The following is a 139,544-nucleotide window of genomic DNA, read 5'->3' on the forward strand; positions in this document are numbered from 1 at the left end:
TGAGGCAGAGGGAGTTGGCTCTGCACTGGACATGGCTTGGGGCTCACAGATGGGGACAGTCGTTGCCTACTGAGCGCCAGCAGGTGCTGGGAGTTGGGTCAGCTTCTCTCCAAGGTCTTGCCTTCCCTAGGAGATAAGGGAGATGCTGAGACCCAGAGGGCAAAGCCTCCTCCTCGCCAGGTCCCAGCACCACATCCCCAGACACCATGGGTGCCCGCATCTGCCCTGGGCACCCCCAGCTCACTCGTGAGGCTCAGCAGTGGGGAGTGTGATGGGACACAGGGCTGGCGGTTTGGGTGGTCACGCTGGTCCCTGAGCTCAGAGGGGCCGTGCCGGGTTTAGCACTGTGCGATTTTGATTCATTTTTGGACAAAGGGCCTCTGTTTTCATTTTGTGCTGGACCCCAGACATTATGCCACTGGTCCCTCCTACCAGGGTCTCCTTCCTGGTCCTAGGGTGGGGGTGGGGAGCCCACTGTGCTGTGTGTTTCTGGAAAAGCAGGTGGCAGCAGAGGTCCTGTGGTGAGACAAGGAGGGCCCTGCTGTGCGCCGGGCATCTTGCTGAGTCTCAGAACAGCCGGGAGGGTGATCAGTGTCACCCCACTTTACAGATGAGGAAACTGAGGCACAGAGATGGCAAGGGGTGTGCCGGGGAACCCGGGCCATAGTGAATGACCTAGCTGTGATTTGTACTCAGGCTCTCCTGGCCCTGAGGCCACCAGTCCTCAGCCTGCTGCCATCTGCTGCTCCCAAGAGCCGGGCCGGTGTCCTCAGGAAACCCTCTGAGCTGACCGTGGGGCAGCCAGTTGGGGAGGCTCAACTGGTGAGAAGCCTGGGTGGTCTGCATGGGCAGGACCAGGGCCATGTGAGCCCATGTCCCTCTGTTGCCTCTTGGTCCTAAGGTGCATCCGGTGGCAGATCTGGGGCCTGGGAGGGCATGGCAGGCTGAGGGGGCTGCAGAGCCCTGGGCAGGCTGGGGGAGCCCAGGGGTGGAGAGGCAGCTGGCAGAAGCGCATCCATCTCTCTGACACCGCCTGGTCACTGCACGCTGGCGCTGAGCCTCTGAGCAGCCTGGGTGGTGGGTGGGTCAGGGAAGGTCAGGGTGGGGTCAGCACCCGCCCTAGCCACTGGACTTCTCTCACTGTCCCTGCAAAGGGGACCAGGAGGGGCCTTCTCCTCTCCCTTTTTCCCTCTCCCAGGCCAGTGACCTCTGAGGCCCCAAAGGGTCAGGAATTGCTGAGATCACAGAGGAGGGGGTGCACCAAGCCTGCCCTCTGCTCCCCACTCCAGGGACTATGAAACTCGAATGTCACAGAGTCCTCTAAAAATGCATTTGTTCCTTCCTGGGCCAAGTCAGACTGGGGATCAGATCCCCAGTGGAGAGGCAGCACCTGAGGGTGGGGCCCGCCCAAGAGAAAAGCAGGGTGCCTCAGGGGCAGCAGAGGAAGCTGGGCTGCGAGTTCAGGCTGGGTCAGGGCACCGAGCCGGGCAGGGGCTGCTCTGCTCACAGCTGGCAAGCCTGGATCCACGTGCAGGTGTCTGAAGGAAGGGCTCTGGGACCCCCAGGCGGTCCTCAGGCTCCCCGGCCTTTGGCAGCTTGGGCTGTTCACCTGGGCCTGGGCCTGCCAGCCCTCCCTCCGTCCTGGGTCCGGGGCTTAGCGGACGCCTTGAGGCCTGCACGCCACCTGCTGGCCGCGCCCCGCCTCGCGTGGTCTCCAGTCGTCCCTGTCTCCCTCTTTCAGTGGTCCCTGTCCTCCATCTCTCTACCTCTCCCCCCGCCCCGTCTCTCCCTGCCCCTGCCTCGTCTTTGTCCTGCCTCTCTGTCCCGCTCTGTCCCCCTCTGTCGGTCTCTAACCCTTTCTGTCCCTCTCTGGCTCCAGCCCTCGGCCCTCCCTAAGGACAGTGGCCGTTCTCCTCACCCCAGAAAGAGGAGGAGTGGAGAGGGGAGGCCAGGCCCTTTCAGGGCATCCAGACGGAGGCTGGGTCCACAGACTGTGGATCCCAAGAGGAGAGGGGGAGCAGGTGAGGGCCAATATGGGGGCAGTTGTCTCACCGCCACAGACACCCTGTCCCCAGAGCTGGCAGTCAGGGAGAAGGCACAGGGCGGGAGGGGTGCATACCCCTCCAGCTTCACCCTTGGATCCGCACCCCACCCCACAAGCATGCCCCACTGAGCTCCAGAAATGTGGGCCTCTCCACACCCCTCAGCAGCCTCTGCAGGCCCCAGACCCACTCCTGGAGACTGAACCCCACCTGAATGTGCCCCTTTCCTTTCCAAAACCTCCAGGACTAAAGCCTCAGCCCTCCTCCTGCCCTCCCTGCCTGAGGGAGCTGAGAACAAGCACCTGAGTGGCTTGGCTTCCACCCAGGCCTCCCCTGCCCTGACAGCCCCACCCCTCATCCCAGGGAGCTCCTCCTTCCTAGAGCCCTCAGTCTCTCCCCAGGGCCTGCCTGGCACCCATGGTCTCCCTCAGATCTGAGATGCCCCGTTCCAGGGTCTGCACAGGCCTGGGAGAGCTGGGGACCCTCAGGGTGGAGGTCAGGCTCCCCCAGACACTGAGCTCGGCCCTGGGAAGTCAGGTTTTCCAAATGCGGGACAGAGACCCAGAGACTGACAGAGAGAAGGAGGTGAGACGGGCAACCGGGGGCAGTCAAGCGGCTTCTCAGTGCCCAGGCGTTGCCTGTCCCCCGAAACACAGGATGGAGACACGGAGACCCCAGGGCCCCCAGTTCAGCCTCAGGAGCCCTAGGAGCCCACCCTTGCCAGAGGCGGAAGGCTAAGGTGTGCACATAGCCACTGGTGAGTGCACTGTTGCCCAATTTTCATAAGCAGGAGCTGCTCCAGGAGCCATGAATCTCCCAGGAACCCTGCTACTGGCCGTGGGAGGGGTGGGCCAGATTCTAGATGCCATTCTCACCCAGAGGCGTGCTCACCAAGGTCTACTGCTCTCCCACAAGGGGCTCAGGCTCTGACCCGAATGCTGAATGTTCCCACTTACGAATTGCCATAATTATTGTCACAACCACTTCCTCCAACCCCACTGTCAGTCATCACCTCCATCACCACCATCAAAACCACCAACTCTCCCACCACCACAACTATCACCACTACCACCACCATCACCCCCTCAACTGCCATCAACAGCATGGCCTCCTCGCACTATCACCACCATTGTGATCACCACCACCACCACCATTATCATCTTAATTGCCATCAGCACCATCACCACCCATCTACCATCATCACCATGGCCTCCCATTGCCACCACCCCACCGCAGCCCCTTCCACCACAGCCATCATAATCACACTCTCCACACTACACCAAACCATGAGCAGCACCCCACCTTCATTCTTCACCAATATTTCCATCCAGGAACTCCGTTACATCCCCTCCACACCCACCATCTTACTGGTAAACTTCCTATCATCATCTCCACCTCTACCAACCTCATTTTCTCCCCCACTACCCCAGGCAGTCCTACCACCACCAGCAAAACCACCACTTCAACTATTAATCAATGCAACTGTCATAGCCAGCACCACCAAAGATTTCCGTCATCACTGTGTCCACCGCCATCAACCCATAACCGTGACCTCCCACTGTCACCACACCACAAACATGACCTCCCACAGTCACCACCCCATAGCCATAGCCATGACCTCCCACTGTCACCTCCCCATAACCATGACCTCCCACTGTCACCACCTTCAAAACCATGACCTCCCACTGTCACCACCTTCATAACCATGACCTCCCACTGTCACCACCCCATAACCATGACCTCCCACTGTCACCACCTTCATAACCATGACCTCCCACTGTCACCACACCACAAACATGACCTCCCACAGTCACCACCCCATAGCCATAGCCATGACCTCCCACTGTCACCTCCCCATAACCATGACCTCCCACTGTCACCACCTTCAAAACCATGACCTCCCACTGTCACCACCTTCATAACCATGACCTCCCACTGTCACCTCCCCATAACCATGACCTCCCACTGTCACCACCTTCAAAACCATGACCTCCCACTGTCACCACCTTCATAACCATGACCTCCCACTGTCACCACCCCATTACCATGACCTCCCACTGTCACCACCCCTATAACTGTGATCTCCCATTATCACCACACCATAACCGTGACCTCCCACTGTCACCACCTTCATAACCATGACCTCCCACTGTCACCACCCCCCATAACCATGACCTCCCACTGTCACCACTACTCATTGTTATTCCCATCATCAACATCTCAGTCACCATCACCACACCACAGTGCTTGCCACTTCCCCCTCACTACCACCACCTTCATTATGTGAGCACCCCAACTCCAGGTTGCTTTCCGGCTGACAATAGATTTTACTGATGAGGGTAAGGCTTTGAGTGTAAGGTATTGGGTTCAGATTCCGGTCATAGTCATTATTGGCTATGTGTCTGTGGGCAAGTTTTTCAATTCACTTTCCTAAGGCACAGAAAGGATAGGATATCCCAATTCAGACCTTGTTTCCTGTAATAGGGAATCCCTGAAAATCATATTGGCTGCCTACCTTTCCAGAGGCAATGGATTAGGCTGTGAGTCCCTGCAGCCCCATCTCCTCACCCAGCCATCTGGAGGGTCTCCCAGAGTGCATGGCTCATGGGATGGCTTAGTTGAGCCAGTGATCAGAATGATGATGCTCTGTCACCAAGCCTCTGGAAGATTCCACTTCGTTTCAAAGATCAGATGAAACCCCAGTTGGTGAGCAGCTCCTGCACCCAGAGCTGGGTGTGGAAGACCCCGCCATACTGAAGGCTTTTCAAGCTTGGCCTTGGAGAAGACTTGCTTCTAGCCCATTTCTTCAAACAAGCTGTCACTAAAGACAGAAGTTTCTCTTTCTGGGGCTACCAGTGCTGAGGGGTCTGATGAATTTCGAAGTGTTTGCTGAAATAGCCATTGTGTGTTCTGACATCTGACTCTCAATCCTCTCGGTGTGAAGTTGCTGAGCAACAATCAAGAACCTGCCTGTGCTGCAGTAATCATCGCAGTGGTGACAGCGCCCACCTGGCAGGCGGACAGCAAGGATTAGGTCAGGCAGAGCCTGGCACACAAAGCGCTTGCTCCACATCACTCTTCAGCTGTTATTACAATGATTATCCTTGGGTATGGGTTTGCACTGGCCCTGGGCTGGGTCTCCTATTGAGAAAACTCCACAGCCCTCAAGCCTCTCCCAGCCCAAGCAGGCATATGGCACAGGCAGACTGGCAGGAGGTTACGGGGGCGATGAGGAACACTTCAACGGTGCTGCAGACCATGCCTATTCCTGAGGCTCCTCCTGTGTCCACCAAGGGCCAGCTCCAAGTTTCTGCATGGAGGATGCCCTCTGACTCAGACACATTTCCTGCCCTGGGCTCCCACAGACCTGGGGCACCCCTGAATGCTCATTGTGCCACCAGCCCGGGAGCACCTTGAGGGCGTAGACCATGCCCTGCTCATGCCTGAATGACCAGCACCTGGCCCAGCCCCCACCGGGGATACTCAGTGAGCCTGCTGGGGGGCAGGTGCAGGTGTCATACCCATCTACCTCACCAGGGGCGAGAACAGCAGCTGCCCCACTCCCAGGCTGCTTTGCTGAGCCTCTTGCCAAGTTAGGGGGACCCAGAACCACCCAGCCTGAATCTGAGACTTAGCCCTGGCTGAGCTCTACTTCCAGGATGGTGAGGGAACCCAAGAGTCCAGGAGCAGTGGTGGGCAGCAGCAGCTCAGCCTCTGAAACCCACGCGTGTCAAGCTTCCCAAGGACAACACTTTTTTGCCCTTCTTGTTTCTAATTAAAAAGAATTAGTCAGCAGAGTGGCATGCTTATGGACAGTGCCGAGTGACATTACTGCATGGCTTTGTTCATCAATGGGAGGGGCAGATGCCGTCCTGCTGGAGACTGGCACAGAATCTCGTTCTCTGCGACTAACTGCTTGGAAGCCCAAGCCACCTACCAGCTGAACCAATGACTCATTATACTTTTTTCTGACTCCTTCTCCCTCTCTCTCCTTCTCTCCCACCCTCCTTTCTTCAGGTTTGGCTGGACCCGCCAAGAAAAGGCATCATGCAGAAGCACTGTACAGGTATTGGACCCCCTCCCCCTTACAGGTGAGCCTGCTGAGGCAGGGAGGAGCCCCCAGAGAGGAGGGGGCAGAAGTGGGCACAGAATCCAGGAGTGTGACTCCTCAATTAGGGAAGAGCCTGCCACACAAGGTGGGCTTGCCCCAGACAGAGAGGTCCCTGGGAAAGGGAGGTCTCAGGAGCAGGGACTTAGCTTTGAGCTCAACCTGGTCACTTTCCCTCTCTGGCCTCAGATTTCTTCAATGGACACTGGGAACATTAAGCCATGTCACCTGCCCAGGGTACAATCTGAGGACAAGTGGAACATCCAGGAATGGGGTTGTCATCTCCACTCCATCCTGGCTCTGGAGAAAACAACACTCTCTCTCCCACAAATGCCTACAAGAGGCCGAAGAGATGAAAACTGCCTTGGCAATGGGTCATACCGGCCCTCAGCCCTGGTCTCTCTTTCTGGGCTGATAGGGAGGGTCCTGAGCCCATTCCACAGCCTCCATGGAAGGCAGCCTTTCAGAAACTAAAGGGAATGTCCCCTGCCAGCCCACAACAGGGATAGGGGCTTGAAGAAGGCATGGTCTAAATCTGTGGAGAGTCAGCTAAGCCAGTTTTAGGAAGAGCTGTCAGTCCACTTGTGGCCTCAGAGCCTGACAGTCAATAGTCACTACCATCATTACCACCCATGACACCCACCTGGCCAACACCCTCATTGCCTCCACCAAAACCAAATGTCACCACCACCACCAATTCCAACACTGACACAAATGCCCTCATTACCACCCCCAACCTATCACCTTTGGCATCACCATGATGGTTATTACTGTCATTACTCTCACCATCATCATCACTATCCCAGATAATGATATCATCGTCTTCACCATCATAACTATTACCATCATATGAGCATCGGCACCGCCATTATCATAATCATTACTATCATTATTATTGGTAGTGATATCACCATCACCACCATCACCATCATCGTCATCGCCATGACCATCATTATCTTCACCATCATCACTATCACCATCATCATCACCATCACCATCATCACCATCACCATCATTATCTTCATCATCATCACTATCACCATCATCACCACCATCACCATCATCACTATCACCATCATCATCACCATCACCACCATCACCATCACCATTATCATCACCATTGCCATCATCACCATCACCATCATTATCTTCATCATCATCACTATCACCATCATCACCACCATCACCATCATCACTATCACCATCATCATCACCATCACCACCATCACCATCACCATTGCCATCACCATTGCCATCATCACCATCACCATCATTATCTTCATCATCATCACTATCACCATCATCACCACCATCACCATCATTATCTTCATCATCATCACTATCACCATCATCACCACCATCACCATCATCATCACTATCACCATCATCACCACCATCAACACCATGATGCATAATAATATAATCATTGTCTTCACCATCACAACCATCATCATCATCATCACCACCACCATCATTAACACTATGATGGATAATATCATCGTCTTCACCATCATAACCATCACCATTACTATCATCACCATCACCATCAACACCACCACCACTATCATCATGATTGCCATCATCACCATCATCATCACTATCACTGTCATTATCACCATCATTACTATCACTATAATTAATAGTGATATCAACACCATTATTATTAGCAGCAGCAGCATCACCATCACAACCATCATCACCATCATCCTCATGAGTTCAACAACACTATCATGATTATCACCATTTTTACCACTGTCATTCTCATGACCTTCATTACAACACCACTGTCACCATCACTGCTACCGTTAATATCACCTCCACCTCAACATGATCATCATCATTATCATCATCAGCGCTAGCATGGTCATCTTTCCCCTCATCATCTTCATTAACATAATCCTCATTGCCCTCACTTTTATCTTTATCATCACCCCATTACAATGAAACTACAACCCCCATCACTTTCAACACCAATACGCTCCATGCCCAACTTCCCATTGTGGCCATACTCATCATCTGTGTAACTGTTAATGCCATGATCAGTGTAATCATTCTCCCATCTACCCATCTTATCTACCCCTAACCTTCCACTCTCCCATCTAGAAACTCATCCCCCACCCAGCTTCTGCCCCACCCACCCATCCACCCTCCTAAGGCCCAAGAATGGATAAGCCCAAACTGCCGTCCTCCTAGAATCTGACATGAGCAGATCTTTAGGGCACAGCCCTCCAGGGGCTCTAGAAGTGTGCACCAGATACTCTGGAGCCCAGAAGGAGAGGTCACTGGTGCTGCTGGGGTCTCAGGACAAAACCTGAGTGACTCCTGAGGAGTGGATGGGGAGGTGATGGGCCAGTGGGCAGCTGTGCAAGCCTGGAAGACTCTGTTCCTTTCTTCTCTGTCCAGGCAAGGGTCAAGAGGCTCCGAAAGGAATACATCCCTGGGATCAGAGATGGGATGACTCTAAGGTGTGAGGTCCCAGGGAGTCAAGCTCCTCTGCCAGACCCTCAGCTAGTGAGTCGGATTCCTTGCTTACTCCTAGTTTGCTTAGCAAGGAGCCCTCATGTTGATTTATCTTTTTTTGCTCAACAATGCTTTATTGGAGACTTCCTTTGGTGACAGGGGGCATTGGGGAAGTCCATAGGTGATTCATCACACCCTGACGTTGAGGAGTTCCTGGTTTGTTTGCAGGTGAACTTTGCCAGATACGGGAAGTGCTGAGAGCCGCAGGGGTCCAGGGATGGCTCAGCCTCAGGGAGGGGCAAACACCCTGAGAACTGGGACACCAGGGAGCGGGGAGCTGGGCAGGGACCTTCCAGCCACCTCACAGAGAAGAAGACTGGGGTCTAGGTGGGTGCCCCGAAGGAGCCCCATCAACAGTAGCCTCCTTCCAGTGTCTCTAGCACCCAGGACTCCCACCCTCTGCTGGCATTGGTGCTCCCAGCCTGGTGAGAGCAGGGACCCAGGTCCCTTGATTCCAGCTGTGATCCAAGTTGGGAAGCAAGTCCCCTTCTCCACCTGTCCCCACACTCGCTCTCTCAGCCTCCTCCCAAGGAAAGCCCACCTCTTGCTCTGGCAGAACAAGGGTGGAGGGCCTGGGTCTTCAACCACGTTGACCGTGTTTATTCTGCTCAGGGCCTGGCTCGATGGCTTGATGCTACTCACCCCCCACCCCTACCCCACTTCCATTTCTGCAAGGGGAGTGCTGGGTCCAGCCCTGAGCAGAACAAACTTGGCCATGTGCAGAAACATGAGAGACCCACGAGGAACCATCTCTCAGCACCATTTCAGAGGCAGACCCCAGAGGGAGACCACTCCCATCACCCAGGGTCCTGCAGAGCGATGGTCAACCCTGCCAAGAACAGCCAGTGTCTCAGGTCAGACTCCCTGGAAGGAGAGCATACAATGAGGCCTTTTGTTCAAGAGCTTTACTAAGGGAGTCTCTCAGGAGAAGCAGAACTGGGAGGGGGAAGAGCTTGGCAAGGCTTTGTTCTTAGCCATAAGCCAGCTTCAGTTGGTCTCACTGGGGGCTCTGGGGCATGAAACCACTGAGTGAATGCCCCTGGAGGTGGAGGGCGGCCTACCCGATCCCATGCCAGTCAATGCAACAAATTTCCCAGAACCAAGGAGTGCCAGACAGCAGGAACTGTTTGTACCCTCACTTGGTCTCTGTGATCAGGAACTCAGAAGGGGCTCAGCTCAGGGTGGCTCTGAGCTACAGTGGAGGTGCCAGCTGGGCTGGGTCATCTGAGGGTTCCACTGAGGAGGCGTCTGCTTCTAAGCTTATTCACACAGCGTCTGGCAGAGGCCTCAGTTCCTCACTGGTTGTCGACTGGGACACACACACACACACACACAAACACACACCAGCTCCCCAGGGGGGCCCAGGGGCACTCTCAGACCCAAGTCGTTCCTGACCCTCCCTGGCCCTTGCGGGGGCATCAGTGAGCAGCAAAACAGCCGAGGGATCAGCGCCTCTCCTTCAGCACCTTGGACAGGGCTCGCCCAGGGCCGCGGGGGCGCTGGAGCTGTCAGGGGCGCAGGCGACAGCCCTGCCCTGTGTGGGCAAGGGGCAGGTGGTAGGGGCCCACCCCACCAGGCGTTTCTGGACAGTCTGAGGGCCAGACCCCTCTCCCCTGGTGGCCCCAGGACAAATGCCCCTGTGCCCCTGAGAACCATGAGCGAAAGGGGAGTGCAGGGAGGGCAGAGAGACGCAGCCACCTCGCTCTGGGGTAAGGGTCGCCTCCGCCCCTTGCTCACTCAGGCTCCTCACGGAAAATGGGGAGGATGGGAGGGCCTCCCCTCAGAGGCTTGTCGGGGGGCACTGCAGGGATGTGGTACAGTGGGGGCCACCGCTCTCTGGTGGTCTACCCACCCCCACCCCTTGCCAGGTTCATCCGGTGAAGCCCAGGATCCCTCTTCTCCGAGTGTGATGAAGGAGGCCCCACCCACACTCATAGCCAGTGAGGCAGTGGCCACTCTCTGGGGCCATGGCCCTGCAGGCGAGGCTGTGGTACTGGTGAGGCAGAATTGTGATGCCAGAGGAGGTAGCACCATGGTGCCGGAGTCAGGGGACAGCATCGTAGAGGGCACTGGAAGGAGGAGGCTGCTGCTGTGGTTGAGGGGAGAGGGGCCACCCCATCCAGCACCATGGCCCCACCTCATCCAGCATCATGGCCCCGCCCCCTCCAACACCAGGATTCTGCCCCATCCAGGACCATGGCCCAGCTCCAGTAACCCCGGAGAGGGAAGATCTGTGCCTCTTCTCTGCAAGGTCCCAGTCCCTGGGCTCAGCCAGTGTCTCCACAGGGCCCCTTGATGCAGGGGCTGTCTGAATGGGTACAGGGCAAGGCAGAAGTTTGCTTCCCCTGAGGGCCACCGCCAGCAGGGCGTTCTGGGGCCATCCCACCCTGGGACCTCTCAACACCCTGCCAGTCCCTCTTGCCATGTCTCAGGACAGCCTCCTGACCCCTGCAGTAAAGAGGCCACTGGCACTAGCTGGTGACTGAGAAAGACCAAAGTCCAGGAACCCATGGCCTCTGAGGGTGGAGCCTGGAGTAAAGGGGTCTTTGTTCTGGTGCCCAGGGGACCTCCCCACTGCTGGGAAGTTGTAACCCTGGGTGCTCTCCCAGGAGCTACCTGGACAGGCTGGGGGTCCAAACTCCGGGGACTTCAGCTGTGACACCTCTCCTCCCACTACAATGAGTCAGCTCCCCCGTCCACCCCCAGGACTGCTGCCTGTCACCCAGAGGACCTGCACCCTCAGTCAGTGTGGAGCTGTGGTGGGGGCGAGAGGAGAGGAGTGTGGCCAGGGACCGCACTGAGTCACCGTGGGGGAGGAGGCAGGAAGACAGCTCTTGGCTTCTCTGGGTTAGGAGCAAAGCTCACACCTGCAGACACCCATCCCATGGTCTCACCCTCCATACGGTCCACAGGGGATGGGGCCAGGGCTCAGTGCGTGCCTGGGGTTGGAGTAGAGTTGGGGCCAGGACCGGGTCTGGTCCTCCTGTCCAAGCTGCCAGAAAGAAGCATCTGTTATTAGGCTCGAGCTCTGGTCTTTGAGCCTCTGTTGGTCCATACATGTCCACATTCCACACTTGCTGCCGGCACTCAGGTGTGCCCTCCCAGCATCCGTCCCTGCAGCCATGGCCTCCATTCATCCTGCCCATCATGTAGGAAACACACTGCCTGCCCTGTGCCTGGCACTCTGGCCCCCCAGAGGAATTAGCCTGGCGTGAGCCCAGGAAGGAACAACTTTCCTGTTGACACCGAGGGGTCCGTGCTTGGGCACTGAGGTCTCCCTGGGGGTGGCGAGGAGCCAGAGGGAGAAGGGAAGATTTGAAGGTAGAGTGTTCTGGGAGATGACAGGGACCTGGGGTGGCCATGGGAGAGGACAGCAGAAGGTATGGGAGGGGGGCCATCGGAGGTATGGAAGGAGAGGCGAGCTTTTCTGAGCTGTCCCTGGGAACAAGGACAGAAAGGCGAGGAGGAAGAAAGCAGGCTGCACAGGCCCTCCTCCTGTCCCCCGTGAGGCCTCAGTGAGCCCCTGCCCAGCGCCGGGCCCCTGTCCACCCAGCCCATCCTGTGGCGCAATCTCTAATGCCTGCCTTTCCCTGCATATCCTGGGCTCTTCCCAAGAACCCACCTCCCCAGGATTTGGACCCAGGCCCCTGCTCCAGTGAGACTGGGCCTTTGGGAGCCCCAATGAAATGCGGCTCCCCCAGCCCTGCTGGCCCCTTGCTGCCCCAACCCCACCCCAGCCCCTGCCAGGGACACCAGGCCCCACCCCAGCCCTGCTGGCCCCTTGCTGCCCCAGGCCCCACCCTAGCCCCTGCCACAGAGGCCCCAGGCCCCACCCCAGCCCCTGCCAGGGGCTTCCTTTCTTCCTCCACTCCCCTCCTTTCCTCCGAAATTTGCATCTCACCTTCCTGCAGGGCCACTGCACCCAGCCTTCCAGAGGCCCTCTGGGATCCTCTGGCCCTGGCCCCGCTGCCATCCCACAGATCACACAGTGCCTGTGGCTCACACACACCTTCACTGCCCAGATCCACGCCTGCCCGGCCCCTGGCTGCCCTGCTTCTGGGCTGATCCCGGAGGAACCTGCTTTCTGGGTCGGGGGCACCTGCAATCCCTGAAGAGTCCAGCAGAGGGCACTGTTTGCTCCCCGAGAGAAAACACAGCAAGCCCAGGTCTGTGTGGAACGGGGTCTGTGCCACCCACCCATCGGCAGGATCCACACCCGGCAGCACAGCCCCTGCCTCCAGCTGAGAGGCTGTCCTGGGAGGGGCTGTGACCAAGGAGGCGACAGCCCCACCTGGTCATCTGGCCTCTGCCTAAGGGGCAGCCAGTGATCTCGGACACCGGGAGCCGCCATGGCCTCCCACCCTCTGGCCTCTGCCTCCCACCGGCCCACTGGCTGCCCGGGGCTGGTCCACAGCTAGAAGGTCAACTCCTGCCCACGGGTACATCCCCTACCCAGCTCCCGCCCAGCCCTGGGCAGTCTGGGCCACAGCTGCTCCCCCAGGGTGAATCCCTGGCTCTGCATCTGACACAAGGGCTCGAGGTGCTGAGCAGTGTGCCCAGGGCAGTGGGGCCAGAAGGGGACAGCCAGGCTGCCAGAGGGGGAGTGTGTGCAGAGGCTGGCATCCCCAGGCCCAGTTCCTGGCATCCCCTGGCAGTCCCAGGAGACACTGACGTGATGGGCATTTGCACCCACTGATGCTGTCAGAGACCTGTGGCAGCCCTAGGCTGGCTCCTCCCAGGCTCCGGAGCTCCAGTCTGCTCTTTGGCCGGGAAGAGCAGTCCAGGCTGAGGCCACTCCACAAGGGCGTCCAGACTTGGAGGCCTGTGGCGATCCCTGAGCTCCAACCTACTGTGCCAGGTGTGGACTTCGGGGGCATGAAATTTCTCAGGCAGGGTAGGCACCAGCCAGATTCAAGGGCCAGGGCACTGCCCAGCAACCCCTCTGCCAAAGGGCCAGAGAGCGGGACACACCAGCACAGCATCACCCAGAGTGAAGCCAGGGGTCCCTGGAGTGTCCCGAGTCCCCTGCGAAAGGGGTTGTTGTGGGGACACCCCACAGCCCACCACCTGGCCTTGCCCTCTCCACATCTGCTATGGTGCAAATGTGGCCCCTCCAAAACCCAGGTGTTACCACCATGACAGGATTGAGAGGTGATGAGTCCGTGAGGCTGCTCTCCTGCGGGACCAAGGCCCTTATGAGGCTCTACGCAGTGCCCCTACCCTGCCCTCTGCCTTCTGCCATGGGAGGGTGCAGCAGGAAGTCCCTCCCCAGACCAGACCCGGTGCCTAGACCTTGGACTTCCTGCCTCCAGAGCTTTGAGAAATATATCTCTGCTGTTTAGTAATTGCCCAGCCCCAGGAATTTGTCATTAGGGCACAAACGGACCAAGACACCCTCCCAACATCCCTGGCACCCCGCAGGCCAGAGGAGAGTGGGCAGGGAGGCAGCTCTGCCCTAGGCTCTGGCGAGTGTAGGAACCATGTGTTGGGAGGCCAGGACCGACCACAAGCGTCAGCCTTGGTCTCCCCACCTAGGCAGTGGGGGACAGAACAGGACTCTGCTCCTCCACTTCAGGCAGGAGTCTGATTTTTTTTTTTTTTTTTTTTTGAGATGGAGTCTCACTCTGTTGCCCAGGCTGGAGTGCAGTAGTGTGATCTTAGTTCACTGCAACCTCTGCCTCCTAGATTCAAGCAATTCTCCTGCCTCAGCCTCCTAAGTAGCTGGGATTACAGGCATCCGCCACCACGCCCGGCTAATTTTTGTATTTTTAGTAGAGACAGGGTTTCACCATGTCAGCCAGGCGGGTCTCGAACTCCTGACCTCAAGTCATCTGCCTGCCTTGGTCTCCCAAAGTGCTGGGATTACAGGTGTGAGCCACAGTGCCCAACCGGGAGTCTGACTTTGTCCCCAGCAGAGACCCAGCATCCTAGAGGTAGGTGCTGTGTGACCTTGGGCAAGGCCCTGCTCCTCTCTGTTCCTGGGGTATAACCACCTGTCCCCCCTGCAGGGCGGTGGAGAGCACCGACTGGGAGGAGGTGCTGGGGCTGCCAGTGCTCCAGAGGATTGGGGGGCCAATTAGGCAGGGACAACGTGGAGGGGAAGGAGGCTGCGGGAGAACTGGGAACCCGTGGCCCAGCACCCAGCCCACAGCAGAGCCTCAAACCCTTCTCATCATCTTCCTAGCTCTGGGCCCCAGCTCCCTCTGTCTGAGGCCTGTGGGGCGCCAACACACACACACACACACGCGCGCGCACACACACACACACACACACGCGCGCGCACACACACACACACCCCAAATCGCCTGCTCACCAGAGCCCCAGCTGAGCACAATTCCTCCAGCTGGCTGCGCAGCAGAGAAGCCCCAGCTCAGCTCAGAGGGGCTGGGCTTGTTCCCTCCCTCCCCTCCCACGGCGGCTGTTCTGCAGGTGCGGCAGCTATCGAGGCATGACGCAGGCCACTGACTCACCACGCCAGGCTGACTCACCTCCCAGGTACCCCGGCCCTCCTCAGTGGAAGGAGGGCTTTGTGCTTGGGGCTGTACGTCAGCACAGAGCAGCACAGAGCCCCTGACGTGCCAACAACAGTAGGAGGACGTCCTGGGCTGGACACCTTTGGGGAGCCCTTTCCAGGTGTGGGGGGCAACAGTGTGGGGGAGAACCTCCCCCTGCCACCCTTCCCCCATGCGCCCTCATGGGTGGTCGCTGTGAGCTGGAGGGAGACAGTGAGGAGCCTGGAGGCTGGTTTTTTTGTTTTGTTTTGTTTGTTTGTTTTTGAGACAGAGTCTCATTCTGATGCCCAGGCTGCAGTGCAGTGGTGCGATCTTGCGGCCTTCACCTGCTGGGCTCAAGTGATCCTCCCATCTCAGTCTCCCCATGGCCCAGCTGGGACCACAGGTGTGAGTGACCACGCCTGGCTAATTTTTAAATTTTTTTGTAGAGACGGAGTCTCATTATGTTGCCCAGGCTGGTCTTGAACTGCTGGGCTCAAGTGATCCACCCACCCCAGACTCCCAAAGTGCTGGGACTACAGGCATGAGCTTTCGCGCCCAGCCTGAGCCCTGGAGGCTTTTGGCGGGTGGAGCAGCCCCTCCAAAGCCTTACTGGAAGGTATTTTACTATGGGAAACTGAGCACAGGCGGAAGCAGGGCCTGGGCGAGGCTCCCTCCGCCGCCGAGTGTGATCGACGCTCCCTGCCTTCTGCTCCAGTGGCCTGTCTCCCCTGCAGCTTCGAGAGCGAACCCACCCCTCACATCATTCCCTGGCGAAGGCTGTTGTGAATCTCTACAAAGTAAAGCCTTTGGAGGGCATGGTCCAGCACCACTGCTGCCCCAATCAAACTGGCGCAAAGCCCCTGTTAGGATTCTCGGTTTTTCCCAACAGACTAAGCCGTGCCCTTTTCCAGGGGTTTTGTTTCCGCATGGCCTTGGGTTGATTCCCGCTGTCCTCCCTCATTCCCCCACTTTGAGGGCACAGCCTGGGGACTGTGCGGGCCCAGCCGGCAGAGCCCCAACCTGGGGAAGCCAGCTCGCCCCAGGAGGCCTCCATTACCAGCGTCCGCCCCCACACCCCCGAAACCGGCTGTGTCTGCCCACGCTGCCACGGCCATCCCAGAATCACACGTGGATGGTTTCATTTCCCACCTGGGCCTGGGGGCCAAGGATGCCTAATTCCTGGAGCAGAGATGGGTTGAGCCTAGAGAGCCCACCTGGGCTGACGGCTCTGGAAACACATCAGTCATGCTGAGCTGTGGGGACCAAGGGGGTGCCGGGAGAGAACGTGGCGCCGGAAACGGAAACGTCTGTGCGGACCAATGGGGTGCCAGGAGAGAACGCTGACTCCGGAAACGTCCGTGCGGACCAAGGGGGTGCCGAGAGAGAACTCTGACACCGGAAACGTCCAGGCTGTCTGGGGAGGTCAGCTGCTTCACAGGAAGCGTCCCTCGGTGGCCATGACCCCAGTGGCCATGTGGCTGGGGCCCTGGGCAGTGGCTTCGTGACCGAAAGGCCCTGAACCCACCCCGAGGCCCCACAGCTTTTTCTCCAGCTCAGACACTTTCTGGGGCTCAGTCTTGCTGCGGCCCTTGTGGCATTTGGCAGGCAGCGGGTGGACCATGAGTGAGTTAGGAGGCCGAACTGCCCACCTCTACAATGGGTTCCCAGGAGAGCGAACACGGGACCCGCTCCTCCAGGCCTCACCTTCACTCTGGAATGAGGTGAGAAGACCCTCCGTCACAGGCTGCCCTGAAGAAGGGTGCAGGAGCCCTGGGCCCCAGGGAGCAGAGTCCGAATCCAGACAGCAGGAGAGGAGGGCTCCACACACTAGGGGAGGAACCAGGATCTCAGCTGGCCTGCTCCGAGGGTCATTCACACCTGCAGCCCCACCAATCTGCTCCCCCTCTCAGGGACCCTATCCTCCACCTCTAAAGTGGGGATGTCAGGCAAGGCGGGTATGAAGTCAGGGGGAGGCTGACAAGGAGCACATTGTGAACTCTGGTACTGAGATCACCAGGAAGAGGCCTGGCCCCACTTCCTGTGGAGTGGGGAGACCTGGCCCAGTAGGTCCAGGAAGGAGCAGTCACAGCAGGCCAGCCAGTAAGGGCCAGAGTGCCAGATGGACAGGCGTATGGGTGCTGAACGGACAGGCAGATGGGTGGATGGACGGACAGGAGGATGGATGGATGGACGGACAGGGGGATGGATGGATGGACGGACAGGGGGATGGATGGATGGACGGACAGGGGGATGGATGGATGGATGGACAGGCGGATGGGTGGATGGACGGACAGGGGGATGGATGGATGGACGGACAGGGGGATGGATGGACGGACAGGCGGATGGGTGGATGGACGGACAGGGGGATAGGTGGATGGATGGACAGGCAGATGGGTGGATGGACGGACAGGGGGTTAAGTGGATGGATGGACAGGCAGACGGGTGGATGGACGGACAGGGGGATGGATGGATGGACGGACAGGCAGATGGGTGGATGGACGGACAGACAGATGGGTTTATGGACTGACAGGGGGATAGGTGGATGGACGGACAGGGGGATGGGTGACGGACAGACAGGCAGATGGGTGGACGGATGGACAGGCAGATGGGTGGACAGACAGACGGGGGATGGGTGGACGGACAGACAGGGGAATGGGTGGATGGACAGACAGGCTTCTTCCACTCAGCACTGCTTGGTTTTCAATACTCAAACGGCCTATAGATTTATGTCTACAGCTTCAACACTGGCTCAACCCAGCGCTCATGGTGGAGCAGCAGACTGGGGATGGAGGGCCAGCACCAGCAGAGAAAAGGGAGGACAGGGCGGGCCACTTGGCCCCAAGAGACACACAGCAGCTGGAGCAGGTTTACAAACTAGATCTGGGTGACACAACCATCCTTTTTAAAGGTTTTAACGGAATCATAGTGACATTTTGATCCCATTTATGAACCGGGAAGCCAGGCTCACCAGCCCACTGCACCATTTAACGTCAGCAAATAAAATTCAGTCAGTAAGAAACCCCCATAAGCCCTTTATCATGGCACAAGACGGAAGGGGCTCAGCATTGCCCCTCGCGGGAGGAGGCACTTAAGGGCTGTGAATCGGGGCTGGGCAGCGTGGCAGCCACATAACAGTGGGGGGCCCAACCAAGGCAGGTGGAGAGCAGCCAGGGTGAGTCTGTTGGGATCACATCCAGGAGTATCTATGGAGCACCCACTGTGGAAGGGCCTGGGCCAAGTAGAGATCAAGGACGAGGGTCTCCCAGGCCGGGCCTCGTCTAGGGGGAATCTCTGGGCTTCTGAGATTTGCTCTTATGACTCAACCAGCACAAAGAAAGGAGCTGCCAGGGTTCAAGCTTCCTTTCCACAGAGCGAGAGTCTGTGTTGCCTCAAGGGTCTGGAGGAAAATGGCCCTGGGTCGTTCCCGGAGAAGACTGAGGCAGGTGGTTGCAGGCTCCTGGCCAGCAGGGCTGGCTGGGCAGGGGAGGCTCTGTCCCTCCAGCTTCTGGCACATGCATGTGCACGTATGCATTGCCACAGTGCATGTATGCATGTACGCTCCCACACACGAGCAGCACACACACAGGGACTGCAGAAGGAGCCCTTTGTGGAAATGGGCACACACCCACATGCTCAGAAATCCAGGGGCTCCCTCTCAAGTCACAAGGGGGTCTCTGCCCACCATCCCATGAGCACAGGGGGCCACCCAGGCCTTTCCTGGTTTCTCGCTCTGCACCAATGGCGGCGCGAGGCTCAGGCCAGGAGCATCCCCTCCGTCAGGCCTCTCCCGTCCCACTGCTGCCTCCTTCCCCATTCTAGGCACCCGCCAGCTCCAAGGCACCTGCAGGGCTGGCCGTGGTACTCCATGGAGGGTCCCCAAGCACAGTTGAGGAAAGGCACAGCCTCACTGCGTGCGATCAGCTTCCAAGGAAGCCTTGAGAGTAAGGGGACACATGCCTGTCCCGAAACAGCAGCGCAGAGACCCCGACTCAGCCTCCTCTGGGCTGCCCCCATCTCTTACTTCTGACTCAGGGTATCACCCCAGAAGCAGAACATGAATACGAATGAAAGAGGGGCCCACAGCACGCTGATGACCCCTGCAGATGTGTTGGAGAGGATGATTCAATTAATTAAATGCCATGATTGAGTTCCATAAACAGAAAGGCTGTTTATTTACTTAATTGTTGAGCTGCAATAAAGCAGTTCTTTCGACTTCTGTCCTTTGCAAGCTGTGGACGCAGCCCTGCTCTTACATAAGCGACCCTCATTGGTGACCCTCTGTGAGGGGCAGGGACCCCACCACAAACAGAAAGCTTGTGTGTAGGCTGAAGGGGTCATGGGGCACGGGAGGGGCGCTGGAGTTTGCGGCTTTAGGGCCAGTGAGGAGCAGACTCTGGTTTTAGGAATAAACTGTGATGAGCCCACTGGCAAGGGTGGTGGGCAGAAGGCCTGAGACCACTTGCCAGAGGGAGACCCTGGCCCCAGGGTCCCACAGAGCGGGGGCTGGGCTGAGCCCTGGGGAGGCCAGAGCATTCAGCACCCATGAGGGGCCTCAGAGACCCCCGGTATGCCCCCTGTCACACAAGAATCCTCCAAGGCCTCCCAGCCGGGGCTCCTCCCTCTTAGAAGCTGCCCTGAACTCTGTCCTGCTCCCTTAATCTTGAGCCCTAGGGTGGGGGTTTTGAATAATGTCTGTCATTCAGTTCAACAGCAAGGTACGGTGAGAGCTGGCGGCTTCATTTTTGGAACCAGGGAGAGAGAGAGAGAGGTTTATGAGAGACCTCATGAGACAGCTCATGACGGAAGTGAGCCTGAGCTGCAGTGAACCCTGTCACTGAAGAGACAGCCTTCACTCTGTGTCTTGCAGGGGAAAATACAACTCTTTATTAAAATGTATTGCCCTGAAAAATGGGCAGTGTGACTTACTTATTCTGGGTAAAGTGGGTTGCAGGTGGCAGGGCTGAGCCTTGGGAGGGCAACCCTGTCCACAGGCCAGAGGCCCCTCTGTGCAAAGGAGCAGGTGAGCCTGGGGACCTGCCACCTCCCCATGCCTGTCATGGTTGCCACCCTGCCCAGTTCAGGGTGTCTCCTCACCAAGAGTCAGGGTCACGGGAGGATGAACCCAGCTCCTGGTCCCACAGATTTGGGCTCAGTTCTAGTGTCCCCTCTCCCTAGCTGTGTGTCTTCAGTGGCCCCTGCCCGCTGAGCTCAGCCCCCACCTGCAATGAAGAGGTGACAGCAGCTGCCACCACCACCCCCAAGTCCAGGTTTCTCCCCATCCCCAGCCTGGCCAGGCCTTCCTGCCTTGCAGATGGCTGTAAGGACGGCACGGCATCCAAGCCCAGGGCTTGGAGCCCACAGAGTCCCTGGCTTCCCTCAGGGACCCCAGGGGAACTACAGCACCACATGAGCAAGATCCGGGCTTTGGCCACCCCCTTAAGAGAGAGGACCACCTGGCCCACTCGTGTCTGGGAGGAGGCTTCCAGCCAAGGGAGAGCCTGGGCAGTAGCCTTGGGGAAAGGTGGGCAGGTGGCTCTCCCACCCAGGGAAGGGCCAGCATCTGGGCCATCCTTATGGCCTGCAAAGCCCTGGACACCTCCCCTGCCCTCTGCAGGCAGCAAAGCCTTTGGCATCTGGGACCTGGGCAGGAGGAAGAGAACTGGGTGTGAGAAGAAGGGGAGGCTGGTGGAATGGGGGCATCTGCTCAAGGCTCATCCCAGGACCTCAGAAGGGAAGTGGGGAGAAAACAGTTCCTCGTGAGGCAGCCCCTTTCCACTGGCCCTGCAGCTGCACATCAGACCCAGCCTCTGCCTGCCCCTCCCTGTGTCCAGCAGAGCTGACCTCTGAGCCAAGCCTGCAGTCAGCTTGTCTAGGGTGATGATGAGGCTATGTGAGGGTGCCGATGGCTCCTGTCAACCTTAAAAAGATCAGGAAATATGGAATATGGTTAAATGTAGTTTATTTGCACACAATGCTTGAGAAAGGCCACCTGGGTACACAGATTCCAAAGAATGGAAGTTGGTGCTCCCAAGTGGAGAGGTTTAGGGGTCATTTATATAGATAACGTCTGGGAAGCTTAGTGGGGCTTCAACACTGTCCACACAGGCCCGCACATCCAATTAGGTGGGGCTGTGTTCCTTTCGGGAGAGGCATATTGAACACGGAGGGTAGAAGAGTCACGGGGTCTTCTGTGCCTCCTGGTCTGAGTTGGGTGCAAGATAATACAGAAAGGTCCACAACCGGGAGAGGAGGAGGGCTTCTCTCTCACGTCATTGACTATTAATTGTGAACCTCAAAAACCTGAGACAGGTCTCAGTTAATTTAGAAAGTTTATTTTGCCAAGGTTGAGGACACACACCCATGATACAGGCTCAGGAGGTCGACGACATGTGCCCAAGGTGGTCAGACCACAGTTTGGTTTTATACATTTTAGGGAGACATGAGACATCAATCAACATGTGCAAGATGAACATCTTTTCGGTCTGGAAAGGCGGGACAACTGGAAGCGGGGAGGGGACTTCCAGGTCTTAGGTAGATAACAGACAAATGGTTACATTCTTTTGAGTTTCTGATTAGCCTTTCCAAAGGAGGCAATCAGATATGCATCTATCTCAGTGAGCAGAGGGATGACTTTGAATAAAATGGGAGGCAGGTTTGCCCGAAGCAGTTCCCAGCTTGACTTTTCCTTTTAGCTTAGTGATTTTGGGGCCCCAAGATATGTTCCTTTCACACTTTCCCCATTTTCTTTTTTAAAATATTTTGGAGAAAGCATCTTAGAAGAAAATGAGTCTCTCGTCTCAGGTTTTTGTCTGGTCTTTCATGGCTAGGATGGTTTATTCCTGTACAGTTAGGTCCGGAATTATTAGAAAAGCTCATTTTTAGAAGGTTGTGAAATCTCTTGTCCTATGAAAAGAAAATAGGGGGAAGAAGGGAGAAAAACAACAACAAACAAAAGAACAATCTGGGAAAAATCAATATAGGCCACATTACTCTGAAGCCCATACATTAGTAGGCAGGTATGAAAGTGGCGTAAATAGTTGCTGTTATTTTCTTCTGAAGTTTAAGTTGCCTGGCTTCAGTTCACAGGGCTTTATGAAAGCACAGCTTAGTTTTCAGTGACTCCAAATCAGGAAAAATGGGGGAAAAATACAGAAGAAAAAATCGAAAACATTATTTTGAAGGGTTGTAGCCAAGAAAAATTAGAATTCAGTCAAAACTGTAGAAAATAATAAAAATTTTAAAACATTAGGTAAGACTAGAATCTAACAACAGGTGTACTATAGGTTTTGCACATAATTTTTCTTTCTCCAGTTTCCCATTTTTAATAAACACAAATCATGGCAGGACTAGTTTGCTTTATTATACTTGGCCTAATTATTTGTATTCAGTGCAGCAGGAATAATTATTTTTTACATAGGCTTTTTTTTTTTTTTGATGGAGTTTTCCTTTGTCACCCAGGCTGGAGTGCAGTGACATAATCTCAGCTCACTGCAACTTCCACCACCCAGGTTCAAGTGATTCTCCTGCCTCAGCCTCCTGAGTACCTGGGATTACAGGTGCATGCCACCACACCTGGCTAATTTTTGTATTTTTAGTAGAGATGGGGTTTTACCATGTTGGCCAGGCTCATCTCCAACTCCTGACCTCAGGTGATCCACCCACTTCGGCCTCCCAAAGTGCTGGGATTACAGGCATGAGCCACCATGCCCAGCCTACATAAGCTTTTAAATTGGCTTTGATGGAACTTTGTCTCAAATAAGACTTTTTTAAAGCTGAGTGCAGCCATGGATTCATATCATCAAATATCTGTGAGTTGGGGGATCCTCTTCTCTTGAGGTTCCAAGATAAAACTTGGGGCTGGTGGGCCTGTCAGAAAGTGACATTCTTTACTTACCACAGGTCAGGAACCCTGTACAGGGGCTGTGTAGACAAACATGAGGCCAGTTTTCCCAAGGGGCTTTTATTGGCTCTGTAAGTCAAGTTTGATTCCTTAAAGGAAAGCACACCATTCCAGTCAAAGCCTTGGTAAAATAACCAGTTTCTCCAAGTGTGTCCTCTTATACATAAAAAAAGATTCTTATTGTACTTATGTAAATAACTGTATTGCCACAAATAGCTTCCAAATTCTGGAGAAATCAGGTAGAGGAAAAAGAAATATGTTATAAATTTTGTTCATAGGAATATACTAAATTGTTAAATGCTGTTAATCACTCAAAAGAAAAGCTTCCCTGGTTCTGAAAAAGCAAAACAAATGATTAACAACATTTTAAGTGAAAAGTCAAAATGATTACTTCAGTCTTGTAATAGTTCAGTTGCTGTAGTTAATTCCTGTTCTGTTTGATATTCCTGAACATTTCAGTTCTCCATAGGTCCTGAAAGTTTTTCTTTTATTCTGATGTCACCATCTCCAAAGCTATTAAAAACTTGTATGCAAGAGCAGCTGTTGCAGTTTTATAGCTTTTTTTTTACAAAATCACCTTCTAAGAAGGACCAAAATAAGACAACAATTGTCTGTGAATGACAAAAGGTTTTAGGGCAGCCACAGTCAAAAGCACCATTGACAAGAAAATTTGTTACCTCTGAGGCACACGATAATTTAACATAATAATTATAATTATTACTGATAATGTACACTAAGTCATATCAGAATTATAGAAGTTTCCTATGATTTGGGAACACATACCAATAACATATTTATACAAACACAGCCCAAAGAAACCCAAACACCATTTCATATTTGACAACACTTCCTATATAATTTTTATACCAAATAAGACAAATTATGTCATTTTTGGACTTTATGGAACTTAATATATTAAAGGATTAATTAGGTCAGAAAAAGACATAATTTATAATTTGATTTTGGAAAGTTTGTCAAATGTCAAAGGTTTAAAACACTTGATATCACAGGTTATTGTAAAATAAGTCATTCATTTAACCAAAGTGCTAACTCGAGGATTTCAAAAAAGGTGAAAACCTTCCTTCTTTCAGAGAAAACTTAATTTTCCAAACAATAAACCCTAATAAAAACAACAGGAAGCCAATTACATTTGTTTTTCAAAATTTTATAAACAACTTCTAAAATTTTAACCTTGACCATAAGATATAATTTTCATAAGCCTTTTATAAACTTTATAGCCTTAATTTATTAAGGAGTTAGTTAATGCTTCCAGAAAACCTTGTTAATCTGACACAGGGGTCCATATGCTGGTCTTGCATCAGTGTACTTTTGACATTAATGATTTATTTATAGAGAAACTGAACTTATTTTATCTCTCAAAATCAGCCCTTACAATCTCACACACCCACCTCTTCATGATAGTCCCTGGGCCTTGAGGAGTTGAATAGCTTTAATTTCTGGCCCTATGTCTCAAGAATGCAGTTTATTTTGAATGGCATCTTCTACTGGATCTGAAGATGGAGATTTAGTTCCTATCAGTGTTTAAAATTTAGCAGGACTTGGTGTTCTTTTTAGATCCAGGAGTCAAAGCCCTGAAACTCAATGTCACAAGTACTTTAAATGCGCACACAGAGAGATACATGGATGTAATAAATTTAATTTTAAAAAACATTAATCTCATTTTTTTCTAAGCAAACCAAAACAATAATAATATGACAACTTGATTGCATAAAAGTTTTTGGTTTTTAAAAAAATACACCCTCTTAGGCTGGGCACGATGGCTCATGCCTGCAATCCTAGCACTTTGGGAGGCTGAGACGGGCAGATCACGAGGTCAGGAGATCGAGACCATCCTGGTTAACACAGTGAAACCCCGTCTCTACTAAAAATACAAAAAAATTAGCCGGGCATGGTGGTGGGTGCCTGTAGTCCCAGCTACTCGGGAGGCTGAGGTGGGAAAACGGCATGAACCCGGGAGGTGGAGCTTGCAGTGAGCCAAGATCGCGCCACTGCACTCCAGCCTGGGTGACAGAGCAAGACTCCGTCTCAGAAAAAAAAAAAAAAAAAAAAAATACATCCTCTTACTGTGATTTACACAGACCATTCATGACATGCTTGGACTTTTTGGGTTGAGCTGAATATCCCTCTTTCATAAACGACCACTCATTTTACTGTAGGACTAAATTGATCATACAGGATTCTGTCTCATATAAAATTACTTCTCTTTAAGCTTTCTTACCAAAGTAAAACCCTTTTATTTGTATAACTTTCTTTACATCTATTTCCTGGTTTCTTTTACCTTGTTTTATATATGACCTTTAAATAAGCTTTGAATGAGACAAAAATTGCTCACCTTTTTTTAAAAGCACACAGTTTTTTTTAGAAAGAATGTTTTCCTATAAATATATTTTTTATTGGAAAATACCCAAATAATGAAATATCTGTTATTTAATTTAACTTTAGATGAGTTTGCCTACAATTATTTATCCCATTACATTTACCTAATTAATTGTTCACCTAAATTATTTATGAAAACTACAATAGTCATCATTTAAAGTTACAGAACTGCCACTGCAAAATTATTACCAACACAGTGAAAAAGATTTGACCTAACTGACTCCATCTTGCCTTGAACCTCCAAGCTGTCCTTATTCATTCCTGAGTGTAGGTCAAACTAACATTGGGAGGAACTTATAGTTTAGCTTTAAAACAAAGATGATAACAAACCCTACTGGCTGTGGACTAGACCACCTAAAACCACAAGATTAGAAGTTAATGGTAATCTTGCTAAATTCAAGATGTAGCTGTTTTTATTAAATCAATATCAATGTCTTATTAAAGATTACATAAGCAAAAAATCATTGTTTTGGGCTTGGTTTATAGCTTTGCAACCCCTATGCCAACTCTTGACACCTTATAGTATTTGGCAGGGAGAAGTATAAAATTGCTTTAAAAATGCAAACAAAAATGTATGCTGGCAATTCTCAAGACATTTCTAATATTACTTTACCAATAATTTTAAAGCTAGCTTATTTATTAAAGATTTTACTTAAGTTACATAAACTTCAAAAAGGGTTTGATTAGTATTTTCTTTTTTCCTGATAAAGTATTTGATTCAAGTGCTTTTATTTTCTTAAGCCAGTTAATCAGAGCTCTTTTATGTATTTTCAGTAGTGAAACATTGTGTATACAACACATAAATAGTCATATTAGTCATACCAATAGAAGTACATCTTGTAGATTCCTAAGACCTCCTTTTTTTCCCTTATCTTAGACTTGCAAGCTCTTGATAACCTGTTTTATTACCCTGGCAGTTGTCAATTAAATAGCCCTAAGTCTGCATATTGAAGGAAATGACTCTTAGATGAAAAATCAGACGGCAGAATTTACATCTCAAGGTATAGGCAGAAAAAGCCTGGTGGTGCTATGGGGAGATTAAAGATGCATGCCAAATCAAACATAAAATTTATAGAAATCTATCATATGATTGTGTAAGGAGACAACTTTTGTTTAAAGATTACCTATGTTCTTAACTGGATCTCTGAGCTCTAGACAGAGCCCACACTGAATCCTGGGTCTCCACAAAGGGAGAATTACTATGAGACTAAACCACACGATGCTTTTACAGTGCACTTAAAATTTTTTTTCTTAATGAAAAAAAAATTTCTTCATTAAGAAAAAATGAAGGGGAGGCAGCGGGAGTTGTACAGCAAAATAAATGTTAAATCTCAACCAAATTTTGATAGGTTTGGCTATGTCCTCACCCAAATCTCATCTTGAATTGCAACTTCCACAATTCCCACGTTATGGGAGGAACCTGGTGGGAGGTAATTGAATCATGAGGCAGGTCTTTCCCATGCTGTTCTTGTGATAGTAACTCTCATGAGATTTGATGGTTTTAAAAATGGGAGTTTCCCTGCACAAGCTCTCTCTCTTTGCCTGATGCCATCCATGTCACACATGACTTGCTCCTCCTTGTCTCCCACCATGATTGTGAGGCCTCCCCAGCCATGTGGAGCTGTAAGTCCATTAAACTTCTTCCATTTATAAATTGCCCAGTCTGGGGTATGTCTTTATCAGCAGCATGAAAATGGACTAATACCATAAATTGGTACCAGTAGAGTGGGACACTGCTGAAAAGATACCTGAAAATGTGGAAGCAACTTTGGACTGGGTAAAAGGCAGGGGTTGGAACAGTTTGGAGGGCTCAGAAGAAGCCAGGGAAACATGGGAAAGTTTGGAACTTCCTAGACACTTGCTGAATGGCTTTGCCCAAAATGCTGATAGTAATACAGACAATAAAGTCCAGGCTGAGGTGGTCTCAGATGAAAATGAGGAGCTAGTTGGGAACTGGAGCAAAGTGACTCTTGTTATATTTTAGCAAAGAGACTGGTGGCATTCTGCCCCTGCCCTGGAGATGTGAGGAATTCTGAACTTGAGAGAGATGATTTAGGATATCTGGCAGAATAAATTTCTAAGCAGCAAAGTATTCAAGAGGTGACTTGGGTGCTGTTAAAGGCGTTCAGTTTTATAAGGGAAAGAGAGCATAGAAGTTTGGAAAATTTGCAACCTGACAATGTGATAGAAAAGAAAATGCCATTTTCTGAGGAGAAATTCAAGCCAGCTGCAGAAATTTGCATAAGTAACAAGGAGCTGAATGTTAATCCCCAAGACAACGGGGAAAATGTCTCCAGGGCATGTCAGAGGTCTTCACAGCAGCCCCTCCCATCACATGTCCAAAGGCCTAGGGGAAAAAGTGGTTTCATGGGCCAGGCCCAGGGTTGCCATACTGTGTGCAGCCTAGGGACTTGGTGCCCTGCATCCCAGCCACTCCAGCCATGGCTGAGAGGGGCCAACATAGAGCTCAGGTCATGGCTTCAGAGTGTGCAAGTCCCGAGCCTTGGCAGTTTTCACATGGTGTTGAGCCTGTGAGTCCACAGAAGTCGAGAATTGAAGTTTGGGAACCTCTGCCTACATTTCAGATGTATGCAAATGCCTGGATGCCCAGGCAGAAGTTTGCTGCAGGGGCGGGGCCCTCATGGAGACCCTCTGCTAGGGCAGTGTGGAAGGGAAATGTGGGGTCAGAGCTCCCATGCAGAGTCCCTACTGGGGCATCACCACTAGTGGACCTGTGAGAAGAGGGCCACATCCTCCAGACCCCAGAATGGTAGATCCACTGACAGCTTGCGCTGTGCACCTGGAAAAGCCACAGACACTCAACACCAGCCCATGAAGGCAGCTGGGAGGGAGGCTGTACCCTGCAAAGCCACAAGGGTGGAGCTGCCCAAGACCATGGGAACCCACCTCTTGCATCAGCATGACCTGGATGTGAGAAATGGAGTCAAAGGAGATCATTTTGGAGCTTTAAGATTTGACCTCCCCACTGGATTTCAAACTTGCACAGGGCCTGTTTCAGCCAATTTCTCCCATTTGAAATGGCTGTATTTACCCAGTGCATGTACCCCCATTGTATCTAGGAAGTAACTAACTTGCTTTTGATTTTACAGGCTTGTAGGTGGGAGGAACTTTCCTTGTCTCAGAAGAGACTGGACTGTTGACTTTTGAGTTAATGTTGAAATGAATTAAGACTGTGGGAGACTGTTAGGAAGGCAAGATTGGTTTTGAAATGTAAGGACATGAGATTTGGGAGGGGCCAAGGGCAGAATGATAGGGTTTGGCTGTGTCCCCACCCAAAACTCACCGTGAATTCCCACGTGTTGTGGGAGGGACCCAGTGGGAGGTAATTGAATCATGGGGGAAAGTCTTTCCCATGCTTTTCTCCTGAGAGTAAATAAGTCTCACAAGACCTGATGGTTTTTTGAAGAGAAGTTCCCCTGCACATGTTATCTTTCTCCTTGCCTGCTGCTATCCATGTAAGACATGACTTGCTCCTCCTTCCATTCCCCCATGATTGTGAGGCACTCCCAGCTACATGGAACTGTAACTCCATTAAACCTCTTTCTTTTGTAAACTGCTTCAGAGGATGCAAGCCCCAAGCCTTGGCAGCTTCCACATGCTGTTGAGCCTGTGAGTGCACAGAAGTCCAGAATTGAAGTTTGGGAACCTCCACCTAGGTTTCAGAAGGTGGATGGAAATGACTGGATGTCCAGGAAGAAGTTTGCTGCAGGGGCAGGACCCTCATGGAGAACCTCTGCTAGCACAGTGTGGAACGAAAATGTGGGGTGGGAGCCCCCACACACAGTCCCCACTGGGGCACTGCCTAGTGGAGCTGTGAGAAGATGGCCATTGACCTCTAGACCCCAGAATGGTAGATCCACAAACAGCTTGCACCGTGTGCCTGGAAAAGACACAGACACTCAATACCAGTCTGTGAAAGCAGCCAGGAGGAAAGCTGTTCCCTGTAAAACCACAGGGGCGGAGCTGCCCAAGACCACAGGAAACCACCTCTTGCATCAGTGTGACCTGGATGTGAAACATGGAGTCAAAGGAGATCATTTTGGAGCTTTAAGATTTGACTGCACTGCTGGATTTCAGACTTGCATGGGGCCTGTGGCCCCTTTGTTTTGGCCAATTTCTCCCATTTGAAATGGCTGTATTTACCCAATGCATGTACCCCCATTGTATCTAGGAAGTAACTCACTTGCTTTTGATTTTACAGGCTCATAGGCAGAAGGGACTTGCTTTGTCTCAGATGAGACTTTGGACTGTGGAGTTTTGAGTTAATGCTGAAGTGAGTTAAGACTCTGGGAGACTGTTGGAAAGGCATGATTGGTTTCGAAATGTGAGGACATGAGATTTGGGAGGGGCTGGGGGTGGAATGATATGGTTTGGCTCTGTGTCCTACCAAAATCTCACCTTGAATTGTAACTCCCACAATTCCCACATGTCATTGGAGGAACCCAGTGGGAGGTAATTGAATCCTAAAGTCAGTCTTTCCTGTCTTGTTTTCATGATAGTGAATAAGTCTCCAGAGATCTGATGGTTTTAAAGATGGGAGTTTCTCTGCACAAACTCTCTTTGCCTGCTGCCATCCATGTAAGATGTGACTTGCTCCTCCTTGCCTTCCACCATCATGAGGGCTCCCCAGCGATGCCAAACTGTAAGTCCATGAAACCTCTTTCTTTTGTAAATTGCCCAGTCTCGGGCATGTCTTTATCAGGAGCGTGAAAATGGACTAATACAAACACATTTCTAAGTGTCTAAACTACAGTCTTCCTTAAAAAACCAGGGTAGTCTCTGTTGCAATAACTATTTTAGTTAAAAAAATCAGGTACACAATACAAAATTAAGTGGTTTAAGGACTGAAACAAACTTGTCTGTTTAAATTCTTGGGGTTCCATAAGGAAAAACAGAGGTTTCTCCCCCAAAGGGAGTCTAGCACCTTCTCCATTTTCTTTAAGGAACTCCACGCTATTATAAACTATTTTAGGTCCCCCGTGCAGCAGAGGGTGCAAGAGAAAGGAGAGACAGCAGAAGTAAATGAAGAAACTAGAATTGAGTCAACTGAGAAGAAAAAAACCTTTGTTCAAAAAAAAGACAAGGTTCTAAGAGAGGAAAAAAACAAAAAAAAATGACGGTCCTTTAAAAACAAACACATACACACATTTTGGATGTTAACTTTAATTTATCTGACTTTCAACCATTGAGCTCCTTTAAATAAAAGTTTTAAAATCTCATTACCATATTGCAGCTAGGACAAATTGCTGCCATTTCAGAAGTACCAAGTATCAAACCAGAAAGGACTTGATTTAGGAACCAAACCCAGCTGTCATGCTGAAAAAAAAAAAAAAAAAAAAAAAGGAAGGCAGAACCCTAGGCATTGAACTGCACTGTGGGGTAACAGCCATTGCTTTCAGTTTGGCCTGGCTAGCAAAAAGTGGTCTTGTTATGTAAATAAAGCCCCTTAAGTAATGAAAATCAAAAATCAATCTTTTTTTTTTTTTTTGGTGGGAATTTAGCCACTTCAGAGGCCTTGTTCCCCATAATTTGAAAGTTTCCTTCAGATTTGATCAAGTCAGACAGAACTGGTCAAACCCAATGGGAAAAAGACTGAAACAACAAAAACAGAAACAAACAACAAAGAGCAAAGCAAAACAAACAATTGCACCACTTACATCATTACTGAGTGCTCTAACAGTAAGCAGAAATTAAGACTAGCTGGCTGTTAATTTTAACTTTAGCCAAGACAAACCTCAATTCAGTTACTTACCTAGGGATGGATCTCAGGCTGAAGACTGCTCTCCACCATCCTAGAAGCAGGAAAAAAACCCTTATCTTCCCTGTTGGAAGTGAGCTCAAACTCCATAAAGGAGTTACCTGCCTCCCATCATCATAGAAGCAGGAAAAAACTTGCCTGTCTTGTGTTGGAAACAAGTAAAACTCCAAAAAAAGGGGGGGTGGCGGGAGTTGTACAGCATAAACATTAAATCTCAACCAAATTTTGGGAGATCAGGGATTTTCTGGAGGGGGTGCTTCCAGGCCTCAGTAAATTGCCCTATTGGTTTGAGCCATAAAGATAACTCGAGCTGGTACTAAGCACTCATAGGAGATTTTTTCAAAGGTCAGAGGCACCTCCACTCAGAATCCCTTTGTGATTACCAAAATATGAACCCAGAAAATCTGAGACAAGTTTCAGTTAATTTAGAAAGTTTATTTTGCCAAGGTTGAGGACACACGCCCATGACACAGCCTCAGGAGGTCCTGACAACATGTGCCCAAGGTGGTCAGACCACAGTTTGGTTTTCTACATTTTAGGGAGATATGAGACATCAATCAACATATGTAAGATAAACATTGGCTCAGTCTGGAAAGGCAGGACAACTCAAAGTGGGGCAGGGGCTTCCGGGTCATAGGTAGATAAGAGACAAATGGTTGCATTCTTTTGAGTTTCTGATTAGCCTCTCCAAAGAAGGGAATCAGATATGCATTTATCTCAATGAGCAGAGGGGTGACTTTGAATAGAATGGGAGACAGGGAGGGGCTCATTCCATAGGCCCCTCCCCACCAAACTTGAAAACTCTTCACCTCTGAATTTTAGGGGAGGCTGATTTAAGTAATAACTGCTCTAAGCAGTTCTCAGCTTGACTTTTCCCTTTAGCTTAGTGATTTGGGAGCCCCAATGTATTTTCCTTTCACATAATCAATTTACAGAACAAGAAAAAAGAGAAAGAGAGGTGACCTATAGCTGGAGAAGTGGAAGCTGCAGCTGCATGCTGCATGGTTATGCCACACAGCCACATTTCCTTCTAGGCTCAACGTCATTTCTAGGGTTCCAAAAAGTGATGATGTTCATTCATTTTTTACACCCCTCTGTGAAGGCCCCAGTACTGGCCCAGACTGGCCAGGTACCCCACAGTGCAGAGGGATATGCAGCGGCTCATCCATCAGCAGGCAGACCATGGTGAAGAGACCTCTGCAAAAATTTTAAGTGCAAGAGATCTGACCTAACCAACTCCATCTTGCCTTTAACCTCCAAACTGCCCTTGATCACTTCTGGGAGTGGGCCAAGCTAACTTTGGGAGAAATTTAGTTTGTAATTTAAATGATAACAGCCCTTCCCATGACTAAACCACCCTCGTAATACTAATGAAAGGCCACCAAGTTAAGAGGATGAGAGGGGCCTGGATTCTGCTAAGATGTAGGGATAAACAATTACTCTTGTCCCAGAGGCTACAAGATTTTCAACTTCCCCAATTACTCCTGCAGATAACATCACTATTGTAGAACCTAGGATTGGCCTTTTAAGATGTATTTTCAGACAGGGTCTCATTCTGTCACCCAGGCTGGAGTGCAGTGGCAGAATCATGGCACAGTGCAGCCCTGACCTCCTGGGCTCAAGCAGTCTTCCTGCCTCAGCCTCCCAAGTACCTGAGACCACAGGGACGTGCCACCACTCCTGGCTATTTTTTTTTTTAATGTTTTGTAGAGAAGAGGTCTCACTATGTTGCCCAGACTGGTCTCGAGCTCCTGGGCTCAAGCATTCCTCCTGCCTCAGCCTCCCAAAGTGCTAGGATTACAAGTGTGGGCCACTGTGCCTGGCCACACTTTTGCATTCCTGACACCAAATGGCTCTACTGGGACCAGCAGACCAGCAGCTCCTTGGTAGCTCTCACCCAAAAGTGGACTCAGTGCACAAGGACCTTTTCTACACCCCTATGATTGCATCCCTAACCAATCAGCAGCATCCATTCCCTAGGCCCCTGCCCACCAAACTGTCCTTGAAAAATTCTCACCTCTGAATTTTAGGGGAGGCTGATTTAAGTAATAAGAAAACTCCAGTCTCCCATTTAGCTGGCTCTATATATATTCAACTCTTTCTCTACTGCAATTCCCCTGTCTTGGTAAACTGGCTCTATCTTGGCAGTGGGCAAGAAGTACTCATTGGGCAGTTACAGTAGGGCTGACTGGCACATGAGAGTGGTGGGACTGAGAGGCCTGGGAGCCTCCACCCTGCAGGGTCTGCTGATTGGTATCAAACCAAATAAACCACAAGGTCGGGGGAAGCTGCAGGGGAGGAGCAGCAGGAAGGACACTGCTCTGCGGCCCAGCCCAGAGCACCCCCACATGGTGTCCATGGCCATTCTAGTGTACCCTGACCTCTCACACTACTCCAACCCTCACAGCACACCTGCTGCCCTCCTGGGGTGCTGGCCTCCCTTCAGGGAAGGGGAGATTCTGGGCTTACAAAGACCAGGACAGTGGCCAGAGGAAAGATGTGACAGGCCCTGGCTCCCTCCCCCCTGATGTCTTCCCTCTGCAGCCAGACTCCAGCCACTCCTTGCTAAGGGTCCAGCCTGATTCTGCTGAGCAAGGAATGTTTGTGAGGCTCCCAGGCTGGAGGCCAATGTGGTCCCTGTGTCTTGGTGGGTTCCTGTCACCCTACCCCCAGGGCTACCCCAGAACAGGCAATTCAAAGAAGAGGGCTGTACCCAGGGCTCAGGAGCACAGACTCCCACCAGCCCTCCTCAGCTGGCAGAGCCCACCTGACCTCCCTGGGCCCTCCCTGGCTGGCTCAGCTCTCTCACTGGGCATCTGGAGTCCTCCCCACCCCAGAGTCAGGCACAGCCAGTGCAGGTGCCACCTGCTTAATGCTGTCCTGCCCAGGCGCCCTGCCCAAGCCCCCGGCCACCCCCCAGCTCAAGGGTCAAGGGGCACAGCCTCCTGGGTGCTGATTTGCTGCAGCCAAGAGCCTCAAGCTGCCCCAGGCCCTCCTCAGTGAAGATGAGGCCAAGAGCAAGCAGAAGACCTAGGCCTCCCAACTGAGGTGCCTCTCTCAGCAGAGAGCTGCGCTTCTGGAGAAGGTCAGCTGCGGAAGCTCCTTGCCCTGCCAGCCTCGGGGTCCCTTCTGAGGCTCTGCCTGCCCCAAGGTGGCTTTGAGGAGGCCTCCCCTGCTCAGCCTCCTATGGCGGCTTCAAGGGCTTCTCGAGCCACAGCTGGAGCCACGGGGGCTGCCCTCAGGTGACCACCCCCAGGCTGGATCCCTCTCTGCCTTTGCATGCCCCCTTGAGATGGGTCCTAGTAGTGTCAGTTCTCCTTCCCCAGCAAGGGCTGCTCCAGGTTACTGCCCACACAGAGACCCTGGGGACCAGCACTGACTTCAGAGGTGGCACCATTCAATGTCCTCTAGTGGTGACCTTGCTGTGACCGCTGGCCTGGGGCCCCTGAAGAGCTGACACCCCACAGACACCATGTGTTAGGCGCTGTGTGAAGGTTTGGCCCTGCAGAGTGGCCCCACACGAATCAGACATTCTTGAGAGTGAAAGGGGTGTTATTAGTAATTGTTCCAGGACAACAGGTGCCACCAGGACTGCCCAGGGAAAGCAGGACACAGCAGCACCCCAGGCACATCCAGCTCAGCACAGCAGGAGGCTGGCAGACACAGCCAAGGCAGATGTCTCCAGAGGCCAAGAAAAGCGGGGAATCACAGGCAACAGGCAGGGGAAGGGATGCAGTGAGATCCTGGGCTGTGGAGTAAAACGGCTCCGGACTCCAAACTCTGTGTCCCTGACCATCCCTGCTGCTCCTGAGCCTCAACTGCTCATCTGTACAATGGGGATGGCACTAGTGACCAGCCAGGTGTCAGGAAGATTAGACGAGTTAAGTGCCACCAGAATGTGGACAGCACACGCCCCACTAAGCGCGTTCTGCCTCCTGTCGTCTTGGGTCCTCTCTTCCTCCTTTGCTGCTTTTACACTGGGTATTTTCCAATGTAGCGTTTTAATTTAATGATTTTTTCACTCTATTTTCTAAATTATTTCTTTAGTGGTTGTTCTAGGGATCACCATTTACATTTTATCAGAATCTACTGTGGATCTGCGCTAATTCCAGTGAGAGACAGAAATGCAGCTCCTGTGCAGCTCCGCCCCCTTTTCCCTTCTGTGGTATTATCGTTATACATATCACATCTCTAAATGTTACAAACCCAGCAGTATGTTGTTATTATTATTATGTAATGTTAAGCTTTCTAAAGAAGCTGGGAGACAAAAGAAGACCAAGTACATATTTATAGCTTTTGCTACATTAACTTTCCTTTTTATCGTTTCGGCTTCTCTTTATCTGTTCTGTGAATTTGAGTTACTAACTGGACTTACTTCCTAGCCAGGTTATTTTGCTTTCACCCATCTCCTTTGGGTTATTATTGACAAATACATTATATTTCTGTATGTGATAGGCCCAACGTTATACCCATATTGTTTTATACAATTGCTTTTTAAATCAATTAAGAAAGAATAAATGTGCACTTATACTGTTTTATACAATGATACAAGTACCTCTGCAAGTGTTGTTTTTAATGTGGATTTAAATTACCTTCTGGGGTCATTTGCTTTCAGCCTGAAAGACTTCGTCTTTCTCATAAGGCAGGCCTGCTAGCAACAAATTCTCTTGGCTTTTGTATGTAGTATCTGGGATCATCTTTAAATTGCTTGCTTGCGGATTGACTGATTGACTGATTGAGACAGAGTCTCACTCTGTTGCCCAGGCTGGAGTGCATTGGCCCCAATCTCGGCTCACTGCAACCTCTACCGCCTGGGTTCAAGCAATTCTCCTGCCTCAGCCTCCCAAGTAGCTGGGATTACAGGCACATGCCACCATGCCAGGCTAGTAGACAGAGTTTCGCCATGTTGGCCATGCTGGTCTTGAACTCCTGACCTCAGGTGATCCTTCTGCCTCAGCTTCCCAAAGTGCTGGGATTACAGGCGTGAGTCACCATGTTCAGCTGCTTAAATTTCTGAAAGCTAGTTTGGTGGATATAGGATTCTTAGTTAATAGGTTTTTTTGTTTGTTTTGAGCACTGTGAATATATTATCCCTCTACCTTCTGGCCTCCATTGTTTCTGATGAGAAGTCAGCTGTTGATCTTATTGGGGTCCCTTTGTAAGTGATAAATCATTTTTCTGTTTTCAAGATTTTCTCTTTGGCTTCCAGCAATTTTACTATAATGGGTCTATTTGTGGATCTCTTTGGTTATCCTACTTAGATTTCATTGAGCCTCTTGGACTTGTAGGCTAACATTTTTCAAAAAATTTGGGGGTTTTTCAGCCATTATTTCTTTAAACATTTTTTCTGCTCCTTTCTGTCCCTCCTCTCTTCTGGTTCTCTAAGTTTAAGTTGGTGCAATTTGTATAGTATCATACATTTCTCTAAGGCTCTTTTCTTTACTCTTTTTACTCTGTTCTTTGGATTGCATAGTTTCTATCACTCTATCCTCAAGTTCACTAATTCTTTCTTCTGCCAGTTGAAATCTACTGTTGAGCTCAGCTCACCTAGTGAATTTTTCATTTCAGTCATTGTACTTTTCAACTCCAGAATTTTCATCTGGTTCTTTTTATTTATTTCGAGACAGGGTCTTGTTCTGTCACCCAGGCTGAAATGCAGTGGCACTATCACAGCTCACTGCAGCCTTGACCTCCCAGGCTCAAGCAATCCTCCCACCTCAGCCCCCTGCGTAGCTAGGACTACAGATGTGTACCACCACACTGGTTAATTAAAAAAAAAAAATTGTAAAGACAAGTTCTCACTATGTTGCCCCAGGCTGGTCTCGAATTCCTGGACTCAGATGATCCTCCTGCCTCAGCCTCCCAAAGTGCTGGGATTACAGATGTGAGTCACTATGCCAAGCCTGTCTTTTTTGTTTTGTTTCTGATACAAAACATGTAATTCTACCTTCTTAATCTCCATTTGAGGCAATATGGGCTCACACCTTCCTTTAGTTTTACCACCTTTAGTTCTTTAATCATGTCCTTTAGTTCTTAGACCATATTTATGATGGCCACTTTGAAACCTTTTTCTTTTAAATCCAGCATCTTACTCTACATAGGTAGTTTCTATTACCTGCCTTTTCCCCCCAGTGTATGGGCCATACTTTCCTGTTTCTTTGCATGCCTCATAATTATCTGTTGAAGAGTGGACATCTTAGGTACCTACTGTAGCAATTCTGGATACTAGCCAACCCAATCTCGGACTACTTTCCTACTTTCTTTGCTTAGTGACCAGCTAGACTATTTTAGTGGCATCTATTTCCCACCCCACATCCCAGAGCCTCTGAATGCATCTCAGTTTTTCTCCTCAGGAGCACAGCCTAGGTTATGCCCTCAGTCACCCTGGATGACAGTGGTTTGAAAGTGTTGCAAAGCTCTTTGTTGTTTTCCCTGACCACATCCAGCTGTTAAGCTCCACTTAATGACCAGCTGATTGTTCTACTGTTTTAAATGCTGCCCTAGACATAAACTGCTTCACAGGTTAATCCAATCAAATTTGGGCTCCTTTGAAGGGATAGTTCCTGAAGTTAGTGTCTGTGATACTTTTACCAGCCAGACTATATTTTTGGCATATATCTCCAATAAATCTACTGATTTACCACAGTTGCCTTTCTCCATCACTTCCACTGTTTTTGAGAGCACCCTTAGGCTTGAACTTTACATCCTTACAAATGAAGTCAGTTCCTGTGGGGAAGAATGTGGAGCTCTCTGTTCTATGGCCTGCTTCTCCAGTGGCTCTGCCGTTTGGGGTGGGGACAATGCTGTATCTCCCCAACTTTGGGAGCTGAGCGTTTGGTGGGAGGGGAATCAGCAATACCAGGTGTTCTGGGCTTGCCTCTCAGTGTAGACTCCCCACTCTACAGGTGAGGCCCACTAAGAGTCGTTGCCTGCCTCCATCCCTCACACCCTCAGCTCACCTCATAAATCTATCTTGTGCCCAGCACTGCCATGAGGAAGAAGTTCTCCAACATTATGTCTCTGTGGAAGCCTCTGGGGAGGGCTTAGGAATTGCCACCTCCTCTAGTGAAGTCACTGCCACATCCGCGCAGCACACAGAACTTCACGGACCTGAAGCAGGCTGGAAACTCTGCTCTCTCCTTACAGAGACTGGGGGAGCTCAGACATAATTGCTGGAGAGGGCATGAAGGCACAAGGCCTGAGCTGACTTGCACTGCTAGGTGAGTCCTATACTCACTCACCCATCCTCTACAATCATGCTACCCAGACCCCTTGTAACTAGTTGTACTCATATGACTGGGACCTGGCTCGAGGGACAGGAGCAGAAGTGGTGTGCTTTCTGGAGGCAGACACAGTGGTGGGGATTAGAGCAGGTGTCCTGTAACATCTTCAACCCTGTGGCTCCCTTCATGAAATACACATGGCATGTCTTGGTCTGTTTGCATGGTTATAAAGTAACACCTGAGGCTGAGTAATTTATAAAGAAAAGAGGTTTATTTGGCTCACAGTTCTGCAGGCTGTACAAGCAGCATGGTGCCAGCATTTGCTTCTGGTGGGGGCTTCAGGGAGCTTCCACTCATGACGGAAGGCAAAGGGCAGCAGCATCACATAGCAAGAGAAGGAGGAAGAAGGGAGGGAGGTGCCACCAGGCTCTTTTTAACAAACAGTTCTCACAGAAACTAATCAAGTGAGAACTCACTTGTTACCACAAAGATGGCACCAGGCTATTCATGAAGGATCCATCCCGATAACAGGAACATCTCCCACCAGGCCCCACCTTCAACACTGGGGATCAAATTTCCATATAAGATTAGAAAGGGACAAACATCCAAACTGTATCATGGCAGAAGGAGCCTGGCTCTGCCAGACAGTTGAGCTGTTTCATTAGCCCTGATTTCCCTTCTCAACTAGTATGTGTGCAAGCACTGAACTGCTATCTTGTGTACACAACTCCAGGGTCCCTCTGTTATTGGCGCTGGGTAGGGTATGGTGGGAATCCTCCAGGCCCTGGCCATGAAGTGCTCCGTATTTATCGCCTCTGTCCGGGTCATGGTGGGCAGGTAGGTCTGCCTCCCCTTCTGGACCAGGTGAACCTTAACAATAGGTGCATGTTTTACTCATTCCAAGTCCCCCAGGGGCCTGGCCCATGACTGGCACTGAGGAGTTGGGGGCAATGGCAGAACTGCCTGGACCTGAAGCAGGCTGGAACCTCTGTTCTCTCCTTACTGCCTGTCTCAGTCAGTTTGGATTGCGATAACAAAATACCACAGGCTAGGTGTCTTAAACAACATAAATTAATTTTTCACAGATCTGGGGACTGAAAGTCCAATATCAAAGGCACTGGCAGTCTGGTGTCGGCTGAAGGCTTTCTCATTTGCAGATGGCAATTTTCTATTTTATTTCCTTTTTTTTTTTTTAGCAATAAGGTCTTATCATGCCTAGGCTGGTCTCGAACTCCTGGACTCAAGCAATCCTAATGCCTTGGCCTTCCAGTGCTGGGATTACAGGCGTGAGCCACTGCACCCAGCTTGAAGATGGCAGTTTTCTTGTATGCTCACACAGCAGAAAGTGACCTTGCTCTAGTTCCTTCCTTTTCTTATAAGGACTCAATTTCATCGGGGAGCCCCACCCTCACGATCTCACCTAAGCCTAGTCACCTCCCAAAGGCCCCACCTCCTAATACCACCCTCCTGGGGGTCAGGGTTTCAACATATAAACTTTGGGGGGGACACAAACATGCAGTCCTTAACACCATCGTCATGGAGATGGAGGCCACAGACCTACCAACACCCATAACCTCAAGGGCACTGGTGGGGACAGAGGGGTCTTACCCAGCACTGCCATGTGGCAGAAGTTCTCCAACATTATGTCTCTGTAGAGGCCTCCAGGCAGCACTTAGGAATTGCCAACTCCTCTGGTGAGGTCACTACCACATCCTCAAGGCCCACAGTCTCCTGAAACAACAGAACTTTGCTGCTTCGTGGAGGAGCGTCAGTATGTCCACACCATAGGGGTGTAGTCACTTCCCTCTGCCAGGGAGAATGGTGGAGGAAGAATGGATTCCTAGTGTATTTTTTCTCTTCAGAATTGACAGCCCATCAAGGCACAATGAAATAGAAAAAAGGCTGGCCAGGTGCCAAGTCCCAGCTCAAGCCTGGCAGCTCCTCCCACTGAGCCTCATGGTCACCCCAGAGGACAGGCCTTCCTTTCACACACATCAGAAATAGGGAACCCAAGACCTCGAGAGAGGAAATGGGCCCAGGGACATGCCTTGGCTTGGGGTGGCTTAGGACCAGGGCAAGACGCCTGACCCCAGAGCAGACCACGCTGACACCGGGCAACACATTCCCTGCTCTGGACCTCAGTTCCTTTGGCTACTAAGGAGGCCCAACGATCCTCGCCTGTGCGGGACGGGGCTACCTGCAGACATAGAGGGCCTTTGAGCACCTCGTAGCTTGCTTCCCAGCCAGCCTGGGTGTGGAAATGGCCGTGCTGACAGGCTCTCTGCGATAGGGCCCAGCCATGGCCAGTGGGCCTCCCACAATCTGCCCCTGGGTGCAGGGCCTTCAGCAGGGAGGCCATCGTGCTGCCTTAGAGACCAGGACCCAGCAGGGGCCATACTCAGATTCAGAGGCTCAGGACCACCACGGAACTGAAAGGAGGTTCAAGGCCTCAAACAAGAGTGGCCCCTAAAACAGTTGGTAAAGGAGTGTTTTCACCTCTGTTTACAGCTGAGTGCACTGCTCAAGGTCATGCAGCTGGTGAACGGCAAGGAGTGAGCAGTGGAGAACGTGAGGCTGGTCATCAGGAGCAGGTAGCCCTGGGTCTCCCTCTGCCCTCAGCAACTTCACACCTGCACCTCCCTAGGCCCCGGTCTCATCCCTAAACAGGAGTGACCCCACCTCATTTCATGTCATCATCACTGCCCTGCAAGGGAAACAACAGATGTGCAAGGTCTGAGGGTCCATGTGTGGAAGCGGAGGCCAGAGCTGACACCACATGGGCAAAGGAGTGGGCATGTGGGGCTGGGAGCTGGGGCTCATGTGGGAGGCTGGTGGCTGCCATGGCTGCAGCTCCTGGCCCTGCGGACAGCCAGGCCTGGGGTCTACAGGAGCTGGGCAGGGAAGAGGACAAACAAGGTCTCACAGGTCCATTCTCCCCAGCCTCCCAGTAGGCAGCTGAGTCCAACGCAGTGCCCGAGAGCTCAGCCCTTGTCAAGGAGAGTCCTCGAACCCAGAGGGGGCTGGGTAAGCAGCAGAAGTGCAGAAGCCCCGCCCAGGCCCTGCCTCCCAGGCCACCACCCACCCCTCACGGCTGCCACACCCATCAGCCCACGACTGTCCACATCCTGACCCCTACCTACCTCATGACCTCCCCGACCCTGATCTCCACACCTGACCCCAAAGCACATTTTGTTATTTTTTTTTTTAGAGATTAGGTCTCTCACTCTGTCACCCAGGCTGGAGTGCAGAGGCCATAACTCACTGCAGCCTCAAACTCCTGGGCTTGGGGATCCTCCCGCCTCGGCCTCCTGAGTAGCTGGGGTTACAGGCACATGCCACCACACCTGGCTCATTTTCTTTTACTTCCTGTAGAGATGGGGTCTCCCTATGTTGCCCAGGCTGGTTTCAAACTCCTGAACTAAAGTGATCCTCCTGCCGTGGCCTTCCAGAGTACTGGGATTTCAGGTGGGAGCCACCACACCCGGCCCCTCAATAAGCACATTTATGTGGGGCATGAGGTGAGGTCCCTGAGGTGCAGTGTGGACGGGTCTTGATTTGTCCCAAGTTGTCGCTGCCTTGTGCCACAGCCTCCCAAGAATGGATGCAGTCTACACCTTCTGCAAACCCCTGCCTCAAACCGTGTCCCTCCAGAAGCACATCCAGCCACTGGGATCCTGAACCTCCTCCAAATGGACTTTAACTGGGGACAACTGATGACAGTCCTCCAACCCCAACTAGCTGGGGAAGCCGTGGGCAGGGGCTGCGACTTTCTTTCTTCCAATCAACCCACCACTAGCAATCAATCACTTGGCCCACTGGATAAGAACAGTGGCCTGCGACGTCAGGGGCAGCCCACGTGGTCTCCATCGCGTGCTCAGCCATGGCTGAGCACGAATGAAGCGTATGGAAGTCACGCACAGACAGGCCCAGGGCAAGGTCTGCTCTAGACCCTCCTATGCAGGAGACAGACAACTTCCAGGACAGCGTGCCTGGGGTGCCCACAGAAGGCCAGGCTGGCGCAGGCAGGACAAGTGTTCTGTAAACCAACCCCAACGTAGAAGGGGCTGAAAGACCACCTACCCATCCTAACCCCTGAATTCACCATGTCACCCTGAAAGTATGGCCTCTCCTGGGCATCCCGAGGGATGGGAGCTCCCAGAGTGAAGGCTGCCCGTCCCGAGTGAGGACAAAGGAGCGCCCTCAGGCCTGAGCACTCAGGGGTGCCACCCCAAAGATGAAGGCAGTGGTGGAAAGAGGTTCTATTAGCAGGCTGGAAGCAGCCACAGAGGTTCCAAACCATATGACGCAGCACCTGCTGCCCCACTAGCCACGGGAGAACGGAGGCTGCAACTTGCAGGGGCACTGTGAGAAGACAGGGAGTGGCTCCAGCCCGGTGCTCACAGATAAAACGGGGAGGCATTTAAACAGGACCAGAGACTTTCACGCTCTGCTCTGGCAAGCTCCAGGGCTTCCCAGGGGCCTCAGCAGCCCCAGAAACAGAGTGAAGAGACACAGCCTCACAGAGCTGTGCTGTGGTGTCCGGTACAGCGGGGCTCCATCTGAGAGGGCTTGGGGAAAAAGATTCTGAGGCTAAAACATTCAACCACTTGAGCTTCTGAGACTGGTCAGGAAGTGAAAACAAAGTGCTCGGAGGACACGGCAGTCTCCATAAAGCGTTCTGGGGGACAGGATGGAGGCAGGAGGTATGCACCAGGCAGCTGGGCCCAGCAGCTCAGAGATGAGTACGCTCTGGGCTCCCTAAAAACCCCACTCCAGCAGCGAGCCCAGGTGAGGAGGGGCTGCAGGAGGAGCAGGGCCCGACTCCCCTGGGTGGCACAAGGGATTCCAGCCACAAGGGCTGCACCTAGAGTCAGGCTCCAGGCCTTGCTGCAGTTGGTCTGGAAGAGGGGCACCCTGAGGACACAGCCACTCACTGGGGACAAGCGCCTACCCATCAGCCCAGCACAGTCAGCACAAGAGCAGGTCAAGAACGGGAAGAGCTCAGGTCCTGAAGAGCTACAGTCTGACAGGGACAAGCCATGTCCAGAGGACTCAGGAGAGCCAGCCAGGAGCTCGGCCAGCTGGCCTGCCCATGCCCTCCCCAGCTCCACCCACCCAGGATGTCCTGCTGTTTCAGAGCCCTCGGGACATGTTCTAACCTCCTGTGTTGCCTCAAGCAGCTGCAATCCAGCAGTCTCAGTTAAGAGGCTCTGCTAGGAGTGACACGTGAGCCCAGAAATGGCACAAAGTACACGGATGTGCAGAAGTTCCCCAGACAATGAAGCAAACAGTGCAGGTGACACCATAAAGACAATGGGACACAAATGGGAACTGGGACTATCGTTCAGCACCGAGATCTTTAAGAACTATTTGGCTTTTATAATCTTCACACATGCATTCAAAGCAAGAAACACACACTTCCAGGACATAGGTAGGGCTCTGTCAGCAATGACTTTTGCCCCTGTATCTACAGAGATGTGAAAGTACGAGAAACCACAGCGAGCCAAATCCTCTCTCATGAGAACAGAGGTTTCAGTGGAATCAACAGCAGACGCTGGAATGCAAACTATGTGCTGACTCGGCCAAATGATATGAATTTAAGAGAGGAAAAGAATTCAAGGGCAAAGCACTGAAAATAACATAGCAAGAAAAACCTATTTAGGCCGAGTGCTGTGGCTCACACCTGTAATCCCAGCACTTCAGAAGGATGAGGAAGGAGGATCGCTTGAGGCCAAGAGTTCAAGACCAGCCTGGGCAACACAGTAAGACCCTGTCTCTACAAAAAAAATAAAAAGGTAGGCGTGGTGGTGCGTGCCTCTAGTCCCAGCTACTCAGGAGGCTGGGGCGGGAGGATCACTCAAGCCAGGGAGGTCGAGGCTGCAGTGAGCTGGGATCACACCACTTCACTCCAGCCTGGTCAACAGAGTGAGACCCTGCCTCAAGAAAAGAAAAGGACAATGCACCTATTTTATGCTCGCTGAAAGACGAGGCTAATCACTGTGGACACAGGGCGTTCTGGAATCTCAGCTGCAGGCAGTGAGTGTTGCCCGTGAAATGGAGATGCTGCAAAGCAACTACAGACATGGAGAAAATAACCACATCCTCTTACAACCGCCTCTGTGAAAACTGACCAGGACAGACAACTCCTCCCCAAAAGTATTACTAACGTGCTAACGGCTGGGGATAAGAGCACACATACTGCTAGAAATCTAAGCAGCCTGTTTTACTGTTTTCAGTGACTTACGTGCAAACCTAAGAATAATCTCTGAATGTCTGATCAAGACGTATTCATGTAAAGGCCGTAAGTAGGAAATTCTGGGCAACATGGTACATTGGACTCTGAGCCAAAATGCCAAAATACCACACAGGGTCCGTGTCCTCTATCCGGGTGATGAGCAGGGCCTGGTCAGCCACTCCTACTTTCTTCCCAGAAAGGAACTCTACCAAGTCAACTCTCCGTGGGGCCCCCCAACATCTTGGGGCCAGAGCCCATGGGACAGGATCTGCGGGTAACAGAGGATGGTTCCAGAGTCATTCTGCTGAATGAGGCCACAACTGATGTGAGACGTGCGGCCTGTTCAGCCGCTAGCAGGCCAAGAACTGAGTCCCAGCTCTCGGGCCATCGGACCTCAGGCAACCGTGCTCGGGGTCCACCCAACACGGGGATGGCCGCCAGCCCAGCAGATAGAGCCTTCTGAGACGAAGCCTGTCCAGGGGCGGTGGGCATGGCCTCCTGTCGGCCTGGAGGGCAACTTCTCTCCACGTGGACAGACAGACATCTCCACCCTCTGATACTGCAACGATCAGCCAGCGAACACGAGGCCAGATCGGCTCAGCCTGGCCCCCATTCCAGCCAGGGTGTGGCTCTGGCTTGTTCTAGGCTAGGGTGGACCCTTCCAAAACATTTCCTCACTTTCAGATGACACGGCAAGTGATAAAATAAAACCTGTATTGACAGGAACCTCGGGCACAGACCGTCCTGGGCACCTGAGCCACACCCGTGGGCGACCCACTCCTGGAAGGGCTCTTGAGTGTCTGCACATGCCCTCCTGCCTCAGGTGGGGTCGGGGCACAGGACCATGCCACTCCAGGGTGTGGGGAGAAACAGGGCAAGTGGACAGGGCAGGGCAGAGAAGCCATCAGTTGTCACCTGCTGTGGATGAGCAGGGCAAGGGAGACTGAGCTGTGGCCCCACAGCCACCAGGGCCCTCCTGGAGGGCTTCAACCTTGACCACAGCCCCGAGGGCACCAGGCCGCCTCCTCACCTGCTGCTGGCTCCGGAACACGGCACGCAGCGCCCGCAGCTGCCCCACTTCCTGCGCACTGAAGCATGGCTGCCGCTCCGCAAAGCGCAGGACTGCGTCAAAGGCCACGGCCGCCTGCTCCCAGGCCACCTCCTCGCCCTCGCCAGGATCTCCTCCGCCGTCCTGGTCAGCTTTCGGAGTCTTTTCTGAACTCCACACAACCTCTGCTGGCGACGTGGCAGCAGGGGGCCGTCCCCCTTCTGCCTCCCTTCCCGCTACACCCCAGCTGGCGGCCTGGCGCTGGCGAAGCTGGCCCGGGCAGGAGGAGCCTTCCTTCACAAGCTCCAGGATGTGTGCAAAGGACTTGTTGTGGGGCTTCGCTGGGAAGCACTCTGCCTCCACCTCCTCCTCAGAGGAGGAGCCTTCAGCAAACACAACCGACGGCCACAGCTTCCTCCAGGCCCGCCTGAAGACGTGGCTAGGGACTGCGTTCCAGGCACAGGCCACACTGAATATGGCATCATTCATGTTGTAGCGGGCGTGGGGGCCCTGCAGGGGCGCCGGAGGGTTAATGAAGTTCCTCATGAAATCTCTCCGAATGCCCTGCTCCATGGGCTGCACCAACGAGGCCACGCTGGCAGGCAGGAAGATGGTGAAAACGTTACTGGACACCAGCTCAGCCTCCTGCGGGTGAGCCCGGGAGCTGTCCAGCAAGAGAACGGCTTTGCTGTCTTCCGGCAAACCTATGGTTCTGAAGTGCTCTCTCACCGAGGGCACAAAGATATGATGGAACCAATCGGAAAAAATCTCCTTGTCCACCCAGGCGTTCCCCTGGGCCTTATAGGCGACGGGCAGGTGCTGGATGCCTTTGAAAGCCCTGGGACCGCTGCACTTCCCGATGGCCAAGGGCTTGAGCCTGTGGGAGCCCGTGGCGTTGGCACACATCAGCACGGTCAGCCGGTCCTTGCCCTGCTTGAGGCCAGGCACAGCCCCGCCTTCCGGAGTGGGATTTGGCAGGCACCGCCAGAAAAGGCCGGTCTCGTCAGCGTTGTAAACCTGCTCGGCGGACAGCCCGTGCTCAGCAGCCAAGCTCCTGAAAAACGCACAGAACTGCTCCGCGGCCTGGTGGTCGGCTGACTGCTTTTCACTGGACCCATCTAGCTTTTTAATGCCATGTCTGGCCTTAAAGCGCCAAAGCCACCCTCCGGAGAACACGCAGGGCTCAGTGAGCTGCATCTGCTCATAGAAGTCCTTGGCCTTCTCGATGAGCATGGGGCCTGACACGGGGACGCCCTCGGAGCGCTTCCCCAGGAACCACTCGTACAGGACGCGGTCCAGGTGCTCCAGCTTGGGCGTGTGCAGCGTGCGCCGCTGCTCCAGCGCCTTGTTGGAGTCCGAGCTGGCGAAGAACCGGAGCAGCTGCGCCTTGTGGGCCCTGATGTCGTAGAGGGTGGACATGCCCACATTGTACTCCTGCATCAGTGCCTTCCGGCTCTCGCCCTTCTCCAGGCGCGTGCAGATGTCAATCTTCTCCTTCAGTGTCAGCACCACCCTCTTCCGCTTCTCTCCTCTGCTCTTCCCGGCAGCCGGCTTGGAGGCCATGGGGAGGGGTGGCTGGTCCTAGCACTTGCAGGACACACGCCTGGCCTGGGCTGCTGCCACTACTTCCCTCTCCTCCTGCTCCCCTTCTGGGGCTCCGTCTCTCCCTCTCCACTCTGCCTGCCTGCTCTGCTGATCCTGAGCACGGGCCCCAGTCCCTCTCGGGTTTCTCACTCCACACACTGCACCTCCTGCCTCAGGTATCCCTGGTCTTCCAGGCTCCACACACCTAGGCCTTGGCTCCTGGCAGTGCAGTCAGCTGCCAGTTCTCTCTGTGGAGGAGGTGACCCTGTCAGACTCCCCTCTGCTGCTCCACACGGCTGGAACTCCGGCCTTCTCTGTGGATACTATGGCAGCGGCTCCCCTCAAACTGACCAGGTTTGGGGTGGTCGAGGTTTTACCGCATAAGCAGCAGGTGCCTCTCCAGGGTCCACAATGGTATCTCCAGGCACAGCACTTCAGGGGCTGGAAAGCAGAGGGAAGAGAGAGGAAAGTGATGGGGCGCGCCCAGGACACACATGGCATCCTCACGACTCTCCTCACTGGGACACTCCAGCTGAAACTCAAGGGCTGTTGAGAGGACCCATGCAAGTGCTAGCATGCACCGTGGGGAGAGGGTGGCCCCGGGAGCAGCCCAGCCTGCCCAGCCCCTGCATGTGCTGCTCAGGTGGACTCTGCCCAACTCCCACCAAGCAAACTGAAGCCATTCGCTGGGGCTGGAAACGAGACGTGGCTCTCATAGGAGCAGCCCAGCCTTTCCTGGGGAAGCGCTCAGGCAGAAGCCATCAGAGGAAGCCAGGAAGTCCGATGCTGGGCGGACCCAAGAACAAACCTCCCACCCACCCAGACTAAGCTTCTTGCTGTAACTGCTCGCTGGGTTGCCTGAGCTTCTCAAATCCCTTAATCCTCCCTGAGGAGCAGAGGCAGGGGTGGAGGGATGCAAGGAGGAGGAACTCCTCACTACCCTCCCCGCCAAAGATCTTACAAACCCCATCTGGAGCAGGTCTCCAAACTCCTCTCTCCGACACAGAGCCCCAAACTGCCGCTAGAAAACAAGGCATTAGAAGTTTCTCTAGAACAGCAGGCCTCAAGCTCCTCCAAGGGCTAGGAGGTGCTGCCAGTTTCTCAATCACCCTCTGACCTCCCTGACTGCACACACACAGATGCGTCTACGAGGAGCCGCAGCAGACAGACAGCTGTGACCATTCCAGGCCTCTTCCAGAGGGGACTCCTCAAGCTCAGCTCAGGGTACCCTGCCCCAGGCAGCCACACTGAGCCGCTGGTCTCTGAAACCCCAGGCTCTAGTGCTGCCTGCCCACCTGGCTCCACAACCACAGCAGGGCCGCAGAGCCTGCCAGACATGGACGGACACGGACACACACACACACACACACACACACACACACACACACACACAGCCACCCAACCTCACTCACACATACACGCTCAGAGGACACAGGAACAAGCTAGCCCAGAGCAGGAACTTCTTTAGCATTTGCTAATTTGGGAGGCTCTATGAACAAATGACTAATTTACGCCAGAAGCAAATGCCAGGACACCTGATAGCCCCCTGGGAGCAAGGGTTCTTCCTGGGCCAGCTGTGCACCCTACGAAAAGCTTGCTTTTAAGTTTCATACACACCTTTGACCAATAGGAAGAAAAATGACATAGAAATGTCACAGCTCTAACCAAACACATCTTTCTGTTGGAGTTTTGAACTAACTTCTCACCCTTCTCCTATATAAAGACAATGTGGGTCATTCTCATCCCTTCTAGGTGGACAATTCCACCCTCTCATAACAACTCTGCAAAACACCCCACAACCCTCCCTACACCCGAGCCAACTGGCAGGGCACAGAGGGCGCACCCCTGTGAGGCCAGGGCAGCCTATGGAGTCAGGGCCTGCAATGCACTTCACCCAGTTAAGACACTGCTGAGGGTGGTGAGGGCAGAAAAGCTGTTTGCCCCAACACCAGGCAGCTCAGCTGGCCGCCTCAGTGTGGCGTGCGTGCTATGGGCAGGGGTCTCCCTGCCCTCACTCCTCCGCATGCCAGCAGTACTTGAGGATGGACTCCTGGAGTTCCCACCTCCCTCCCGCGCCCTTACCATAGCTGCTTCTGCCAACTCCATGCGGAGCGTGTGGCCAAAGGCCTACTTACATGTGGAGCACAGAAACTGAGCCCTTTGAGGCCAGAGCTCAAGGGAAATGAGGAGTGCAATCAAATGCAGCAAAAGCTCCAAAGAAAAATTATAGGCTTGTTGGCTGCCACCTCTGGGTGAGTACTGTCCTCTTCTGGAGTCAGTTTCCTGGTCTGCAAAATGTGGGCTGGTCCCTTAAGGATCCTGCATTGTTCGCTGAGGGTGACGGTGTGACGTGTGTGCGGTCTGGCACAGCACAGTGAGCTATGTGCATCGCACCATGGGGAACAGGAGGGAAGGCAAGGCCACAAACCACCCTCGAGATGTTTAATATGAACCCGCTGTAGAAAAACTGGGGGAGACACGGAATCCCACAGTAGCTTATGAGGGACTAACTGGGGACTGGGATGCAGAGAAAAGCTTCCTGGAGGAGACTCAACACCAGACACGGGCTCCTCGTGGACACATCTCCATGCCTGACGTGCAGGTGTAGCAGGATGACACAAAGTGGCTGAACTTGTTTCATAAGGAATATCTGAATTTTATTTTTAAAGGAAGTTTTTGGTCTTGCAAGTGGGACAACAGTGTGTTCAGCCACTTTGTGTCATCCTGCCACACCTGCAGGTCAGGCAGGCATGGAGACGTGTCCACAAGGAGCCCGTGTCTGCTACTGAGTCTCCTCCAGGACGCTTTTCCCGGCATCCCAGTCCCCAGTCAGCCCCTCACAAGCTACTGTGGGATTCCCTGTCTCCCCGAAATTAGGGTGGTTTCTTGCCTTGCGACTGGAGAGGAAGCACTGATCCCCGAGGCCACGTGAACACGGGATGAAACGTGCAATTCTCCTGTGCCCAAGGCACAGACAAGAAACGGGAGGCCTGAGGGGCAGCGCTGGGGCTGACTCCGTCTTGTGTGAGGCTAAGAGGCCCTGAGAAACGCGGGGGGAAAGCGGGAAACAACCTTCGCAGGGGCACAGTGTGTGTGTGTGTGTGTGTGTGTGTGTGTGTGTGTGTGTGTGTTGGGGGGTATGGAGGATATGAAGGAGAAATACTCAAAAAACAAGTCGCATTCCGTACTGTGTGTGTGTGTGTGTGTGTGTGTGTGTGTGTTGGGGGGTATGGAGGATATGAAGTAGAAATACTCAAAAAACAAGTCGCATTCCGGAGCTGGGGGAAGAGGTGAGCTGGGGGTCAGAAGGAGAGTATGGGACAGAGAAGGATGGCACAGAGAAGGATGGGACAGAAAGCCTGGGGCCGTGCGCCCCGTAGAGAGCGCCCGAGAGCCGGCGCCGAGTTCCGCTAGGAGCCCTCCACGCTGGGGGATCCTGGCGCAGAGACAGCGCTGGGCTACTGGCGAGGCTCGCTTAAAAAGCGTCCGTACCCCAGGGTCCCCGTTTGTGGGTAGAAATTCAGTCTGGGACAAGAACAAGAACAAAAACAAAAATGGAGAAAAAGAAGAAAAAAAAAGTCTCGGTCTGGTTTTTTAAGGGCAAGCGGACCTGGTGACCAAGCCTCTCTGAAAGTGGAAGCGCAGGAAGGGTCCGGGCTGGGGCGTCAAGGCCAGGCCTGGCGGCAAGGGGTGGGTTCGGCTCGGGGGCCGCGCGCTCAGGCCGCGGGGGTCGCGCGGGAAGCACAGGGCTTCGGGTTCCGAGCGCGGCTCCCGGGAGGGGGCGCTGCCGCCCGCGGCTGGGTCCGGCCCCGCAGCCTCGCGACCAACCCCGCCCCGCCCCGCGCGCCCGCCTGCCCAGACTGCGGCTCCCGCCCGCGCCGCCCGCGCCCAGCAGGGACCGGAGAGCGCCCGCACCCACCCGGCTAGGCTCAGCCCGGCCGCCCAGCGCCTCAGGCAAGGACTCTACTCACCCTGCTCACCCGGAGCAGCAGCCGCCGCCGGCCGGAAGTGCCAGCCCCTCGGTTCTCCTCCAGTCCGCGCCTCGTCGCCTTCCCCCAGCTACTTCCGGGACGCTCTAGACAGGCTGGAGGACTCGGCACTCGGTGGTGTCTAGGAGCCAGACTCGGGCTTTCAAAGAGCTGGGTGGCCACGGCGGGCGTGGGAGGGGAGGAGGCCTGGAGGAGAGGAGAGCGGCAAGGGGGGAGGAGAGGAGTGGGGGGGGGGTCCCAGGGTGGGGGAGGCGTGGGAGGAGAGGAGGCCTGGAGGAGAGGAGAGCGGCAATGGGGGAGGAGAGGAGTGGGGGGGGGAGGAGAGGAGTGGGGGGGGGGTCCCAGGGTGGGGGGAGGCGTGGGAGGAGAGGAGGCCTGGAGGAGAGGAGAGCGGCAAGGGGGGAGGAGAGGAGTGGGGGGGGGAGGAGAGGAGTGGGGGGGGGTCCCAGGGTGGGGGGAGGCGTGGGAGGAGAGGAGGCCTGGAGGAGAGGAGAGCGGCAATGGGGGAGGAGAGGAGTGGGGGGGGGGTCCCAGGGTGGGGGGAGGCGTGGGAGGAGAGGAGGCCTGGAGGAGAGGAGAGCGGCAATGGGGGAGGAGAGGAGTGGGGGGGGGGGGGGTCCCAGGGTAGGGGGAGGCGTGGGAGGGGAGAAGGCGCGGGCAGGGAGGGGAGAGGGGAAATGGGGCGAAGGCGGGGCGTGCGGCCTGGGCCCGGGGCTCCGCCCTGCTCTCTCCATCTGTAGAATGGGCGCAGGGCGTCACATTCCTTTCATGACAGTGAACCCTGCGCTGAAGGCGTTGGGGCTCCTGCAGTTCTGGGGCAGCCACAGGCGCCCAGGGTTTCGTGCCGCCCAGCCCAGGACAGTCTTCCCGGTGCAGTTTCTGATGCGGGGAGGGCAGTGCTGCCTTCCAGTCACCAGGACCAGTGCTCAGCCCGCCTGCTTGACCCCCTTACTTAGCTGGGGTCCAATCCATACCCAATTTAGATGATTCAGACGATGGGATTTGAAACTTTTGAACTGGGTGCGACTTAAGTGAGTATGGACCTGAGTTAGTGCTATAATGAGTTGAGGCTGTGGAGGACCTTGAGATGGGTGCGTGGATTTTGCCCGTGGGACCTATGCAAATTTTGGAAACTGGAGGGTGGACTGTGGTGGGCAAAATAATGGCCCTCCAAGGATGTCCACATCCTAACTTCCAGGTCTTGTGAATACATTACTTACACGGCAAAAGGGACTGCAAATGCAATGAAGTTAAGATTCTTTAGGTGGAGAGATTCTTATGTTTATCAGGGTGAGCCCAATGTGCAGTCGTCCCTGGGTATCCATAGAGGATTGGTTCCAGCACTTCTCAAGGATGCTAAAATCGTTGATGCTCAAATCCCTTACATAAAATGGCTTCGTATTTGCATATAACCTACACACATCTTCCCGTATACTTTAAGTCACCTCTAGATTACTTATAATACCTAATACAATGTAAGCGCTATGTAGATCGTTGTTATACAGTATTGTTTAGGGAATAGTGACAAGAGAAAAGTTTGTACATGTTCAGTACAGACACAGGTTTTTTTCCGAATTGTTTGTATCCTCGGTTGGTTCCATCTGGATGCAGAGCCCACGGGTTCAGATAGGAGGGCAGGTGCCATGTCAGGGGTTCTTGTGGGAGTTAGGAAGCCAAGTGAGAGGACAATGGGATGAAAGCAGAGAGAAAAGGAAATGTGACAACAGACACAGGGGTTGGAGTGATGTGCTTTGAAGATGGAGGAAGGGGCCACAAGCCAAGGACAATGAGCGGCTTCTAGTGGCTGGGAGAGACAAGGAAACAGGGCCTCTCCTGGAGCCAGCAGAAGGAATGCAGCCTGCTGACCCCTTGATCTTAGCCCATGACACTCATTGTGCCATTAGACTTCTGAACCCAGAGCTGTAAGATATAAATTTGTATTGTTTTGGATCACCACGTTTATGGTAATTTGTTAGGACAGCAATAATAAACAAATACAGATTTGGGTAGCTCACTCCTCCTTTTTCCTTTTTTGAGGCAGGGTCTCACTCTGTTGTCCAGGCTGGAGTGCAGTGGTACATTCTTCTCACCGCAGCTTCAACCTCCTGGGCTCAAGGGATCCTCCTGCCTCAACCCCCAGAGTAGCTGGGACTACAAGCATGCACTGTCTCACCTACCTTTTTAATTTTTTGTGGAAACGAGGTCTAGCTGTGTTGCCTAGGCTGGTCTCGAGCTCGTGGACTCAAGCGATCCCAAAATGCTGGGATTCCAGGCACGAGCCTGTGTGCCAGCTCACTCATCCTTAGGTCCGTTGTTACCTGGGCTCCCTGGACCCTCCCACCCTCTGGTTCTTCTCTTCCTCACCCTCCCTTGCTGGTTCCTTACTGACCAGGCCATTCTTTGGCTCTTTTTGTTCAACCAATCCCCACTCCCTGGGTGATCTCCTCCAGTGTCATGCCGTTAAATACCATCCAACACTGGCAACGACCAAATTCATGTCTCCTGCCAGGGCCCTTCCCCAGAAATCCAGACTCCTATGTGCTAGCCAATGTCTCTGCTTAGCTTTGATCCTCCAGCCCAGCCTTGCTCCATATGCATTGCCCCCACCTTCATGAATGGCAACTCACCTTGCTATTCACTCAGGCTCAGCCTCAACAGTCTCCATCCCTCATATCCAGATCCTCTACCCTCAAAATCCAGCCAGTGTTTGGCCTCTTCTCACTCCCTCCAACTGCCCTCCCCCATCCACACCTCTGTGGTCTTGCCTCCTCCCCAGTCTCTGTTTCTGCCCTTACCCCCATACAGCTATCAACTGCTGCATCAAAAACCACCCAAAACTTAGTAGCTTGAAACCAACTGTTTTTATTGCAGATGATTCTGTGGGGCAGGAATTTGGCCATGCTAGAGTCAGATGTGTTTCACAGAGGAGGAGGCTGAGTCACAGAGCATACCAGGCACATGGCAGGACTGGAACCCAAGGTCCCTGGACTGGGGCTCCTGTGGCAGGGTCTCCTGGGACAGCAAAGTCCTCCCTCCCCGGGAAGGCTGGCTCCGTCCCTGGTGCGACTCTGCTGCTGAAGCAGTGTCATTGTCCGGGGTAAATACCTGGGGTTCATTGTCTCACACCAAGAAGATTAAGGACATGGACTCATGTAGATGGATTAAGGAGCAGAAAGTTTAATAGACAGAAGAAAGGAGAGAAGAGAGCAGCCCTCTCTTTCGAAAGAGGCGTCCAAAAGAGAAAAGCCAGCCTGCAGCAGACCCCAGCGGATTTTATAGGCAGGCTTGAGGAGGTGGTGTCTGATTTACAAAGGGCCCACAGATTGGTATGACCAAGGGTGATGTTTACATATGGCATGGGGAAGGCTGGTCGCCCCACCCTAATCTTATTATGCAAATGGGCTTCTACTTGGCCAGCACCATCTTGTCTGCTCCTTGCTGTACACGTGGCTGGCAAAGAGAAGAGAAGATGGAGCTGCCATTTTGATCATGCCTCGTCTCAGGTAGCTTTTTCCCATTGGCACAACTGCTGGCATTCACCCGTGCAAGCTTCCAGCTTGCTTGTCTTATGTTTGTGGCTCAATTTTACAGGCTGCTCTTTGTTAGAAAAGAAAATGATTTGGAGCCTGCTTTTCATTAAAAGGAAAACCTTACTGAGGACTTCCTTACCCTCACTATCTGCCTAAATAATTTATTTTTAACTCCTATTTTTAACTGCCACCTCAGGGACATGGGATCACGTGGTCTCCAAGGAGTTGGACGGTGCTGGTGGGCAGTGGGGATTGGCATGAAACTGAGGCCTGATCCCAAGATGCATGGGGCTCCTCCAGGTGCTCCTACCATTACTCAGGGAACCTTGGGCCGCTTCTCGAGGACCAGGTCCATTCTGACACTGGGAGGGGTCAGAAAGAGAGGAAGAAAATACACTAGTGTGTAATCACCCAGTGGGTTCATTTTGACCCCTGGCAAGATAGAGCCGATTTAGCAAGACAGGGGAATTGCCATAGAGAAAGAGTTTAATGCATGCAGAGCCAGCTGAACGGGAGACCAGAGTTTTATTATCACTCAAATCGGCCTCTCAGAAAATTCGGACGCTAGGGTTTTTCAGGGAGAGTCTGGTGGGCCAGGGAACGGGTGCTGCTGGTTGGCTGGGGGTGTGGCAAATGGTCTTCCTGTGCACTGAGTTTGCGTCCAGGTGGGGCCACAGGACCGGCTGCGGGGTTGGTGGGCCTCGCTGGGGCCATCCATCAGTCGTTAGACGTGCAGAAACCTGAAACAACATCTCACAAGGCCAATCTTAGGATCACAATAGTGATGTTACTTGCAGGAGTAATTGGGGGAGTTGCAAATCTTGTGGTCCCTGGAATAACAGCTGGGAGTCGTTTCAGTCTAACCTCAGCAGAGCGCAGATCCCCCATCTTCCTAATGAATAACGGCTGGGAGTCGTTTCAGTCTAACCTCAGCAGAGCGCAGATCCCCTCATCTTCCTCATGCAGTGGTGGCCTTTCGTTAGCTTTACAAAGATGGCTGAGTTTTGGGAAAGGGCTGTTATGCCCAGAAATGACTAAGGGCAGTTTGGAGATTAACTGGCTGTCGGTTAGATCAGATCTCCTTCACCATCACCATTTTCTCACTGTTAAAACTTTTACAAAGGCAGTTTCCAGTGTCTCCTGGGGGCTGGCCCTGAGGACTCCCTTCCCCCAGCCATGCCCCAAGTTCGCAGAGCAGAGCCCCCAGACTATGCCTGGGCCACTGCACCAGCCTGCTTCCCTACTGAGCGGAGCCCCCAGACCATGCCTGGGCCACTGCACCAGCCTCCTTCTGCACTGGCTTCCCCATCTCCACCCACAGTCAGAGTGGCATTTGACAGGGCCAGTCACTCCCCCTGCCCAAATAAGCCCGTGCACTCTGAATACAGCTCAGGTCCTCGCTGGGCCACAAGGCCACGCCGGAGCTAACCCCTCACTGTCCTCTCCGAAGCCCATGGGTCGTCCCCCGTGCCTGCTATTCCCTCTGCCTGGAGGTGGGCTTGTACCCAGCAATGTCCTTTGCTCAGGTGCCGGAGGCCTCAGGTTGGGGCAGTCCCAGCCAGCCCTCCTTCTGGAGGTCTCTGGATGACAGGCCTCTCACAGCAGGGGTGGCTGGGGGTGCTGGTGAGGCTGTGCCCAGCTGGAAGGGAAGGGTGTGCCTTGGGTCTCCTCCCCAGTCTGAGTTCACTCCAGGAAGGGGGAGTGGCAGGAGCAGAGGGTGCAGAGTGGTGGGGGTGGTTCTGAGGGTCATTGGAGGCCAAGGGGCCTGGCTGGTGGGGCAGGGGCTGGGGCAGTGCCCATCTCCACCTTAGTGCCCAGGCAGGAGGTGAGCTGGTTTGGGGCAGGGCCCTGATGACGCCTTTGTGAGAGCCAGGAAAAGGCACCTCCTCTGGGAACACAGGGCCCTGGGGGAGTTAGAGATGGGGAGGGCCTGTGGGCCCCAGCTGGGTGGGCTTAGGGGAAAACGCCTCTGAGGGGCTCCAAGCTGCGCAGCCCTCAGGACTTGGTGGCCCCAACACACCCACATTTACACACATGCTTTTGCTCACACAACACGCAACCGGTGCACACACCCACACTCACTTGCATTTACACACATGCCACACACTCGCACATTTGATCCACATGCACAGACAAGCATCCTCTCTCACACTCTCACACACACTATGTGGCACACTCCCATGCCCACATAGTTGGCACATACAAACCCTCACAGTCACATATCACACACACACAGCTTGCAAGTCATGGCCTTAATTTCCAGAACCCAAATGGGGGCTTGGCACTGAGTGCCCCCAGCCACCCCATGTGCATCAGTGGGTTTTCCTCCTGATCTGCAAGGGCGTTTTTCCAAAGAAAAGATGCTACAAACTGACACCAGCGTGGCTTTGCAAGTGACATGCTATCTTTATTTTTTTAATTAATGCTGCATGAAATAAAAAAAATTACACACAGGGATGTGTGTTCCAGCATGGGACCGTGTGGGGCCCCAGAAGGTGGTGGTGGGCCCCTGCAAGGTGAGTCGGCTCCCAGAAGCCCCAGGGCCTGGTCCGGCTGTCCTGGCCCCGGCCTCATGCCCTGCACTAGGTGGAAGACAGGATCTCCAGGGAACCCGGCTGCTTTGGGCCCATGGCAGTGGGGTGGGTGGGCAGAAGGCCAAGAGCAAACAGGAAAATCTGGAGTCCCTGGAGGCAACTGGCAGAGAAGAGGAAGGAGGCCAAGGGTGAGTCACGCTGAAGCCACACTAACCGTTGTTATTGCACACGATTCTGGGGGCAGGAATTTGAGCATGCTAGAGTCAGATGTTTCACAGCGGAGGACGCTTAGTCACAGGGCATACCAGGCACATGGTGGGACGAGAACCCAGGGCCGCTGGATGGGGGTTCCCAAGGCAGGGTCTCCTGGGACAGGAAGGCTGGTTCCATCCCTGGTGTGACTGCTTACCACCTCAGGGACATGGGATCACATGGTCTCCCAGGACTTGGGTGCTGCTGGTGGGGAGTGGGGATTGGCATGGAACTGGGGCCTGATCCCCAAGATGCATGGGGCTCCCCCAGGTGCTCCTACCATTACTCAGGGAACCTTGGGCCTCTTCTCAAAGACCAAGTCCATTCTGACACTGGGGAGGGATCAGAAAGAGAGGAAGAGAAGGAAGAAAATACATTAGTGTGTGATCACCCAGGGGGTTCATTTTGACCCCTGGCAAGATACAGCCGATTTATCAAGACAGGGGAATCGCAATAGAGAAAGAGTAATTCACACAGAGCCAGCTGACCGGGAGACTGGAGTTTTATTATCACTCACATCAGCCTCTCAGCCCCTGTCCACCGGATGAGGATCTGCAGGAAGCCATGCCCCTTGTGGCAGAACTTCCCAGAAAGGAGAACTTCCAGAAGATCCAGGGTCAGTTTAGGCTCAGGGGCTGCATTCAGTGTATGGCCAAAGTGTGAATGACAGGGGACAGGGATTCGCCTGTGACCAGGGTCAAAAATCAGAGGGTGATCACAGTCAGGGTTCATTCTGTGACCAGGATCAGGGCTCAGCCAGTGGCCAGGGCCAGGGCTCAGGGTGTGACTAGTCTTAGGACTCAGGGTGGGGCCGTAACCAGGGCTCGTTAGGTAACCAGGATTAGAGTTCAGACTGACCACAGTGAGGGCTCAGTTTTGGGGTGAGGTCAGAACCCAACCTGTGGTCAGGGGTGGGGCTCTAGGAATGTCACAGCCATGGTCTTCCGTATAGGAGCCGTGACCATGGGGCCATCCTCAGACCAGCCACACCCTCAGTGCGCGGATGTTGGGGCTGCAGATTCTGTGGTGGGGATCCTGTGTGTTGCCCCCTCCTTGGCCTGCACCCACTAGAGGCCAGCAGCACCCCTGAGCTGGAATAAGCAGAGATGCCTCCAGACATCACCAAACATTCCCTGGGGGTGCAGAGTCACCCACGTGAGAACCACTGCCTTACAGCAATCACTGTGTATCAAATCAGATCAACAAACACTTACACACCTATAAATATTTGAGGACGGAAAGTTCCAGGCTGGCACCTTGAACACAGAGACAGATAAGAAAACTTCTTGCGCGGGAGTGGCCAGAGCCCCGGCGAGCTGGGGCGGGGGCGGAGGGAGGATGGGACAGGGGCTGTCAGCCACACACGGAAGCAGTTCATGACTGTATGAGGCCCCTTGTCCTGAGCTTACAGGACATGGGCTGGAGGGCGTGTCCAGAGGGAAAGTTCTGGCTGGGCAGAGTGGGCAAGCAAGGAGTCTGGGGGAGGCTGCAGTCACCCTGAATGGCCTCCAGTAAGTTCCTGTCCCTCTTGGGCTCAGGCTCCTCACTTGCCAGAGAAGAGACAATTTCCATGGAAAAGAGCCCAACCCAGTGGGTTCCAGGGAGGCAGGCAGGAGAGGCCCCAGAAGGACAGGGGCTGACCTGGAGCCCCGGGGGAAGCCCAAAGGCAGATTCCTGGTGCCACTGAGTCCCAAGGAGGTCGGGTCTCGCATTGTCCCTGCCCCCATCAGTAGTGTCACCTTGATCCCAGACTCAAGGTGAGACAGTGAGAAGCTGATGTCCCCCGAACACCCCAGAAACATCTACCAGCCTTCCTGGATGGTGCAGGCCTGCTGGGAGAGGGGCCGATTCCCCAAGACTTTTCCTACCTGCAACATCCTCACCACCCCTTAAAATGTGCCAGAGCCCTTTTCAGGGGCAAAATCGAGGAGAGGAGGTAACAATGAAGGCCGGACAACCATCAGCGGGGACGAGAGAGCATCAGGGGAGAAGGGGCCGGTCTCCCTCCAGGCACGCACTCAGCAGCAGGCAGGGCCACGGACCACAGTGGACCTACCAGCATCCAGCAGGAACAACAGCATACCCAAGAGGGTTGCCAGGCAGAGTTATCTAACTCAGGGTCCATGTACAAAGGCAGGGGTCAGGTTGAAGGAGACAGCAGCGGCCACAAGTCCCCCTCAAAGCCAGCCAGCAGCAGGAAGCCACCAGCCCCTCGGGCTTGCAGGGATGAGGGGGAGAGCCATAGCCACTGCCACCACCATCCAGCCGGCTGGTAGGAGAGCCTGGGCCTGCTCCAGAGGGCCATAGCCACTGCCACCACCACCCAGCTGGCTGGCAGGAGAGCCTAGGCCTGTACTAGAGGACCATAGCTACTGCCACCAATACTTAGCCGGCTGGCATGAGAGCCTGGGCCTGCTCTAGAGGGCCATAGCCACTGCCACCACCGCCCAGCTGACTGTCATGAGAGCTTGGGCCTGCTCTAGAGGGCCATAGCCACTGCCATCACTGCCCAGCTGGCTGGCATGAGAGCCTGGGTCTGCTCTAGAGGGCTATAGCCACTGCCACCACCACCCAGCTGGCTGGGCCTGCTCTAGAGGGCCATAGCCACTGCTACCACCACCCAGCCGGCTGGGCCTGCTCTAGAGGGCCATAGCCACTGCCACCACCACCCAGCTGACTGGGCCTGCTCTAGAGGGCCATAGCCACTGCCACCACCACCCAGCTGACTGGCATGAGAGCCTGGGCCTGCTCTAGAGGGCCATAGCCACTGCCACCACCTCCCAGCTGACTGGCAGGAGAGCTGGCCTGACCTTGCCTCTTCCACTCTCTCATCTCCTGCCTGTGGGAGCTGGACCAGCCTCCCAGGACATGGAGTGGACGGAGAGGGGATCTGGGGCAGACAGAGGCCATACAGCCCTGGGCCTAGCCCCTGCCTCCTGCTACTGCAGAGGCTGCTAAAAGCTGCACTTCCCCGACTTGTTTGCAGCTAAAGTTCCAAGCTGAGGGGTCACTCAAGGTCCTGAGGGTAAAGCACCTAGCCCAGGGCTCAGCCCACACTGAATGCCTTATAAATGAAGGCCCGTCCAACAGGGTCTCCTCCCCAGGGAGGCTGTCCCCTGTGTCAACAAAGAGCCAAACTCTGTAAAATATTTGAAGACATTTATTCTGAGCCAAATATGAGGGACCATGGCCTGTGACACAGCCCCCAGGAGACCCTGAGAACATGTGCCCAAGGTGGTCAGTGCACAGCTTGATGTTACCCATTTTAGGGAAACATGAGACATCAATCAAATATATTGAAGATATACATTGGTTTAGTCCAGAAAGGTGGGCAACTGGAACTGGGGGCTTCCAGGTTATAGGTGAATTTAAACATCTTCTGGTTGGCAATCGGTTGCAAGACTTATCAATAGAAAGGAATGTCTGGGTTATACGGGGTTGTGGAGACCAGGGCTTTATCATCAGATGAAGCCTCCAGGTAGCAGGCTTCCGAGACAATAGATGGTAAATGTTTCTCATCAGACTGAAGGCTTGTGTTGATGTTAACACTGGCTGTTCCAGAGTTCTGAAGGGAGGAGGGATAATGAGGCTATCCAACCCTTTGCTGTCAAGGCCTGAACCAGTTTTTCAGGTTAACTTTGGAAAGCCCTTGCCAAGAGGAGGGTTCCACTCAGATGGCTGGGGGGCCTTAGAATGTTACTTTTGGTTTACACCGGAACAGCCCCTGCCCCTGTCCTTTGCAGCACCTGCTACTGATCTGTCAGTGACGCTGTGACCAAGGCTCATCACCCTGCCGGCCGTGGGCCCCAGGAGGGCGGCACAGCTTCTATAGGAGCACAGGGCCCAGGGAGGTGCCCTCATCCTTGGCTGGAAGGCCGAGGCCTGGAGGAGTCTGGAGAAAGGGTCTCCCTTGTCTGGCCTTGCACTGTGAGGTGGGGAGGTGGGAGAGGCATAATCTGGGTCTTGAGGACGTTTCAGCCCTCAGCCCGGGTGGCTGAGATATGGCTCTGGGTAGGCTCTGTCCTCCAGAGGTGGAAAGAAGGACAAAGGGAGAGGGAGGTGCAGGTCGCTCAGGGAGGAGACTCGGACCTGCCCAGCCCCGGGGCCCTCACTGGCTCCAGGAAACCCACTGGTGTTGACTGTGGGCAGTCCAGCCTCTCCCCATTTGAGGCCATATAAAGTCACCTGAGGCCCTCTCCACCACAGCCCACCAGTGACCATGAAGGCTGTGCTGCTTGCCCTGTTGATGGCAGGCTTGGCCCTGCAGCCAGGTGAGGCCTTGGCTGGCCCCCAGCAGGGAAGGGAGCAGGGGTGAGCCGGGGAGGCCAGAGGGATACCTGCAGGGCACACGGAGAGGAGGGGGAGGAAGGAGGAAGGGAGAGGAAGGGGGTGAGGCTCTCGCCCTAGCCTCCGCTCCTCCAGGGCAGCTCTTGGCACGACCAGGCAGCGACCTGTTCCCTGCCGTCCCCTGTGACCGGGGCTTGCAGGGGCAGCACAGAGTCACTCTCCTTCACCACCGTGGGGCAGGGCCTGGCTCCTAGGGGGCAGATAGACAGACTGACGGACGGATGGACAGAGATGCTGATGAGGAGCTGGGAGACATGGGATAGGAAGCCTCAGGCTAAGAAGTGCTTTTGGGGGCACAAGGGGGAGGTGCTGGGGGTGTCCTGTGAGGACCCGGGGGTCTACATCCGGCCCAGTCCCAGCACTGCAGCTTCCAAGGGTCCCAGGGAGCTGCTCTGCTTGAGGTGGGACCCTCCCAACCCAGGGTCCCGGGGTCAGTCACCCCCACAGCCGCAGCTTCCTCTTCTGAAACACACGGTCACAAAAGCAGCCACCGAGGGACTAAACAGGGCAACATTTCGGAGGCACTGAGGAGGGGGCCGTGAAGATGGGGAGGAGACATTGAGGGTGACAAGAGGCCGCCGAGGACTTCCTCAGGCCACCGCCATGGAGGCCCACCTGCCCGGGAGCCCCCATTCCTGGGGAGTGCTATGGGGCAGCCTCTGAGGCCCCTCCCACTCCACCCCACAGGCACTGCCCTGCTGTGCTACTCCTGCAAAGCCCAGGTGAGCAACGAGGACTGCCTGCAGGTGGAGAACTGCACCCAGCTGGGGGAGCAGTGCTGGACCGAGCGCATCCGTGAGTGGGGGGACGACAGCCACCAGGCCTAGGTCTCTGCCACTGAACTATTCATCTTTCTGGCCATCTGTCCGCATCTATGTGCTCTTTTCCTTCCACCTGTCCTCGACCCGTCCCGCACCTGTACCCCCAACAATCACCCAGCATCTGTCCCTCCAGCCATCCTCCTCAATCTGCCACTCCTCCACCCGTCTGTCCCTCCCCATCCTCCATCTTCCACTCCTCCACCCATCTGTCCCTCCCCATCCCTGAGCTCGCTCACTCACTCACCCCATTTCTGACGCTCAGCGGGTGGTCCACCTGCCTTGGACATCTGGATAGGGCTGAGACCAGGGCCAAGACCAGGCCCAAGCACTGCTTGCAATCCTGAGGCCAGCCCAGGGGGACTCTAGAGCATTAGGCAGGGTGGGGACAGGAGGAGGCCTGGGGCAGGTCAGACGGGTGAGCACACAGGGCGGCCCCATCCCCGGATCCCGCTGCTCCCCAGGCGCAGTTGGCCTCCTGACCGTCATCAGCAAAGGCTGCAGCTTGAACTGCGTGGATGACTCACAGGACTACTATGTGGGCAAGAAGAACATCACGTGCTGTGACACCGACTTGTGCAACGCCAGCAGGGCCCATGCCCTGCAGCCGGCTGCCGCCATCCTTGCGCTGCTCCCTGCACTCGGCCTGCTGCTCTGGGGACCCGGCCAGCTATAGGCTCTGGGGGGCCCCGCTGCAGCCCACACTGGGTGTGGTGCCCCAGGCCTCTGTGCCACTCCTCACACACCCGGCCCAGTGGGAGCCTGTCCTGGTTCCTGAGGCACATCCTAACACAGGTCTGACCATGTATGTCTGCACCCCTGTCCCCCACCCTGACCCTCCCATGGCCCTCTCCAGGACTCCCACCCGGCAGATCGGCTCTAGTGACACAGATCCGCCTGCAGATGGCCCCTCCAACCCTCTCTGCTGCTGTTTCCATGGCCCAGCATTCTCCACTCTTAACCCTGTGCTCAGGCACCTCTTCCCCCAGGAAGCCTTCCGCGCCCACCCCATCTGTGACTTGAGCCAGGTCTGGTCCGTGGTGTCCCCCGCACCCAGCAGGGGACAGGCACTCAGGAGGGCCCAGTAAAGGCTGAGATGAAGTGGACTGAGTAGAACTGGAGGACAGGGGTCGGCGTGAGTTCCTGGGAGTCTCCAGAGATGGGGCCTGGAGGCCTGGAGGAAGGGGCCAGGCCTCACATTTGTGGGGCTCCCTGAACGGCAGCCTCAGCACAGCATAGGCCCTTAATAAACACCTGTTGGATAAGCCAGAGAGACCCTCTGTCCTTGCACACCCCAGGCGGGCACGGGATCCAGGGCTGTGTCTGGACCAGGGCCCTGGTCACGTGGGCTGCAGCCTCCGCCCTGACAGGAGCAAAGCTTGGCCCCTGAAAGGAGGACGTCCCTGCAGAGGGTGGGAGGGCAGTTCCCAGGACTTGCACTTGCTGTGCTGCCTGGAGCATGTGGCCAGACCTCTCTGAGCCTTGCGACTCATCTATGACCCCTCCTTGCTGGGAGGATGGACCCAGAAAGTTCACAGGAAGGAGAGCGTTCCGGGGGGAGGGAGTGCTACCATTCAAGCTCCTACCCATCCCCTTGGCCTGATTTGAGCACCCCCATTTTTCAAAATTTGTTTTAGAGCTGCACACCCACCATACAGCATTCAAACACTACAGCAGGGTCCCCGGTGACAGGTGGCCTCCCCCAACCCTGAACCCCAGCGCCTTCCCTCTCTGGGGTGCCCATTACACCTCCAGAGGCTTCTTTCTGGGAGAATCTGTGCCCTGTGAGCATCCCCAGGCCCCTGAGTGGGAGGACACCATCCACACTTGCCTTCTGCGCTCAGGGGAAGCCTTTTGCACACAGCCTGCTTCCTGCCCTAGGGCTAGGGGTGCAGCCTGTGACCTGGGTGGGGACCTGCTCAGGGTGAGGCCTCCAAGGGTGTTAGGGGTGAGGCTCGGGGGGCGGTTTCAGAGAAGAGGAGACAGAGGCTCAGGAAAGGGAACGTGTCTGTTGCCCACATCCCATACCGAGCCAGGATTGGAACCCTGGCCTGGAGCTCTGGGGGTGAGTCATGGAGCAGACAGTGGGCAGAGCTGTGCTGGAAAGAGCCAGGCCTCCCGTCTGACATGTGACTTCACGGGGAGACCTCCCTCCTGAACACTGGGGGCCCAGGGTGGCATTGTCAGCAGGGTGCAGCTCCCCAGGCCAGCATCTGAGTGACACTGGGCACTGGTCACACCCTCCCCACCTCGCCTACATCCAGCCCAGCCTGCCCGGCTTCCATGGTGAGCTCTGGGCTTCAGCCTGCCCAACACCTACCCACCCTCCCAGGCCCAAGGCACACTCAGACCTGCCTTGGCCCAGGGCCTGAGTCCAGAGTTGAGGGCTAGGCCATTGTTTTCTGGGAGGGCCCTGCAGACCTGAGAGCCCGCACAGAACTCTGCACCCCTCAGGGCTCACGTGCAGGAACTGGGGCCCGAGGCTCAGGCAGATGCTTCTGGCCACACTGTGTCTCCTGAAGCTGCTGACCCGGGCTTGCTGACCTGCTCTGGGGAGCATCAAGGACGCTGGGTGAGGGAGGCTGGTGCCCTGCCCGGCTCTATCCACTTAGCACACAGTTATCAAACCCTTGCTATGGTATGTTCCACTGCTGTTTCAGTTGTTCCTGGTCACCCTGGTGATAAAAACTGGGAGAAAAAAAGTAAAGCAAGGAAAAAGGATCCAGAATGCTGAGATGGCCAGGGAGGGGCTCTGGAGGCCTGCAGTGCAGAGGCAGGTGCCTCAGTGATAAGAGCGGCTGTCCTCACTGAACAGGACTCGGCCCACTCCAGTGCCCACACAGCAGCCCCTACCCCCTGGTGGAAGGGGGTCCTTCTCCCTGGGGCTTAGGTTCAGAGACACAAGGCAGTGTGCTCCAGGGCTAGGGCCCATCCACATGGGGCTGGGGGTGTCCAGGACAGAGCAAGACAGGACCCTCACACCCTGTTCCCCAGACTTCCTCGCATTGGAATGCCTTGGACCAGGTGAGGAGAAGAAGGGCAAGGATGCGGGAGGCCTCTCTGGACTCTCGATGCCAGGGCCAGCCTGAAACCTGTGGCCCCCTTTGACCTCCTGAGTTGTCCCTCAGGTCACGGGGCCTCTGAGCTAAGGGCCTGTGAGGATGCCCCGCCTTGCCCCTCCCTCACACCATGAGGATTGGGCAGGAGCCTGCTCTGGCCACATGGCACATGGGGGACAGAGGTCCTCCCCGTCCTGCTGCCTCCTCAAAGGACAGACGGCTGACCTCTCCAAGGGCAAGGACCAGCCAGGGAGGGCCACCTGCACCAACAGTGCAGGTCGCAGCCCTGGTGCACTCAGGCTCCAGAGGTTGCCTATTCACTCAGGGCCCCACGGCTCCTTCTGGACTAGAACCTGCACCTCCCTGTCTTCCCACTTCGCCTCATCTTTAGAAATGATAGAAAAGCAAAAAAGAAAAAAGTGCAGAACTCATATCCCTAAACCCTAGCATAATATCTGCCAGCATTTCATAGCCGTTGGGACGTTTCCTATTGTAATCTAGAAGACACAAAGTTTACCAAGAAGATAAACAAGGAAGGACTAACAATTAGTAATAACAAGATAGCTAACAAAAGGTCCTAGGCAGGGCAGAAGCAAGTGAGACTCAGGAGGGTGCTTCTAATGGTTGACCAGATATAGTTGAGATCAGAGCCTTGGTTATATTTATGCAACCGGGCAGCTTGCTCATATATTTTATGCGCATTTTCTTCTATTTGACCTGAGGTGTTTACATAAATGCGACAGGTTTTATTGATTATAGCGCACATTTTCCTTTGTTCAAGCAATAATTAATCTCATGCTAATCTATCATCCATTATTATATCTGCAAAGGAATCGAGGGAGAGTTTTAATGTTTCTAAAGTGTCTCCTGTTTTATGAGACAGTGCATAGAATGAAGAAGTAAAGTTTTGAAGAGTTGCCTCATGATAGGCAAATTTTCCCCATGGGGTCGGTAAGCCAATGGCAGCCTCAACCCCAGCCAATATAAGGCGAATTGCCCGCTTAGCTCTCAGGTAAGTGATGTTATATAATTGTATATTATAGGGCTTTGCCTGTCTTATTGTACATTGACCCCGAACCAAATGTTATTGATACACTGGTAACCATTGGGTTCATGATCCCAAATGAGAGACAAGTTATTTATACCTGATTGAATAGGTAACGACATGGCCATAGGTATCTACTGGGGGTGCAAACCTGTATGGGATGGGAGTTATTAAGGAGGCTGAGTAGGAGGCACTAAGGATGTTAGTTATCTGTTTATTTCTTTTTCTTTTTTTTTTGAGACGGAGTCTCGCTCTGTCACCCAGGCTGGAGTGCAGTGGTGCTATCTCGGCTCACTGCAAGCTCCGCCTCCTGGGTTCATGCCATTCTCCTGCCTCAGCCTCCCAAGTAGCTGGGACTACAGGCGCCCACCACTGCGCCCGGCTAATTTTTTGTATTTTTAGTAGAGACGGGGTTTCACCGTGGTCTCAATCTCCTGAACTCGTGATCTGCCCGCCTCGGCCTCCCAAAGTGCTGGGATTACAGGCGTGAGTCACTGCGCCTGGCCTCGTTATCTGTTTATTTCTAAAACAACAGCTTTAGGTATTATAAGGGTTCACAAGTGTAGGCCATGGTGTCCTTCTCAGGTGCCTGTGGGGACTCATAAGAAACGGGCTTAATCTTGGACAGGTGCACAAGAAGCCAAGTAAATTTGTTTTTCAAAATTTTATTTAAAAATTATAAAATTTTAATCTTGATCATAAGATACAACTTCCATAAACCTTTCATAACCTTTACAATCTTTATATAGGAGACAGTTAATACTTCAAGAAAACCTTGTTAATTTGACTCAGGGGCCCATATGCTGGTCTTGCTTCAGTGTGCCTTCAACATTAATGATTAATTTATAGAGAAATTGAACTTATTTTATCTTTAAAATCAGCCCTTACAATCTCACGCACCCTCCTCTACCAAGGTAGTCCATGGGCCTTGAGGAGTTGAATAGCTTTAATTTCTGTCCCTGTGTTTCAGGAATGCAGTTGATTTTGATTGGCATCTTCTACTGGGCCCAAAGATGGGGCTTTAATTGCTGTCAATGTTTAAAAATTGAGCAGGACTTGGTGTCCTTTTCAGACCCAGCAGTCAAAGCCCTGTAACTCAATGTCACAAGAACTTTAAAAGCACATACAGGAAGATACACAAATGTAATAACTTTAATTTAAAAAATTAAATATCGGCCGGGTGTGGTGGCTCATGCCTGTAATCCGAGTACTTTGGGAAGCCAAGGGGGGACGGATCATGAGGTCAGGAGTTCAAGGCCAGCCTGGCCAATATGGTGAAACCCCATCTCTACTAATAATACAAAAATTAGCAAGGCATGGTGGCGTGCACCTGTAGTCCCAGCTATTCAGGAGGCTGAGGCAGAAGAATCGCTTGAACCCAGGAGGTGGAGGTTGAAGTGAGCCGAGATTGCGCCACTGCACTCTAGCCTGGGCAACAGAATGAGACTCTCTCAAAAAAAAAAAATTATCCTTTTCCTAAGCAAACCAAATTGAACAATAATGGCATAGGAATTATTTCAATAAAATGTTAAATCTGTCAGGTCATTTACCAAAAGGCAAAAGAAAAGACCTTCTGCAGTGCACAGAATATTATGTTGGAAGGAAACCTAAAGGTCTTTCCTTAGGCCTTTAGGAAAACGTGCCTTTTAAAACGGGAGAAAAAGCCAAAAAATGGTGAGATGCAATAAAAGCTGAATTTTCAGTAAAAAAATTAAAATCTGTTATGATTTATTAAGAGTGAATCAGCCCCTTAAGAAAATTTCATTGTTCTAACCAATAATTTAGTGCATAAGTGTTTTTTTTAATCAAGCCCGATCTCTAGGAAGAGCAATATAATTTCCCATTACTTATAAACAACTTGATCATATACAAATTTTTGTTTTTTTTTAAAAAGAATCCTCTTACTATGACTTATACAGACCATTCATCACATGCCTGGACTTTGTCTTTTGTCCTGAACATGCTCTTTCTTAATCAGTCATTTTATTTTAGGACTAAACTTACCATACAAGATTCTTTCTCATATAAAATTATTTCTCTTTAAGCTTTCTTAACACAAAAAATACCTCTTTATTTTTATAACTTTCTTTACATCTCTCTTATTTTCTGGTTCTTTTACCTTGTTTTATATATAATCTTTAAATAAGCTTTAAATTAGATTAAACTTGTTCACCTTTTTTAAAAAAGGACACACCTTCTTTTTTTTTAGCAAGAATGTTTTCCTACAATATACTTTCATTGGAAAATACCTAAATAGTGAAATATCTATTATTCAATATAACTTTCTATTCTAAATTATGACAAATTTGTCTACAAGTATGTATCACATTACATTTACCTAATTAACTTGTTTACCTAGATTGTTTATGAAAACTGTGATAGTCATGATTTAAAGTTATGAAACCATCATTGCAAAATTGTAACTGAGATAGGGAAAAAAGATTTGACTAACTAACTCCATCTTGCTTCTAACCTCCAGGCTGTCCTTGTTCATTCCTGGACTTTGGGAGGAACTTAGTTTATAGTTTAGCTTTGAAACAAACACTATAACAGTCCTTTCCCAAAACAAACTTCCTTACTGCCTGTGCACTAGACTGCCTAAAGCCACAGAATTAGAAGTTATGATAATCTTACTAAATTCAAAATGCAGCTATATTCATTAAATCAATATCAATGACTTATTTATTAAAGATTACACAAGCAAAGATCATTATGTTTTGGGCCGGGTTTATAGTTTTGTAAACCCTCTGCCAAATTTTGACAACTTACAGTATTTGGCAGGGGTAAGTATGAAATTGCTTGATTAATAATTGCAAACAAAAATGTATGCTGACATTTCTAATATTACTTTACCAATAATTTTAAAGCGAGCTCATTTATTAATAATTTTACTTAAGTTATGCAAACTTGAAAAAGCATTTGACTAGTCTTTCCTTTTTTCCTGATAAAGTATTTACGTATTAAGTATAAATCATTGACATTGATTTAAAGAATATAGCTGCTTTTTGAATTATTTCACTTTGAGCCAATTAATTAGAGCTCTTTTATATATTTTTCATAGTGAAACATTGTGTACACAACACATAAATACAGACATATTAGGCATGCCGATAAAAGTACATCTTATAGATTCATAAAAACCTTTTTTTCATATCTTAGACTTTCAGATTCTTGATAACCTGTTTCAGAACCCTAGACAGTTGTCAGTTAAATAGCCTTAAATCTGCATATCAGGTGAAAGTCAAATAGCAAAATTTACATTATCAGGTACACAGAGAAAATGTCTGGTGGTGCTAGAGAAAGATTAAAGATGGATGCCAACTCAATAATAAAATTACAGAAATTTATTGTTGGATTATATAGGAAGACTGATTTTATTTAGATAGAGACTACCTGTTTTTCTTTTTTTAACCAGATATCTGAGCTCTGGGTAGAGCCCACACTGAATCCTGGGTCTCCAAAAAGGGTGAATTATTATGAGGCTAGACAACGTGATGCTTTTACAGGGCACTTAAAAAATAGTTTTAAACAAAGACATTTTTAAGTGTCTAAACTACACTCTTCCTTAAAAACCCCAGAGTAGCCTCTGTGCAGTATCTATTTTAGTCAAACAATCAGGTAATAACAGAATTCAGTCAACTGAGAAGAAACAAACTTTTGCTAAAAAAAAAAGGCAAGGTCCTAGAGGAGAAAAACAACCAAAAAACAAACACATGAAGACCTTTCAAAGACAAACATACACATATGCGTGCACACACACACACACACACACACACGTACATCTTGGATGTTAGCCTTTTAATTAAACTGACTTTTAACCATTGGGCTCTTTTTAAAATAATCCATTTAAATTTCACAACCATATTTTAGTCAGAAAAAATTGCTGCTATTTCAGAGGTACCAAGTATCAAACCAGAAAGGGCTTGATTTAGGAACCAAACCCACCAAACCCAGGCTCTCATGGTGAAAAGAAAGCAGAGCCTTAGCTATGGAACTGCAGCATGGGGCAACTGCCATTGTTTCAGTTTGGCCTGGCTAGCAAAAAAGTGGCCTTGTTCTGTAAATAAAACCCCTTTAGTAGTCAAAATCAAAAATCTTTCCTTTTTTTCTCCTTTTGCTGGCTGTTTTTCTCCCCCAACCATACCACCTTGTGTGTGTGTGTGTGTGTGTGGAGGGGAGGCGGGGGGTGGAATTTAGTCACTTCAGAGGCCTTGTTCCCCATAATTTGGAACTTCCCTTCAGATTTAATCAAGTTGGTAGAGTTGATTAAACCCAATGGGCAAAAGACTGAAACAACAAGAGAAACAGTAGGAAAAACAGAAACAAACAAACACTAAAAAAAAAAACCACTTAAGCAAAACAAACAATGGCACAACTTATATGATCACTGAACACTCTGATGGTAAAAAGAAATTAAGACCAGCTGGTTGTTAACTTTAACTTTAGCCAAGACAAACCCCAATTCAGTTACTTACCCAGGGATGGGTCTCAGGCTGAAGACTGCTCTCCACCATCCTAGAAGCAGGAAAAATCTCATCTTCCCTGTTGGAAGTGAGCTCAAACTCCATAAAGGAGTTACCTGCCTTCCATTATCACGGAAGCAGGAAAACTTCCCTTCCTTGTTGGAAGAAAGTAAAACTCCAAAATAAAGGAGTTGTACACCAAAATAAACTTTAGATCTTGACCAAATTTTGGGAGAGCAGGGATTCTCTGGAGGGGCAGCTCACAGACCTCAGCAAATTGTCCTATTGATTTGAGCAATAAATTAGTTCATGATGGTACCAAGCATCAGTAGAAGATTTGTTAAAGCTCAGGGGCACCTCCGCTCAGAATCCCCCCATGTTTACCAAATATGAACCCAGAAAATTTGAGACAGGTCCCAGTTAATTTAGAAAGTTTAATTTGTCAAGGTTGAGGACACACGCCCATGACACAGACTTAGGAGGTCCTGATGACATGTGCCCAAAGTGGTCAGAGCACAGTTTGGTTTTCTGCATTTTAGGGAGTCATGCTGGTTCCGTCTGGAAAGGTGGGACAACTCAAAGCAGGGAGGGGGTTTCTGGGTTACAGGCAGGTGAGAGACAAACAGTGCATTCTTTTGAGTTTCTGATTAGCCTTTCCAAAGGAGGTAATCAGATATGCATTTATCTCAGTGAGCAGAGGGATGACTATGAATACAAGCGGAGGGATGACTATGAGGCAGGTTTGCCCTGAGCAGTTCCCAGCTTGAATTTTCCCTCTACCTTAGTGATTCTGGGGGCCCAAGATATTTTCCTTCCACAAAGACATAGAACAAATTATATTATTTCAGATAAAGGCAAAATTATGAAATGAATCGTAATGTTTTGGAATACAGGCCTGTCCTTGTGTCTCATGAAAGCAGTTTACGTTGTCCGCTTTGCCCAGGTCTAAAGACGAGCCTTCAGTTAACTTGAGTTTTTGTCAGATACTGGTAGGAGTCAGTGCCATCTTTAGATATGTGTGTCCAGGAGTCAAAGCCCTACAACAGGTTATTAACTAAGCACAAGGACTGGTTAATAACTCCTGATAAGGACAGCTTCAAGGGGGCTGAGGGAATCCTTTAACTGATTTTCTTCCAATATATAATTATCAGGCTGGAGGTGGTGATACTGGACTTCATGGTCTGCCAGAAAGTTCTAGAAAGAGTCTATGACCTTGCAGAGATTAATTTCTATAGGTTTAATAAGCCCCAGCAATAAGACTAAATCAGAGACTAAATTTAAGATTTTGATTTTGAGGATATTTCTCTAAGATGTTAAAAGGCTCAAAACATTTTATTAACATAAAATCACATGTCATTGTAATAGTTATACACTTAACCAAGAGTAATAATCATAAAGACTTTAACAAGCAATAGAGAAAGTCACATGGAGGTAAAAACCTTAACCCTTTTAACTTTCAGTTTTTTTGCAATCATAAAGCTAATAAAGACAGTACAGGAATTATCTTGAAAAAACATAAAATCTTGTGTTTTTTTAAGCCAGCTAATAAAAAGGCAGGGAAAACCTTCTGCAGTGAGACTGCTTCTCCTTACGGGAAGCCCATTTAGATAACCTGGAAGACAAACTTGAGGAAAGAAGTGCTTGAATGCACAGGAACAGTGTTTAAGGTTATGAGCATATGTGACTCTTAGGAACAGCATGAGAAGTTTTCCGATTACACTGAAAATTTAGACACAGAAAGAATATAAAATCAAGTTATACTAGAAGAAAACATTGCTTTTATAGACCTTTAAGATAAAACTTTAGCATCAGGCCATTCCAACAGTTAAAACTGGAGTAAAAAAGGGGTGAAAGGGGTGCAGGAGCTGACAAAAAATGCTGAAGGACAGGGTCATCTTCTAAGGCCTGCTCAAGGGGGAAAAAGCTGAAAGCAGTGAGACAGAAAAAATGGAATGTCTAAAATATGGATCTGAGAAGTTTAGAAGAGAAACGGGGTATAAAATTGAAAGTAAAATTTCTTGTAACTTCATTCACAGCAAATCAGTACCTCAAGAAAACTTTGTTTTAACATAGGTGACCAATTTTTAGAAAGACTGTTATAAATGGCTTCCTTTCAATTATAACCAACTTAATCATATACAAAATTCCTTTCATAAATTCCCCTTCACGAACTTTATCCCAGTGTACACAGACCATCTTAGACGTGCTTGGACTTTCTGCCTTGCCCTAACCTTCTCTCTTTCCTAAATAATCATTTAGTCACTACTAATGACTAATAACTAATAATAATAGTCATATTAATGGCTAATGATGAATAATCATTAGTCATTTTACTTTAGGACAAAAATTTACCACACAAGATCCTTTTTCATACATTATTTGCTATTCTTTATAACCTTCCTAACCAAAAATACATCTTCATATCCATAACTTTTATTCACATCTCTCGCTCCCCTACTTACTGGCTCCTTTCTACCTTGCTTCATAAGTAACTATTTTCAAGTTCATCATTTGAATTGACCCTTAGATAACTTCTGAATTAGACAAAATTATTTTTCTTCTCAATAAGACTAGTTCCTGGGAGGCTTTTGGCCTCCAATGCTGCCCAGAGACATGCTGAATTAAATAACCCAAAGAAAGAAAATCACCAGGAGAAGGAAAATGGCAGGCGTAAACTTCAGAGCATGCAAGCTCAGGATGATGGGCATCACTAGTGAGGCACAGACAGCAAATATGCAGCCAATGAAGCGGACGCGGGAGAACCAGCAGGACATGCTGGCAAATATCCCTCTGAGTCTCAGATGGGCTCTCCATTGGGGTGGCACTGCAGCCCTGGTACCCGAAAGGCTGAAGAGCCCCATGCAACAGGATGGTGGCTGACCTGGAGGATCCCCGGCTCCAGGCTCCCCAGCAGACAGAACCCAAAGGATCCCACACCTCTGGGTGAGGTCCACTAACCCCTAGTCCCTAGGGGAAAATAAAGGAGCATGAGCATCCCTGTGTGTCCCAAGGCTTGGAAGGCTGAGCACACTGCATACAGGAAACCAGAGCGGGAAGGGAAGGGAAGGGACAGCTAAGCACACTCGCTCATCCGTGAGTGGGAAAACTGAGGAAGCAAGAGATCCTGCACTGTTTGCCAGATGTTAGCACTTTATAGATAAGACCCTTCCACAATTCTAGAAACATGTTTCCCATAGCATAAACTTTTCTTAATTGGAAATGACCCAGACATCCAACACGCAATCCAAGGAAAGCTGTGGACCAAAGTTTTGGTAAAGTAGTCTTTAAGGAAGTTTGGTTTTAAAAAAAATCCTTTTCATCATTTTTTTCTTCAGTTTTAAATGAGTTTTTAATGTATACATTTTAGCCAGAACTGGCTGAACTGTACAAGAAAAGACAATCTCCAAGTAGCCTTCAATTAGTAATACCAAAAACAGTGAGTCTCACCTCAACACCATGAGATAAGCAGAGTTGCCACTCGGCAGCAGCTTAGTAACAGCAGATCCAAAGCAGGCAGAAAAGAACAGAGAGAAACACATAAAGAACATTAGAATCCGCCACTGGAAGGTGGAAACCTCTGGACCAGCCATTTGGGGCTGCCCCAAGGCTGCTGTACAGCAAAGCAATGAGCTGGGAAATGATGAGAAGTAGAGCTTTCCCATCCCCAGCAGAGGGCACAAGGTGGATTAGTTCAGATCACGTACTGACAAACATCTTGCAAAGAGACTTCCATTGTTCCAGATATACCCCAGGGCATCTAACCTTGTGGGCTGAGCCTCTAACCTGAGTTTCTAGGCGAGCATCCTTGTCTAAGCATGACATAGGATGCCAAGAAGGACCCCATTTCCCAGAGGTGGCCAACTGGTGCTGCAGACAAAACTTCCCCAGCATATAGTCTCATCTTATGGTCCCTTAGTGCATCGCCAGAAAGATGTTGCTGGAAGAGGGTTTTTCGGTCTTGCACAGGAAGGAATTCAGGTGAGTCACAGAGTGCAGTGAGAAGAGATCATTTATTGAAAGCTACTCAGATGCAGAGTAGGGCATCCTCAGAAAGCAAGAGGAGGAACGCATTGTCTTTGTTTTAAACTCCTCTCATGTAGGGGTCTTATCTATGTAAAAGCTAAGTTAAGTCTATGTGTGGGTGGGTTGACAGTGTGACAAAACTTATTACTTTGTTGATTTAAAGTAAACTATCCTTGGGATTTTAGTGAGTAAGTACATCAAAGCATGATTCTAATTATTTTAAAAGCACGTATTGTTATTAGATATTGGTGCATCTGGACATTTTGTTGCTGTAGGAGTTAGTCCTTGCAGGCATTACTAAACTCCCTCCTTAGCTGTCAACACCTGTGACCATGGGCTGTGACTGGCAAGGAATTGCCTTGCTCGTTTTAAAATGGAATTGGCTTTAAAATGGCGTCACTCTGGCTCTCCTACACTCCTGTTTCCCTAGTAATCCCATCAAAAGCAATGTACAGATTCAATTGGATCCCTATCAAAATTTCAGTGGTATTTCTCACAGAAATAGAAAAAAGATCTGGCTGGACACGTTTGCTTACGCCTGTAATCCCAACAATTTGGGATGCCGAGGTGGGTGCATCACCTGAGGTGAAGAGTTCAAGACCAGCCTGGCCAACATGGCAAAATCCCAACTCTACTAAATATACAAAAGTTAGCCGGGCATGGTAGCACACGCCTGTAGTCTCAAGCTACTCAGGAGGCTGAGGCGGTAGAATCCCTTGAGCACGGGAAGCAGAGGTTGCAGTAAGCCAAGATTGTGCCACTGCACTGCAGCCTGGGCAACAAAGTGAGACTCCATCCCTCCCCAACAAAAAAGAGAGAAAAGAAAAAAAATCCAAAATCGGCATGGAACCACAAAAAAAAAAAAAAAAAATAGCCAAGGCAATTTTGAAAAAGAAAAACAACGGTGGAGGCATCACACTTCTGGATTTGAAACAATGTTATAAAGGTGTATGATATGGTTTGCCCTGCCTTTCTCCAGCAAAGACAGACTGTGAGGTCTACATGGCTAATTTCCAAGCAGCCACATGCCCTGCAGACATGAACTCCTAGCAGGGAGCTCAGAGGCCTGCTTGGCTTTGGCTGGGCTCTGAACACACAGCAGCCCTTGAAGGCTCCTCCCTCTGCTCTCCCTCTGCTCTCCTTCTGCTCCTCCCTCTCCTCTCCTTCTGCTATTGCCTCTGCTGCAGAAGCCACAGGCTCCCCTAACATCCTCCTGCCCCCTGCTCTGGAATATACTCTCACCCTTTGATGGACTTTGCTGGGCTGCTCCTCCTCTTGGTAGAATGGTTCTGTGATATCAAGACATGAGAGGCATTTCTGGTTTGAAGGCTATCTGATGCTGTTTCCTGGTAAGGAAGTTGTAAGTTGCTATTGTCTTCCAGAGGCATTTGAGGAGCAGCTGCAGCACACCAGAGGTCCCTGCTGGGTGGCAGTGCTGGCTTCTGCCAAGGGTTCCCAGGCGGCAAGTGTCCTGATAGCAGACATTCCTAACCACATCTGGACGACTGGCTCAGGAGGCCTGCATGAAGCTGCATGCACCACCTCTTGACAATACATTCATGCTTTTATTGGTTCAGGGACCCATTTGAATTCAGAATAGCAAGGGCAGTGTATTCCTCAATGGGGAATGTTGTGTTTCCACATCTCTCATAGGTCCACATGGCTCTGCTTCTTGTTTAGCAAAGGCCTCAGTAAGAGATAATAATTTGCTTCTCTCTGTTTGAGGGACATTCCTGGTTATACTGGCACAGGCATTCCAGAGAAGTCCCCAGACCGGACTGGGCTTTGCATTTGGCCAGGCTCTGTTGGGTGTTTGGGTGAATACAGCCCAGTGCTTCTCTGAGCAGGCCATCAGCATGATGGCATCCACATCTCTACTAACTCACTCTCATGGTTAGCTAGTCCAAGCCCCGCCACTCCTTATGCCAGGAAATTCAAATATCCCTGTGCCAAATGGCACATGTTTACCAAACCACATTCTCCTAAAGTTATGCCTGGCTGGACTGCAACAGTGGGTGGAAAAGAAGGAAATGTGCCTTTAGACCAATGGGGTGTACTACGGCATCCCACCTGCAACCCTTACCTCCAGCTTGTTGAGTTACCTGGACAGTCTTTACAATATGAGGTATAGCTGAAGAAATGCAGCATACTGCACTGTTGAACCCTGCACATCTGCTGTCAGCCTCCACAAATAATCTCTCAGACAGGATGGTTAAAAATAAAATCAAGGTCAGGTGGAGTGGCTCACGCCTGTAATCCCTATACTTTGGGAGGCTGAGGCAGACGGATCATTTGAGGTCAGGAGTTCGAGACCAGACTGGCCAACATGGTAAACCCTGTCTCTACTAAAAATACTAAAATTAGCCAGGCATGGTGGCTCATGCCTGTAATCCCAGCTACTCGGGAAGCTGAGGCAGGAGAACCACTTGGACCTGGGAGGCAGAGGTTGCAGTGAGCCGAGATCATGCCACTGCACTCCAGCTTTGGTGAAAGAACAAGACTCTGTCTCAAAAAAATTAAAAAAAAAATTAGCGGGAATCAATTCCTCCACTTCAACCTTTTCCTTGAGAGTAGCGAGGTCTGGCGGCCCTCCTGAAGTTGTGCAGGGCTCAGCGTTGATTACAGAGGAAAGTCTGGACCATCCAGAATATTCCAACATAGCATTCATGAATTAACCACACAGGGAAGACTTTGTTCATATTCCTTGAAAAATTACTCCCAAGATCCATTGTAATGAGCCTTTTTGGCATCATATATGAACCATATAACTTCTGGGTCATTGCCATGGCATTTGTAAATTGTCATGGTGCTGGTGTGGTGTCTTATAAGAATGTATTATAATTAGCATATAATGAGCAATGAGGGCAACTAGAAGTCATTTTTGTCACCATCTTGGTCCTAGCTGGTTTGGGCCAGTTTCTTTGTTATATCCTGTTTTGATCACAGGGTCATGATCAAGGCTCGGAAAACAAGTCCTGCTGATATCGTACCTCACAACTATTTCGGGATTGGTCAGCAACTCAAATATTGCCTTTTGTTAAGCAATGTCTGTTAAACGGGAAAATGGACGAGAGACATAAATAGAGAGATCACAGGAAAATGCAAATATCCACTAGCCATATCAAACATATCAAACCATATCAAGTGCTCAAGCTCACTTATAATTTAAAAATGCAAATTAAAAATACACCCAGATACTATTTTCATTTTCATCTGTCAGATTGGTGAAAATCCAAAGAGTAAATAAGAGGACATTCTTTCTGACACCACCATGAAAACAAGCACTCACTCCTCAATGACAAAATTGTCCAAAGACCAGATAGAGCAACTGGGCAATACTCATATAAACTGCAAATATATTTAACTTTTGTCCCTTGATCTCATTTCTGGAAAGCTGTGGTATAATGGTATATGTAAGGAATGACATTAGGGACAATTGCAGTGTCATGTATATGAAAGTTGACTTCATAAATTGAGTTATTCTGGTCATACCCGACTAAGTCAAGGCAGAGGGCCAGAGGAAAACCACTCAGGCAGACAGCACCTGCTCCAAGAACCATCTGCAAGCCCAAGTGCTGAAACGCCTGCTGCAACTTTACAATCAGGTGCACCTAACAGCTGCTGGAACGACCTGCCGTGACTCAAAGACAAGGTCTACCTCCTGTGTCACTCACCCATCAGAGCCTGCCAGCTCCCCAAACCTCTACCAGGGCCCACAAGTTTTCTTTCTAAACAATAGGTAACATTTCTTAAATAAAACTTTCAACCTTCTCTTTGTTCGTCAGACACACCAAACACATTTCTGGTCTGTGTACACCCAGAATTACAATTCTGTGATTCCTGAATAAAACGTTTAGAGATTCATCCTATAATGTATTTGACTTTGACATGTGAGACATAAAAACACTGTGAACAACACAAATGTTCATTCAAGGAGGCTATTTAAATTAACTACGGTACATCCAGGCCATGGAATATGATGCAACTTGTATTAGTCCTTTCTCCCATTGCTACAAAGAAATACCTGAGGCTGGGCAATTTATAAAGAGAAGAGGTTTAATTGTCTCACAGTTCCACAGGCTGTGCAGGAAGCATGGTGCTGGCTTTCGGGGAGGCCTCAGGAAACTTACAATCATGATGGAAGGCAAATGGGAAGCAGGCACCTCTTACGTGGCCTGAGCAGGAGGAAGAAAGGGAGTTGCCCACACACTTTTAAAAAAACAGATCTCGTGAGAACTCTATCACAAGAACAGCACCAAAGGGATGGTGCTAAACCATTCATGAAGGACCACCCCCACGATCCAATCACCTCCCACCAGGCCCCACTCCCAACACTGGGGATTACAATTCAACATGTGATTTTGGTGGGGACACAGATCCAAACTATATCACAACTGTAAAAAAAAAAAAAAAAAAAGACGAAGAAGAAAGCAAAGAAAGGAAAAGAGTGTGAAAGCCCTGCTCCTGCCTGTGTTAACAGAGGGCCTCTATACAGAGGGTTGAGAGGAGAAAGCAGGGTGGAGAACACCACCTGTGGATTGCCCTTTGGGGCCTACTCACATGGGCCCAATTTCTCGTAAAACTAGTATTTAGGGTTTCTTTTGAATAAACATAGAAATTGGCCCACCCTATCTTAAAACTTGGGAAAGTTACATTTGTCTTATCTGAGTTCCTTTCTCAGGAAACCAACCATCGGGCCTCCCAGACAGTATCAAGGCGCTGAAACTCAGTAGGTCCTTGAGGCCAGACCCCTCACCAGTCATGACTGTCTAGCTGCCTCCTCACTCTCCCTAATTCCTGTTTTCCCACACAGGGTGACATTTCTCCCCTGCTCTGGAAACTTCTAATTTTAGTGGGCTGAGGAGAGGGATTTGTGACTGAGCGCCCATCTCTGGGCTGTAGCACTTGAATGAGGCCTTCTTCCCTGGCACTGCTGTTGGTGATTGGCTTTCTGTGCAGGGCAGGGGGCCTAAATGACAACCGTGATGTTTGGGTAGCACTGTTACTGTGAGAGACATGGAAATCCTCCAGTTCTTAGTCTTCTTGGAGGAACGAATTCAGACAAGAGATGCCTAGCAAGAAGTATAGGGTTAAGTAACCTTTATTTAAAGAGTCAGGATCTCAGAGAGACAAGACAGAACCTGCCACTCAGGAGATAGAGCCAAAAGCTAGTGACTTAGGAGGAATTCTTTTCTTTCTTTTTTTTCTTTTTTATTTTTTTGAGACAGGAGTCTCAGTCTGTCGCCCAGGCTGGAGTGCCGTGGCGCGATCTCGGCTCACTGCAAGCTCCACCTTCCGGGTTCACGCCATTCTCCTGCCTCAGCCTCCTGAGTAGCTGGGACCACAGGTGCCAGGAGGAATTCTTATTTGAGCTTTTAGTTAAGGAAAACAGTACAGCTTGAAAGAGGAACAGGGTGGGCTGCTCAAAAGAATAAGTCAGTCCCTACTCACGCTGGGGAGACCCTCTTGATGAGAGTTTTACAGGATTACTCACGAACGGCCCAGGCAGGGGCCTTACTAGTAAGCACGTTTTGGGAAGTCCTCAGGGCACGCATGCACCGTGACCTCACACACTAGTGCACTGGAGTGTGTCATTAGCATCTAGAATCTCTCCCCAGGGATGTGTTTTTTGTGTTTTTTTTTGGTATTATAATGAGCTAAAAGCTATTCAGGGGCGAGTTATCAGAGGTGTGCCCGTGCTCTTCAGCGGAGAAAATCCCCTACCTGGCCACTGGCCACTTTTTGTGGGCTGTGGGGTCCCCAAGGAGACGGCCCTTGGGCTCAGGGGCTGCGTTTCCAAACGCGCCTTTCCCAGGGCTCCCGCGCCCGTTCCTGCCTGGCCGCCGGCCGCTCCAACAGCAGCACAAGGCGGGACTCAGAACAGGCGTTCAGGGCCAACAGTGGCCGCGAGGCCCTGAGATGGGGCTCCAAAGACCCCGACAGGCCCCGGCGGGTGGGAGGCGCGCGCCCCGGGGCAGGCGGGGCTCCCCCTACCGGCCAGACCCGGGGAGAGGCGCGCGGAGGCTGCGAAGGTTCCAGAAGGGCGGGGAGGGGGCGTCGCGCGCTGACCCTCACTGGGCACCGCTGGGGACGATGGCGCTGCTCGCCTTGCTGCTGGTCGTGGCCCTACCGCGGGTGTGGACAGACGCCAACCTGACTGCGAGACAAGGAGATCCAGAGGACACCCAGCAGACGGGTGAGCCTGGCTCGCCCTCCACAGCCGCGGGCCGTGAGAACGGGGAGTTCAGGGGGCCCGTGGCGCCTGGAAGCCTCTGGGGAGCCTCGCCTCGTGCGGCTTCCACCAGGGCGGCGGGGCAGCCTGAGCCCGGCCCTTCCCCAGCCCTTGCCCCCTCCGGCCGCGCTTCCCCGGGAGCCCTCAGGCTGGAGGCTCCAGCCGGCCTGGCCTCCCGGGGCCTCACGGGCTGAGACCCGTTCAAGCTGCGGGAGGAGGGCCGGCTCCTCCTGCAGAGCTAGGCCAGGCCCAACCCAGACCCAAGGGAGAACTCCTTTGAGGGAATCGGGGTGCAGGACCTGGGAGGTGGGTGGACCTGGAAGGTGGGCGGGAGGGCACGTGGGAGCACACCCAAGCCCCAGGGTCACTTTCACAGCCGTCGGCCGGGAGATGCCAGGACCCGTGGGTGCAGCGTGGCCGACCTGGGGTCAGGGTGCTGCGGCCGAGTGGGGGTGCGCTGTGCGCTCATGTTGTGTGCTTGGATGTGGGAGGATGGGGGAGCCCCCAGGAGAGAAGACAAATCACTCAGAATGTAAAGAAGTCCGGGGGCTGGGCAATTTATAAAGAAGAGAGGTGGAATTGGCTCACAGTTCCACAGGCTGTCCAGGAAGCGTGGTGCTGGCTTCTGGGGAGGCCTCAGGGCACTTAAAATCATGGGGGAAGGCGAAGGGGAAGCGGGCAGCTCTTACGTGGCCTGAGACCCCTCCTGCTTTCTCCCCATGCGGCTCACTCGAGTCATGTGGCCCCAGCCACTGCTCAGGGGGAGAAGGATGGGGACCCGCCGAGTTTGTGCTGGTCGGATGCCGGCTGTGTTCATCAGATAGGCACGGAGAACTGGAACATTCTACTTTCTTTTTTATTCCTCCTTTCAGACGAGGGTGACAATAGAGTGTGGTGTCATGTTTGTGAGAGAGAAAACACTTTCGAGTGCCAGAACCCAAGGAGGTGCAAATGGACAGAGCCATACTGCGTTATAGCGGCCGCGAGTGAGTATCTTCGCTCTTGTTGGGGACCCAAAGGCAGGTGAATAGAGGGCTTTCAGGAATCAGGGCTGTCTAGTTTTCCTCAATGGGGAATAACTAATAGAAAGTAGCCTTTTTTTTTTTTTTTTTTTTGAGACGGAGTCAGGCTGGAGTGCAGTGGTGTGATCTCGGCTCACTGCAACCTCACCTCCCGGGTTCAAGCGATTCTCCTGCCTCAGCCTCCAGAGTAGCTGGTATTATGGATGCGCGCCACCACACCGGCTAATTTTTTATTTTTAGTAGAGGCGGGGTTTCACCATGTTGGTCAGGCTGGTCTCGAACCCCTGACCTCAGGTGACCCACCCGCCCTCGGCCCCCCAAAGTGCTGGGATTACAAGCGTAAGCCACCGTGCCCTGCCTTTTTTTCCCTTTAAAATGTGAAGAGCAAAGTCCTCAGAGGCCAGAGAGAGGTGAAGGGGGAGTGGGGTGGGACTCAGTCCGTAGGAACTGTGCCAGTGTAAGGCAGTGCCTGCTACAGTGGGTCCAGATGAAATACTGGGAGGTAGGAAGAAAATCTGGATTTCATATCATCCATTTTTAAATGAAAAGTTAAGCTTTAATAATGTTAAATGCGCCACAGAGAACAGTGTCTATGTCACTCTTACAAGAGATGCACAAAACCAAGGTGTACAGCCTTCAAGTGTGTTCTCAAAGGAGGGTGCATGCCTTAAAAATTGTGGAGACCACTGCTCTGTCATCTGTGATTCCCCTGAAAACCTCTGGGTACGTGAAGCCCTCCCCAAGGGGAATCTGGACACCCAGCACATTCTGCCCACAGGGAGATCTTCAGGGCTTGTGAATTCTGATTCCGCCCGGCAGTCGCTCTCCAGCCCTTCGGTATCCACGAAGTTGATGGGGCGCTGAGGTGATGCTTCAGACTCAGTGTAGCCCACATCGACTTTATAACTTAATATGGCAAAATGCTTTGTACAGTGATGTATAAGATGAAGTGTGGTCATGAGACAAGACCCCCAGCTCAGAGTCGAGCCAGGCCCACCAAGAGGCCAGCTCCACACCCTGGGTGATGGCCAGAATGGCTGGGAGTCATGTGTCTGTCTGTGGTCACAAAGGCCTGAGCCAACCCTGCGTTTGAGAAGTTGAGACCCGTTTGTTCCCAAACAGCAACCCCTAGACCTGCATTCCCAGTGCATATGGACAGGCCATACCACGCAGAAGCCAGCCCTTCCCTGAAGCAGCGTTCAACACACAGGCCTGGCCCTCGTCCTCCCGACTCCCCTTGGTGCCCCAGTTGACTGTGCACCTTTGAGCAGGGCCGCCAGGGGTGAGGCTTTGACCCAGACAGAAGGGCCTCGGTGTCAGGCATTGGAATTGTGTGATTGCCTTCTCTCGGTCTTTATTTCCTATTAGAAATATTTCCACGTTTTTTCATGATTTCGAAGCAGTGCTCCGCTAGTTGTGCAGCCATTGAGAGACCCAAGCCAGAGGAGAAGCAGTTTCTCCTGGAAGAGCCCATGCCCTTCTTTTACCTCAAGTGTTGTACAATTCGCTACTGCAATTTAGAGGGGCCACCTATCAGCTCATCAGTGTTCAAAGAATATGCTGGGAGCGTGGGTGAGAGCTGTGGTGGGCTGGGGCTGGCCATCCTCCTGCTGCTGGCCTCCATTGCAGCCGGCCTCAGCCTGTCTTGAGCCACGGGACTGCCATGGACTGAGCCTTCTGGAGCATGGACTTGCTCCAGACCGTTGTCACCTGTTGCATTAAACTTGTTTTCTGTCGATTACCTCTTGGTTTGACTTCCCAGGGTCTTGGGATGGGAGAGTGGGGATCAGGTGCAGTTGGCTCTTAACCCTCAAGGGTTCTTTAACTCACATTCAGAGGAAGTCCAGATCTCCTGAGTAGTGATTTTGGTGACAAGTTTTTCTCTTTGAAATCAAACCTTGTAACTCATTTATTGCTGATGGCCACTCTTTTCCTTGACTCCCCTCTGCCTCTGAGGGCTTCAGTATTGATGGGGAGGGAGGCCTAAGTACCACTCATGGAGGGTATGTGCTGAGATGCTTCCGACCTTTCAGGTGACGCAGGAACACTGGGGGAGTCTGAATGATTGGGGTGAAGACATCCCTGGAGTGAAGGACTCCTCAGCATGGGGGGCAGTGGGGCACACGTTAGGGCTGCCCCCATTCCAGTGGTGGAGGCACTGTGGATGGCTGCTTTTCCTCAACCTTTCCTACCAGATTCCAGGAGGCAGAAGATAACTAATTCTGTTGAAGAAACTTAGACTTCACCCACCAGCTGGCACAGGTGCACAGATTCATAAAATCCCACACATGTGTGTGTTCAACATCTGAAACTTAGGCCAAGTAGAGAGCATCAGGGTAAATGGCGTTCATTTCTCTATTAAGATGCAGCCATCCATGGGGAGCTGAGAAATCAGACTCAAAGTTCCACCGAAAACAAATACAAGGGGACTTCAAAAGTTCACGAAAAAATTGAATTAAAAGATAAAAATTAAAAAATGTTTTATCTCTCAGCATGAGCTCCATCAAGGTCGAGACGCTTTTGCAAGTGATGGTACCAGCCATTCAGTTCATCCCTAAAGAACTGGGCACCCTGGGAATTTAACCATGCCACTTCAGTCTTTGTGACGTTATTAACTGAAGAAAAGTGGGTGCCCTTTAAAGATTTTTTAAAATTATAAAACAGAAGTAACCAAATCAGGCCTGGAAGGTGTATGCCTAGTGATTTCCCATTGAAACTCTCACAAAACTGGCCTTGTTTGATGAGAGGAATGAGCAGGAGCATTGTCATGGTGGAGAAGGGCTCTCTGGTGAAGCTTTCCGGGGTGACGATTTCCTGGGTGTTTTCCTGCTAAATCATTGGCTGACTTTCTCTATACACTCTCATAATAAGATGTTACTGTTCTTTGGCCCTCCAGAAAGTCAATAAGCAAGATGCCTTGAGCATCCACAAAACGGTTGCCACGACCTTTGCCCTCGACATGTCTGCTTTTACTCGGATGGGACCACGCCCACCTCTAGGTAGTCATTGCTCTGCTTGTGCTTTGCCTTCAGGAGTGTACTGGTTAAGCCACATTTCATCTCCGGCTATAATTATTTGAAGAAATGCTTCAGGATCTTGATTCCACTTGTTTAAAATGGCCATAGAACGCTTTTCTCTTATCTGCAGCTGAGCTGGGAGAAAGTTTTGGCACCCACCGAGTGGACAGTTTACTCAACTTTAATTTCAGTCAGAATTGTGTAAGCTGAACACCTTGGGATACCTACAGCGTTGGCTATTGTTTCTGCTGCTATTAATCAGTCCTCTTAAATTAGGGCACAAACAAGATGAATTGTTTCCTCACAGACTGATGTGGCTGGTCTGCTGCTGTGGACTTCCTCTCCAACATCATCTCTTCTATTCTTCCAATGAGTTATCCACTTACTTAAATTGCTGATTTCTTTGAGGCATTGTCCCTATCAACTTTCAATAAATCATCAATGATTTCGCCATGTTTCCAGCCAAGCTTCACCATCAATTGCATGTTTGTTCTGGTTTCAATTTTAGCAGAATTCATGTGTCTGATAGGAGCTCTGTTCAAACTGTTGTCTTATACTTCTTAGGGCCTCAAACTAGATCCTGTTCAGACATGTTTTCACAAGTTAGTACAAGTTTATTTTGTTGCAAAAAAATTTGAAATTCATGCATTCTTTTTCCCAATATGCATTTTCCTGAACGTTCTAAAGATCACTCATCCTTCCTCCCCATGTTGTCTATTCAATGTCAGGGAGGATGTGACCCCACCCACTGCTCACTTTTGTCTCCCTTCTGTCCCCACCATCCTGGCCAGCCACTGCCTGGTCTAATACCAGAGGCTGCTGGGTGGGGAACCCTGGGGAACCTTCCAGATAGAGTTTCTTCACTATTCCTGAGGCATGGGGAAAAGGCTCATCTCAGTCACATCTGAACACTTCAAACCTGAGGCCAAAGTCCATTCTAGGGGCAGTGGGCAAGGAGGGTTCCAGCAACTCAGGACCAGATAGGACCATCAGCACCTGTCAGGCTCTGCCTGTGTGTCCATCTTTTTGCCCATCACAGGCTGGTGTTCACATCCTGCCATTCACACCAGCACCCAGAAACAATAGCCCCAGCTGCTTCCAATTCGCAGCCCTGGGCTTGAGTTTGGGGAGCATTACTTTCATTAAGGCAGGCAAAAGTGGGAACTTCATTCACAAAGAGCAAGTGAGGTAGGAGGTCAGCCACATGAGAGAGTTTCCATGGCAACCTTCCATTAAAGTCTCTTCAAATGAAGGATGTAATCTGTGATGTAAAATCATAGCAAGTCAAGAAATGTGAATACGGAAAAGTTCGAAATTGGGAACTGTTGGGTCTCTGGTAACACTAGGAGCACTCCCAATTACTTGAGCAAGGGAGATAGAAAATTATTGCAGGGTTAGGAATTAGAATGGATCAAGGAGTTTGCTGTCTCCAGTGTGACAGATGCTCTTTCTAGAAAAGTCACCATGGATGGAAGACAGAACGGAGGGTAGTGTCTAGGAAAGAACAAGGTTCAACACAGATGCTCCATTATGAATGTAAAAGCTCAAGTATTGTTGACCAAAGATTAAGAGTCAGTCTAGAGTGAGGGATTGGAGAAGCAGGAGATGGTGGCCCAGCTGGTCAGGGAAGGTCCTTACACAGGCAGAATAGACTAGGGGACAGATCCAAGGCCGAGACACTGACAAGGAGAACAGACACTTCTATCAACATGGAAGAGCAATAGGCAAGAATACAGAGAAAGATCATGTATAGGAAGGGGCCAGGAAGTTGAAAGAATTATCCCCAGCAGTCACATTTTCTCTGTGAAACAGAATACGGTGGTGTCTGCTCAGAGAATGAGGGTACAAATAAGGTTGGACTTTGAGTGCCATGATGGAAGCTTAGGACTATCCCCAAAGGCAAGAGAGAAGGGATATCTTAGGGGACATAACATAGGATAGCCCAGCATTGTGGAGGTCATGGCTAAGACACGGCATTAAACATTTGCAGAGACCTGCAAGAGTTCGGTAGTGGATTTTCCCCAGCAGCAGCCCATGTTTATGAGGGGGAAAGGCAGATAACAAAAGTATATCTGGGTGTGAGCTAGTTCAGAAGGTCACGATGGAAAGAGAGCAGTTGAATGATGAACTATGGGAACTTCACTGAATGGAGAAGTCAAAGTAAGGTTAGAAATACCAGTTTTGAAGCAGTACCAAGGCCAGAGGCTATAGATGGCACAGAAACACAGAGCAGATGTTGGCAATCCCATGATTAAGAGAGTAGGAAAGAAGGAGATTACAACCACTAAAAATAACCAGAACTTAGTACACAATAAATGAAGGCTCAAAACTAATGGGGAAAGAATGGATTATTGAATAAATGATATTGCTAAAATAGGCTACTGTGTTACTACTAGATCAGGTGTGTGAGTAATGGAAATCCCCACATCATAATGACTTAAACAACACAAGAATGTGTATTTCTTGCTCTTGTAAATGAAGTGAGCAAGTAAGCAGCCCAGGGCTGTGGGCCACTGCTGGAAGGACCCCTTTTCAAGTGCCACCACAGCTCGGAGCACACACGGGGAAAGGGGAATGGAAGGGTTCCGTAAGACCAGCATTGTTTTCAGAATTATAAATTCTCCAAAATATATATGCATGTATATATCATCACCTATGTGTAGGCTTTAAAAACAAAGAAAATTGAAAATTTGAGGTTCCACTTTGAGTCCAGAAAGCAGTCTCCTAAGAATAAGTATGTCAGGGTTTCCAAGAGCTGCTGGTAGCCTGACGGCTGGACTCAGAGGATCACATGAAGACACACTGGAAAGTATCTTGAACATGGATTTCATGTCTTGATCTCTGAAAACAGAAAACGACCCTCCTGTAATACATATGAAGTAATTCATAAATTTCCAAACAGCTAGACTTTCTGAAGGCTCTGCTTGGTCAAACAAACATGTCCAGGTCTCTGAAATGCCTTTCTATCTCAAGCACTAAAAAACTATTACTGACTAAATTCTTTTATGGTCAAACACAAAACTGATACTATAAAACAGAAACAGCACAAGAAAGGAAATTAGAAGCCATCATAATTGTGAAAAAAAGATAAATAAAATATTGGCTAATCAAATCCAAGTGTATGAAAATACTAATACATTACGATAAGTACAATTTATACCAGAAATGCGAGAACAATAAAAATCTTAGGAAAAGATACCACTCACCATAGCAAGAGAATACGCAATAATAACCAAATGATAATCAACGTTCAGTTATAACATTTTAAAAATCCTGGATACCTAAGAATAGAAGGCAATTTCAATATTTTGAAAAAAGTTACTGGAAACCTAAAGCAAACACCATACTTAGTGGTGAAGCATTAGAAGTGTTCTAAGTGCAAAAACATGATAAGCCTATACATTGTTACCACTGCAATAAAACATTAAAGTGGAGAATTTAGTCATGTAGTATAAGAAAAATAAAGTGTATAGAAACTTGTTCCCAACAATCTGCCCCATTAGATAGCCACCTATAACAGAAGACCTTAGACTAATTAATTTGTAAAGAACAGAAATTTATTGCTCACAGTTCTGGCGGTGGAGAAGTCAAAGATCAAGATGCCAACAGATTTGATGTCTGGTGAAGACCTGTTCCTCATAGATGGGACCTTCTATGTGTCTCTGGAAGGACCTAAAGAGACGAAGACATTCCCTTCAGTTTCTTTCATAAAGGCATGAATCACATTCATGAGGGGTACCTCCCAAAGGGATGCACCTCTTTTTTTTTTTTTTGACATGAAGTCTCGCTCTTGTCACCCAGGCTGGAGTGCAGTGGCGAGATCTCGGCCCACTGCAGCCTCCTCCTCCTCCTGGGTTCAAGCTATTCTCCTGCCTCAGCCTCCTGAGTAGCCAGAATTACAGGCACCTGCCACCACACCCACCTAATTTTTGTACTTTTAGTAGAGATGGGGTTTTGCCATATTGGTGAGGCTGGTCTCAAACTCCTGACCTAAGGTGATCCGCCTGCCTCGGCCCTCCAAAGTGCTGGGATTACAGGCTTGAGCCAGCACGTCTGGCTGGGTTGCACCTCTTAATACCAACACAATGGTGATTAGGTTTCAATATGAATTTTGGAGGGACACAAACATTGTACCACACCATTCTGCCCCTGCCCGTCCCCAAACTCATGTCTTTCTGACATTTAAAATAAATTCATTCCATCTCAAAACTCTTAACTTCAGTTAAGTCTTAATGTAGTTCCAGCATCAAAAGTCTAAAATCCAAAGTCTTACCTAAATATCACGTAAAACAGATATGGATGAAACTCAAGGTAAGATTTATTCTGAGGCAAATTTGTCTCCAGCCATGAACGTGCAAAATCAAACAAGTGACATGCTTCCAAAATACAATGGTGGGACAGGCATAAGATAAACATGCTTATTTCAACATAGAGAAATAGGAAGGAAGGAATGACAGGCCCTGATCAAGTCCAAAACCCAACAGGGCAAACATTAAATCTTAAGTCTCCAAAATATTTTTTAATCCATGCCCCACATTCTGGACACACTGGGGTGGGGCTTGAACCCCCAAGGTTTTTGGCAGCCCTGCAGCCCTCCCTCCTGACTTTGCTATATGCACCTCTCACAGGCTGGAGTTGCCTGCTGGTGGCTCTACTGGTCTGGGGTCTTCAGGGCAGCCCTGCTTTTATGATGCCACTGAGTAATGCTCTCTCCAGTGACCCCTGCCACACCTGTGGCTGTTTTCTGCCTCTGTCCTATGTCTGTCTGAGGCATCCTTTGAAATCTAGGTGGAGGCAACCATCCCTCCAAAGCCCATGTGGAAATGATACCATACAGATGCTGCCGAGGTTTACCGCATATGCCTTCCAGAGGGGCACTCTGAACTGGTCCTGGGCCTGCTTGAGCCACAGCTGTAACAGCCAATGCAGGCCCAAAACTGGAATCCTGAGAGCAAAGCCTTGAAATCATTCTGCTCCCAAGACCCTGGTGTTCTGGACCTGTGGTGGATGAGACATCCATGAATGTAGGGTCCAGCCCCACAGGGTCGGTGGGTTTTCTCTCCATGTGTGGAGATGAGAGAGTGTGGAAATAAAGACACAAGACAAAGAGATAAAAGACAGCTGGGCCTGGGGTACCACTACCACCAAGACGTGGAAACCAGTAGTGGCCCCGAATGCCAGGCTGCGCTGATATTTATTGGATACAAGACAAAAGTGGCAGGATAAGGAGTGTGAACCATCTCCAGTGATAGGTAAGGTCACGTGGGTCACGTGTCCACTGGACAGGGTGCCCTTTCCTGCCTGGCAGCCAAGGCAGCGAAAGAGAGGAGAGAGAGAGAGAGACAGCTTACACCATTATTTCTGCTTATCAGAGACTTTTAGTACTTTCACTAATTTGCTACTGCTATCTAGAAGGCAGAGCCAGGGGTACAGGATGGAACATGGAGGCGGACTAGGAGCGTGACCACTGAAGCACAGCATCACAGGGAGACGGTTAGGCCTCCGGATAACTGTGGGCAAGCCTGACTGTTGTCAGGCTCTCCACAAGAGGTGGAGGAGTAGAGTCTTCTCTAAACTCCCCTGGGAAAAGGGAGACTCCCTTTCCCAGTCTGCTAAGTGGCGGGTATTTTTCCTTGACACTGATGCTACCGCTAGACCAAGGTCCACTTGGCAGCAGGCGTCTTCCCAGACGCTGGCGTTACTGCTAGACCAAGGAGCCTTCTGGTGGCCCTGTCCAGGCATAACAGAAGGCTCGCACTCTTGTCTTCTGGTCACTCCTCACTATGCCCCCTCAGCTCCTATCTCTGTACGGCCTGGTTTTTCCTAGGTTATGATTGTAGAGCAAGGATTATTATAATATTGGAAAAAAGAGTAATTACCACAAACTAATGATTAATGATATTCATATCTAATCATATCTATGATCTATATATAGTATAACTATTCTTATATATTGTATTATACTGGAACAGCTTGTGCCCTCGGTCTCTTGCCTTGGCACTTGGGTGGCTTGCTGCCCACACATGAAAGTCTCAGAAATGCCCTCAAGATCATTCCTCCATTGTCTTAATAAATAACACACAGTTTCCTTCTATCCATACTAATCTCGTTATCAAACATTTGCTTGACCACACCTTTGGTGTCTCTCCTGGACACACTTTCACATTCTTTACAATATTGTCGGGCTCAGAATTTTCCAAATATTCAAGTTTTGCTTCCCTTTTGATGATAAATTCTGTCTTTAATTCATGACTCTCTTCTTGCATTTCACTACAAGCAGTCAAGAGAAGCTGTGCCACACCCTGAACACTTTGCTAAGAGATTTCTTCTGCCAAATATTCTACCTTGTTGCTGATAAGTTCTTCATTCTACGAAAGGCTAGAACATGAACACAATTCAGCCAAGTTATTTGCCACTTAGTAACAAGGATTGCCTTTCCTTCAGTTTCTGATAATCTGTCCCTCATTTCTGTCTGGTACTTCATAAGAATGGCCTTTACTGTCCATGTTTCTACCCAGATTTTGATCATGACCACTTGGATAATCTCTTAGAAGACTGAGGATTTTCTCTATAGCTCTCCTCTTCTGAGCCCTCACCAGAATAGCCAATGTTTGATTAGAGCCTGTTCCTCATAGATGACACCTTCTATGTGTACTCATGTGGCAGAAGGAGCTAGAATGCTTCTTTCAATCTCTTTTATAACAGCATTAATCCCATTTATGAGGATGGAACTTTCATGATCTAATTACTTCCCAAAGGGCCCCACCTCTTAATACCAACGCAATGGAGATTAGGCTGCAACATTTTGGAGGGACATGACATTCAGACTATAGTAATAGCTTAAAACTCTTCTATTATAAAACACTTCATCTGATTCTCTGGCTGTTCAGGTTTTAAAAAAATTAAAATTAAAAAAACACTTTTAAATCCTGAATGAAAAAATATCTTAAATCCTTTTCCACTCTATGCCAAGTTAACATGAACATTTCAGAGGCCAAAAATAAAATGGGAACTGGATCATGATTCAACATGGTAGTTAAGTCAGGAGGCTGAAAGCTTCCTTGAGAATGTTTGCTTTTGTCTAATTATCTTGTGCCACATGTAGGGGATAAGAGACAAGGCAATGGATGTCCATAAGATAGGAAGTTAAAATAAAAAAAACACATAAATTAGGAGCTTAGGAAGGGATATATCTTAAATTAAATACTGAACTAGGAAGAAAGACACACTCTGCACAACCCTGTCTGCCTCACTATTGGCTCTGCATGAAGGTACAAATAGGAAGAGAAGTTTCACCTCAGAATCCAGAAACTTCCAGAGTACAGGGTTTGTATTTATATTACTAGTTAAATACACTAAACTCTAAACCAAGAAACAAATGTAAGGTAATAATGGATTGGTTTCACTCTATAGATGCCTGGAAATCAAAGGAAAATTCTCTCTGAAGGGATAGACTCTGAGTCCAGAAATCATAGAATTCTCACAGATACTATCTCCATAAATCTGCTATAAATCGAAATTTACAAAAGAAAAATAAAAACAAGAAGCAATGAGTGAGTAGAATTAGAGCATAAAAGGTTTTAAACATTGGAAAAAATAGATACCAAATACAAAATAAGTTTCCTTAAAGAAATAAAAGATCAGCTGGGCATGGTGGCTCATACCTGTAATCCCAGCACTTTGGGAGGCCGAGTCGGGAAGATCGCTTGAGCCCAGGAGTTAGAGACAAGCCTGGGCAACATAGGAAGACCCCAACTTTGTTTTATAAAAATAAAATAACTTTAAAGAAAGAAAAAAATCATAGAAAGCATCAGGAAAGAATACAATACCATCAGAAAAATATTGGGCAGAGTTGACCCCCCCAAAATTAAAAAAAAATCTAAAGAGAACATCCAGAAGTAAAAAAATATATAACCATCATATGTTAAAACTCAAGGGATAAATTAACAGATTAGACACAGATGAAGAAAGAATAAGAAACTGGAACATGAGGTGAAGAAACTACTCAAATGTGACCCAGAGATAATAAGAGTTGGAAAATACAAAGAATAAACTAGAAGACAGGGAGAATAGAATTAGACAGTCTGATATAGAAATAAGCAGAATTTCAGAAGAAGAGAGTACAGACAATATTTGAAGAAATAACAATGAGTGGTTTTTCCAAAATTGATTAAAGACATGAATACTCAGATAAAGTAATCATATTGAGGCACATTCAGAGTATCACTTCAGGACTCCAAAGCCAAGAGGAAAATTTAAAACCTGCCAGAGAGAAAAGACATACATCTAAAAAATAAAACAATTACACTTGCACTGACTTCTCAATTTGATTACGGAAGTTAGAAGATGGTGTACTAGTGTCTCCAAAGTGTTGAAAGAAAATGACAAGAAATTAAGGTAGAATTGAATATTTGAATAAAGGCATTTTCTGATAAATACAAAACTGAAATTGTTTACCACTGCTCAGCCATTACTAAATGAACTCCCAAAATATTCTTTAAAAGGAGTGAAAATAATATCAGACAGGCAGATGGAATGAAAGAAGGAATCATAGAAAAAGATATATTAATGTGTGGTGCTATGGATTGAATTGTGTTGTTTTTCCTACCCACCCCACAAATTCACATATTGAAGCCCTAACCTCCAAAATGGCCGCATTTGGAGTAAGTAATTAAGGTTGAATGAGGTCATAGGTGTTAGCCTCCGATCTGGTAAAATTAGTCTCCTAATATGAAGAGCCACCAGAGAGCTCCTTCTCTCTCCACCATGTGAGGACATCATGACAAGTTGCCATCTATGAACCAGAGAGTGAGCCCTCACCAGATACTGAATCTGCCTGCACCTAGATCTTGGACTTCCCAGCCTCCAGAACTGTGAGAAATAAATGTCTGTTGTTTAAGCCTCCCAGTTTGCGGTAATTTATTATGGCAGCTAAAGAAGACTAAGACATACGGAAAAATCAAAACTATCACTGAATAGATAGCACAATAAGAATTTCCAATTTATGGGGGCTTAAAGAAAATAAGAGTGATAATACTAGACACATGTGGCATAAAAGGAAAGAGGGAGGTGATAGTGTTGTTCTGTAGTTTTTGCAGAGTTCACAAGGAGGTTCAGATATACTAAAAAAATTTGGCCGGGTGCGGTGGCTCATGCCTATAATCCCAGCACTTTGGGAGGCCGAGGTGGGCAGATCACGAGGTCAGGAGATCGAGACCATTCTGGCTAACACGATGAAACCCCGTCTCTACAAAAATACAAAAATAGGAAAAATACAAAAAAACTAGCCAGGCGTGGTGACACACGCCTGTAGTGCCAGCTACTCAGGAAGCTGAGGCAGGAGAATCACTTGACCCTGGGAGGCAGAGGTTGCAGTGAGCCAAGATCGTGCCACTGCACTCCAGCCTGGGCAACAGAGCGAGTATCCATCTCAAAAGAAAAAAAAAGAAAGAAAGAAAGAAAGAAAGAAAAAATTAGACATAAAGAGTAAATTCCAAAATGCAAAATGATAGAAATCCAGTTTTAAACTTCTATGTATGTGTAGAAAAATAAGAGATCAATATTGAATGGTGAAAAGCATAAAAGAAATAAAAAGAACTAAACAAGATGATAGAAATATATCCTTATTCCTTAGCAGTGACAACAAATAAAATCACCAGTTCTAGCCTGGGCAACATGGCAAAGCCTCCTCCCTACAAAAAAAAAATACAAAAGTTAACCAGGCATGGTGGTGTGTACCTGTAGTCCCAGCTACTTGGGAGGCTGAGGTGGGAGGATGGGTTGAGCCTGGGAGTTTTAGGCTGCAGGGAGCCACAATCACACTACTACATTCAAGTCTGGGCAACAGTCAGACCTCATCTCAAAAAAGAAAACAAAAAATCACCAGTTTGAAGCTAATTATTATACTGATTTTTTGTTTTAATCCATAAAAAGATACACCCAAAACATAAGACCACAGAAAAGTTAATCATACAGAAAATGGCAGAAGATATAGTGGGCTTATACTATTAATATGAGATAAATAGACCTCAAGGCAAAAAGTATTAATAGACATAAATAACAAAATATTCAAGTCACTATAAAAATATGTTAACAATTTAAACTTATGTCTTCCAGAGGTGTTTCAATATAAGGAAGTAAAAGATATTGTAAATACGGGGAAAAATTGACAAAACTGACAATATAATGAAATATTTTAACACACATTGCTCAATAATTGATAGATCTAGAATGCAAAGTATAGTGAAAACACTGAACAAGATAACTGACAAGACTGACTGAATATACATATGTGGGACCTTGCACCCAACAATTACAGATCAGGCCTTCTTCTCAAAGATGGAAAACTACCCAGAGCTTTGAGGGGCTGAGGTAGGAGTATTGCTTGAGCCAAGGAGTTTGAGACCAGCAAGGGCAAGATGACAATACCCCATCCCTACAAAAAATTTTAAGATAGCTGAGTGTGGTGTTGCATGCCTATGGTACTAGCTATTTGGGAGGCTGAGGCAGGAGGGTTGATTGAGCCCAGGAGTTCGAGTTACAGTGAGGTATGATTGGGCCACTGCACTCCAGCCTGGGTGACAGAGCAAGACCCTGTCTCTAAAACAATTGGAGGGGGGAACCAAACTGAAAATTTTAAAATACTTTAAATTGAACAGTTAAAAATTTATACCAAAATGAAAAAAAAAAAAACCTTCAGGGTAAAGCTAAAGCAGTACTCAAGGAGAAATTTATAAGCAGTTAGAAATTTAAATGTTTATAATAGGAGAGAAGAAAATTGGAAAATTAATACATTAAACATTCGATTTTGCCAAGCGTGTGAGCTCACGCCTGTAATCCTAGCACTTTGGGAGGCCAAGTCTGGCGAATCGCTTGAGCCCAGGAGTTTGAGACCAGTCTTGGCAATGAAATGAGACCCCATCTCTACAAAAAATGCAAAACATAGATGGGCATGATGGCGCACACCTGTAGTCCCAGCTATTCAGGAGGCTGAAATGGGAGGATGCCGTGAGCCCAGGAGGTCAAGGCTGCAGCAAGCCGTGATCGTGCCACTGCACTCCAGCTGGGCGACAAAGCGAGACCCTACTTCAAAAGCAAACAACAAAAAAATTCCGCTTTAAAAGTCAGAAAGTAGGTATGAAGAAAATAACAAAGTGGTAGAAGTTAATGAAATAGAAATCAAGGGTATGATAGAAAGGCCCAAGAGGTGAATTTAATAGCATATTAGACAGTCAGAGAAAGGAAGAGTAAACAAGAAGAATGGTAGGTAGGAACCATCAGACTGAAGATCACAAAATTTAAAAAGAGAATGGAAAATACAGAAAAAGCCTTGGTATCTGGGACATGGAGACAAGGTCTGGCATAGTTGTATATAAGTCGATATAATTATTGACTCTGTTTCTTCACCCTTTGCTATACATCAGCAGTCCCCAACCTTTTTGGTACCAGGGGCCAGTTTCATGGAAGACAATTTTTCCATGGATGAGGCAGAAGGATGGTTTCGGGATGAAACTGTTCCACCTCAGATCATCAGATTCTCATAAGGAGCATGCAACCCAAATCCCTCACATGCACAGTTTACAATAGGGTTTGTGATCCTATGAGAATCTGATGCCACTGCTCATCTGACAGGAGGCAGACCTCAGGCTGGAATCCTTGCTCGCCTGCCACTCACTTCCTGCTATGTGGCCTGGCTCCTCATAGGCCATGGACTGTGGAGTTGGGGACCCCTACTATACAATACCCTCTGCCATGTAACTTTGCAGTTCCTCCAGCCAAAGACTTGGTTTAGTTCCCTGATATTCACGTTGGATATTGTCACATGACTTGCTTCAGGCAATGATATTAGCAGAAATGACACAAGCAAAGACGTGAGATGAGCTTGTGTGATTGGGATTTCTCTCGTGCCCCCACCATCATCCTGAGAAGAAAATGCTTCAGCTAGACCACTTGTACCAGGAGGATGAGAGACGTGGGTTGTAGAACCGTCCCAGTAGACTCAAGATCTGTAGTGAGAAGCGGAGCTACCCAGCTGAACTGGGCCTACCCACAGATCCATGAGTGATAATACAAAAATGGATGTTTCACATCAGTGGGCTTTGGGGCGGCTAATTATGCAGCAGTAGCTAACTGATAGACCATGGATCCACTAAGAGAAAGGGACAGACACAATATTTGAAGATATAGGAGATCATTTTTGAAAACTGATAGAAAATAACCACAGATTTGAGAAACTCTGAGAAACTGAAGCAGAATTGATACAAGGAAAAATCATACCTGGATACATCATTGCAAAACTTCTGAAACCCAAGAATAAAGAGAAAGTCTTAAAAGCAGTCAGAGCAAACAGCCACAATACTTAAAGGAGCAACAATAAGAATAATACCCGAATTCCAAAAGGAGAAAGTAAGCAATGAGAAAAGACAATGGAAGAACATTGTGAAACTGCTGGAAGAAAATCACTGCTAATTCTAGAGCGTTCTACAAAACAAAATACCCTTCAAAATGCAAAAGTAAAGACAAAGTGAAAGAAACACACTCTCATAGAATGTATCACCATCAGACCACACTAAAGGAAATCCAAAAGGTGGATGAAAAATTATATCAAACATAAGCAATGGAAAGAATATTAGTTAATATAAATGAAAATCTATTGTATAAGACAATAATAACAAGGGCTTTAGGGATATAATATATAGAAGTAAAAAATTATACAGCAGATTTAATATAATGAATATAAGTAGTGTGAATAATTGTATGTGACCACAGTAACACAGAAGGTGACAGGAATGAAAGGAGTTAAAAGTATTCCAAGGCTCAAGCATTATGCTAAGAGGCAATAAATATGAAAATGAATTAAAACAGTGTGTCCCAATAAAATGTATTTGAATTTCATATATATCTATGGAAGATGCTTTAAGTAAAAAAAAAAAAAATTCACATTTAGATACTATAGTATAGTTTATTATTTATTTATTAATATTCTACTTAATAAATCACATTCTTAGCTCACAGGTTGTACGAACACAGGACTGCAGCTGGCTGTGGTCTCAGGTTTTGGTTTGCCAGCCCACGTATCAGGAAAATAGCAACCACACAAGGCAGCTACTACCACTCAGTCTGGGGTACAAAGGGGAGAATTAATAAAACTAATAAGCTGGAATTCATGAAAATGAGTCACTCCTCAGGTGCCCCAGGGCGGCTGCCACACTGGGATCTGGCCTCTGAAGAGGGATGGCAGCTGCTGCCAGGGTCTGAGCTGGAAGGGCCTACGGCCTGAAACCCAGACCCCTGAGATGAGGCGTCCCTGGCAGTGGTTTGAGGTCTCTAGCAGGGAGATCAAGCTGATTCTGCAGAGTCGGGAACCTGCAACCCAGTTTTAGCAGCTAGGTGGGGAAGTGCCACTGCCAGGTGAACCAGCAGCGTCCAGAGGACACGTGGCCCCAGTGGCAGGCAGACCGGAAGCCTGGGAAAGAAACCCGAAGCAAACTGAAAGGAGCACATTCCCCATCTTCCCCAGCCTTGCGTGCTTTCTCTGGTGCCCCTAGTGGGAGAATTTAGCACAGCACCAGCTGGCCCAGCAGAAATGAGTTTGCGGAGCTAGGGCCAGCCACAGAGGTGGAGTGGGGATGGTTGGTGTGGAGCTGAGTCAACACCAGGCAAACACTAAGTAAAAGAATCTGGCAGAGTTTCTACTGTCAGACAAAAGTGATGTTGATACAGGAAACATTACTATAATGGAGGGCTTTTCATAATTGCAAAAGGGTAAATCCAACAGGTGGATACAATAATTCTAAATGTGTATGCATCTATTAACATAACCTCAAAATAAAGAAAGCAAACATTAACAGAAATAAAAGATGAAATGGTAAATTTCAACATACTTCTTTCAGTGTGTGACAGAACAATCCAGCAAATTAATAAAAATATGCAATATTTGAACATCATTAACAACCTTGGCCCACTAACATATACAGGGCACTGCACCGAACAACTAAAAAGTCACAGTTTTTTCAAGTGTACATGGAATGTTCATCAAATTTTTGTCCATATGCTGGGGATAAAGCAAATCTCCACAATGTCAATGAGTTGAAATCGTGTGGCATGTTTTTGACCATAATGCAATTAAATAAAAAACTGATATCAAAAAATAAAATATCCCCAAAGGTTTGGAAGATAAGAAATAAATTTATGAATATTCTAAGTCTCAGAAGACAGTCACAAAGGAAGTTGGAAAATATTTGTATTAAATTATACTGAGGCAAGGTACAGTGACTCATGCCAGTAATTCCAGCACTTTGGGAGGGTGAGGTGGGAAGGTTGCTTGAGCCCATGAGTTAGCAGCCTGGGCAACATAGTGAGAACCCGTCTCTACAAAAAATTTTAACAACTGGCAAGGTGTGGTATTGCCCACCTGTAGTCCCAGCTGCTATGGAGGTGGAGGTGGGAGGATCACCTGAGCCCAGAAGGTTAAGGCTGCAGTGAGCCATGGTCATGCCACTGCACTCCAACCTGCATGACATAGTGTCCAAAAATAATTACACTGTTTCTCCAAAAAAGAATTATACTGTTTACATGACCTATTATTACTTGTGGTATAGTGACAAAGATATGCTTAAGAGAAACTTGTGGTCTAAAATAATCCATTCATGGGAAAAATTCTTAAAGACAGAGAACTGAGTATCTACTTCAAGAAATTAGAAAAAGAATAGCAAATATATCCACAGAAAGAAGAAATTCAAACTAATAGAAAATTCATCAAAAAATAAAAATAAAAGGTTGCTTATTTGAAAAAACTAATAAAACTTATAAATCCTTAGAAAGATTGATCATGAGTAAGAAGGGACAAATTATCAATATCAGGAATAAAAAGATGACATCTCTAGACTAAAAAACATAAAAAGATACCATCTAGGGCTAGGTAAAAAGTTCTTAAAATTGACACCAAAAGCTGAATCCATAGAAGGAACAATTGATAAACTGGACCTCACCAACATTAAGACCTTTGCTTTGCTATTGACTCTGTTATTAGGATGAAAAGACAAGCTACAGACTAAGAGAAAATATTTACAAGCCACAATCTGACAAAGAGTTTTATCTAAAATATACAAAGAACTCTTAAAACTCAACAGTAAAAAAAAAAAAATCAATGAGAACATGGACAAGGCATATAAACAGACATTTTGTCAGCAAGCAGATGTGGGTGGCAAATAAGCACATTAAAAAATAATCAACATCCTTATCCTTTTTTTTTTTTTTTTTTTTTTGAGACAGAGTCTCACTCTGTCGCCCAGGCTGGAGTGCAGTGGCGCAATCTCAGCTCACTACAAGCTCTGCCTCCTGGGTTCATGCCATTCTCCTGCCTCAGCCTCCTGTGTAGCTGGGACTACAGGCGCCCGCCACTGCGCCTGGCTAATTTTTTTGTATTTTTAGTAGAGATGGGGTTTCACCGTGGTATCAATCTCCTGACCTCGTGATCCACCTGCCTCAGCCTCCCAAAGTGCTGGGATTACAGACGTGAGCCACTGCGCCCAGGCCATCCTTATCCTTTATAAAATGCAAATTTAAGCCACAATGAGATATCACCACATACCTATGAGAATGGCTAAAATAAAAAATAGTGACACCACCAAATCCTGAAAAGGATGCAGAGTAACTGGATCACTCATACACAGCTGGTGAAAATTTAAAATGGTACAGCCACTATGGAAAACAGTTTGACAGTTTCTTATAAAAATGAACATACAACTACCATGCATTTCATAACTCAAGCTCCACCAGACATTTGGAGAAAGGTTCAGAAACTGGAAGCTTACCCCAAGACACCTCAGGTGACGTGACGTGGATAGTGGAGGCCTTTAAGGTTTTTAACAATAAGGACCAGGCAGGGGAGGAAAAAAAGGATGAGAGAATGAAAAATCGGGCGAAAATTTTGGCTGCCATAATTACAGGTCTGCCTCAAGGTGACCCTAGGCAGGAGAAACACTCCAGACAAGGGGTGACCAGACCTCAACCAGCAGCAATAGGACTGAGGGACAACCAATGTTCTTATTATAAGAAAGAGGGGCACTGGAAAAGGGACTGTTCATTCCATCCTGTGAAGTCATGACAGCATGAATCTCCCCAACCCACTCCTCTTGATGCTAGTCTCTTGTATGAAAAGGCCACCCTCTCTGCTGGATGTAGCCCAAGTGCTCTCCCAGCTGCAGTCTTGAAGCGTTCTGTCGGCATCACCACCGCAAAGCCTCAGGTCACTCTCAATGTAGCAGGCAGGAAACTTGAATAACTATTGGATACTGGGACCACCTACTCTGTCCTGACCCAACCTGTGGGACCTCTGCAATGCCAACTGTATGGTGATGGGAATAGATGGCCAGGAGAAGGTAAAATGATTTGCCTTTCCTTTGACTTGTGAAATTGGATTTAAGGGTATTACTCATTCTTTCCTATATATCCCTGAGTGTCCCCTTCCTTTAATAGGTTATGATTTATTATCCAACCTGGGAGCCTCAGTTTCCCTCTGGGGGATGCAATATAAGTCTCAGTACCTCCGAGAAGAGAATCCATTTACTGGCCCTTTTGGCTCCCAAAGGTCAGAAGCTACCTCCTGTCCTGGAAGAGATAGTATGTCAAGTGGCAAAGTTTATATGGGATGCCAGTACTCTAAGACAAGCCATCATTGCAGAGCCTATTAAGATAAAACTTAAGCCAAGCGTACCCTACCCATGCAAGCCCTAATACACTTTGAGGACAGAAGACCTACAGGGAATACAGCTCCTCCTGGAAAAATTCCTACAGCACAGGCCTATTCAGCCCTGCCAGTCACCTTGTAATACCCCAGTCTTGCCTGTGGAGAAACCAAAAGGGAAGTACTGGTTTAGGGTACTCCTTTTAGGAGTGAATGGCTTAGGGCAGTGAATGACTCAGTTGTTCCCAGTCATCCTATAGTTCCCAATCTATCCACACTCCTCTCTCAGATCCCTAGGCACACTCAGTTCTACATGGTGCTGGATCTAGAGGACACTTACTTTTGTATCCCATTGCATCCCAAATTCTCCTACATTTTTGCCTTTGAATGGAAGTATCCAGAGACCCAGGAAACTTCCCAATATACCTGGACAGTGCTACCCCAGGGGTTTCAGGATAGCTCCTACCTCTCTGGGAAGGCCCTGGCAAAAGACGTCAGAGATCTTAAACTTACAAGTGGAATCTTATTGCAATATGTGGATGATTTGCTCATTGCTAGTGAGGGCTTCCATAGTTTTCAAGAACATACTATTAAAACCTTAAATTTCTTGGCTGAATGGGAATATAAGGTCTTCCCCTTAAAGGCCCAGATCTCCCAGACACAGGTTCGATGACTAGGGTTCATACTTACCCCAGAAGCCAGGATGCTTGCCCCAGACTGAAAGCAGGCCATTGCTTCACTACTAGTCCCTGGTAGTAGAAGAGAGCTGCATGGATTTCTGCAGATGGCTGGCTTCTGCTAGGTTTAGATCCTAAACTTTGGCCTCATACTTAAACCCACTCAAGAGTGGAGAAAACCAACCATCCCACTGGGTAGAAGCCTGTCAGCAAGCATATGAAACCCTAAAATCTGAGTTAGGAAGGCCCCTGACCTAGGACTCCCACATTTGTAGAAGCCTTTCTTCCTATATGTATATGAGAGGTTCAGACCAGCCCTGGATGTCTTAATTCAGAATCTGGAGTCCATCCAATGGCCAGTGGTTACTTTCAAAGCAATGAGACCCAGTAGCCCAGGGAAGGCCAAGCTGACTTAGGGCAGTGGTGGCCACCAGCCTTCTGGTCAGAGAGGCCTCCCAACTCACATGAGGCCAACCCCTTCAGGCTGACACTCCTCACCAGGTCTGGAATGTGTTAGAAATAAAAGAGCACCACTGGCTGGGGAAGCCTAACTTTATAGCAGGCCCTGCTGCTAGACACCCTCGACTGAACCTTAAAGGTGTGTTAGACCTTGAATCCTGCTGCCCTGGTTCCCTCACCCACTTCAGAGACACAAACACACTTGTGTGGAAACTTTAGAGCAGACCTATTCTAGACAAATGGACCTGCAGGACTCCCCCTTAGATAATACAGATAAAGAATTATTTACATCTGGGAACAGCTTTGTAGAAAATGGCATCCAAAAGACAAGCTATGCTGCTGTTGGCTTGAACCACATTGTAGAAGCGAAAGCCCTTGCCCCAAGCACTTCCACTCCGGAAGCAGAGCTCAGAGCACTAGTCACGGCTCTTTAACTAAGGGAAGGAAAATACTTAATGTATATCCTGACTCTAAGTATGGATTCCTAGTGCTCCATGCTCATGCAGCTGTCTGGAAAGAGGAGACTGTGGACTCCTAGGAGCTCCCCCATAAAACATAAAAAAGTGATTCTGTCCCTTCTTGAGGCAGTTCAGCTCCCTGCCCAGATAGCTGTCATGCACCATGAAGGGCCCCAGCGGGCAGTTCTTTAACCAGCCGAGGAGACAGCTGAGCTGGTGAAGCTGCCAAACAGGTGGCCCAGACAGAGCGGCTTGGCCCCTTGGCTCCTGTAACCCATGTTCCTACCATAGGAAGGAGGGGCACTGGGAAAGGGACTGCTCATTCCATCCTGGGAAGCCGGGACAGAATGAATCTGCCCAACCCACTCCTCCTGTTGCTAGCCTCTTCCTAGCCACTTTCTTCTAGACGAAGATTTAAATCAGGTGGTAAAATACATCATTAACTTGGGACAAGTTCAGCAGGCCATCTTCCAATATGATAATAAGATGTGACCTCAGCCGGGTCATGGAGTTTCAGACCATTTCCCTGCTAGCCCAGGTGCACAGGTCCTACTCAAGACATGGCGAAAAGGAAGCCCAGAGGCTCAGTTCACTGAGAAATGAAAGGGTCCATACCAGGTTTCCTTGGCCACTCCATCAGCTGTACAGTTGGAAGGACTTGTCTCTAGAATAAAACCTTTTGCTTCTCCTGATGGACAACAGGCCTGCTTGGAGAAAACAGTCTACTCCCGTAAACCTATATAGGACCTCAAGTATTTGTTCAAGAAGCTGCCTCTGGAAGACAGCAATAGTTAAGTAACATCCTTATATAAATGATATATACCAGGGGATATGCAGACTATCTTCAGGACCCTGGCTTGATACCCCCAACTGCACAATTCATAACCTGAACCTCTCCATTATCAATGACACCAGGGGATATGCAGACTATCTTCAGGACCCTGGCTTGCTACCCACCAACTGCACAATTCATAACCTAAATCTCTCCATTCTCAATGACACCAGGGGACATTCGAATTTGGGCTCCTCTTGGAATTGTTTTCCCTCGAGGCCACGCTAATGACCTCCTCAACCACCCTGCTTGCCTAGCTCTTTCCCCCTGCATGGCTCTGTGGGCTTGGACACCCCAAGCCCAGGCCAAGGAAGGGCCAGGTCTGGCACCCAGAAGTCTCCCACTTGACCTTGACTCCTTCAAGTCCCCCAATAAACTGCCAGTGAACCACCACAAGCTGCCCAAATCCATTGCGTTAGACTGATGCAACTGAGTGATGGGGAAGGTGTGGGTCCCTCCAGCTTTCGTGGGTGCTAAGACTGCTGGGTGTCTGGCACTGCTCTGGCTCTGGGACACAGCAGTTAGGAGGCCAACCAGGCCCTGGCCTTCTGGCTTCAGGGTCCAAGAGGGACAGAAGTATTCCTTGCTTATGTATTCCCTGTGTAAGATTGCAGCAAGGCTATGCACCCTGGGAGAGGTTCCCTGTGCAAGGAGAGCCCTGGGGATCTTGCCCAGTCTCTGGGCCCAGGAAGCGGAAGATGGAAGAAGAGGGAACAGCATGTGGGTGGGAGGGGAGCTGGGAGAGCAGAAGCTGGGAATGAATGGGCAGGGGCAGGAGCAGAGGAGGTCTGGAGGGTGGGTAGAGACCTTGGAAGCTCCAACTGGTTTCTCATTCATCCATCTTCACCGGTATCTCCAGGGCTAAGCCTCCAGCTGTGGGTCCCTCCCCTGGCAGGAGAGGACACAGTGGTGTAAACCAAAAATGAAATTCTAAGCACCCCCACCATCTGAATGGACCCCTGCTCTTGACCAAGGGCAGTCCAGGGTTAACCTGAAACACTAGTTCAGACCACGACGGGAAATGGGTGTTGGATATGCCTCACTGTACCCTCCTCCCTTTGGATTTCAGGCCCAGCTGACCAGCAGTAACATCAACACACCCCTTAAAGACTGAGAGAACAGACTCTTTAAGTCTGATGAGAAACACTTACAATCTATTGTCTCTGAAGCCTGCTACCTGGAGGCTTCATCTGATGATGAAACACTGGTCTCCACGACCCCTTATCTTAACCAGACATTCCTTTCTATTAATGCTAAGTCTTTGAAAAATAACTCTCTCTTTTTTTTTTTTTTGTAGAAGTGAGGTCTCTCTATGTTGCCCAAGCTAGTATCTAACTCCTGGGCTCAAATGGTCCTCAGCCTCCCCATGGCAAGGATTACAGAAATGGGCCACCATGCCCGGTCAACTTAACTCTTTCAACCAATTGCCAATCAGAAAATCTTTGAATCTGCCTATGACCTAGAAGTCCCTCTGTCACTTCCAGTTGTCCCCACCTTTCTGGACCGAACCAATGTCCATCCTGCAAGTATTGATTGATGTCTTATGTCTCCTTAAAATTTGTAAAACCCAGTTGCAGCCTGACCACTCTGGGTACAAGTTCTCAGGATCTTCTGAGGCCGTGTGACGGGCCACAGTCACTTAGATTTGGCTCAGAATAAATCTCTTCAAACATTGCACAGTGTTTCACTCTTTTTGTTGGCAAGGGGACAACATGGGTGACCAGGAGGCTGCATTCTTTGAGCAATGGCCAACAGGCTCAACGGCTATGTCCTCAGTCCCTTCAGCCCAAAAGGCCACCCCTCCCTGGGGCAGAGGGCTCAGAGCCCAGCTACGACAAGGTGACACTTCAGGGACAAGTGTGAGCAATGCTAGGGTGTTGGGAATAGGCCCCCAAAATCTGGCCTCAAAACTGGCCATAAACAAAATCTCTGCAGCACTGTAACATGTTCGTGATGGCCATGATGCCCACGCTGGGAGGTTGTGGGTTTACCGGAATAAGGGCAAGGAACACCTGGCCCACCCAGGGCAGAAAACCGCTTAAAGGCGTTCTTAAACCACAAACAATAGCATGAGCCATCTGTGCCTTAAGGACATCTGCAGATAACTAGCCAAACCCACCCCTTTATTTCGGCCCATCCCTTTGTTTCCCTAAGGGATACTTTTAATCTATAATCTGTGGAAACTGCTTACCACTGGCTTGCTGTGAATAAATACGTGGGTAAATCTCTGTTGGAGGCTCTCAGCTCTGAAGGCTGTGAGACCCCTGATTTCCCACTCCACACCTCTATATTTCTGTGTGTGTATCTTTAATTCCTCTAGCACCGCTGGGTTAGGGTCTCCCAGACCGAGCTGGTCTCGGCACTGGGGGAGCTGCCCTGATAGGTAGAGAGCTCCCTGTCCCTGGGGCTATCAAGCAGAGCCAGGTGCCGCCCCAGGGAGCTCCTTCTTTGAGGGAGATCCAGAACCCTGGAACCCCAGCCCAGGCCCAGGCCTGAATCCGGAGCTTGTTTAACCCAGCAATTCCGGGACCCCATCCCCGGTCGCTGGCATCCTTTGTCATTCGAGAGCCTGGGGCTGACGGGGAGGGCTGGTCCGGCCTTCTCTGGGCCGCCTTTCCTCCCTAGCCTCGTCAGGAAGGGGCACAGGACAGCCGAGCTGCGCGACAGCCCGCTGGGCCTGCGCCCCAGGGCCTCCGGCGACACTTGGAGTCCGCAGCTGAGTCACCGACTCTCACCCGGGCTCCCCCGCTTCCGCCCGGCCCTGATTTGCTCCGGTTTCAAAAGGGAGGAAGGGCGGGAATGCTCGGGAAGAGCCTGGGGTTGGCAGGACCTTTAGGGGGTGGAATGAATGTCGTGAGAGCGCCAGGTACCGGCTGGGGCTGAAAATGCGCACGGGGACCATGAGCGTGATTCGCCCTGAGCCGCTGCGAACGCCCTGCGAGCTGGGGTGGCCCTGGAGGTCCTGGAGCAGAAGCTAGGTTCCCGCTGAGTCCGCTGCAGCGCCGCTGGCGATCGGGCTGGGTCCCATTTTCCACGAAAAGTCCCGCGGCTTCGGCCGCGGAGGTGCTGGAGCCTTTGCGCTCAGACGAAAGGCCGAACGGCCAGGGCCAGGCCGCGTCTTCAGAGCCTGGCGAGGGTCTCGCGCTGCTGGGAAGGCGGAGACGCCGGGGCGCGCGTGCACCCTCGCGCCTGCAGCGCCGCGCACGGCCGCCAGGTGCCGCTGTGGCGCTCAGCGCGCCGCCCGCCCCGCCCCAGGGAACGCGAAAGTGGCGCGGGCCTGGACGGGGGGACGGACCACGTAGGGCACTGAGAAGGTCGCGCCACCGTGGGCGGGGCTCCGGGCACCTCCCCCTCGGCCGGCTTCGCGCTGTGGTTCGCTCCGGGCGCGCTGCGCTCGCGAGTTCCCAGGAGGCCTGGCGGGCCCCGTAACCAGCGCCGCGGACACCGGCACCGGCGCCACGGACTCCGCAGGACCCCGCGCCCGCCGCCGCCGCTATGCTGGGGCTGCTGGTGGCGTTGCTGGCCCTGGGGCTCGCCGTCTTTGCGCTGCTGGACGGCTGGTACCTGGTGCGCCTTCCGTGCGCCGTGCTGCGCGCGCGCCTGCTGCAGCCGCGCGTCCGTGACCTGCTAGCTGAGCAGCGCTTCCCGGGCCGCGTGCTGCCCTCGGACTTGGACCTGCTGCTGCACATGAACAACGCGCGCTACCTGCGCGAGGCCGACTTTGCGCGCGTCGCGCACCTGACCCGCTGCGGGGTGCTCGGGGCGCTGAGGGAGTTGCGGGCGCACACGGTGCTGGCGGCCTCGTGCGCGCGCCACCGCCGCTCGCTGCGCCTGCTGGAGCCCTTCGAGGTGCGCACCCGCCTGCTGGGCTGGGACGACCGCGCGTTCTACCTGGAGGCGCGCTTTGTCAGCCTGCGGGACGGCTTCGTGTGCGCGCTGCTGCGCTTCCGGCAGCACCTGCTGGGCACCTCACCCGAGCGCGTCGTGCAGCACCTGTGCCAGCGCAGGGTGAGCGGCCCCCGCCCCTGGCCCCGGAGCACGGCCTTTGTGGGACCTCCAGGGGCTCCTCCTAGTCCCTGGCCCCCTCCCCTAGGGAAGGCCCGCTGCCTGCACCTCTTTCGGATACTGCTGGAGTCCTGCCTCTTACCGCTCCCGCCCCTCCCTCTCTACCGGGGGCATTCCTCACTGATGCCTTTGTTCGTGGGGGTTCCTAGGGTCCCCGAATCAACTCTTCATAGTCGGGCTTAGCGTGCTTCCCTCCTGCCATTTCTTAACCTGGCCCCTCACGGTTTCGTGTTCACCCCTCTCCTCTCTCCTGGTACTCTGTTCTGTGGCTGGAGTGCTGACCTCTCTGGTCCTTGGTCCTGAATATAGGCTGGAGAGGTGATCAGTTAGAAGAGGTTCCTAAGAGTTCCCGAGGACCTGAGCCCCCCTTTCACACAGCTTAGAGCTGAAGGGCTGGGTTCTGGTCACCTGGGTTTGGGGTTGAGGTACTGAGCCGAGTAGCTGAAAGCCTTCTGGCCTTTCTGCAGTTGGAGAGAGGAGGGCCATGCACCTCCCCAGGGCTCGCTCCTTCCAGCAGGGCAGAACCGCCCCTGCAGTATGGCACCTGGGGCCCTGGGGACGGCCACTAGGCCGATGTGGCCAGAGCGGTTGCCTGAAAAGTTGCCTGGAGCGTCCGTGCAGGAAGCCAGGGTCTGCGCACCCCTGGTGTGCCCTTAGGGCACTGCCCTCTCCGGTCTCGGACAGGTGCCTCCCGAGCAGACGAGGGTCACCGTCTCATCTCGGTCCTGATGTTACAGGAAAGGGATTCAGATCCAGACCTCAAGGGAGGGTTCTTGGATCTTGTGTAAGAAAGAACTCAGGGCAAGTCTGCAGTGCACAGTGAAAGCAAGTTTATTAAGGTAAAGCGGTGAAAGAAGAGCTGGTCCGTAGACCCAGTAGCACGTTCCTGTAAGAGGAGGAACGCGTCCACCCTAGGTGCAATGCTTGTATATATGGGGAGATGTGTTCTGCTACAAGGGTTGGTGATAAAGGAGTAATTTTCTTAATTACTATATTTTGCAAGAATCAATATTACTATCTTCTTTTTTTTTTTTCCAGACGGAGTCTCACTCTGTCGCCCAGGCTGGAGTGCAGTGGCGTGATCTCGGCTCACTGCAACCTCCGCCTTCCGAGTTCACGCCATTCTCCTGCTTCAGCCTCCCCACTAGCTGGGACTACGGCGCCAGCCACCACGCCCGGCTAATTTTTTGTATTTTTAGTAGAGACGGGGTTTCAAAATCAGGAATGCCTTTGTTCTCCAGACATCGGGATATCTGGACACTCCCAAGTCTGGGTCTCTTTAGTAAACATTATTAATTTGTTCCCTTAACTGTGTTTGAAACGCTTGTTCCCCTGTGCCGTAAAGAAATACCACCTGAACATAAATTTAATTTACTCAGCAAGGCCATTTTTACTTCCTGCAGAAAGGGTACACTCGCCAGCAGCTTTGCCATGAGAGTACACCGAACAAAGGAGACAGGCTCATTGATAACCTGATGCGTAACAATCGCTTTTATTTAAAGTGCGAACGGAATATTTAATCCATTTCAGCCAGGGATTTGCATCTTGATACTCTCTCGATGGCTAAGGTCTGTTTTAGGTCTCTTATTTTTACAATAGACACCCTAGTTTTATTATTAGATGTAGAAGCAACCGGTGTGAGATCTAGAAATGAGGCTACTGAAGAAGGGGGAGATGGGAGAATAATGCGTACTTAAAAAATACCCAGGGGGTCTTTTCCATTTATGTCAATCCCCATACCACAGAAGCGACTGAGGGCAGGTCTAGAGTTAGTTAAGGTGGAGGTGGTGATAGAGAAGGACAGGGTTACACTGATAAGGCTGACAGTTCGAAAGGGTAGTCCTTTCATTGAAATAGATGAGGGGTTTTAGATCTGCACAGACCTTTTTCGTGGAAGTTTAACTTTGCTCCCGAGCAGTTGAATGTGTACAGTCCCATTCACTACAAGGTTGCCAGGCTATAGGGGCAGAACATTGGCGTCTTGGCTGCAGGTCATTACAATAATGAGAGCTAGGGGTAACCGTGTCCATCAGAGGGCTGGGACGTAAGCATTTGTGTGAAAAGGCTAGCTGTTGTTGATCTTTTACATTTCCGCAAGGTATGACAGAACAAGCATTCAAGGCAGTGGTCTGAGGTGAGTTAGTTACAGTAATAACAAAGGCGCTAGTAACAATAAGGAAAGGAAAGGAAGCAATATAGAAGGTACATGAAAATTAAGCTTTCTTTAACTTTAACTTAGTAGGGATTGGTCCTAGTACAGTCATTCATGATTCTGAGAGAAAGATGTTTTCTTGACTGGAGTGTGGTCATTTTTTTCTTGGCTCTGCGGATGGCAGTCTCAGTGGTTAACAGCATAAAATAGGGTTCTTCCCAGGCTGGCTCAAGTTTTTTCTTTCTGTCTTTTGATGAGGACGTGGTTTTCAGGCTGGTGCTGCTGTATTGGAAATTCTAGGGGTGGTACGTAGAACTAAAAGACTTTTAGTTCTGAGGGAAGGGTAACTGGAAGATAAATTAAGTATATAATTTTTGCTGCGTATCCTGGGGCTTGAGGCCCCATGGTGATGCCTCCCGCTCCATTCCTGCTCAGCGCCGCCCAGGGGACACTGCGGCCCTGCCTCCTCATAAGCTCTTGGCCTTCTTGGGGCCTTCACTGCCCCTGTGCACTGTGGCCTTGGTCATGAGGGGCCTTATGACTTACCTGGCCACCTTCAGGCCTTAAGAAAGCTAAACACCATTTTATATTTGACAATGCTTTTTGTATGATTTTATACCAGATAAGTTAAATTTTACCTTTATACTAATGTGCTATTAATGTTAAACTTAATAAAATCTTTTTTTTTTTTTTGAGACAGAGTCTTTCTCTGTCGCCCACGCTGGAGGTGCAGTGGCGCAATCTCAGCTCACTGCAAGCTCCGCCTCCTGGGTTCACGCCATTCTCCTGCCTCAGCCTCCTGAGTAGCTGGGACTACAGGCGCCTGCCACCATGCCCAGCTAATTTTTTGTATTTTTTAGTGGAGACGGGGTTTCACCGTGTTAGCCAGGATAGTCTCGATCTCCTGACCTCGTGATCCACCCGCCTCAGCCTTCCAAAGTGCTGGGATTACAGGCGTGAGCCACCGTGCCCGGCCAAACTTAATAAAATCTTGTAGACATTATTTATTCAATTTTAATGTCTGACTATAGGGTAAGATTTTTACAGACTATTTTTAAGCTTTTATAATTTTTGTTAAAGAGCGGGTTAGTGCTTTAAGAAAAATCTATTGTGCTTTTAACATCCAGTTCACAGAAAAACTGCATGATACCCCTTTAACTTTAGCCAATATGTTTACACACAGAATTTCCTTTACAATTAACATTTTAAAACTTGCTTAAACCTTTAAAACAAAATATATTTTTTAACCCTTTAATGTAGGTAAAAATCCATATTATGTCTCCTTATAGTCCTGTTATTAAAAGTATTATTTTATTTTTCTTACATACCTTGTATATAAACTGTTTTTTTTAAATAATTTTACATTCAGGAGGCCTAATTACTTTTAAATTATACACTATTTCTTGCATAAATTCCCTTTTATAGCTTTTCTTACGACTTTCACAATCTTCAACGTCTTAACTTTCTGCCTGCCTTTTACGCTGTTTCTTTTTCTCAGTTTCACCCTCTATGTCTTCCTTTGATTTCTGTCTCTTCCAGTTTCTCTCTTACTTATTCTTTCCCTCTATGTTTTAATCTCTTTCTGTCTCTTCTCTCTCTTCACTCTTCATCCCCTGCTTCCTTCTTCCCTCCTGAGTTCTCCCGCTCCTGCAGCAGCAGGGCCGGGCAATGGCACCAGCCCCTGGGCATGCACTGCCGTCAGTTTCTCTCTCCACCCCCACCATTCCCCTTTTTACTTTTTTTCCCCTTTCTTCCTACACTTAGTTTCTCGGGCTGGGTGGGATTTGCATGGCTGCAGTCCAGCCCGGGCAGCCCAGAGGCTTGGCAGATGCCTGCCACAAATTGCAAGAATTATGCCCTCTCACCTCCTCTGCTCTCTTCCCGGCACCACTGTGCTTGCTGTTTTTGCTTTCTTTTTTTCTGACTTCCTCTCCTAGTTCTTTTTCCTGTCTGCTGGTCTTTCCTTTGTCTCTGCCAGCCACCTATGCTGCTGTTTTCCCCCCTCTCCTTCCCCTTCCCCTGGGGGACCAACCGGCGGGAGTGAAGCTTAGCCTTTTTCTTTCCCTGTGAAGAGGGGAAAAGGGAGTTTTGAATATATATATATATATATATATATATATATATATATATACATAAATATATATATATAAATATATATAGAGAGAAATATATATAGAGAGAGAAATATATATATAGAGAAATATATATATAGAAATATATATAGAGAAATATATATATAGAAATATATATATATAGAAATATATATATATATATATATATATTTTTTACTACTGGAGGTTTGTGTGAGGTTCAACCCCCTGAAATTAATGGAAGACTTAACCCCTCAAACCAGGGGTGTCTTGCCTTGCCTGCCCTGGAAGGCGCAACCCCTCAAACCAGGGGTGTCTTGCCTTGCCTGCCCTGGAAGGCGCAACCCCTCAAACCAGGGGTGTCTTGCCTTGCCTGCCCTGGGATGTTGACCTGTTTCCTCCTTTGCCCCCAAAGGTCCCTTGCATATTTCCCACTTGTGTTGTCCTCTCTGGTCGCTCCCCCAAGGGAGAATTAGGCCCCTCTTAGTGTAGACGTGCTGGTGTAAGTCCCACAGCGGGACCTGCCCTAAGCCATATGAGGTCACCACAGAACCGGAACCATGGAGACGACCCACTCACTGTCCAGCAGGAGGACTTGTCACCATTCACACAAACCACACTGCAAGCAGGGTTGTCTGTGATCATTCACGCACACACACATTCAGCCCTCCGGAATCTCACCACCAAGGAAGTACTTTACCAGCTCCTGTGGCTTCTCCTTCCTTGGTCTGTGCAGAGTTGCAGCCCTGGTATGTGAGCATCCTTTACCTTAGGTTGCTGGCCAGTTTCTTTTTTTTTTTTTTCTGCATTGCTGAGAGTCCGGGTTTATTCGTCACACAAGGTGGGTCTCGATTTCTCATCCCTGAGGCCACTGCAGTGAGGCAGAGGAGCATGCTCCCTCATGAGAGAGGACCAGAGACCGCCCCCGCAGGAGAATGTAGCCCCGTACGGATGGCCACCAAATTGTTTGAAATGCTCGTTCCCCGGTGCCATAAAGAAACAGCAGTTGAACATAAATTTAATTTACTCAGCAAGGACATTTTTACTTCCTGCAGAAAGGACACACTTGCCATCAGCTTTGCCACAAGAGTTCACCCAACAAAGGAAACAGGGTCATTTATAACCTGACGCGTCCACCCTATTGCCGTCTCTGGTTTCCATTGACTGGGATGGGACCTCACATTCTGTATTTGTCCCAATTGGCTAGCAACGTAGAACTTTTTAAAAGAGGCAAAGGCAGAGGAGAACAAAGGAAGGAAGTAATTTGTGGAATGCTGAGAAAGGTAAAAACACCTTCAAATAAGGAAGAGGAACAGGCTATGACCTAATGCCCGCTTGGACCAGTATAAGCATGCCAGGGCAAATATTTAGGCTAAATTGTGGGAGCTAAGAACATAAAGTAGTACATTGCTTTCTTTATTACTGCTAGCAGATATTTAATAATGTTAGCACAGGTCTTTGAATACATTTTGCTTCTAAGAGAAGTTACTATTTATTCCTAATTAGATTGGTAGGAAAGTCTTTGAAGAGGAACCTCTACTTTTTACAACTGTAAACATCTAGAGGCTCGGAATGCCTCTTTCTGGGGATGCAGCCCAGCAGGCCCCAGCCTCATTTCCCAGCCCTCACTCAAAATGGAGTCGCTGTGGTTCCAACGCCTCTGACACTGAGAGGTCATGTCAGGAGTGGGGAAACTGAGGCTCAGAGGAGCAATGGCACTGCACAAAGCTACACGGCTCCCTGGTCTTCTGTTTCTGTTGAGTCATGTGAACCAAAAAGTATCCGAGATATGTCTCAGTCAATTTAGAAAGTTTACTTTGCCAAGGATAAGGACTCACCAGTCCTGACAACACGTGCCCAAGGTGGTCGGGGCACAGCTTGCTTTTATACATCTCAGGGAGGCACAATACATCTGTCAGTACATGTAAGATTCACATTGATGCCATCTGGAAGGGGGGCTTCCAGGTCATGGTAGATGTAAGTTTTCTGATTGGCAGTTGGTTGAAAGAGCTATTATCAGTAGAAAGGTATGTCTGGGTTAAGATACTGGTTGTGGAGACCTAGGTTTTATTATGCAGATGAAGCCTCCAGGCTGCAGGCTTCAGAGGGAATAGATCATAAATGTTTCTTGTCAGACTTAAGGTCTGTGTTGTTAATGCTGGAGGGCATAACAGGCCTGTCCCACACCCTCTTCCATCATGGCCTGGGCTAGTCTTTCTGGTTAAATGTGGAGGGCCCTGGCCTATTGGAGGAAGTTCATTCAGATGGTTGGGGGTACCTTCCGATGTTATTTTTGGTTTACAGTCAGGAACCCCCTAAAAGGCCTAGATCTCTCTCTGTCCCCAGGTGCTGGACTCTGTATGTCTTTCATGCATCTAGAGTCCAAAGGCAAAGGCCACCAAGGCTGAGAGCCGGGCACAGAGGCTGAAGAGATCGGGAGCCAGGGTTGCTTTTCTGGGAAAGAGGGCGTGATAAAATCAGGCATGGGCTGGTTGGTGAGGTCCCTGTGGGAGGTGAAGGCTGGGACCCAGAACAGCAGAGACTCTGTCGATGACGTGGAAAGACCGCGGGTGCAGTTTGGGCAGGCTGAGCCAGGGTCGGGTCTTGCATGTTGAGAGGCTGGCCTGCGGTGATGTGGCCAAAGAGGAAGAGCTGGGCTGGGGTGAGTGTTGGTCACATGGTTGAAACTAGGTGAGGAGGGGAGTGGTCCAGGGGAGAGTCCAGGCCCAGCTCTGCTGGGACTTGCCATGGGGGTCACGACTCATCTGCAGGGAAGGTCTGGGCTTTATCTCTGAGCACCTCGGTGTGCTGCTCACCCTGAAGTGGGGGTGGGCCTGTGCCTGGCCTGTCCCCTCATCCTGGGAGCTCCCAATGCCCATCTGCAAGGCTGTGGACCCCTCAGGAGTGGCCTGGAGCCTGGCTCCCATTGCCACATGGTGGCTGTGTGTGTGGAGAGGGTTGATAGTGGAGTGGTCAGGCCCAGGCTGCCCTGGGGGATGAAGTGCTGTCCTCTGGGTGCCCTGGAGAAAGAAGAGAACTCAGTGAGCCCTGTCTGGTACCTTCCTGGAGGAGGGCTCCCATGCTGGCCCTCCACTCCTCTGTCCCCTGTCACCCTGAGGCCTCTGGATTTCCTCTCTGCCCTTCCCAACCTGCCAACTTCATGGGTTTCTGGCTGGGTTCTGGGGATGGCCCCTAGGGGAGATGGGCTGGGCACAAGTGGGGCTGTGTCAAGGTGGGTATGCAGGGGTAGCACAAGTATGCAGAGCCTGGGGAGGCATGGGCAAAGCATGGCAGGCGGCGGGGCAGGGGATCTTGGAAGGTCACGGGCTGGGGAGCAGTGTGGGCAGCGGCCCAGAGGTGGGAAGGCCATAGCTTAGCTGGGTGTCCCCTTTCTGTCCTCTGCAGGTGGAGCCCCCTGAGCTGCCCGCTGACCTGCAGCACTGGATCTCCTACAATGAGGCCAGCAGCCAGCTGCTCCGCATGGAGAGTGGGCTCAGTGATGTCACCAAGGACCAGTGACTGCCACCTTCACACCCTGTCTGCCCTGGCCACCATCCTGGGCCTGGGGGCTGCCCACAGATGGGCAGTCTCGGCCATACTCTGTTCCAGCTGGAGTAGCCTCCTGACCAGCCTGGCCCACCCTGCTCCACCCACTGGGCCCCCCCAGTTGTTGATACCCCTCTGTGCTGGGCTCCACGCTAGGCAGAAGGAGGAGTGGCATTGGCATCCTGACCCAGCTCTGCCCTCAAGGTGGGGATGGATGGGCAAAGGAGAGTCCTGCCTGGCCCTACGATGAGGCCACTCGTGTGGGCCTAGGTAGGGGAGGATGGTGCCTGGAGCAGAGGGACCCACAAGTGCCTCCCGAGCCTAGATCCTGGCTCGGACCACTGCAAGGGCCGAGGCAGGGCCAGACCAGAGCATCCTGGGTACAGGCCTGGGCTCTCCAGGGCCTGGGCCAGATTCAGGTGCAGTGGGCACTCCTGAAGGGTCAGAGCGGCATCTGCCAGGCAGCCCCTCTGGCTTCCGCTGAGGTGGATGCAGGCCTGGGGCAGAGCCTGGGTGGTCAGAGGCTGGGGCCAGAGGCAGATGGAAGGGAGGCATTTGCCGACAGAGGACGGGGCACCCGGGTTCCCTGCTGCAGTCGGCCTTGCCTCTTCCACCTCCACCTCCAGTCAGGCTGGATGGGAGGGTAGCCTTGTGGCTGAGAGGGGTCAGACTAGGTGGCACAGGGGCTCCTGGAAAGACAGCAGGCTTCCTGCTGGGCGTTCCCTTGTTGGAGGGAATAGAGTGGGCGTGAGACTCTGCAGGGGTGTCCTTGTCCACTCGCACCCCTCGCTGCCCACCAGGGCCATGCTCTGTGACTTGGGCTGATCCCCGCCCTTTCTGGGCCTACAGCACCACAGGCCGCTGTACCCCCTTAGAGCTGCCCCTCTCTGGCCTGGCCGGCAGGCGTCTTCTTAACTCATCTGTCCTCTATATTCAACATGTTCCTGTCAGCTGCTGGGCCGGCCCTGCCTTGCGCTAGCAGAGCCTCTCCTGGCACCTTCTCAGGTCTCCCTAATGGAGACACCAGGCTACTAGGACCCCCTCCTGCCTAATGCCTCACCTTACAGCTGGGTAAACTGACGCCTGGAATGGCCCAGAGTCACCAAGGCGAAGTTGGGGCTGGTCCCAGCCTGAGGCTCCAACTGATGCCCTCAGCTCCCAGAGAGGGGGTGCCCCATCTAGCTGGGTGCAGGGGTCACTGCTTGTCAGCTCAGGGCCCTGTGCCCACTTGCCTGTTCCCCTACATCTGTGCCTGCACATCCAGAACTGCCTCCTTGCCGCTGCCTCCAGGAAGCCCACCTTGAGCCAGAGTCAAGGGCTGCAGCACTGCCCCTGATAGAACACGCCTGTCCCCACTGCTGTTCTTGCCTTACAGCCACCATGGGAAAGCTGCAACCTTTCTGTTTTATTTAAAGAAAGCCCAATATTAAAGGGTTTTCATCGCAAGCGTGCGAGGGAGGGCCTTGTTTCTGAGCTCCCACCACCACCCATGCAGGGGCGGAGGTGGGACCAGGGAAGCTGGGGCACATTTCCAAGATGGGTTTTCTGGTGTGGTGGACTATCCAGGCTCGTTGGGCTCCCATGAACTTAGGGATCAGGCTGGCAGGGCAGGACTTGTCCTCATCCCATGGGGCATAGGACTGAGGCCAAGAAGGTGCTGTCCAAAGCCCCCTGGGGAGCCCTTCCTGCTCCGGCCCTCTTGGTTCCCAGCTCTCCAGGCTTGCAGCCCCATCTACAGATGTCAGCTCCGGGTTCCCGGTCTGCCTCCTTCAGGGATTACCCTGGCGGTCATGCCTCAGACTCTGGGTCTGGCCCTCCAGGCTCCCAGAGCCTCGGGCAGGGTGCTGGTAGCCACTGGGGGCAGAGGTCAGTGGACTTTGGTGGGTGGACAGGAGGCAGAGAGAGCATGGGGGCTGTTCTGCAGGCCCTTAAAAAGGGGTGTGGAGAAGTGGGACCCTCCGGGACATAAAGTTGAGTGAGGCGGGGTGTGGCCACGTCCATGCTCTGACCACCTTCCTGGGAGGGTCCAGAAGGCTCTGAGGGCCAGGGAAGGAGTGGGCAGTTGTAAACAGCTATGAAACCGGCATTTAGTGATGGGGCAGTAGGGCTGGGGAGGGGAAGCAAAGTTGCTCAGCAAATCTGGGGTCTGCAGCCAGACTGGTTGGCTAGAAGCCTCTGTGCTTTCTGTGGGGTCCTTGGGGGAGGTGGCTCGTGGGGTCACCACGGGTGTGTGAGCTGAGTGTTGCCAGACAAGCTTCCCAGTGGGGCTGCAGACGAAGCTGTGGGGATGCCGTCCAGCTGGTGGTCCTGACCATCTGCCTGAGCCCTGGAGCAGGGCGGGGGCCACAGGACAGGGTGCCTGGGCCTTGGGAGGACACCATGTGATGATGCCACTGCGGTCCCTGGCTCAGCAGCTGTCCCTGGGTCGTGGAAGGCACATTGGCCTGGATAGGGAGTAGGGCTCAGTGACTGGACTAGGGATGAGTGTATCCCGTGTGCATATGGATGTGCGTGCCTGTGTGCATTTGTGTGTGTGTGTGTGCGCGCACACACACGCAGGCAACAGGGGCGAGCTTCAAGGTGGTTGAATGGGCAGCACCCGCAGGCCTCTGGGGCTTCTCTCTCCATGCAGAGGCTGAACACCCTGGGCTGTCATAGGCTGGCTCAGAGGAAGGTTTGAGCCAGCAGGGCCCTCTCTTGGCCTGGTTTTTGGAGGACGGGCTGACCACAGGGTGGAGGAGGGCCCTTGCTGTCTGTGGTGGTGCTGATTGCTGCCAGCAGGACTGGCCCGGGTCACGGAATGGGCGGCTGGGATTGGAAGTGAATCAGTGCCTTGTCCTGGCGGGGCCACTGGAGCCCACTCTGCTCCTGTGAGCCTGCCACCTCGGAGAAGTTAGAGGGCAGCGACTCCTTCGGCCCGTGTCCTTCCCGCAAGGCCAACAGCTGCAGAATTTCTGCCCCAGCCGCCCCCACCCCTGGAGGTGTCTGCACAGTGTCCACGTGTGGGAGCCAGGAAGCCCTTGGTGGATGCTGGTGAAGAAGGGACAGGTACAGGGTATGGGAGTGTGTCCGGAGGTCCTGGGGTGGTGGCTGTGCATGGGTCCGTCGTCCTGGGGGAGGAGGCACTGTGCCCTCTGATGGCCAGGTGGACAGAGTCACGACTGCTTTGGTGGGTGTCCCCGGGGCTCACCCTGGGTCAGTTGCCTGCTCAGTCTCAGCATCCAGCCACCGCCTCTGGGCTCAGTCAGCTGACTGGCCACTGTTGTGTCCCCTCAGGGCCCAGGGACACAGATCCCCACATCTGAGGCCTTGCTGAGTGGAGTTCTACTGTGCCTGGTGTCCGGAATTCTGGGACAGCAGGACCATCGCCCACCTCATGGATAGGGAAACAGACTAGGGCAGGGAATTCCCAGTATGGCCGCCAGGGGCTCAACGAGGCAGGCCAAAGGGGCTGATTCGTCCCAAGCCCAGGCCGCCGCTCCCCGCGTGACTTCCCCTCTGGACACCTGCGAGTTGGGGGCACCCTTGGGGAGGTGGAGGGTCTTGCTCCTGAGGGCGGGGAGGAACGCCCTGCGGTCTGCACACCCCTCTCCTTTAGAGATTTCTTAAAGCTGCGGAAGATTAGCGCTGGCTGGTCTGACCTCTCCGCGGTAGTGGGGTTCAGAAGGGCCTCTGCTTCCCCTCCGCGCAGTAGGGCCTAGCGGCACGGGTGGGCGCCTTTCTCCCTCCCCTCCACCGCCACCTCTTGCGGCTGGCTGCCTCCCCGCCAGCTTTACCCACGTCCTGCGACGGTCACGGATGCGACGCCCACTCACCTCCCTAGACCCCGCACGCCCGGGTGGTGAGCGCCTGGCCTCCGCGAGCCCCACCCCGTGGGCGCGCCCTCCCGAGGTCCCTCCCTGGCCGTGGCCTCCCCACGCATTTCCTGGGAGGGTCGCGGCGACAGGCAGGGCAGGTGGGCGTCCTCCAGGCCGGCCGAGAGGGCCAGGGCTCTCTGAACCCTGTGCTGCGGGCCCCTACGGGCCAGGCGGCCAAGCTGCGCGCGCAGTGCAGGTTCCGGGCTGAGCGCACAGGGTCGCCGCGTGCTCGCGGTGCGCGCTCTGGGAGGAGTCTTCCAGGCGCGGGTTCCGGGACTCGGGCGCGCGCCCTCTGCTGGCCGTGCGGGCTCAGCATCGGGGGCGCCTCGCAGGTGCCCTCCCAGGGATGGGGGCGCCTGCTGAGCCTTCACCACTGAGCTCCCAAAGAGCCTGGAGGCCTCATCCCCATTGTGCCGCTGGGGACGCTGGCAGAGATGCGGCGACTTCTTGCTCCGACCCCCTGGTGAGGCCAAGGCCCTGGCCCCTTGGCTCCAATCCAGGCCCGGGTGAGGCCCTTGGAGGTCCGGCCATGACCCAGGGGACGGGCCCTAACCGGAAGCCACGCCGCCGGCCCGGTGCTGGCCAACGGGGAGGCCCGGGGTAGCCCTTCAAGGGGGCCTCTCTGGCAGCTTTCTCTGGTCGGGGCTGCTCCCCAGGGAGAGCATTTAATTCCTGGTATTTCTGGGAGGGCGTAGAGGTAGGGGGTGGGTTCTGACATCTGGGCCCTTCATAGACAGAGGTGGGCTCTCACAGGGGTCCTAGGCGACCCCCGCCACTGCCCTGGTTACTCCCGCATGCTCCTCGGGCATGCCCAGCTGGTCTGACCACAGCCTGCTGCATACCGCTCCCACCCCAGCAGGCACAGGTGCCCACAAGACCCCACGGGCGTGGCCCAGCTGATGTGTGGGGCCTTAGAACCCAAGACCTATCTGGGCAGCGCTTAGAAGGTGTGCAGCCCAGGAGACACCAGGGGACTCGGGCCTGGAGAGGGGCAGTGTCCAGGGGTGGCTCAGGCCCACAGCAGCCCGTGCTCCCCGTTGGCTCTGCCCACCTGCCGACAGGGGTGACAGTGGCACAGAGCACTGTGACTGTGATGGGACAGCCAGGGCCAGGAAGAGGGGGAAGCGAGCCTGGAAGTCAGGTCTCCTGGGTCCTGAGAACCCGGGGCTCCTCCGCTAATCTCAGCTGTCCCAAGGGGACAGTGGGCAGTTGTCAGAGGAGGTGACTGAAACCGTGGAGCTGTGTGGTACCAGCAGGCCCAGGTGCACACACCCAGGAAGACCCCTTGGGCTGGGCAGGCAGAGCCAGATGTATCCACCCTTGGAGGAAAGTGGATTCCAACTCTGAGCTTCCTTTCCACTCTAGGGTGGGAGTGATGTCTCCAGGGTTTACAGGGGAGATTCTTAGCGGGAGGAGATGTTCCCTGGGCTAGGGTACAGGTCCTGGTCTGAGATGCCAGGCTAGTTTGCATCAGGAAAGGGGCCCAGGAGGCATTTCTCCCCCTAAGTCTCTGTTTTCCTATCTGTGAAATGGGTCACAGAGGCTCTGGGTGAGAGGGAGGAGCAGGTGCCTAGAATGTGCTGTCCTTCAGCCTGGCTCTCCTGAAGGCCAGTTCTGCAGGGTGTCAGTGCCCAGGAAGGACAAAAGTCATGTCCACTCTTGGCTTAGTTATGTTTTATAAGTGTGGGGTATGGAAGGCAGAGGGCGCCCCTGGTGTGCTTCTCTCCCCTCAGACCCCATGAGTGAGCTGTGCCACAGCAGCAGGAAGCAGGGGGAGGTGATCACAGGTGGAGCCAGGCCCCGTCAGATAGGAGGTGCCTGAGGAGCACCTTCCACCCTGCCGCCCTGGGTTCAGAGTTCCGAGTTGCAGAGGTCTCGGAAGCAGCAGAAGATCAGGTGGGCGGCCCCGATACTGTCGGGGTCGGTGGCCACACAGGAGCTGGAGCAGGAGCGGGTCACCACGGGGCTCTGGTTGAAGGGGAACTCTGCAGGGTGGGCCAGTGTCAGAACCCGCACTCCCCTGCAGCGCCTGCCTGCTGCTGCACTGCTCCCGACCGCCGTCGCCTGACCTCACCCTCCCTGTGATCCCTGTTCCCAATAGTCCACATCTGTGAAGCCACCCGGGGCCCAGCCCTCCTCTGACTGTGACCTGTTCATGAATTATTAAGGCCTTTTCAGACCTCTGAAGTACCGCGCTGAGATGGGAGCCCGAGCCCAGAGGCTGTGGCCACCCAGTGGGTCTGTGTCAGAGCTGGGGTTTGAGCCCCCCAGGGTACCCCGGCCATTAAGCCCCACCCACCTCCAGCGCCTGGTGCCCCAGGACTGGGTCTCTGAGGGGGCTGTGCCACCCTCGTGGAAGGCACCCCTGCCAAGGTGTGGAAGGCACCCCTGCCAAGGTGTGGCAGCCTGTTCTGCCCATCCCACCTGCTGCCTTTTGGGCCGGGAGGAGCACCAGCAAAGGAGGGAGGCACTTGGGGGAGGTGGCCCTGACTCTAGTGCACCCAGGGCAGCCGTGGGGCCTGGCCTCACCTGCCTCCACCGTCACCAGCGTGGTCATGCAGGCTGTGTCCTCTGGCTTGCAGCGGGTAATGGTCCTGCAGGAAGCACTGGTCATGGGCTCCTTGCAGGTGTAGCACTTGAGGGCCTCACCTGGGTGAGGGATGGGGGCAGAACCTCATCACCTGACCTCGGTGGCCTCATCCTGGAACCAGGAGGCAGGGGCTGAAGGAGTCTCACTGACATCTTTCAAGGCCCCAGGGAGCCCTTCAAGGGGCCTCTCTGGCAGCTTTCTCTAACTGAGCTGAGCCACAGACTTGAATGCTGCATGCCTCCACCAAGCCTCAGTCTCCCTTCCTGCAGAGTGGAGCCGTGACCCCTGTCCCAGGGTGAAGCTGGGCTCTGGGACCCAGGAGCCTCACTGAGAATGAGGCGGGTGAGCCTCATGGGGGCCTAAGGAGGCTCTCAGCCACAAAGCACCCCCAACAGCCCCATCCCCCTAGGAGGTGGGCAGACAAGCTCAGAGGCAGGGTCCCCACCAGCCTGCGGCCCACTCACCACAGCCCATGCTCCAGGCTGCCACGAGCAGCAGCTGCACAGCCCAGCGAGAGGCCATTGCTCCGTGCTCAGAAGTGATGAGAGGTAGCCAGCCTCACATCAAGGATTTATACCCAGCCCCTTGGGCACCGGCTTCTGGGCGGTGGCAGAACCGGCCGTGTGAGTCAGGAAGGTGGTAAAGGGCCCAGTGGGGAGGCAGCTGGCAGGAACATGGCAGACGGGCAGGGAGCTGGATCTGGGAGCTCTGCCTGAGGACGATGGCCAGGCCTCTGCTTGCACACATCCAACACTGGGGAACTCACTGTTCCTCAGCCATGTCCAGTGGTCCTGGGACAGCTCTGACAGAGAAGGCCTTTCCCGCTGAGCTCACACTGCCCCTCTGATGAGCCCCCATGTCCTGGCTGTGCCTCTGGGGTTCACATAGGCCACCCAGCCCCAGCCTGGGGGACCCTTAAGACCCAGGTTCAGTGTAGCCTCCGCCCTTGTTGGTCTAGCTCCGCCTGGCACCCCCTCCCTGCAGCCTGGCCTGCAGCCCTCTCTACAGACCTCTACCTGGTCTGTGTACACCTGATACACACCTGCAAAGTAGAAACCAGAGGTAGGAAGCAGGTGTCAGGTGAGGGTAGCATGGGCCAGCTAGACCACTCTCAGGCTGACAAGGTTGGGCCCAGGAGTGGCCCCTCATCACTGCCAGCCCCTTCCCACTAATGGCCTTTAGACCAAACCTGAGTTTCTTGGTTTTAGGTGCCTGACAATAAGGTTCTGCTCACCCTCCAGCCTCCTGGCCTGACTGTGTTGTCTGCTCTTTACTGCGTGCCCCCCACGACACCCTGTTCCACACGCATGCCTGCCTATGCCATACCACTCAATGACCACATTGCCTGGTCTCCCATCTGATGTCCCACATCTTCCCCATGCTGTGAGGCCCACTAAGGTGCCCCTCTCCACAGTCCTTCCAGGTATACCAGCCTCTCTGGTTTCTCTGTCCTGTGATGTCCTAATGGGTGGTTGTATAGATGGATGAGTTGATGGATGGATGGATAGGGGATGGATGAATGGGGGATGAATAGGCGATGGATAGGGGATGGATGGATAGATGGGTGGGGGATGGATGGGTGAATGAATGGGGGATGGATGGGTGGATGCATGAGTGGATGGGTGGATGGATGGGTAGATGGATTAGTGGGGAATGAATATGGGATGGATGGATGGATGGTGAGAGATGGATAGGAAATGGGTGAAGGATGTATGGGTGGATAAGTTGGGGATGAATGGAGGATGGGTGGGGGATGGATGGATAGGTGGATGGATGGATGGATGGGTGGATGGATGGATGGGTGGATGGATGGGTAGATGGATGAGTGGGGGATGAATATGGGATGGATGGGGGATGGATGGTTGGATGGATGGGGGATGGATGGGAAATGGGTGGAGGATGGATGGGTGGATGGGTGGGGGATGAATGGAGGATGGGTTGGGGATGGATGGGTGGATGGATGGATGGGTGGATGGATGGGTAGCTGATGAGTGGGGGATTAATATGGGATGGATGGGTGGATGGTGGGAGATGGATGGGAAATGGGTGGAGGATGTATGGGTGGATGAGTCAGGGATGAATGAAGGATAGGTGGGGGATGGATGGGTGGATGGATGAGTGGGGGATGAATATGGAATGGATGAGGGATGGATGGGGAATCGGTGGAGGATGTATGGGTGGATGGGTGGGGGATGAGTGGAGGATGAGTGGGGGATGGATAGATGGCTGGATGGGTAGGTGGATAGATGGATGGATGGGTGATGGATGGGGGATGGATAGGAAATGGGTGGAGGATGTATGGGTGGATGGGTAGAGGATGAATAGAGGATGGGTGGGGGATGGATGGATAGATGGATGGATGGGTAGATGGATGAGTGGGGGATGAATATGGAATGGATGGGGGATGGATTGGATGGATGGATGTATGGGGGGTGAATGGGAAATGGGTGAAGGATATATGGGTGGATGGGTGGGGGATGAGTGGAGGATGGGTGGATGGATGGGTGGATGGATGAGTGGGGGATGAATATGGGATGGATAGATGGATGGATGGGTGGATAGATGGGGGATGGATGGGAAATGGGTGGAGGATGTATGGGTGGATGGGTGGGGGATGAGTGGAGGATGGGTGGATGGATGGGTGGATGGATGAGTGGGGGATGAATATGGGATGGATAGATGGATGGATGGGTGGATGGATGGGGGATGGATGGGAAATGGGTGGAGGATGTATGGGTGGATGGGTGGGGGATGAGTGGAGGATGAGTGGGGGATGGATAGGTGGCTGGATGGGTAGATGGATAGATGGATGGATGGGTGGATGGATGGGTAGATGGATAAGTGGAGGATGAATATGGGATGGATGGGGGAAGGATGGGGAATGGGTGGAGGATGTATGGGTGGACGGGTGGGGGATGAGTGGAGGATGGGTGGGGGATGGATAGATGGATGGATGGGTGGATGGATGGATAGGTGGATGGATGGGTGGATGGATGAGTGAGGGATGAATATGGGATGGATGGGGGATGGATGGGGAATGGGTGGAGGATATATGGGTGGATGGGTGGGGGATGAATGGAGGATGGGTGGGGGATGGATGGATGGATGGGTGGATGGATGGGTAGATGGATAAGTGGGGGATGGATGGGTGGATAGGTGGGGGATGGATGGGGAATGGGTGGAGGATGGATGGGTGGATGCGTGGGGGATGAGGGGAGGATGAGTGGACGGATGGGGGACGGATGGGTGGATGGGCAGAGGATGGGTGGGTGGATGCATGGATGGATGTTGGATAGATGTGTGGATGGGTGGATTTCAGAAGGATGGATGGATGGAGGATGGGTGGATAGGTGGGTGGAGGATGGATGGATGAATGGGGGCAAGATGGGTGGATGGATTATTGAATGAATGACATTTGAGAGAGTTGATGTGTGAAAAAATGAATGAATGGATGGGAGAATTCAGGGATGGAGGGATGGGTGGCTATAAAAGTGGCGGCAGACAAATGTGTAGTGAGTGGGCCCTTCCGAGGCAGAATTCGATGCTGGAAGGAGCTCTGGGCTGGCACCAGGAGTCCTGGGTTCTGGTCTTGGCCTACTGCTCTCTCCATTTGTGGCCTTGGTGTGGCCCCTTTTTCTTTCCAGTCTTTGGTTTTCTGTTTGTAGTTGTGAAAGCTGAAGTGACCTGGCCTTGTGGGCTGAGGTGAGTTGTGTGAGGCTGTGGGATGGTTGCAAGAAAGCCAAGGGAGGGCGTAGTTACTGCAAATCAAACAAAGGGGCTGACATGGGTTGGTGCACAGATGGCAACCAAGAGCAGCCTCTCCCCAGGGCTTGGTCCACAGACACACCCAGGTGTTTCAAGAGGAGTCAGAGACTGTCCGGTTCTGGAGCCTGAGCTCCACCCGGCCTCCCGTGAAGCCCATGTCTACTCACAAGGACTCTCACCCCACGTTCTTTCATCTATAAACTGGTCAGGGGAACATCTGCCAGAGGGTGGTTGTGAAAACTAGCAAGTATCTGGCAAAGGATGGGCCTCCATCAAGCTTTCAACTCAGCTCTGTGCTGATCACCGTGCAGGTGTACTTGGGGCAGAGGAGGGCGGATGCTGAGGACAGGGGTACTGCTCTCAGCTGCTGCTCACATTGGCTTTGAAAGGGAGGAAAGTCCTCAGAGGGTGCTCTGGGTGGGAGTAGCAGCCAGCAGAGGGGCACAGGCAGCCTTTCCGCTGTGTGGGAAGAGTGGGCACTAACTTGGCCCATCCCTGAGCCCAGCACCCTATTGGCAGGTGGAAAAGCAGCACTGTGTCAGACACAACTCAAGCGGGGAGAATTTATGCCCTAGTTAGGCGACTGCCCTCCCCTCCTCCTGCCTCTCCGTGAATCCACACCTTTTCCCGACATGTGGAACCAGGAGACCAGGTTTTTTGAAGGCAGCTCAATCCCCCAAACCCCAGAGTTCTCATCCATGATAGGCCTGCAGCACTGAGCCAGTTCACACCAAGCCCCAGCTATCTGCCATGTCAGCCTGGTCTCTTTCCCAGAGGCCTGGCCCTTTCTCCTTGGCTACACTCTCCACCCTCCACTCAGAGAGACCAGCTAAAATGCAAACTGGCTTATGGCACTGCTCTTCCCAGAAATGCTCCCTGGCTCTCCACTGCCTTCAGCATGCAGTCAAAAAGCCCCACCACCACCGTTGGTGTTTGATGCTTGCCCTGTCTGGGCTGGCCTGAGGGACTACTGGACTGTCATCTCCTCAAGTAGAACATGTTTCCATTCCTCTAAGAATCCTTCTCCCACAGCCTGGGTCTGACCATGCTGACTGTTGAGCAGCATTTGCTGGAGGATGGATGGATGGATGGATGGGTGGATAGATAGATGGGGGATGGATGGAGGATGGATGGATGGATGGATGGGGAGATGGAAGGGGGATAGATGGATGAATGGGTAGGTGCATGGGTGGATGGATGGGGGATGGATGGATGAATGGGTGGGTGCATGCATGGATGGATGGGTGAGTGGATGGATGGGTGGGTGGATGGATGGGGGACAGAAGAGGGATAGATGCAGGGGTGGGTGGATGGATCGATGGATGGGGGATGAATGGATGAGTGAATGAATGGAGACTGGACAGAAGACGGATGGATGGGTGGATGGATGTGTGGATGGATGGATGGTGGATGGATGAGTGAATGGATGGATGGATAGATAAATGGGTAGGGGATGGGTGGATGGATGGAGAGAGTGATGGATGGGTGGGTGGGCATATGGGTAGAAGGATGGATAGGTGAATAATGTATGGCTAAAAGGGGAGATGGATGGATGAGTGGGTGGGTGGAGGAGGGATGGATGGATGGATGGCTGGATGAATGGATGGATGGATGAGTAGTTAAAGACAGGCTTAATGTTGTTTCTTCCAAGGTGACCCAGGATGGGTATTTGTGGGCATTCAGGTTGACTTCTCCCCAGGGTACAAATGCTCTTGCAGCCTCTCTGACAAAACTTAGCACAGGTTTGGACACCCCTGGGAATGGGAATCTTACTCCTTCTCAGGGCAGTACCTGCCCCACTGGGACAGACCTGTTTCAGGCCTTCTTCCATGGGAGCTCGGACTTGCCAGTCTGACACCCGCAGCCTTGGTTCTGACCCTGTATCCAGGCTTCAGAGCCAATTACATCTCACAGGCGAGTCTGATAGCTAGTCAATTTCCTTGGAGGATTGAGGTTTTTTGCATAGACAGGCACTGAGTGAGCTCTCAGGTTTGGCTGCTGATTTAACAATGGGCTAGGGTAGAGAGGGGGAGGCAAGGAGCTGGAGGTGGCTGTGATAGCTACCCAGGGACATTGGCTGGTGGCTTAGATGGCATGATGACAGTGGGCACAGGGCTGAGGCCGAGGAAGATGTGCTGGCAGTGGGGTGGGGGGATTGCTAATGCTGAGATATGGGAGGTGGTGGCTGAGGTCCTGAGGGTGCTTTGTCCTCTTGAAGGTTAGTGCTGGGCTCCAGCCTTGTCCTGACTGTATTGTCTGCATTTGAGATCCAGACATCCCTGCCCTGGGGTGGGCTGGGCCCTGCTCCCTGAGGAAGTGTGGCAGGTGTTCATCCTGTTCTGGAAGGTCGCAGCAGGTGGCCTTGGGGAAGTCAGGAGTAGAAGAGAAAAAGAGGACGGCTGGCAAGGTGATCTCATCATTCCTCTGATTTCAGGGCCAGATGTAATGGGGCCAGGGCAGAGCATGCTAGAGCTGGCAGGTCTTAGGAGCAGAGCCCACTCCATCAGCCCGCCAGGGGTGGGAGTGGCCTGCACCACCAGACACTGAGTTCAACTGCTCCCCTTGCCTGCCTGCTCCTGGCTCCTCTTCTAACCAAAATCTGGAACCACTGGCTCTTCCTTTTCCCATCAAGCCATGTCCTGCCCTGCCCATTACTACAGGCTGTGAAACTGCCCAGGGCACTGCACTGGTGGGGCCCTGGGTCCCTGCCCTGGCACCTCACTATAAGCCTCTCCTACCCCACTGGCAAGCTGAGGAGTAAGCCTGGATGAAGGACTTGGGTCATAGGGAATCTCAGGGACAGGTACCCAAAAGGTGGCATCATGGATGGTGAGGTTAAGGTCAAAGATAGGGCTCTAAGGCTTGGATTGGGCCTCACTCATAGCCTGTGCTTGGGCCTGAGCTGAGCCCCTTTCCCTATCATTGACTGAAGCCTTTTCCTGATCACACAATCACACACTGAGCCTGGACCCTAGTTACAGATTGAATCCTGATCCTTGGCCCTTGACTGAGTCATACTCCGTGGCTGAGCCACAGGCTCACACATGGAGCCAGGACATCAATCATAGATCAAGGCCTGGCACTGGTTACAGACTGAGCCCTGATCACTGGCCAAAGACTAAGCCCTGATCCTGATTCCAGGCTGAGCCCTGATCCTGTTTCCAGGCTGAGTCCTGATCTCTGGTCACAGATAGGCCTTGCTCCCAGTCTCTGTGAGGGGTTGTGAAATGCATGTGTGTTTGTAGGGGGTGTGTGTGTATGTGTAAATAGAGTCTCAGCCTAGGCTTTGAGGCCACTTTGTGGGAGTCTTGAGAAAAGCCAGCTGAGAGCTGTGACATTTGATGGCTGAGAGCATGTATCCCTCTTGACAAAATCAGAGCTCAGGGTCACAGCCCGGATGGGGCATCCAAGACAGCACTAGAATGTTCCCAGCCTCCCAGGCCCCTTCCTCTCCAGGAGACTGCCCTCATTTTACCACCAAGGCGTCTCTGACAGATGGTGGCTGTGCTCCGGGTGGTGGGGCCCCTGGGAGCAGGCCCTAGACCATAGCGCCCACTGTGGACTACAGGTCTAGCCCCAGGAGGGTGACACCCAGGGGCCCAGAAACAGCTGCTGGAGCAGGGAGGGTGAGGTGGGTAGGCTCAGTGGGGGTCTGCAGGGTCCAGGAGGAGTGGCAGGTTCCAGGGTGAACATTCTCCTCTTCTAGCCAGGCTGGGGCCCATCTCCTGCCACGACCTCCCTTGGGCAGCCCTTGGGAGGGGCCGGCGCTGGGTAGGAGGGCCACTGGGTCCTGTCCTTCCTCATGTCCTTGAGTTCCTTGTGTGTTTCTAGGACCACGTGCATGTGTGTGCATGCATGTCCATGCCTGTGATCATGAGGAGTCTCAGCCTGGAGGCCTCTGGGGCAGAGGACTCCCTGGAGAGTTGCCTGGAGGACTGGGGCGCTGGCCTAGGGCCAAGGTGAAATGAAGGCCCCTTCTGCACCAGAACTTGTGGCTGCCCTGGGCATCTGACCCCCTGGGCACCTGACCCCTGGGAGCAGAGCTGAGTGAGGGCAGGGATGTTAGGTGGACATGTGGGGTGAGCCTGGAGAGGCAGGCAGCGGACACACTGGGATCCAGCCCATGGTCTCCTCCTCAAAGCAGCCTCCACCATCAGCCTTGGGGCAAGGCCTTGCTCAGGCTGGGGAGGTGGGTAGTGGGGTGCTCCAGAGGACAACCCCAGCTCCTGGTCACTGCCTTGACCTTCCTTCCACCTGACATGCCTTGCCCTCCTCAAGGCCTGCCAGATCTCTCCATCATTCAAGGCTTGGCCCTAATGCCCCCTCCTCCAAGGAGCTGGCCCTGACTTCACCCTGGTAGATGTGGTGCTCCCTTGCCCATGGGTCTCAGCTGCTGCCCCACCCTGGTCAGACCCCCACATCCCCTGAGGGCAGAAATCTGCATGGTTTGTGTGGGGGTCCCAGGCCCAGTGGCTGTTCTCACGATGGGATAGAGATTAACATCACAGGAAGGCAGGAAGAGAGACAGATAAACAGGAACAGGGACATAGACGGGGTCAGAGATGCAGCTGGGGACCCCTCTCTCTGCCCTGGAAGGCAGGTCTGTGCCCAGAAAGGAGACTCAGGAGTCCTGGTGCAGGAGGCACTTCTTCAAGGCATTCGGGGCTGGGCCACATAGGGCCAGCTGCAGCAGGGCCATGGGGGTGGGTGGGGACTCTACAGTCGGAGGCTCAGGAGTGGGAGGAGCGTGAGGACCCCGCAGTAGAGGCTGTTCTGAGCGGGCGCCCCATCTACATTGCACAGCTCAGTATTGCAGCAGGACACGGGCCGGGTCTGGCCGATGCCATCCACATCCGAGGGCTCACACCTGCTGGCACAGGACTTGGTCACCGTGGAGTCCCCCTGGAAGGGGTACACTGTGGGGTGTGGGAAGAGTCAGCCGTCAGGGCTGGTCACTGCCTCCAAGCCCTGGTCCCTGCCAGTACCACCTCATGCAGGCCTCACTCTGGGGTCACCCACCCGGGTCTCCATCCCTCCTGGCCCAGTGCCCTCCTCTTCCTCTTTCCTCCCACCGACGTTGTCCGGGTGTCTACCATGTGCCAGGCACCCGGCCTGATGGGGCAGTTCCCTCCCCGAGGTGACCGTTGAAACCAAAGCCTGTAAGTGTGCCCAGCTTCTCCAGTCCCCCCAAAACGAGGTTGCAGGTATGTTCCCACTGAAGGACATGAGGGAGAGAGGAAGGAAGGGGAGGGCAGAGGGAGGCCTAGCTCGGGCAGAAAGCCATTTCTGGAGATGGGTGAGGTGGTGGCTGTGCACTGGGGCCAAGCTGGCTGGTGGTGACTGGGCTGGAGGTGGCTCTGACCGGGAACCCAGCCCTGCCCGCCTTCCGTGCTCACTGCCCTCTCTCCCGGGAGTAGAGTGTGACTGGGCTGGAGGTGGCTCTGACCGGGACCCGGCCCTGCCCGCCTTCTGTGCCCACTGACCTATCTCCCGGGAGTAGAGTGTGGTCTTGCACATGGTTTCGTTGGTGGTGCAGGTGGCGATGGTGACACAGTTCGACACTCCTGTGGGCTCCGGACAGACGTAGCAGTGCAGGGCCGGCGCTGGGGAGAAGGGACAAGGGCGGTCAGGCAGGCTTCACCCCTCCCAAGCCCAGAGACAGTCTGTCCTGGAAGCCCAGGTCTGAAGAGGACAGTGACACTGGCCAGGGTCGAGATGCCTACCAGCCAAAACTCAGGAGCAATGCCAGGAGCCTGCGGCTGGGGACAGGCCGGGCTCAGCCTCGGAACCCTGCATCCCAGAGGCAGAGTCGGCTGCTGGGGGTGGGGATCCAGCCTGCAAGGCCTGGGCGGAGCCAAGCCAAGCCCCTTTGGAAGTGTTTGGGAGACTCAGGGGGACCAAGGCCCTGGTGTCTTCATAGCAAGAGGCACCTCGGGCAGGAAGCCTTGGGTGGAGGTGTGGCTGGGGGCAGGTTACCCCCTCAGTTTCCCCATCAGGGAAGTGCTGCTGTGGAGGTTAAGGGATCAGGCCAGGAGGCCCACGGAATGCAGGGTGTGCCAGGCTGCATCCGGGCTGTGTCTGGGTGCCCACTGCTCTCCCACACGGACTTGCAGACCGGCAGGGACGGGGACCGGAGAGGCTCCAATTCCCTCCTGCTCCAGTGACCCCGGCCCCATCCGCAGCAGCCCAGGTGGGTCTGACTGGCTCCAGCTGGCCGGGGCAGCCAGCTGCACAGCTAGGCCCGACTCCTCTGTCCCCACTGTGGGGATGCAGCGGGGCCTCTGCCCCTCTTTGGTGCACCTGTTTCTGGGAAATGGGCAAAGCCATCTGCCAGGGGCCTCTGGGCCAAGCTGCTTCTGGTTGAGTCCAGAACATTGCCCCTGATGGTTGTTTCAGGCTCCACATCAGGGAGTCACCCCACCCCATGTGTCTGGTTTCCCCACTCCTCTCCATCCCTACTGCCACCCCAGCCTCAGAGCCTCCCTGGGGTTGCCTTCCTTCCCCTGCTCAAGGCCCTTCTGGGTGCCCATAGCCCCCCATAGAGTGTGACACCCAGGCTGGTGCTCAGGGGTGTGGCTGGCTGGGCCCCCGCCCACCTCGAAGGCCACCCTCTGCTCACCCTCATTAGGCGCCCCCCTCACCACCAGCCCCTCTCTCTGTCTCCACCCTCCCCTCCTTATCGCGGGGGGGGGCCACACCCCCGGCCCCGCAGCTCTGTCTTCTCCTGCCTCTGAGGCCCCTTCCTGGGGCGCCCTCCCGGGAACAGTGTGAATGTCAGTGGGTGGCATCTCCCTCCATCCCAGCTCCCCTGTGGGTCCCACACCTCACCCAGCTCTCCGCAGGCAGCCAGCACCAGCGCCAGGAGCACCAGCCGCGTCCCCCGCATGGTCCCAGCCCACTCCTCTGTGCTCTCACCCCAGGCTTGCCTGGCGGGGACAGCAGACACCAAGTGAGGTGGCGACAGACCGGTCTGCTGAGCGGATTAGTGGGGTAGAGTTTCCCCAGGGTGGAGGTGTGAAGACCCCGCCCCTCCAGGGGCTCCCCAGCCTTCCAGGCTGCTCCTCCCACTCCCAGCCTGGCCCTCTAGGCCCACCCCACCCACCTGGGACCCTCCCTGTCCCTTCCTCATTCCTCCAGTATCAGGCTGGTCCCCTCCCTGCCCTTTCCTGACCCCTCCAGCTCCCCGCCTCCGCCACCATGGCCTGGGGCCGCCCCTTCTTCCCTTTGTGGGGACCCTTCTTGACTCCTACACACCCTGTGCCTCGGCTCTTCTCCCCACCCCCCTCATCCAGGATGCCTCGGCTCTTCTCTCCACTCACCTCATCCAGGAGAGCCCCCACTGGCTCACCCCAGGCAGCCCAGGGAACCCCCAGACTGCCTGGAAGGGGGCAGGGGAGTGTTACGGGCCACTCTCTGCTGCTGGCTCCTCAGGGATCCCTCCTGCCTCAGGTCATCTGTGTTCCAAGGCAGATCCGTGTGCTGGATCTTCCAAGATTCTGGGCTGGAATCTTTCCAGGAGGAACTTGGTCCCACCTCCGAGCTCCTTTGAGTGGTCAGGCTGGGTGTTGGGGGCCTGGGAGTGAACTGCCACCTGGACAGCCAGCTACAGGGTGTGCTCAGAGGCTTAAGGAGACAAATGCCAAAAACTACTGGGTCAGCAGAGAAGGTCCTGGATAGAGAGTGGGGTGGGGAGGAGCTGGGGTCTCTTGGGGGTGCTAATCCCATGCCCCCAGCCACCTGCCAGCTGGGTACCTTCATCTCTAACCTTCTGATAAAGCTGCCCTCAGGCAGGGCTTACCACCTCCTTGCAGGTAAGGAAATTGAGGGAAAGTTCCTTACCCGGGGCTCAGACAGGGGACAGTGATTTTGGGTTGGGATGCCTCAGACCATCTCCTGCTCAGCTCCCAGCTCCCCCCACGGACATCCCCCAGACTGCCTGCTCCAGCCTCCCCAGGTTGTGTCTGGTCTGTGATCCTGCCACCCCCTGCTCCCAGTCCTGCAGCTGCCAGTGTGTAGGGTGTGGAGGTGGGGGGAGGGATGCGTGACAAGCAGCCTGTGTCTTCCTGGGCCCTGGCAGTCAAGGCCATGATCTCAGCTAAGCCCAGACTCACACTGGAGCTCTTCAGCCTGAGCACCCAAATCCCACCTCATCCTGGTCTTTGCTCCTGCTGTTCCCACTGCCAGGAATGCCCTTCCCTCTTCTGTCCCAGTGTTTGAAATTCTGTCTTTGGTCGACCGCACTGTCCTGCCTGCACCCCCTCCCTGCCATGGCGCTTTTGGTGTCCCCACGCTTTCCTGATGGATCAGCTCTGTTTGGGATCTGGTCTTCGCCCCAGCGGCTGGGAGAGCCTGTGTCTCTCTGAGACTAGGTGGGGGTGGAGTGTGCAGGGGTGGTGAGTGGGGCACCAAGGATTCCCTAGCGCCCCACTTGTGTCAGAGACTTAGCCAGCGGATCTCTTTTCCTCACTGCAGTTTCAGAGGTGCACAGTGCTAATGAATTTATTTTGCATAAGGGAACTGTGGCTCTGAGAAGTAATTGACTTAGGCAAGGCCGCCCAGCCAGGCCTGGGTGAAGGCTGAACAGCAGCAAGCCTGTCTGGTTTTGCATGGTGCCACTCAGCCAGGCTGCAACTGGTCATTGATGCTGGGTGCAGCTAACTGGATTAGACACCCCACCCTACACACCCTGGGTTCCTCTTGAGGCCTGACCCAATTCCTCTGCCATGGCATGGCCCAGCTCCTTCCTGTCCTCAGACCCAGGGGCCCCACCTGTGCCTTCTACCCAGAATACACGCCTGGCCCCCAGGCATTCACCTCCTCCTAGAATATCTGCCTGACCCCCATTGGAGAGATCCAGGCTAAGCCTTTCTGCAAAGTTGCAGCTGCCTGATTGGGGTGTGGAAAAATGTGGCCTAGCTAGGGTCTGGCCTGGCTTTGTTTGGGAGGACTGTGTTCCAGGAAGACCACACCCTTCCCTCCTCAGTTCCACCAGGAACTTCTGGGTCAGGGCTCAGTGTGTGACCAGAATCTGGGATCAGTCTATTATCAAGATCAGGGCTCAGCATATTACAAATGTCAGAGCTCAGCACGTGACCAGGATCAGAGTCAATGTGTGATCAGGAGCAAGGCTCACCTTGTGACCAGGATCAGGGCTCAGTGTGTGATCAGGAGCAGGGCTCAGCATGTAACAAATGTCAGAGCTCAGCTTGTAATCAGGATCAGGGCTCACTGTGTGATTAGGAACAGGGCTCAGCATGTAACAAATGTCAGGGCTCAGCTTGTAATCAGGATCAGGGCTCAGTGTGTGATCAGGAACAGGGCTCAGCTTGGGACCAAGATGAAGGCTCAGCATGTGATCAGGAGCAGGGCTCAGCTTGTGACTAAGATCGAGGCTCAGTGTGTGATCAGGAGCAGGGCTCAGCATGTAACAAATGTCAGAGCTCAGCTTGTGACTAAGATCAAGGCTCAGTGTGTGATCAGGAGCAGGGCTCAGCATGTAACAAATGTCAGAGCTCAGCTTGTAATCAGGATCAGGTCTCAGTGTGTGATCAGGAACAGGGCTCAGCATGTAACAAATGTCAGGGCTCAGCTTGTAATCAGGATCACGGCTCAGTGTGTGATCAGGAACAGGGCTCATCATGTAACAAATGTCAGGGCTCAGCTTGTAATCAGGATCAGGACTCAGTGTGTGATCAGGAGCAGGGCTCAGCATGTAACAAATGGCAGGGCTCAACTTGTGAGGATCAGGGCTCAGTATGTGATCAGGAGCAGGGCTCAGCATGTAACAAATGTCAGAGCTCAGCTTGTGACTAGGACCAGGGCTCAGTATGTGATTAGGAGCAGGGCTCAGCATGTAACAAATGTCAGGGCTCAGCTTGTGACTAAGATCAGGGCTCAGTGTGTGATTAGGAGCAGGGCTCAGCTTGTGACTAAGATCAGGGCTCAGTGTGTGATTAGGAGCAGGGGTCAGCATGTAACAAATGTCAGAGCTCAGCTTGTAATCAGGATCAGGGCTCAGTGTGTGATCAGGAGCAGGGCTCAGCATGTAACAAATGGCAGGGCTCAGCTTGTGACCAGGATCAAGGCTCAGTGTGTGATCAGAAGCAGGGCTCAGCATGTAACAAATGTCAGAGTTCAGCTTGTGACTTGTATTGGGATCAGTGTGTAACTAGGATCAGGGCTCAGCGTGAGACTAGAGACAGCCTCTAGGGATGACCTCCAACCACAGTAATGCTGCTGCTAAACTGAGGAATTGTCAGGCTGCCACCGGAGCTACTGACTTCGAGAAATTACCCCTGAACTGTGATCCAGGGATCAGATGGGCCCTCACACCTGCTCCCACACCACTGCCTCTTTTCTGGGCACACTGGACCCCTGCTGTGAAGCCCTTCTCCAGGACCTTTCCCAGATCCCTCTCCATGGGCCAGGGTGAAGATTCAAGTCTGTCACCTAGAGGCACTCTGGTGGGGTAGGGCAGCAGTGAGGAGAGGCCACACCCTGGTCCCTGGCAGTTTCTGCTGACAGGTCAGTGGGTGGAATGGTACCCAGGGTGGGATGGGACCTCAGGTTCCATGGTCTGCCATGTCCCTTGCTACCAGGGTCTGTCCGTGGTCATCTGGTGTCCCATCATCACCCAGTGTTCTGTGTCTGCTCAGGCCCTGTGGTCAGTCAGTATCCTGTGGCCGCCCACACTTACTGTGTCACTGTTTCTGTTTCAGAGTCTGGGCACGGCTTCATGTTGCTGCCGGGTCACTCCCAGGCTACAATGCAGGCTTTGGCTGAGCCATAATCATCTCAAGGCTCGGCTTGGGGAGGACCTGCTTTTAAACTGGTGTGGAGTTGGCCAAATTCTGTTCCTCACTGTCTGTTGTTGGAGGCTGCCCTCAGCTCCCGGCCATGTGGGCCTGTTCAACGCGGCCACCAGCTTCGTCAGAGCCTCAAGCTGCACTAGTGTCTATGGCTGGGTAGCAAATCACCCTACACTTAGGGGTTTAAAACCACACCCATTTTTAGCTCCGGCCTTTCTTGCCTTGTGGGTTCGGCTGGGCTCTCTGCTCAGGGTCCCACAAGCCACAGTCGAGGTGTGGTGGGGCTGGACTCCACCTGGAGGCTCCTGAAGGAATCTTCAGCCTCATTCAGGCACTGGCAGAATCCGGGTCCTTGAGGTTGCAGGGCTGACATCCCTGTTTCCTTGCTGGCATCTGCGGAGGCTGCTCTCTGCTCCAGGGCCCCCATTCCTCCTTGGGTGACCCCTCCACCTGCCAGTCAGCCACGCGCACTGCATCCTCCTCCAGCTTCAGTCTCTGTCTTCCTTTTCTGCCACTAGCAGACATGTTCCATCCCTGGCTGCATCTTGCACCAAACAGTAAAACCCCCGACTTTGTCATTCTCTCCGCAAGTGCTGAGGTTCACTGGAGGTGGCTTCCGGCGTCTGCTCTTGCCTTCCCCCTTCCCACCCTTATGATGAAGTGCAGCCACATGCCGTCCCCAAAGCCTCACCTTCCGTGGCCACTTCATCCCAGGGGAGGGATTTGGAAGCTGATTTGTTGCCGCCCATCTTCTCGGCTGATGGGACCCTCAGAGGTCAGATGACCAGCTCCAGAATCTGACCCTCAAGGGTCACTTGTAGGTAATGCCTTCTGATGGCCTCAATGGGTCTTGAGGAAAGACTCCTGGAATGAGACCCCACGCCCACTGCTTATCAGGGAGGCGGTGGGCGGGGCCTATGCAGGAGCCACTGCCTTCACATGTATACCTTTGCAAGGTGGCCTGTGGCCCAGAAGCCCCGCAAGCCAGGACCCCACGTAGCCAGCAGAGAAGTAGGTGCCTTGCCTGGATTCCTGCCTTCCATATTCAGGAAATAGAAGTCGTCGCCCCTAGGCTCCAGGGCCCCAGGGAAAGGGAGCTGTGGTTTTCCAGCCCCTGCAGCGCCAGGGGGTGCCCTGGCAAGATTGTGGGTGGAGGCCTGGGCCTTCCACCAACACAGGCTGGGCTCCCCGCTGGCTCCAAGCCACAGTGAGGTGCCACAGGGGCAGCACTGGGGGCCTCTTCCCTGCACCCAGGTGCACAGCCCCGCCTGCTCTGCTCTTGGTGGCTTCTCTTCCATCCTCTCACCCTGTTCACGTTTTGTGCTGTGAGCACCTCAGCTTCGGGGCAGGGGTCCCCAGGCCCCATGTGGGAGGCTGTGGCCAAGCCCGGGGCAGGACAGTTTCTGATCACACTCGTATGGGATGGCCTCATTTGTTTTTTTGCCTCCAAAAGAGGAACTCCTCTATTCGGGCAGCTTCCTGGGTGGATGGGGAAAAGGAAGTGTCAAAAGTTCAGGCCTGGGGCACCCTTCCAGGCTAGATGCCAGCAAGGCTCAGGGAGGGCTGGCAGCGTCCGGCGAGGCCTGGGGGCTGGCTGGAAGGAGTCAGGCTTAGAGGTGCTGAGTGGGCAGGAGACACAATCCTGAGTCTGACACGCAGAGCCCTGTAGGAGCTGGCACTGTTCCCCTCTGTGGCCTTGTCCCCTGCTCAGTCCCTCCCAATTTATGTTGGCAATACCCACCCTCGCCCAGAACCCGGAGGAGCTCTCTCTGCCACTGCAGCTCCAGGGCCCAGCGAGCCTTCCTGAGCAGCCTGCCTCAGGGTGGTCTCCCGGGAGTCTCAAGGGCTGCCCCACCTGGGCTCCGGCTCTCCCGGTCATCCAGCAGGGCAGACCAAT

At 51.7% G+C, this 139,544-nt stretch overlaps 6 protein-coding genes and 4 long non-coding RNA genes across 15 annotated transcripts; 4 read left to right on the plus strand and 6 right to left on the minus strand.

The window, feature by feature from the left end:
- The first annotated feature begins 14,284 nt into the window (after window positions 1-14,284).
- On the plus strand, window positions 14,285-20,073 carry LOC101135926 (uncharacterized). Its single transcript, XR_175373.3, has 2 exons — window positions 14,285-16,885; window positions 19,868-20,073. It is a non-coding gene; the product is annotated as an uncharacterized lncRNA (long non-coding RNA).
- A 4,628-nt stretch (window positions 20,074-24,701) lies between these two features.
- Window positions 24,702-51,407, minus strand: JRK (Jrk helix-turn-helix protein). 4 transcript variants are annotated; one of them, XM_019032292.4, is made up of 4 exons: window positions 51,302-51,405; window positions 45,729-47,771; window positions 40,072-40,194; window positions 38,713-39,333 (listed from the first exon to the last, which is right to left on the minus strand). In XM_019032292.4, the coding sequence occupies exons 2-3, from the start codon at window positions 47,307-47,309 to the stop codon at window positions 40,105-40,107; spliced, it is 1,671 nt and encodes a 556-aa protein (XP_018887837.1). In that variant the 5' UTR covers window positions 47,310-47,771; window positions 51,302-51,405; the 3' UTR covers window positions 38,713-39,333; window positions 40,072-40,104. The 4 variants fall into 4 exon arrangements, with proteins under 4 accessions (XP_018887838.1, XP_018887837.1, XP_004047634.1 ...); XM_019032293.3 differs by lacking the exons at window positions 38,713-39,333; window positions 40,072-40,194 and adding an exon at window positions 24,702-31,274 and having other exon boundaries at window positions 51,302-51,407; XM_004047586.4 differs by having other exon boundaries at window positions 38,713-40,194.
- Window positions 51,408-57,231: 5,824 nt separating this feature from the next.
- Window positions 57,232-63,320, minus strand: LOC109028038 (uncharacterized). Its single transcript, XR_002007095.3, has 3 exons — window positions 63,048-63,320; window positions 57,916-57,967; window positions 57,232-57,543 (listed from the first exon to the last, which is right to left on the minus strand). It is a non-coding gene; the product is annotated as an uncharacterized lncRNA (long non-coding RNA).
- PSCA (prostate stem cell antigen) lies at window positions 61,838-64,069 on the plus strand. The gene is made up of 3 exons (XM_004047587.4): window positions 61,838-61,906; window positions 62,670-62,777; window positions 63,265-64,069. The coding sequence occupies exons 1-3, from the start codon at window positions 61,855-61,857 to the stop codon at window positions 63,474-63,476; spliced, it is 372 nt and encodes a 123-aa protein (XP_004047635.1). The 5' UTR covers window positions 61,838-61,854; the 3' UTR covers window positions 63,477-64,069.
- Window positions 64,070-81,066: 16,997 nt separating this feature from the next.
- LY6K (lymphocyte antigen 6 family member K) lies at window positions 81,067-84,382 on the plus strand. The gene is made up of 3 exons (XM_019032294.4): window positions 81,067-81,586; window positions 82,495-82,608; window positions 84,013-84,382. The coding sequence occupies exons 1-3, from the start codon at window positions 81,310-81,312 to the stop codon at window positions 84,291-84,293; spliced, it is 672 nt and encodes a 223-aa protein (XP_018887839.3). The 5' UTR covers window positions 81,067-81,309; the 3' UTR covers window positions 84,294-84,382.
- LOC129524309 (uncharacterized) lies at window positions 83,175-107,979 on the minus strand. Of its 3 annotated transcripts, none has more exons than XR_008668081.2 (4): window positions 107,605-107,979; window positions 105,582-105,662; window positions 89,230-89,333; window positions 83,175-86,241 (listed from the first exon to the last, which is right to left on the minus strand). It is a non-coding gene; the product is annotated as an uncharacterized lncRNA (long non-coding RNA). The 3 variants fall into 3 exon arrangements; XR_010135060.1 differs by having other exon boundaries at window positions 106,966-107,903; XR_010135061.1 differs by lacking the exon at window positions 105,582-105,662.
- Window positions 107,666-118,073, plus strand: THEM6 (thioesterase superfamily member 6). The gene is made up of 2 exons (XM_004047589.5): window positions 107,666-108,782; window positions 116,487-118,073. The coding sequence occupies exons 1-2, from the start codon at window positions 108,270-108,272 to the stop codon at window positions 116,598-116,600; spliced, it is 627 nt and encodes a 208-aa protein (XP_004047637.1). The 5' UTR covers window positions 107,666-108,269; the 3' UTR covers window positions 116,601-118,073.
- On the minus strand, window positions 114,315-120,694 carry LOC129524310 (uncharacterized). The gene is made up of 2 exons (XR_008668082.2): window positions 120,443-120,694; window positions 114,315-116,101 (listed from the first exon to the last, which is right to left on the minus strand). It is a non-coding gene; the product is annotated as an uncharacterized lncRNA (long non-coding RNA).
- A 1,447-nt stretch (window positions 120,695-122,141) lies between these two features.
- On the minus strand, window positions 122,142-123,617 carry SLURP1 (secreted LY6/PLAUR domain containing 1). The gene is made up of 3 exons (XM_004047593.4): window positions 123,539-123,617; window positions 123,014-123,133; window positions 122,142-122,469 (listed from the first exon to the last, which is right to left on the minus strand). The coding sequence occupies exons 1-3, from the start codon at window positions 123,594-123,596 to the stop codon at window positions 122,336-122,338; spliced, it is 312 nt and encodes a 103-aa protein (XP_004047641.1). The 5' UTR covers window positions 123,597-123,617; the 3' UTR covers window positions 122,142-122,335.
- A 7,785-nt stretch (window positions 123,618-131,402) lies between these two features.
- On the minus strand, window positions 131,403-133,805 carry LYPD2 (LY6/PLAUR domain containing 2). Its single transcript, XM_004047594.4, has 3 exons — window positions 133,668-133,805; window positions 132,323-132,442; window positions 131,403-131,755 (listed from the first exon to the last, which is right to left on the minus strand). Exons 1-3 carry the CDS (start codon window positions 133,723-133,725, stop codon window positions 131,556-131,558), a joined length of 378 nt encoding a protein of 125 aa, XP_004047642.2. The 5' UTR covers window positions 133,726-133,805; the 3' UTR covers window positions 131,403-131,555.
- Between the last annotated feature and the right edge of the window lie 5,739 nt (window positions 133,806-139,544).

Source organism: Gorilla gorilla, chromosome 7 (genome assembly GCF_029281585.2).
Source record: "Gorilla gorilla gorilla isolate KB3781 chromosome 7, NHGRI_mGorGor1-v2.1_pri, whole genome shotgun sequence".
Taxonomy (NCBI): Eukaryota; Metazoa; Chordata; class Mammalia; order Primates; family Hominidae; genus Gorilla; species Gorilla gorilla.

What these genes read in the sequence shown, in the direction of transcription:
- JRK (XM_019032291.4), bottom strand. Translation starts at nt 47,309, where the DNA reads ATGGCCTCCAAGCCGGCTGCCGGGAAGAGCAGAGGAGAGAAGCGGAAG.
- PSCA (XM_004047587.4), top strand. Translation starts at nt 61,855, where the DNA reads ATGAAGGCTGTGCTGCTTGCCCTGTTGATGGCAGGCTTGGCCCTGCAG. An exon ending in AGGCTTGGCCCTGCAGCCAG is followed by an intron (nt 61,907 to 62,669) that starts GTGAGGCCTTGG and finishes TCCACCCCACAG; the next exon opens with GCACTGCCCTGCTGTGCTAC. An exon ending in GTGCTGGACCGAGCGCATCC is followed by an intron (nt 62,778 to 63,264) that starts GTGAGTGGGGGG and finishes GCTGCTCCCCAG; the next exon opens with GCGCAGTTGGCCTCCTGACC.
- LY6K (XM_019032294.4), top strand. Translation starts at nt 81,310, where the DNA reads ATGGGGCTCCAAAGACCCCGACAGGCCCCGGCGGGTGGGAGGCGCGCG. An exon ending in AGAGGACACCCAGCAGACGG is followed by an intron (nt 81,587 to 82,494) that starts GTGAGCCTGGCT and finishes TCCTCCTTTCAG; the next exon opens with ACGAGGGTGACAATAGAGTG. An exon ending in CTGCGTTATAGCGGCCGCGA is followed by an intron (nt 82,609 to 84,012) that starts GTGAGTATCTTC and finishes ATTTCCTATTAG; the next exon opens with AAATATTTCCACGTTTTTTC.
- THEM6 (XM_004047589.5), top strand. Translation starts at nt 108,270, where the DNA reads ATGCTGGGGCTGCTGGTGGCGTTGCTGGCCCTGGGGCTCGCCGTCTTT. An exon ending in AGCACCTGTGCCAGCGCAGG is followed by an intron (nt 108,783 to 116,486) that starts GTGAGCGGCCCC and finishes TGTCCTCTGCAG; the next exon opens with GTGGAGCCCCCTGAGCTGCC.
- SLURP1 (XM_004047593.4), bottom strand. Translation starts at nt 123,596, where the DNA reads ATGGCCTCTCGCTGGGCTGTGCAGCTGCTGCTCGTGGCAGCCTGGAGC. An exon ending in AGCCTGGAGCATGGGCTGTG is followed by an intron (nt 123,134 to 123,538) that starts GTGAGTGGGCCG and finishes TCCCTCACCCAG; the next exon opens with GTGAGGCCCTCAAGTGCTAC. An exon ending in GCTGGTGACGGTGGAGGCAG is followed by an intron (nt 122,470 to 123,013) that starts GTGAGGCCAGGC and finishes CCCACCCTGCAG; the next exon opens with AGTTCCCCTTCAACCAGAGC.
- LYPD2 (XM_004047594.4), bottom strand. Translation starts at nt 133,725, where the DNA reads ATGCGGGGGACGCGGCTGGTGCTCCTGGCGCTGGTGCTGGCTGCCTGC. An exon ending in GGCTGCCTGCGGAGAGCTGG is followed by an intron (nt 132,443 to 133,667) that starts GTGAGGTGTGGG and finishes CCTTCTCCCCAG; the next exon opens with CGCCGGCCCTGCACTGCTAC. An exon ending in ACTCTACTCCCGGGAGATAG is followed by an intron (nt 131,756 to 132,322) that starts GTCAGTGGGCAC and finishes CACACCCCACAG; the next exon opens with TGTACCCCTTCCAGGGGGAC.